The sequence below is a fragment of the Entelurus aequoreus genome, linkage group LG05 (assembly GCF_033978785.1).
Source record: "Entelurus aequoreus isolate RoL-2023_Sb linkage group LG05, RoL_Eaeq_v1.1, whole genome shotgun sequence".
Classification (NCBI taxonomy): Eukaryota; Metazoa; Chordata; class Actinopteri; order Syngnathiformes; family Syngnathidae; genus Entelurus; species Entelurus aequoreus.
Window position 1 is genome coordinate 36,427,669 of NC_084735.1, and position 144,179 is coordinate 36,571,847.

General features: G+C 40.0%; 2 protein-coding genes and 1 long non-coding RNA gene across 5 annotated transcripts; 2 read left to right on the top strand and 1 right to left on the bottom strand.

Moving 5' to 3' along the window:
- Positions 1-4,864: 4,864 nt before the first annotated feature.
- LOC133650595 (androgen receptor-like) lies at positions 4,865-87,799 on the bottom strand. Of its 3 annotated transcripts, XM_062048010.1 has the most exons (9): positions 86,713-87,799; positions 37,461-37,612; positions 37,243-37,359; positions 30,061-30,339; positions 29,334-29,478; positions 16,462-16,592; positions 10,587-10,738; positions 9,295-9,421; positions 4,865-8,673 (listed from the first exon to the last, which is right to left on the bottom strand). In XM_062048010.1, the coding sequence occupies exons 1-9, from the start codon at positions 87,591-87,593 to the stop codon at positions 8,624-8,626; spliced, it is 2,034 nt and encodes a 677-aa protein (XP_061903994.1). In that variant the 5' UTR covers positions 87,594-87,799; the 3' UTR covers positions 4,865-8,623. The 3 variants fall into 3 exon arrangements, with proteins under 3 accessions (XP_061903994.1, XP_061903995.1, XP_061903996.1); XM_062048011.1 differs by lacking the exon at positions 4,865-8,673 and having other exon boundaries at positions 8,680-9,421; positions 86,713-87,798; XM_062048012.1 differs by lacking the exons at positions 4,865-8,673; positions 10,587-10,738 and having other exon boundaries at positions 9,253-9,421.
- On the top strand, positions 79,532-81,117 carry LOC133650596 (uncharacterized). Its single transcript, XM_062048013.1, has 2 exons — positions 79,532-79,782; positions 79,865-81,117. The coding sequence occupies exons 1-2, from the start codon at positions 79,761-79,763 to the stop codon at positions 80,524-80,526; spliced, it is 684 nt and encodes a 227-aa protein (XP_061903997.1). The 5' UTR covers positions 79,532-79,760; the 3' UTR covers positions 80,527-81,117.
- Positions 83,354-90,234, top strand: LOC133650597 (uncharacterized). Its single transcript, XR_009826254.1, has 3 exons — positions 83,354-83,407; positions 87,197-87,415; positions 89,843-90,234. It is a non-coding gene; the product is annotated as an uncharacterized LOC133650597 (long non-coding RNA).
- Positions 90,235-144,179: the final 53,945 nt, after the last annotated feature.

Consider the following 144,179-nt stretch of genomic DNA (forward strand, 5'->3'; position numbering starts at 1 on the left):
ATTGTTTGTTGCTTCTCTTGGACTGTTTTTGTATGTGTGCACGTGCTCTCTGCGCGTATGTGTTGATGAGACAGGGTGAGTGATCAATTTATCGAACCCGCCTTTCATCGGCAGCTTGTGCTGCCAGCACCTCTGTTGGCAGCACGCCAGGACATGAACCTGCTCGCGCTGGGCGCTTCACGCCCATGCAATGGCGAAGCTGCAGGCAATCTGCGCACCTGGGACTAATCAAGACAAGCAGCATAAAGACCAGCGGACCCATGGAGCCTACGCCAGAACGTAGTTAACTCTTCGCAGTTAACATCCCGTCTCTGGCTTCCCTCCCGCGTACTTGCTCTCTCCTTGTCTTCCTTGTTTCCCGCATCTAATGTCCTTTGTGCTTCCCGCAGTGTCCTTCCTGTTCCCCGTGATCGAGTTGTGTATCTCAACTTCCCTCTGAATTTTGGACTGCCTCCCTCGATCCTCGACCCCTGCTTGGACACGGACCTTGTTGCTTCTCTCCAGCCCCCGACCGCTTGCCTGCCCACGGGCTACCTCTTTGCCTCGCCCATCTGGACTGACGAAGGATTCATCCAACACGCACTTACAACAAACCCTGGTAACATTTACATTATTAATTCTACACATCGTCTTGCACCAAACACTTAGAGTAGCATACACCTCCCACACACTCATCAAAGATTGCAATAAACCTGTTAACCTGATCCTCCTCGTGGTGTTGTCTCCTTCCCCTGCTGTACGAAACACAATCTTAGTAATTGTGAAAAATATAGACGGTTTAAAACTGTACAATATGTTCCACTCCCAGTCTGTGGAACACTCTCCCTGACCACCTGAGGTCACCACAGACTGTGGATGCTTTTAAAAAAGGTTTTAAAACCCTTCTTTTTAAAAAAAAAAAGCCTTTTGATAGATTTATGTGTGCTAGTTCTTTTAGGCTGTTCTAGTTTTTATTTAATTTTACTATTTATTTTACTTGTTGGGGGCAGCTATTTGTTGTTCTGGTTTTGTTTTTGTTTTTTTAAATGCACTGTAACACTTTGAGATTGTTTGTTCAATGTAAAGTGCTTTTACAAATAAAATGTATTATTATTAATATTATTATTAAACCACTTACGGTAGCATAAGCTAGCCAATGGTGGTGGTGTTATATTGTTTGCTTTGAAAAATGTAACTGTGAGCAAGTTGAAAACGGCCCCTTCAACATGCAAAACTATTTGTTTTTCTTACTGTGTGCTTTGAGTAAACAGGGTTTTTAACAGTCATGTGACAGCCAGCATTGTTGGCGACAGGAACCAGCATGATTTCTTCACAAGTCTCATCCACACAAAGAAACTTGTTGACAGGTAGGAGTTAAAATTGATGCAAGATAAGATGTTTATTTTGCAGTTGTACTCAAAAAACAACAACACAGACTGAGTCGCCAACGTGTACAACGTGTACAAACAAACGGCCTCTATATCAGCCTGCATGCAAAACCAAATCATACGAAAAGTGGAGCGTAGGAAAACAGGAGCGTACAAAACGTCTTCTATTTAGAAACTGAGTTTGGTTTGGTGCAGCTTTGAAAGAATCTTCTACGACAAACTAATTAAATAAAAAGTCTTCATTCCTTTTTAGCCACATTTGAATACACATTTTGGAAATAAGCGTTGTGTGTGTGAGAACTTGTTTGTACTCAACATCATATTTTCCCATGTGCTCCTCCCACCACATTCCAGCCTCCAGTGCCAGACAAGAGTTCTCGCTCGCTGCTCGTCGTCGTCTAAAAGCTTGGACCTTTTTTCACTGACATGCTGCCCTGCAGTTTGCTGCATTCATACTCTACACATCCTATAGTGCGAGTGCTGGTATGAAAGAAAGTGTGTTTATAATGAAATGAACATTTATCTAAGGCTACATAACCACATTTTGCACAAAAACTACACGATAAAACTTCAGTTTTATTTGTCTTTAGTTACACTTTTTGAAAACAGTTAAAAAATACACTGTTCACAAATGCTACAATTCTAAACAAGATTCAACATACAAATTTCAGAGCAGCAATAGTAATTATTTTATACAATACAATAAGCCAGTTTCATGTGTAGTAGACTGGGCACATACCAGATATACAGACATAGCGGGTTACTACACTTACGGTGTGCGTCCTTTACATTTTCCCTTGTGACAGCAAAACAGTTGTTACAGACAAGGTAATTAAAATGCCAACCGCATAGCATAGTGTCATTAGGAAACGGTATGTACAAAGTATGTCAAATAGTCCCTTTTTGCGGTTTCACCTATTATATCAAAACATGTTAAAGACATTCACTAAAGCGGGCGACAGTTTAAACAATGCACTAGATATCACAAATTAGCAGCTAGAACTGTACACTTCAACAACTGAATTCACTATACTAGGAACTAATAAAGCCAAAGGCTGCTACTACACGACATGTGACACCAACAAGCTTTTAAAGGAGAAACTTTTTTATTTTTTTTAAGTAATTAGCGTGAATATACAAAGTCAGATAATTTATTTTGTAACTGTATAGTGTAAAAAAAAAATCGTCTTACTTTCGTAATTTTTTTATTTTATAACACATGAACAGAATGAAACCTCCAAAGTTGAACAGTCAATGACGCTGGTCTACTTTTTAAAATTGTTTTATTACAGTAAAGCTCAAATAATCCATGTAAGGGTCAAAACCGTCACCATCATAAACGCTATGTCAACTGTGCAGGCGCTTTTAAAGTAACATCCTAAACACGTGTAAAGTTAACCACTTTGTATAGTAGTACAACATCAAAACGGTTCAACATAGTGATAAGCATGCTTACATAATATTGTTGACAAACGGTTGAGTTAGCTATCTTTTACTGAGCAGCCAGAACATGGCTGACTACTGAGTGATTCATTTCCTTGATGGATGTGCAAGGTTTTGTTATGTACATTTCATTACAGGTGGTCCTCGTGTTGCAAGTATATTATTCTTACATTCATGTACTAGATCTCTGTCCCTCACTTGCTCCCGGAGCTAATTGTTCTGATTACAACTAGTCCAAACATTCTGATACCATTAATATTATTATTACACATCGTATACATGCTACACATCTTTGGAAAGCCAGCCAATTATATATATATATATATATATATATATATATATATATATATATATATATATATATATATATATATATATATATATATATATATATATATATGTATATGTATATATATATATATATATATATATATATATGTATATGTATATATATATATATATATATATATATATATATATATGTATTTTATAATATATATATATATATGTATGTATTTTATATAATATATACATATTATATATATATGATATATTTGATATATATACATATATTTTATATATTTTTGTATATATATTATATATATATATATGTATTTTATATAATATATATACAGTATATTATATATATTTTATATATATGATATATTTGATATATATACATATAATATTTTGTATATTTTTTTATATATTATATATATATATATATGTATTTTATATAATATATATACAGTATATTATATATATAATATATTTTATATATATATTTTATATATATATATATATATATATATATATATATATATATATATATATATATATATATATATATATATTCACATATATATATATTCACACATATATATATATATATATATATATATATATATATATATATATATACATACATATACATACATATACATATATACATATTTATATACACATATATATATACATATACATATATATATATATATATATATATATATATATATATATATATATATATATATATATATATATATATATATTAAGGCTGTTAAAGTTAACGCGATAAAGCGTTAACTATAAATTTCCATAATGGCACTCATTCTTTGGCGGTGATTACTGCTAACACTTTCTTTTTGACCCTCGGGCCGTGCCGTAGCGGGGGAACTTTGCTGCAGTTCACTTGCTACTGATGAACCACAAGTGAGCAGTAATGGACAAAAGAAAGTCTACCTTATGGTAATATCAGGTTCAAAGCCATGGCAAGTTGTTCTCCCAACAAGAAAGGACTTTTTCGCCGTGAGAAAAGGCGACATCCCTGCAGCAAACGCCTGCTGCATGTGTCGTTCAGAGGTGGGTGGTGCTTCACTTCCATGTTCAGATTACGATTAAGGTGCAGTGATAACATAAACATTGTAACTGTGATTATAAATGCTCAACAGAAATGAAAGACCGTTGGGAGAATGTGGAAGGGAGACTTTTTTTATTGTAACATACGATCCAACATTAAACCATGTCAAGACACTTTCTCAAAACAATCACCCACTTTTCCGGCTTCAAAATAAAAGCGCTATGCTACGGATCCTGTTTAACTACATTTAGAGTTTTCCCTTAATGTACGGCTTCATATCAGCCGCCACACCTTACAAAATAAAGTCATGTAAGGTATTGTAGCGTCCAGAAGAAAACAAAGTCTGACGCTCTTTTTAGCTTTTATTGCCAATTTTATGCTAACAACGGGCCAAATTCCAACAAGTATTTCCTCCGTGTACATATATATATATATACATATATATATACTGTATATACATATATATACACATTATATATATATATATATATATATATATATATACACACTGTATATATATATATATATATATATATATATATATATATATATATATATATATATATATATATATATATATATATACATACACATATATACATATATATATATATATATATATTATATATATACACATATATACATATATATATATATATTATATATGATATATTTAGGATTTTTTTCAGTCAATTAAGAATTGTCGTGATCATGATTAATTTGAAAATTGATTACTTTTGGCCCCCTAAACTACGTGGCTGAGTTTAGGCTTATTGCCTTCTTCCTTTTCAGCAACTTTTGCACGCTCATGCCCTGCTCGTACGGTAGACTCGTACAGGTTATATAAGGTGGTGATTGGTCCTGTTTGGTCACATGACCACACAACAGAAAGACATAATGCCGCACAGTGAACTAATAGAAGGGAAAAGGTAGGTGGCTGTAATATTTATTTTAATTTTTTTTTAAACAGTTATTACAGTACCAGAGATGTCGACCACGTGTCTAAGTCAATTTAATACATTGGCAGTGTTTCTCAAATATTTTCTGTTGCGCCCCTCCAAAGGAAAAAGAAAATATTTCGCATCCCCCCCACTCTTCACAGTGAATATAAATATTGTATAAATTGTCTATAAAATTGTTATAACTATACCTCTGAATAATATTGAAGGAAACAACACATCGGTCTTTCATCGTCTCCCACCGTGGTTACAGTGAAGCCAAGTGCTACATACGCTTCATTATATTCTGGTACGGCAAAAAAAGCATCTTTCTCGATATCACATGGCGCCCCCCTATTATCGCAACGCGCTCACCACTGGGGAGAAGAACTGGTCTACTCTATCATGTATCATGCACTTAGATTAGCAGAACCAACACTGTGAGCTTTTAATTTTAGATCTGACCTCCCTGATCTTGGTTCCGAAGTGGTCTGCAAAGTCCTCGCAAAGAGCGTCAGATGGTGTTTTAAAAGTTTTGTTATAATGTGTACCCATTAGTGGAGAAGAGCAACTGGGGGTGGTTTTTAAGGTCTCTGGTGAGTTGTGAGTAATGGTAAATACCAGCCTGTTTGACTGTGTTATTGTCCGTTAACGAAAAATCTGATAATAAATGGTATATTTTGATTTCCTTTATCTTTTGGCAGTTCTGCAATTTATTTACAGTTTATGTAATTCCTTACACTTTTGATGGTTTTTTTGTTCAAAGTGGAGCTGCTGAAATTCTTGTTTCCATTCGTTTTGGAACTTGCAAGCGTATTTCTTCATCTTGCTCGTAGACGGCGTCGCCATGTCTGTAACTTCCTCGTTCTTCTGCTTCATCTCCTTGTTGTGTGCGCAGTTGTGCACTCTACTCTCTAAAAGCCGTAGATGTTATGACGTCATTGGGCAGGCAAGCTGTTTATATTGTGGGAAAGCGGACGTGAGAACAGGCTGTCCCCACTCAGGTCCGCATTGAGCTGCAGGGGGCGTGGCCTCCAGCTCCGGCTGAATACCGGGAGTTTGTCGGGAGAAAATTTCTGCTGGGAGGTTATCGGGAGAGGCGCTGAATACCGGGAGTCTCCCGCTAAAAACGGGAGGGTTGGCAAGTATGCCCCCTCTCTTCGGGCCGGCAAAAAGTCTTGGCACTCGACATAAAAGTGTCTTCAGACTGTTTAGCAAGATGGCTAGCCGTTAGTCCTGCTAGTGAGACAAGGAGACAAACCGAGCATTGGTTGCGCATGCGTCCCCACGTGTCGCTGTCTATTAACAGAGGTTTGGTCTTTGATGCATGGCAAGCTAGACTCCACAGAATTAGTGATCTTTTTAACTTAAACCTTCATCATGACTCCCAAATAGGAGGCAGACTCTTCTGGTGGCAGCGCGTGATAGGAAGTGATAAGTGAAATAAAATCAGACATCGTAAAATGCTAACATTGGTTGCATGCAGGATGCAAACCCAACAAATGCCGAAACAATCATCAAGGATGAAGATGGTATCTTTGAACATGTGAAAGGTCTTCTACTCTGAACTAGGCAGAACAGTGGTCTCTTTATCTTGACACTTCTTGTCTCTGCCTCCCTTGCAACACCCTTTTCAATGTGAAAGACAACCACAGGAAGTGTATATATTTACCTTACAGTATATGTAAAAGAAATTAAATTCTATTACCGTTTCATGTAATTCTTGTTTTTCATCTGTTTATTACGGTATTTTATAAGTCCTTCTAAATATACGTTCTTACTTTCACTAAAACTTGACTAAGAACGGAACTTGTTCGTAACCCGAGGACCACCTGTATTTTATCAGTCATATTGTAGTGTCCAGAATGACAGGCGTGTGTACAACTTTTCCTTTTCCTGTTCTATGATTACATCACATTTTCCTCTTTGCCATCACTTGTATTCTGCTGTGGTGACATTACAAAAAACATATTAAATGCGAACTACACTAGTGTGGGGGTAAATCTTTTGAGTCTTCAATGAAGATGTCATGCAATTATATTGTGTCCGTTGTTCATTGTGTTTGTTTTTACTTTAATGTTTCCTTTTTCAAAGCATTTTAGTTTTAATTCAAACTGTACAACTTAAAAGGGTTTTCAAATTCGGAGGTTCCACTGTTGGCTAAATTCCACCTTTCTAATTTGTTATCTTGAAGGCACAGCACAGTTTTCCTTGGCACCACCAACCAACTCAGGCCTCTTCTCATTCATCATCCTGCCATCGAACATGCTTCCAGTTCTGATTTGGCTGTCGTATCTATTTGTTGTCCTGTTGGAACGTTTCTACCCTCGTCTAATAAGATATATGGCACTGAGAATCACATTCTCTCAAATAAGTTTGGTGCCTTCCAGAAAGTAGTGGGTACAACTTATTCTTCTGTCTTTTTATGTCAACTCAAATTGGAATGGAGCTTGATACTTAATGCAGAATGACATTCAATGTAAGAGTTGCCTTTACAAATGCTACTGTGTATCAAAAACAGTCATTTGGAATTCAAATGTAACAGCATTTTCATTATCACAGATGTACAAAAGCAAGAGTCAATAATCCACTGTTCGACGACTTAGAAAGGGGAAAGAGTGTCTGGTCCACACTAACATTGGGAACAGAGGTCTTCTAACCTCAACCGGGGATGTAACTGAGCAGAGCAAGGAATCCTTCAGAAGCTGAGGACACAAACGTGGACATACCCATCGCCGGGCCTGAGGTATTTGAGGTAGTAAGAAAAAACCTCAGTAACAAAACCCCCACGGTTGGATGAGAGTCACCCTGAATTCCTAATGCTTTAGATGTTGTGGAACTGGCTTTGTTGACACATCCCTTCAACATTACACGGAAGCTGGGAACAGTAGTACTGGATTGGCACACCGGGGGCACAACGGAAATACAGGATTTGTGTACGTAGTATTTGGTCTCCGTACAGCCGGTTGAGAGTGTCTGAATTAAGGGCCTTAGGGTCTGGTCGCGGCTATTTGTGGATGATGTGGTCTCGATGGCCCCATTAGTCTATGACCTTTAGCATTTACTGAAGGGGTTCAGAGCTCAGTATTAAGCATATGGGAAAAGACTTCTACAAATGAGAGGACAAGGTTCTTGTAGGAAAAAGGATGGATTGAGTGTCAGGTCTTTCCTCAAATGGAGAAGTTCAAGTATATTTGGGATCTTGTCATGAGTGAGTGGAAGCTGAGCTTGAGATCAACTGGTAGATTGGCAAGCGTCTGCAGTATAACACGGTCGCTCTACTAAACCATTGTGGTTGAGAGCTGAGCCACAAGGTACATTTTTCAATTAAAGTGATGTTCCTACCCTCACCTTTGGTCACAAGTGTTGGCTGGTGACTGCAAGAGCAAGATGATGGATACAAGAGGCCAAAATTAGTTCCCTCCGCAGGGTGGTTGGACTCACCCATAAAGGGTGATAAATACAGGGAGGCGCTCGGTCTTCCGAGAGGAGCTCAGAGTGGAGTTGCTGCTCCTTTACATTGATAGGAGCCAGCTGGTGGCATCTGACTTGCATTTTTGGCCGTCTTAAAAAAAAAAGAATGAAGATTTAACACTTAACACTAGGTTTATTTTTACCAGACACTACATTACAGTACAGTAGGTACACCTTCACAATCTAATGAGAATTATAAGGACTCCATTAATATTCTCATAATGCTCAGTTTATATCAGCGTTTTTGTCCTTGTAGTTTGCAGTGGTGTTGATTTGCACTGTAATATACTGAGAGGAATACAAGTACTAACAAAAATAGATATTGTTTCCATTAGTGTAAATAAAATAAAAAAAGAGTATCCTATTGTTTCTCTTTAGATTGGGCAGAAGTACTTGAAGTGTCTGTTTAATGATGTCAAAACGTGTTGTTCACCCTGCAGGTGTAATAATGATTTACAGAGTGTTTGTGTGTGTCTTTTTTCACACAAGCATTTCTGCTCGAGCTGAACACAAAACAGAAAACATGAGCCGTTGTAACAAAACAATGTCACTATGGCTTAAAAGTAGAGGGAGGAGATAAATGGCTTGAGAACAAGGCTATGAAATAAATTATGTAATAAACAGTACAAAGCCTCATTGGTAGAATTAAGAAAAACTAAGACAAAAGGAAACGAGTCGTTTTACTCATGAAACAAGATGGGTTTGGTCAAACCTGCCAGCATCTTTGGTACATGCACTGAGATAATCTCTCCCATCATCTCTGGGAAGGTGACCTTGCAGTGGCATGACTGAGCGTGGAGAAACAGGTCAAATGTAAACTGGTGCAGCTTCTTTACAGTCTGAAACACAATAGAAAAATGACATGCTGTCATTTCATTGTCATACCATAGCAGCATTACTTCATTTCAGTATGACTTTGTTTCATATTAACAGGGTGATTTGGTAAGTATCTCCATCCATCCATCCATCCATCCATTTTCTACCGCTTGTCCCTTTCGGGGTCACGGGGGGTGCTGGAGCCTATCTCAGCTGCATTTGGGCGGAAGGCCACCCTGGACAAGTCACCACCTCATTGCAGAGGGTAAGTATCTCCTTATTCTAAAATATATCAAATTGATTAACTGCAGTGGTACCTCAAAGTTTCGTATATTTGGTTTCACAAACATTTTGCTAGCACTGATAACTGGCCATTAAAGATTACTATAAAAGAACAAATATTGAAAATATTTTTTCAATTTAGAAAGAAATTTCAATAGGTGAATAATCACTCTGTATCTATCATCATATCATACTACAAATTATATTTAACTGATTGTAACTTGAATTTTATAAAAGAAAAATGTTAAAACTTAAAACAAAGCTGTTGTATAAGTGAAGCTAAACAACATAATTAATGCCCCAAACCTAATAAACACACCCTGCGGTTGAGTAACTGTATGATACTAATATAAGGGAATAAACTAACGAGACACAGTGTAATCACACTTTCTCGTCATTCAAGTTGTTTAATTTTATTTAATAAATACACCACTGTGACTTAGTCTTTATAGATAATACTGGTATGAATATTAATGCTACGTGATAGTAAATATTATTTTTCTCTTTTTGTTTGATTATATCCTAACCATGAGACTGAGAAGTAGGTACATAATTTATACAACAAAATTGTCCAGGGTGTACCCCGCCTTCCGCCCAGTTGCAGCTGGAATAGGCTCCAGCACCTCCCGCAACCTTGAGAGGGACAAGTGGTAAAAAATGGATGGATGGATGGAAAATTAAAGATGGTCCCTTGCCCTATAAGACACATAGTCATTTAAAGCTTTAAGTATCTAAGTACATATGATTACTGCCATATGATGGAGTTACTTTCTGTTTAATGTGTTTTGTTTTACAAATTGGTACCTTCCTTCTTTTCATGCATGATACATGGCATATGGACACAACTGGGCTGAGAGCTTAAACAAGCGTTCACAAAGCTGAATGCTAGCAAGCAGCTCATCTCACCATCTGAAGGGAGTCCAGCAGTCGGGTGATTTGGTAGAACCTCTGAGAACAATTGGATGTAATGCGATAATTCACTAGGCGGTTGAGTTCGCTGATGTAGGTGTGGCGCAGGTCATCAAAGTTCTTCTGGCTTTTCAGACCCTCCACTGGTACTGCAGAAAATATGTTGTTGTTTGGGATGAATGTTTATGATATTTACTTCCCTGATTGTGAATGGGTAATAGGGTGGGAGATTTGTGTAAATTTTCCATAGGAAGTTAAGCAGGTAAATATGGGAAGAAAACCCATCTTCCATGACAAAATATAAGCTGCCTCCTTTACAAAACTCAATTACAGTGCATGTATAAGGTATTCACAGCACTTTACTTTTCTACATTTTTTATGTTACAGCCTTATTCCAAAATAGAATTAAAGAAATGTTGTCCTCAAAATTTTAAACACACTACCCCATAATGACAAGGTGAACAAGTTTTATAGAGCTTTCTGCAAATGTATTAAAATAAGTAAAAAAAAATAATATTTACATAAGTATTCACAGCCTTACTTTGATGATGCACCTTTGGCAGCAATTACGGACTCAAGTTTTTTTTAATAGGATGCTACAAGCCTGGCACACTTGTTTTGGCCAGTTTCGCCCATTACTCTTTGCAGCACTTCTTAAGCTCCATTAGGTTGGATGGGAAGTGTTGGTGTACAGCCTTTTTTAGATCTCTCCAGATGTTAAATCCGATGGGCCAATCAAGGACATTTACAGAGTTGTCCTAAAGCTATTCCTTTGATATCTTGGTTGTTGCCCGGCTGAAAGATGCACTTTCGCCTCAGTCGGAGTTCAAGAGTGCTCTGGAGCAGGTTCTCATCCAGGATGTCTCTGTACATTGCTGCATTCATATTTCCCTCCATCCGGACTAGTATCCAGTTCCTGGTGCTGAAAAACATTCCCACAGCATGATGCTGCCACCACCATGCTTAACTGTAGGGTGATGAGCGGTGCCTAGTTTCCTTCAAACATGATGCCTGGCCTTCATGCCAAATACCGGTAGTTAAATATTTGTCTCATCAGACCAGAGAATTTTGTTTCTCATGGTGTGAGAGTATTTCAGGTGCATTTAGGCAAACTCCAGGCAGGCTGCCATCTGCTTTTGACTAAGGAATTGCTTCTGTCTGGCTACTCTACCATACATGCTTGTTTGATTGATTCCTGCAGAGATGGTTGTCCTTCTGGAAGGTTCTATCTCCACAGAGGAAGGCTGTAGGTCTGACAGAATAAACATGGGGTTCTTGGTCACCACTCTGACTAGGGCCCTTCTCCCCCGATCGCTCAGTTTAGATCCCCGGCCAGCTCTAAGAAAAGTCCTGGTGGTTCCAAACTTCTCTCATTAATGGATGATAGAGATCAATGTGCTCATTGGGACCTTCAAGGCAGCAGATATTTTCTGTACCCTTACCCAGACTTTTGCCTCGAGACAATCTTGTCTCAGAGGTCTACAGACAATTCCTTTGGCTTCATACTTGGTTTGTGCCTGCCATGCACTGTCAAGTGTGGGACCTTTATATATAGCGTGTGCCTTTCCAAATGATGTCCAATCAACTAAATTTACCACAGGTAGACTCCAATTAAGCTTTAGGAACATCAAAAGCATGATCAGTTGAAACAGAATGCAACTGAACTCACCTTTGAGTTTCATGGCAAAGGCTGTGAATACTATTATGTACATGTGATTTCTTTGTTTTTTTGTTTTTTTTTCTAATATTTTTGCAAAAATCTCTAATAAAAAAAACAAAATTCACATTGTCATTATAGGTTTTTGTTTGTAGAATTTTAAGGACAAAAAGTAATGTATTCCATTTTGGAATAACGCTGTAATATAACAAAATGTGAAAAAAGTGAAGCGGATGAAATACTTTCCGGATGCGCAGTTTATACATAGTGTTGCCAACCACCTGAAAAATACATGAGACCCCTTGTTGTCTTTTTTTATTTGTGTAAAATAATGTTTATACATATTTTTTGTACAAAATTACAAAATAAAATAATTATCTTTCTGAAATAGATATCTCCTGCTTAACTTAACCAAAATAAAAATAAATATATTCTACAGACCTCAATCCTCTTTAAATAACAGTATATTATCAGTGTATTTATGATAGTGTTATTATCATAAGGCTGCACACACTATGGATCTGATTTACTAAAGGTTTGCGTGTACTAAAACATGTGCACACACATGATAGCACACGCAAAGCAGATCCACTACACGTATGCAAAGTGGATTGCGTCTGTTAAGTGAACAGAATAAGGCATTAAATCCCTTTTGTGTCTGTGTCTTGATTAATTTGCAAAATTTATGCTGATCATCAAAACACCCACAATACTGGGAGGAGAAGGTGCAAATACTATTTAGCACTTGCAACGTGATTTATCAACACTCATCATTGTTTTGGGAGCACTATTTTGCATTTTATTTAGCATGTGTCAAAAGCTTGTGCAAGCTAACAGTTCCACACACGGCTGCAAGATCAGTGCTATCGCTGCACAGACAGACGATGGACAGACGTCTTCGTCCTACGTGTGTGTCAATAATTTTGGACAGTCAGAAATAAAAAATATTTGACATATCGTCTATTCAGCAACATCATTTATCATAGCTGCTAGAGGACTTAAAGAGCCAATTAAAAAAAATCAATTGATGTGTGTCCTTAAGTATTTTTTTTAATTGCGTTTGTGTTTTTCACATAGAACATACTGTATATCACTAAAATATTTTTTATATGTGAAACCCTTTTTTAAGTATGCATTTTTTGCGTCTTTAGCGGAATAAGTACTGCCTCTCTCCAATGAGCGCTCTTTTGGCAGTAAAAAAAAGTGGTTTAATTGTAAATGCACTACTTTTAAAATGCCCATAAAAAGTGGTACATGTCTCCTGCATGTTTGAAAATATAGCAAAACACAGCTGGTAAAAGCATGATAACATGAATGTGCAGTGAATGAGAGTACCTCTGTGGTGATGCCCCATATAGTAAATGCAAAATCGTCATTTAAATAAGACTTTTCAATTGCACATGCAGTGTTAGTAAATCGCACGCAACACACCCACTTATAGTGTACGCTGTTCTATAGATTGCACATGCTGTTTAGCACAAGGTATTTTGATCATAGTAAATCAGGCCCTATGTGTTTATGACACTTAGACACACAACTAGTGTTTTAAGGACAAGACTTAACTATTACAATGACAACCAGAGCAGAGTTGTTCATGACACCCACTAAAAAAGTAAGATAGCATTAATACTAATGCTAACTTATCACGTACCCGTGGATGTGATAGCCACTAAACACCACATGTATTAAGAAACAAAATAATGCTGTGATAAAAAGTCACATTGGGAATTTTTAGAACAAAAGCTAAGTGTATAACGCCAGTTAGCTGCTGCCCAGCTAAGGCAGCGTGACAGCTGATGCAAAGTAGGGAAAAGCAAGTTACCAGAAAATTCAGTGGAGCGATCAGAAATGAGTATCGATCGGCTCAGCCTGTGGCAAGCTGTTTCAATGTGAAGCTGTTCAGTGGAATCTATAGACTATTACTTGGATGTGACTGACGTCGCGCCCTGCCCAATGAATACTAGTGGTAGTAGAGCTAGCTCTGTTTTCAATGGCACCATTTAGCCTTTCTCGAAGACAAAATGCCCTATGCTTCTGTTGTTTTCGGCTGTACAAGCCGTTTAAATTGCGGGAAAAAAACGTTTCTTCAGAGTTCCTCAAGAGGTTATCAAAAAGGGCAGAAAGTGCAAGATCTGCTCCCTTGTCCTGGAGTGTGATTTTATTATCGTCGTTTCCACGATAATAAAATCACACTCCAGGACAACGGAGCAGAGTCAAAGAATGCATGAGTTTGAAAAAGGTTTAAAGGTTTGTTTGATATACTTTTAACAGGTCAATATGTCCCATTTAATTATTATCTCGATATTATTTGTATTTCTTAAACATGTGTGCTACAAGTGTTTCGAAAAGCACCAACTTGGTGTGTTTAAATAAAAGAAAGCTAATGTGAGCAAAACTTAAGCTTTTACTAAAGGCAGCAATCATAAATGAAGCTTTTTGCACATACACAATGTTGACATCTGTAGTTATGTTTTGATAAAGATGGGGAAAAAGACGCTAATCATAAACCGCGCGTGCAACAGCAACAAACATGGCAACATAGACACGCAGTTAAATCATGAAATGCAACCTTACCCAAGCAAAAACAATGCATATTTAGCCATGAGAGTCTGGGTACCAATTTCTTGACCCAGTCACACACAAGGAAGTTGTAGACCTCCATGCTTTTCCAAGTTTTGTCGTGTAGAATGGCGTCTGGAGCACAATCGTTGATACTGTATGTCTGGGAACGCGACCGACGTAATCCTTGAAATCACTTGACAAATATTTTTTTAATAAAGTACCAGTATATGGATCTATTCCATTGCATAGTTAGATTTTTCGCTTGTATCTGCTTTTTGCAGGAAGATTTAAGTCTCTTTTGTACGCGGATAGTTCGTGCGATGCTTGCCGTGCAACAGTCATCTTAGCTTAGTCGACCACCACTGGTTTTCACTTCCGGGAAGAAGTCACGTGTCGGAATACCAGCTATCGACTATTTTTGATTCCAAGAGGACAAAGTGGCTACCTTTTTAGATCAATACTTATGTTTCTTAATATGGGACTACTTCATTTTTCAAGGGACAGTTGACAACCCTAACTATACAAGTACAATACACATACATACAGACATTTGGACCACGGTGAAAAGCAACAAAGTAGGATAATGAGAAGAGTTTTTTTTACGTTAAAAAAATGGAAAGAAACAAATGTTTACTTCACACTATAAATGTAAATTAATTGGGATACCACAGTGTAGAAAGAAGTGGAGTGCCTTTCCCCACCCACATCAAGATGTAGTTTTTGCTTCACAGTATTACATCAAAGTAAACTGCTTGTTCCACATCTATTTTCCATCCATCCATCCATTTTCTACCGCTTGTCCCTTTTGGGGTCACGGGGGGTGATGGAGCCTATCTCAGCTGCATTCTGGCTCTTAACTAATATGATGACAATTTTTATTTGTCATAAAATATCTGAATTCATGAACTACACGGTTGTCAATTATCAAATGTTAAGTAAAACAAAAATTTTTACTCTTGGAATGATATTCCTAAAAGAAGAAAAACAAATCTCCCATTAAAATGTTTTACTTTTGAATTATATTTACATTTTTGAGTGGTTAATTATACTTTTCTGCCAATGAAAAATACAACATGTTTTAATTGTTATAATAGAACAATTATTCTACAAAAGCAGGTTCATATACAGTAGAACAGCTTCAATACTTCTTTTGAAGTGCATCTAGAAAGTATTTACAGTGCTTCATTTTTGTCCACATTTTATTATGTTACAGCCTTGTTCCAAAATTGAATAAATTAATTTTGTCCTCAAAATTCTACATACTACACCCCATAATGACAATGTGAACATATCTTTAAAAATGTTAACAATTTAAAAACATTTTTTGTAACTAAAAATAAATCACATGTACAAACGTATTTACAGCCTTTGCTCAATACTAATTGATGCACCTTTGGCAGCAATTACAGCCTCAATTTTTTTTAAATACGATGCTACAAGTTGGCACACCTATCTTTGGGCAGTTTTGCCCATTCCTCTAAAATGTGGAAAAAAGGGAAGCAGAAACACTGTGAATAATTTCCGGATGCACTGTAACGCTAGATGACTTTATCAAGATTAAGATAGTGTACTCTAAAATACTCAAGCACAAATGTATTCCTATATAATTTGTGTTTTTACAAGCCCACTTTGTTGATTAATGTCAAAACTTACGAATGCTGAAGAGGAGCAGGGCCTTCATGCAGAGAAACTCCTCCTGCGTTATCTGCAACATTGCAAACTCCTGTGACAGACGCTTCATGCGGATACAGTGCTCGTACATGGTGGAGATCTGCATCCGATGCCTGCGCAAGTTCAGAAAGGGCACAGGGTGAGTGGTGAGGTCAATAAATTGCTTAACACGCTGGACATTTTGTTCCGTGATGAGCTGCAGAGAAGATAAGGTCAGAGGTTAAAGTCAAATGTATTAGAGTTGTAATAGGTACCACATAATACTAAGTCAGGAAAATCTGAAATTGGGTCTTTCCTGCTCTGATTTCTCCAAACGAGGACGGGAAGGCAGAAGTTGAACTCATTTTACTTCTGTACAGTTTTTATTAACAATGTGGAAAGAAGCAGGTTTCCACTATGTCTTGTAAAGCCAAAGCCAAAAGGGAAAAATCATATTTCATCAGTTGTGAGTGGAAAAGGAGGATGGCAATGGAGCGGAACATTTTCCATCACTTAAAAAAAATAGGCAGTAAAAAATCAACTGGACAGATTCATGACTAAACTTTTGACCAACTTTAGTGGTGTTTTCACTCAACTTCAGCGAATACCACACATTTATAGGTGTGTCACCTTTATTTTTGCAAATGCAATTTTAATATTACATGTTTATATGCATTTTACAGAAAATTACACTTGAAATAATAGATCCAATAAATCCACTTTAGAAATCATTGTCCAACTTCACTAACTTTCGGTCTTCCACCTTTTGGGACGTGGGTCACTTTATCAGAATTAAAGTTTAGCAGAGTTCACTCTAAATTGCTCCGTGCCGCAATAAAGAAGTACTTTTCCTGTTCTTTCGTGGTGTGTGTTGTGCTAACAATGTCCACAATGACACATCACCCGTGTGGGTGATGTACACATGATTATGGCATCCGTTAGGAGGTGATACCACTATTTAAGGAAATACGGTATTTAGTGACATTGAAGTAACAAATGGATGAACGTTTTTACGAAGAGGCTGCCACTCTAATTAATTCATTTCTCAGATCTAGTCTTCCTCTAATAGCTCTTCTTTCATGTGTAATCCGACCTCTCTGCAACAATTAGAGCGCAGCCGAAAAACATACCCCTAAATCTCCGGTGTGACTATGATGAGGTTTTATGGCGGTGAGGTAAAGCAGGAGTATGTTCCTTTCAACGAAAAAGCTCAACAATTATTTAATCACTGCTAAATTTGGCGTCTCATTGCAATGACTGTGCCAGGGTTTTTGTCCCTTTCTTAAAGGACAGCCTTGGCTTGGCAGGAGACAGTGAGCAGCCAAGTGACGGTGAGCACTTAAGTCCATTAAGACTTCCCGCACACATTTCTTTCAAATAGCTCAAATTACCCAGACTCCACCAGCAAAATTGGAGCTGCTAATCCACCACACCTTAAAGAACAACTCAGTAATCGGTCTTCTATCCAGATGTAGAACTTGGTGGCAGCACTTTATCTCATGTCTGCATATAAAAGACACTCAGATGACTCTAAAATGCAGTTTTAACAACTTGTAACTGTTTAAGTGGGGCATAAAGTAATAACAGAAAATGGGTGAAAATGGATTCAAACAGTTTTCATTTTAATAAGAGGTGCCCAATACTTTTTTAAAACATTGAAATGTACTATTAAATGTATTTTAATAAAGTGGCTTGGGATGCAGCATCATCGAAAAGGATAATTGTAGAAATATTGTGGTGTTGAAGTTTTTAACAGATTAAAATATACAATTGTGTCTATTAGATATAGTGTGAGAATGGGCGTGACTCTAAATACAAAAGGCTGCATTTCTTGTAGTTACTTCATTGACACAATGTACAGCTTGTCTCTATATCCAACCATAACCAAACCAAGCAGAATAACAACACATAGTGCCACAATCATCGACAACATTTTTACTAACATTATGGGAAATCAAGTCACCAGTGGCCTATTTAAATGTGATATCACTCACCATTTACCTGTTTTTACTTTATATGACTGTCATCTCAAGAAAACCAAAGACACTGTGGCAAAAATCTCTAAACGAATAACAACTGTGGAAACAATCTGTGCCCTAAACAATAGTTTAGCAGTTCAGGATTGGACTTCAGTTTACAGAGAACCAAATGTGGACAGTGCTTATTGTAATTTTTTAGACATCTTTACTTACCTGCATATAAAACATTGCCCTGTGAAATAATATTTTATAAAAGGAAAACATAAAAATAGCCCTTGGATCACAAAAGGGATAATTAATGCCTGTAAAAAGAAAAACAATCTCTACAAACTGTTCATCAAAATAAAAAAAGAAGTCGAACAACAATACAAGAAGTACAAAAATAAATTAACTGATATTATAACAACAAGCAAACGGTTATATTATATAAAAAAAAACTATATGAAAACAAAAACAATATAAAAGGAACTTGGGATGTTTTGAATAGTCTAATCAAACAAGGATATTCAAAGTTGACATATCCTGATTACTTTATTGATGAAAACGGTGAAGATTATAATATGAGTAATGTAGTGAATAAGTTCAATAGTTTTTTTGTAAATGTTGGTCATAAGTTGGCAGTTGATATCCCAGACAATGGAGTTACAAAATCAACTATTGAACAGAATTCTTCATCAGTTTTCCTCTCAGCTACAAATGAGCAGGAAGTGATAAACATTGTGCGGAAGAGTAAAAGTTAGTGCTCCACTGACTGCCATGATATCAACATGATATTGGTTCAAAAGGTTATACTGAATATTGTAAAACCCTTCACTTATATATGTAACCTATCATTCCAGACTGGCCCCTTTACAAGTCAAATGAAAATCGCTAAGGTAACTCCGCTCTTCAAAAGTGACAGCAAACACGCTTCCACCAATTACAGACCAATCTCTCTTTTGCCTCAGTGCTCAAAAATCTTAGAGAAACTATTTAACTCTCGACTTCAGTCTTTTCTTGAGAAGCATCATATAATCAATGACGGTCAGTATGGCTTTAGGTCCAAACGAACAACGTCAATGGCGATAACCGAAGCTATTGAAGAAATTACTAATGCACTGGAGCATAAAAGATATGCAGTTGGTATTTTTATTGATCTAAAGAAAGCATTTGATACCATTAATCATTCAATTCTACTAGATAAAATGGAAATGTATGGAATTAGGGGGCTGGCTGGTGACTGGTTAAAAAGTTATTTAACAGGGAGGGTACAGTTTGTAAAAATGGGTAAATTTTTATCTGATACTCTTGGCATTGCTTGTGGTGTCCCCCAAGGGTCCGTGTTGGGGCCAAAACTGTTTAATGTGTATATTAATGATATGTTTAATACATCCAAAGTGCTGACATTTTTACTATTTGCAGACTACACAAATATATTCTACAGTTGTGATGACTATAATGAGCTCATAGATACAGTAAACACAGAACTAAACATAGTAAAAAAATGGATGGACACAAATAAATTATCTTTGAATATAAATAAAACTAAGATAGTGATGTTTGGAAATCGCAACATAATGTCTGAAAAGAAAATAAGTATTGATGGTACCCAAATTGAAATCGTAAATAAAAAAACACTTTTGGGAGTAATAATTGATAGTAAACTATCATGGAAACCTCATGTCAGACACATTAAAACAAAAATCTCCAAAAGCCTCTCAATTATAAACAAAGCAAAACTATACCTCAATGAAAATGCACTCCGTACTCTATACTGCACCTTGGTACTCCCATACCTTACATATTGTGTTGAAGTATGGGGGAATACTTACCACAACACAATTCATCCTCTGATCATATTACAGAAAAGAGCAGTGCGGATCATTCACAACGTTAGTTATTTAGAACATACTCATAATCTGTTTATGCTATCAAAGTTGCTCAAATTTGATTACCTTGTTAAATATAATACATTAATAATCTTATATAAAGCATTTAACAAATTATTGCCGCCTAATATACAACGTTTTTTTATAAGACGAGTGCAGGCTCATAACTTGAGAGGCTTTGGATATTTCTCATTGCCGAGAGCTCAAACCACTCGTAAACGTTTTTGTGTGTCTGTATGCGGAGTAAAACTATGGAACAAACTGGACTTACAACACAAGCAATGCCAAACTATTAATCGATTTAAACTATTATACAAACATAGGGTCTGGTTCAAATATAGAGATGAGGGTCTTTAATTTGACCTGCTTTTGTACTCTGTCTCAAAGTGTTAACATGTGCTCAATGTTTCCTTACCATAATTGCTATGTTGTCTATTACCATTATTGCTATGTTGTCTATTACCATTGTTGGCATTTTGTCTATTACCAATGTTGGTATATTCATTATTCCTACATTGTTGATACAAATTATTGTTACAGTGTAATAATTATTGTTACCTGTGGTAATGCCACTATGATACAACATCTGTATTATAATCCTTGAACAAAGTAAGAGTGAAACTCATGTGAATAATCACTGAATGGAGAACTGGGGGTGGGATTAAATACATTATCTTCTTCCCACTCCCTTTCAGGCAAAACTGGACAATCATGCATTACATACTATACATTACCTTTTGCACTATATTAATTTATATTATTATGTGTTGTCAAATTTGTACTTTTTTATGTCATTGCCTTAAATAAATAAATAATGAAAAAAATAAAAAAATTAAAAGCTGCATTTATTGTAGTTACACTATACCTCACACCTAATTTATGTCCTACCAACAAAATTAACCTCACTTTAATCAGCGGAGAAAATTACAGGGAACACATTAGTGTAAAAGTATAAGCTAAAACCATTTTAATTTCACAACTCACAGAGTCATGTCAGCAGGACCTTTGCACGTGTTGCCGTTTATAATGTTGTTGCATACCTGTCAGCTCCAAAGCGCATCGATACACTCTATTTGTATTTGTCAAACCCTTTGCGGCTGCTTTGCATAATGGTAGCGTGGTGTCACGTTCAAGAACAGTACAAACAGGAAAAAGAGAAAGGAAAAAAGCAGACTAATGGACCGCTCATAATTATCATGTGAAAGTTGAGCTTGAGTGGACCACACAGAAGCGATAAAATTATGCAACAGCTACATTTTACATAGTTGTTTTTCTACTTTTGTATTGACATATAGAAGAGAAGTGCCATCCCGGTTGAATACTATTTGATAAATAAATAAATACATAAATGTATTATTTGTCCTTAATAAGCTATGTTTCTTCCTCACCTTTGCATTATGCATGCAGCACACCTGGGAGCCACCCAATGTTTCCACCAAAATAAAATAAAATAAACTTTGTTCAACCCTATATCCGATAATGCACATAATGAACTACAGTCCAAGACTAAAGTCTTGTCGCATAAGAACATAGTTACTTAAAATGGCATATAACTTTATTTCTGATCAATCAATTGCTTTGAATTGCAAACATTTCCTATTAATATCGAGGGCTTTCGCAATATTAACTCGGTGCAAAATGAAACCGTCAAAAAGTGTCCTGATTAGGGCTGGCCGATATATCGCTATACTCGATATATCGCGGGTTTGTCTCTGTGCGATATAGAAAGTGACTATATCGTGATATTCGAGTCTACGTTCTCACGCAGTTGCTTTTAGCTGCTGGCATTACACGACAGGCTCTTCCCACTCTTTCTTGTCTCTCCTTCTCACAGACAGCAAGCGCACCTTCTTACATACGTCACATACGTATACGCCCTCGCGGAGCAGAGAGGTAGCGGCATGGGTAACGTTAGCTGTGGTGCGAGTGGTAATACGAGAGGAAGAAGGTGCGACTCTGGTAACAAATGAAGGAATAATTAATTCCCAAGAAAAACAGCAGGGGGTCCATCGTCTGGCGGTGGTTTGGCTTCAAGTGGGAATATGACGAACAGACAACCGTAATTTGTCAAGTGTGGGGCAAAAGGGTTGCTACAAAAAGTAGCATTACTGCTAATATGTAGCATCATTTGAAAAGTCACCTGCTAGAGAATGAAGAGTGCTTACTCCGCATGTCAACATCTCCATTCGGTGCCACAGCAACAAAATGCTGAGGCAACCATTTCCACATCAACACCATATGAAAAAAATAGTGAACAACAGAATGAGATAACGTCCGCAGTAACCTACCACATAGCGATTTGATTTCCTATTATGCAGCTCATTTTTACTTGACAGTTATTGAAATATCTTGTGTGATATCATGCACAAAAGTGCACTTTATTTGTTTTAAACTATTGTGGTGGCGTTCTGTACAAAAAGTGCACTTTAATTTAGTGTTGTTTTGATATGTCATCTTACAAAAGTGCACTCATAGCTTGTTTTAAAATGTCTCTGACAATCTTGCACTTTTTGTTTTGAAATTACATGAATGTTTGTGCCACTGCTTAATAAATGATAAATGGGTTATACTTGTATAGCACTTTTCTACCTTCAAGGTACTCAAAGCGCTTTGACAGTATTTCCACATTCACCCATTCACACACACATTCACACACTGATGGAGGGAGCTGCCATGCAAGGCGCTACCAGCACCCATCAAGAGCAAGGGTGAAGTGTCTTGCCCAAGGACACAACAGACGTGACTAGGATGGTAGAAGGTTGGGATTGAACCCCAGTAACCAGCAACCCTCCGATTGCTGGCACTGCCACTCTACCAACTTCGCCACGCCGTCCCTATAACTGTTTAATAAATACAGTTTTGGTCAATTGACTTAGTTGTGACTTCCCTCTCTGCATGAAAGTTTAAAATGAGCATATATTAATGCAGTATAAAGAAGAATGTTATAATGTAGACACATAGACTCATCATACTGCTGTGATTATATGCATCAAGTGTTCATTCAAGGCTAAGGCAAAATATTGAGATGTATATATCGTGTATCGTGATATGGCCTAAAAATATTGAGATATTAAAAAAAGGCGATATCGCCCAGCCCTAGTCCTGATGTTCACGGCTTATTAAAGGGGCAACTGCACTTTTTTTATATGTTGCCTATGATTTACAATACCTTTGAGAGACAAGCACACATACCTTTTTAATGCATTTTGACTCATGAACAAACATAAATAAAAGTCCACTTACAATGGAGCCTATGGGAGCTATGAAGTCAGGACGCCATTGTGTCTACAAAACCCAAAACCAGTGAAGTTGGCAAGTTGTGTAAATCGTAAATAAAAACAGAACACAATTATTTGCAAATCTTTTTCAACCTATATTCAATTGAATGGACTGCAAAGACAAGATACTTAACGTTAGAACTGGAAAACGTAGTTATTTTTTGCAAATATTTGCTCATTTGAAATGTAATACCTGCAACACGTTTCAAAAAAGCTGGCACAAGTGGCAAACAAGTGGGAACAGGTGGGTGCCATGATTGGGTATAAAAGCAGCTTACATGAAATGCTCAGTCATTCACAAACAAGGATGGGGCGAGTGTCACCACTTTGTGAACAAATGCGTGAGCAAATTGTCCAACAATTTAAGAACAACATTTCTGAACGAGCTATTGCACAGAATTTAGGGATTTCACCATCTAAGGTCTGTAATATCATCAAAAGGTTCAGATAATCTGGAGAAATCACTGCACGTAACATTGAATGCCCGCGACCTTGGATCCCTCAGGCGGTACTGCATCAAAAAAGTGTGTAAAGGCTATCACCACATGGGCTCAGGAACACTTCAGAAAACCACTGTCAGTAACTACAGTTCGTCGCTACATCTATAAGTGCAAGTTAAAACTCTACTATGCAAAGCGAAAGCCATTTATCAACAACGCCAAGAAACACCGCCGACTTCGCTGGACCCGAGCTCATTTGAGGTGGACTGATGCAAAATGTAACAGTGTTCTGTGGTCTGACGAGTCCACATTTCAAATTGTTTTTGGAAACTGTGGACGTCGTGTCCTCCGGATTGTTCTAGGCCCAAACTTTGAAAGACAGCATCTGTGATGGTATGGGGGTGTATCAGTGCCCAAGGCATGGGTAACTTACGTATCTGTGAAGGCACCATTAATGCTGAACGGTACATACAGGTTTTGGAGCAACATATCTTGGACGCCCCTGCTTATTTCAGCAAGACAATGCCAAGCCACGTGTTACAACAGCGTGGCTTCATAGTAAAAGAGTGCAGGTACTAGACTGGCCTGCCTATAGTCCAGACCTGTCTCCAATTGAAAATGTGTGGCGCATTATGAAGCGTCAAATACCACAAGGGAGACCCCAGATAGTTGAACAACTTAAGCTGTACATCAAGCAAGAATGAGAAAGAATTCCACTTGAAAAGCTTCAAAAATTGGTCTCAGTTCCCAAACGTTTACCGAGTGTTGTTAAAAGGAAAGGCCATGTAACACAGTGGTAAAAATGCCCTTTGACAACTTTTTTGCACTGTGTTGCTGCCATTAAATTGTAAGTTGCGCCTGAGGAAACCCGTGGCGCAACGCACAGGGCCAGTACCTTGTACGGCCCTGATGAGACGGAGGAGGACCCAGGCCCGGACACTCCCCACAGTGCCTGGAACCTCCAAGCACCACCGGCGCAACCCCGGGGCAGACCGTCGGAGGGGGGACACGTGGCGTGGAGCGCTACCTGGACACAAGTCGAGGGACTGATCACCCTCGGCTGGGTCGCCCGGGAGAGGGTGTTTGATTAAGACCCGAAACACCCTATGACCCCGGGAGAATCACTGATGATGTGTCCAGGTTGCACCGTAAGGTGTATTTATGAAACCGATCCAGTGATTATACTATAAAGTTATTTTCCATTTAACTTCACCAGTTTTAGATTATTTTTATTCAAAATCGCTGAATTTTCACATTTGCCGTTCAAATACTGAGAAGAGACTTGCGGTGAGTCACCAGCCAGTTGAGCCTCACCATGGATTGCGCAATGACTCGGCTAACTGCTGGCCTGCTGTGCAGTGAGACCGTATTGTTTTATGAATTATATTATACATTTCCATAGTTTAGTTAGCTGAGGTATATAATGTACAGTGTATTTTGTCAACAACTGTATGTGTGTAACGTATTTCTTGTGCTGAGCAATCATAAAACGGCTGCAAAGACGCACTGGGTGAGGCTCGCAGTAATCCCGCCTCCTGGTGGTAGAGGGCGCTAGTGATCCCAGGAATCATTCTTGCGACTACTCGGCTGCAGAATAAGTGACAACAAGCAGCAACAGTTAGCAAGTCAAGTGCAGCGGCAGCGATCGTTTATTTTTTCCTCTCGCCTGTACTTTTACCATGGAGGATTACACATCTAAAATAAAACAGTTTTCTAAACTGGACTTTCAATCGAAGCAGGACGTAATAATTAAAGGAAGATCTCCATTGAGACAGAGAGACTTTTAAAACTGAAGAAAGATAAGAAAGACTTCTATAAACAAGTTATCGATGCTTTTGTTCAAAAGGAACGGCGCATGGACTTCATTTATAAGTAAAGGTAAGACCATAATAAAGTTTTTTTTTATTAAATGTGCTTTTTTGTGTGCTACAGTTTGTATGTGTAAAGTTAAAGTTAAGTTAAAGTACCAATGATTGTCACACACACACTAGGTGTGGTGAAATGTGTCCTCTGCATTTGACCCATCCCCTTGTTCACCCCCTGGGAGGTGAGGGGAGCAGTGGGCAGCAGCGGCGCCGCGCCCGGGAATCATTTTTGGTGATTTAACCCCCAATTCCAACCCTTGATACTGAGTGCCAAGCAGGGAAGAATGCTGGTATGAGCTTTTAAACATAACCCAATCAAATGGTGAATAAGATACTCTTTAGGGTTCATATGTTTGTAAATCTGACTGTGATGAAGTCAGTGCCTCACCAGCCATTTACCTCACCGTACGTTACTGGGTTCCACCCACCTTTTTTCTTCGCAAGGATTATGATCATTCTTCATCTAAGCGGGAACATATCAACATCCTATTAGTCGTCATCCTAGTGAGAGCAGAAATTGTACAGTTAGTGATGCTTTATCAGTTTGTTGGCTCTCATGTAGTTATTGTTGAAGAGAAAACATTTTGATTAATAAATCAATGCGCTGCCGTATGCTTAAAATGAGCAAATTACATAAATATTGCAATGTTATTATGAATGTGCTTACAGCGTGTGTATAAAATATTGATGGAAATGTTTGGATGTTTTTTAAGCGCTTTATAGGCAGAAAGAGCGACTCCCATAGGTTCCATTGTAAGCAGACATTTGCTAACATTTGTTTACATGTTAGAATGCATAAACAAAGAAAAACATATGTGTGCTTGTTTTATAAAGGTATTGTGAATGATAGGTTAAATTGTAGAACAGTGCAGTTCTACTATAAAGGCCACATCTGTTTTTGCAAGTACGAGTGTTGTCATGTCTTTAAATGGTTTTAACCAATCACAGATAAAAACTTCACCTGTGACGAATTCGGCTTGAATACAATCCCAACTGTGTGTAAAAAGAACCTAAGCACATCAGACTATCATGTGAAGTACAAACTGACCTCCAACAACACGCAAAATTTTCAGTCACAGACCAAAGTGCTAATCATCAAGAGCCTGAAGACCAAGTCTGCTGCTGAGTTGGCAGACATCTTCAATGTATCCAAACGTCAAGTGGAGAGGATAAGAACACGTTTTGAAGAAACTGGTGCAGTTTTTGACAAGGCCAGGTGAGGCAGAACCCACAAACCACCATTTATTACTTTGCCTATCTATGGAAAAGTGGCAAACGCTTTAATCTATTTATCTGCATCTAATCTATCCATCCATTTTCTACCACTTGTCCCTCTCGGGATCACGGGGTTGATTTAACTGCATCCCTATGACCGCAAATGTTTTAGAAGACCTGTTGGAACATGCATGGACCCAATATCCACCCAGAATACAGTCAAGTTTGTGAAGGAAAATCACGGTTTTGTGTTACATCCAGTATTTGAGTGAGGGATCTGCAGTGGATGGCTACATCAACAGCTTTAGGTATCCGTAAATTATTGCTGCCAATTACATTCCAGATCCCAAGAAAACGCAATTTCTAAAGCTGAATGGCGCTCCTTGTAATACTTTAGCTTCCGTATCAAAGTTCCTTAAAGCAAAGATGGTTAAGGTGCATAAGAATTGTCCGGCTTTGTTACCAAACATAAACATTAATGAACACATTTGGTGTAAGATGGAGGAGACTTGGTAGATAAAACTAAAAAACTTGGTGAACTTTAAGAGCTTTGTAATTCCAGATGATTTTATCAATAAATTATTTGAGTGATTGCCAAAACACAAGGATGCAGTCCTGAAAGCTAATAGGAGTCATACAAAATACAAATTTATTTTATGGTCCGATGTTATTGTAGCATGTTTGGTTTTACAAAATAAAGTATACATTTTACAGTACATTATTTTTGTGCGCAATAAGACTTTTGTCCAAGTACAAGCTGACCTTTCTGTCCTAAATAAATGATAAAACTCAATGAATGATACAAAACTTAATTTTTGTATGTTAAGCATAATATACAGTAGAGGCTTTTGCCTTTCATACAAGCTATTTCTGATTTCAAATGATCAACTGAAGGTCAAGCTATTATTTGTTTTGAGAACAAAAATGAATGTCTTCCATTTTGGAATAAGTAACATAATAAAATGTGGAAAAAATGAAACGCTGTGAATACTCTCTCAATGCACTGTAGTAGGAATGCAGCAACATAATTTTTGTCAGGGACAGTACTCAAAATGCATACTGGGCCATATTAGGCTATTTAATTTTGTTTTCGTACAAGGTTCCAGAGCCGATTTATTTGAGTAACAGAACTGAAAATAACGTAGCTGAGTTATTAGCGTAGATTAGCAAATACATGAATATTATGTTTACACTAATCACAATAGGGTGACCAACCAACAATTTGTTTAAAAAATAACAAAAAAACTAAGAAAAAGGTAACAGGACCTGCTAAGATTTTATTTACTCCCCAGTCACAGCTGAGATATTGTTGAGAGTAACAGAACTGAAAATAACGTAAGTGAGTTATTAGTGTAGATTAGCAAATACATGAATATTATGTTGACACTAATCACAATATGGTGACCAACCAACAATTCGTTTAAAAAACAAAGAAAAAGGTAACAGGACTTGCTAGGATGTTATTTACTCCCCAGTCACAGCTTAGGTGTTGTTGAATATACAGAAAAATAATTGAGTGAACTTACTTTTGGCCTTCCCATTGTCTGCCAAGCACCTGAATGATTCCAGTAGACAGTAGTAGACCATGCAACTTATTGAATATTCCATATTTTTTAGAGGGGGTAATGTGTCAGGGTAGGAGGACAACTAAAGTGTAATTTCCTTTTTTTTAATTTTAATAAAATAAACCTCAAACAAAGTAAATAAAAAGATACAAGTATAATTTTATCATGCATTCCATACATGTTATTTCCTGGGACACATATTACCCATATATATTTATGTAGAACAACATTTGTCATTAGTATTGAAGATTCTGTTATTTTAAAGACATATTTTGATTTGTCAATTGGATTACATTACTACCCTCACTATAATGTGGGAAAAGCTTTTTCAATATATGAATACAATTGTAGTTATTGGATGCATTCATATTCCTTACACTGGCCTACCTACTGCCACCATGTGTAATAAACAATATACTGATCTGAATCATTTTCACTACACAGAGCTATCACATTTTGAATGATGAGAAATAATATTCCTCACTTTAATCTTATGGTAACAAAACGACAAGCAAGGCTGAAACTGGTGCTGAAAAGCTTGCGACCATTCCTACTTTGGAAACATGTATTACATGTATTTTGTATGATTCTCCATCACAGGAGAACTCCTGTGTAGTATAGCAGATTAGTCAATACAATTTAAAACATTCACAGAAATTACATACTCATTGAAGACGAGATCGGGTGCAAAGTACAGCATCCTGCTGTTGACGGTCTTATGTGATCGCCAACCCATGGCGAACACCATTACGCCCATCCACGAATGTTGGATGACAGTCATTTGGTCGTCCACATGGAGACTCCTAAAACCTACACACAGAACATGTACAGTACGTTATAGTGTTATTACATTTATGGAACAAGTGAGTTCACTTGTTTGACTCACTGGAATAATAACAATTCTGTCACAATTCTCCACAATAAAATAGCCTCTAGGATTCCCCAAGAATCAATGTTAGGGCTACTACTTATCTCATTCTAAAATGCCTTTTGGATAATTCGTTCTTTCATATGAAATGAATATTTTTCTAACTTAAAACAGGAGAGCGAGTAAAGTATTACTCGATCCAAACAACTCATGAAGACTAAAGCATCATTTTTTTCTCCAGGCAAGAATTGTGATTACTGCATATGTGATGTATATCCCCCAAAAATAATGAGAATCATAAATAGGTTATGGTTTGTTCAAACAGCATATGTAAAAATCATTTGTATCAGTTTCCATTAAAAAAATATCCAACTTGTTTTTAAAGCACTTCATGTTCTTGCATCAACTGGATTGTTGCCTCAAATGTTTAGAACATTGATGATGCTCCCTCTGCCATGAGTCACTTGGATTGTCTAATTAGTTCATGAACAACGTTTAAAAAACCTTAACTATACTAGTCTTACCTGGTAGTCCTTTAGCCCACTTGACCATGTTGACCAGTTGTCTCTCTCCAAGCTCGTTGAGGCTGGTGAGCAGATTGTCCGCTGAGTCTGGCTGGGCGTAATCGTGGCCTGCGTTCACCACCTCAGGCTCAATGGACTGCAGAATATCAAGGAAGACCGTCTGGGAGTTGATGTTCACACTCGATTTAGGGGAGACATGATGGATAACCTCCGTGGAATCATGTACAGGATTATCCTCTTTGGGGTTTTTTGGTTGTCCAATCTTCTTTAGTTTACGTGCTATAAATGCAAAAACAAATGCTGTGTCAATAATAATTTGTCTTTTCAGGACAGCATAGTGTAGTGGTACACTGACTTTGGTGCACCCTGTGTTGGATCGACTCCTGCTCATTGACATTAGTGTAAATGGTCTACAGCAGGGGTGCCTAAACCCTTTGCCTCTAGGAACTAATGTGAATATGTGCCAATGGGCTGCGGACAAACCAAAGTGATTTTTGGCATAGCGCATCACTGTAAGTGAGGAGTTTAGTCCCATACCGTCATATATAAGAAAGTGAAAATCATCAGTTTGATAGATGGCAACTAGTTAGTTTTTGAGAGTGGAATAGAGGTCAATATGAATATATTTTAAATTTGGGAAGCCACTCTTTAGCACCCTTGGTCTACATAATATATACCCTGTGATTGGCTGATAACCTGTCCAACCTGTCCAAATTGTAGTCCGCCTGCTGAACAAGAAAGGCAGCCAAAAATTGATACACAGAAAAGATTCAGAAAATTCAAGTCATTTCACTTTTTCAATCAATTTGAAAATTGCCCACGCAACTCTGAATAAAAAACTAACAATTTTAGCCAACAATATCAAGACTAATCTTGTAATAGCTCTAAAGCTATTGAGTCATTTTGAACAGATGAGTCTCATCTGGTGGAAACGTCAGCGGTCATAATGTACGAAGCCTTGCTGGTGATGGATAAGTGCTTTTTTTTCTTCTTCTCGTCCTCTTTTTTCCAGTCTGCCCTACCTGCAAAATTGTGCAGCATTGCAAAGACATCTTTGATGCACACAACTGAGTATATCACGGCCATTTGCATGACATAGTGGTTTCTTTCGTCACTAAAAAGCTGAGTGGAACTCGGGGCTAGCGAGGAGCAGAAAATCACTCCCATCTTTAGCAGAGACACAGGTCTTTGCTGACCTGAGGAAGCTGCTGCATCTGACAACCTGCACTTAAATAACAAATTGGCACAGGCTTTGGTGTAGCTGTCTGATGCAAGAAGTAAGTGGTGGTAGACAATGCTCATAACACTTAGGCTTTATCGCTCAACTTTTGACTGATGCCTCAGCCATACTAAGTTAATGCATTGAAGAGGAGACACTTGTTTATTTATTTACTTACTGTATGTGTATTTACTCAATCTTGCATTTTATTTGATGGAAGACGATGGCAGGCGTTAAATAGGGCAAATGTTTGTTTAAGGACACGCCTTTCTGTAATTAGTGGGTTTGCTCTTGCTGTACAGCTGCAACACAATGCTCAAAACTACAGTAGTACTTTGTTTTTTTTTTGGTCCTCCGTTTCAAAAGGTGGACTCCTGCTGTAGACGGCTCATGTGATAGTGATTCCTCACTTGGCTCCTCTGTACTCAGCAATGCATTAATTTGTGTAAATGTAACCCCACCTGGTTCAGTCCATGCTTTTCTGTTTTGCGCAAGACTTAAAAATGGGTCGTCTGGCATGAGGCTAGCTACCGAGCTAAAAGCCCGAGCTTTCAAACCAGTAACCAGCCCTGCTCTTGAGGTTGTCAGGGAATGAGGTTTACCAATGTACACATGGCCCAGCCCCACTGGCTGGTCTTCGTTACACTAACCCCCCTAAACCTCACTCTCATCCGGGTCATGGCACCACTGAAACCCGCGTGGTTCAGTGTCTGCTTTTTCTGTTCCGCCTGGGACTCAAACCTTGGTCGTCCGGCATAGGAGACAAGCGTGTTATCTGCTATCAACGCAGTAACCAGAAACACTGGCTGCCCTCCATTACACTACTGTATATGACTGATGATGGGGGGAGGTGGATGATTAGGGCATTGTCTATAAGTCTGTAAGTGTATACAGCACTTTGTGCTGCATTTGTTTCATGTATGAAAAGCGCTGTATACATTTGATTTGATTTAGAGAAAATCAGAAGCAATTTTTTGCTATGATAATTAATGTAATGCAATTCCAGTTACACACGCAACTTTTATAGGGAATCATTGTAGTTTTACATGCAGGTGACCATGTAAAATATATAAATAACGAGTGGAATGGATACATTAACTTTTAACATCACTTTTACGTTTATTTAGGATTCTTGCAAAGACAGTGATGAAGGGAGAGGGTGGAAGTGAGAAAAAAAACTACATTCATACTTTGCTAGGAGTTATTTCTTGAATTAAAGTGTTTCTCATCTTCTTTATTAAAGTACTAGCAATTACAACTTTCTTCAGCCCCACGTGGATTATATTGCAGTTGTATTCAATAAAAAAAACCAGCGTGAGAATGTCATCGATGTGTGGGCTTCCTCATTTATGCACTCAATTCAACGGAATGGCACACGGGAAAATTGACTACTTTGTTATGCACTATGTTCATATGAAAAAAAACTTTTGTAGACCATTTTTGTTAATCAGGTTTTAATACTGTGTGGTACTATAGATTTGGTGAAAAACTTAAGAATCCAGGAGGCATGGCTTCTAAGTGGAGGCCACTATTTAAGTAATAATGCTGGTTAGATAGAAACTACCAATTAATCAATCAAAGTTTACTTATATAGCCCTTAATCACAAATGTCTCAAAGGTCTGCACAAGCCACAACGACATCCTCGGCTCAGATCCGGTGCAATGAATGCCGAGGGTATATGGTTAATAATGTGAGAGTCCAGTCCATATTGGACTGAACCAAAAGCATCTGTTTTAGCTGTTAACTGTCGAACACAAAGAAGTCAAAACACAAGGAAACATTTCTTAGCTTCATTTTCCTTCATGTTGACTGACAGTAATTGGTAGTTATCGAATGATTGCCTCTTGGAGCTTCCGTGGAGAGACTCTTATTAAAAATGCCACCTGACTTACCGGCTCAGTTCGATCAATATTAAATTTCCAGTTTTAGGTACAATTAAAGCCTGTCTCAAACAAGTCTTGGGTGAAAGCAAATTGCAGATTATATAAGAAGTTACACTTGCAAGGAAAATATATTTAAATTTTAATCCCATGACAAACACATTAAAATAAAAATGCTAAATTAAAATCTCCTTCACAAGATTGTCAGTCATGACCTTGATCCTTCCAGCATACACTGCAAATAGATTGGGTTGAGCTAACCTTAAGAGCTCCAATTTTGAGTTTGAAGTCAACATAAACCTGAGACTTCGAAGCGATGGAGTCCAACGTGAGGATTTGCTGCCATCACGGATAAAATACTTTAATCAAGATGTCAAAATCAGACAGCAACGTACTGTGCATTAGGCTAGGGGCTAATGTAAAAATGTACTTTGAAAAGTTCAACTCTGGCTGGTAGTGAAATGGTAGCCAGCGATTTGCGATGCACGTATCCCTGCATTACAATTTTGTTGAATAAATACAAATTGTTTGGAAGAACAGAGCTGTTTATTACACTGTTGCAAGCTGCTTAATCCGTCATTTTTCTATTTATACCGCAGATGAAGAGCTCTGGGAACATGATCAGTGAATGAAGACAGGTTGGAAGGAGCATCGTGAAAAAGCTGCTACCTTTCGATTATAGAAATAATTAATATTCCAGGAATTATATAGAATTGATTGGATAAAAAAAATTTACCTTTTGAATGATACTTCAGCAGATCCCAACATTTACAAAACATGAACCATCATTTGCCTCCAAAAATATATTCCAAAACTCAACGAAATAAACAATGTTAATGATAAAATGATGCAAACTACAGTACATGTACCCTTCCATGATAAACTAGAACATAACTCAGTTGAGTAATGGCCTCCACCAATATCGAACAATTCTTATTTTGAAACTTCTGGAGCTGGATCCAGATCTTGATCATCATCAAAAATGAATAAATGTCTCCTGACCATTTTATCCCAAATTTCCTTCTAAATGTTTTACAGTGTTTTGAGTTGGACCAATAAAAAAAAATGTATACATCGAGTCATCAAGTAAATATTTTCAATTGTGATTTTCTTTCCCCAGGAAGAAAAACCAAAATGACTTTTCTTGTTTTTTTGTTTTGTTTGTTTTTTTAAGTAAAAACTCAAGTGAAATAGAAATAAAACTTTTGTTTCTTTGCATTTGAAAAGTAGCAAAACCTTTTCATAGTTTTTTTTGATAAGAAGAAAAAAAGTCTTTATTTTAAAAAATTAAAAAATAGACAAACATTTTAAACATTATTTGTGAGTATTTAGAATCTGCAAAAATATTACATCCATCCATCCATTTTCTATTCTTCAAATCTATTTTCTACATTTGAAAAACAAAAGAAAAGAAAACTGTGTACTATGTACAAATATTTCCCAATTGTTTGCCAACATTTGTGATATTGTACTGTACCCTTGCCAGATCGCAATTCAAATAATACAGCTTCACCACATCGCAATTTTTTAAATATATTTTTTTATTTTTCAAGCGTATTCTACAATTTTTTTGGTCTTCACTGAAGCATTTTTAATCAGACAAATAAATGGCTAAACAAACTACAAATAACAATAGACCAAACCTATCAGAGGACACTGTTCAGTATCGAGGCCACTGATTGTTTCAGCCTCAGACAGCATTACTATATTGGATAAAACAACTGTAAAGGTGACTAAAATCTATTATTTTATGTCTAGAGGGCTCTCAATGTTTAAAAACATATTTAGAAAGTCTTAAATAGGTTTTTAAAGGCCTACTGAAATGATTTTTTTTTATTTAAACGGGGATAGCAGATCCATTGAATGTGTCATACTTTCGCGATATTGCCATATTTTTGCTGAAAGGATTTAGTAGAGTTTTGGTATGTGATAAAAAAAAGCCTTGCCCCTACCGGAAGTAGTGTGACGTAGTCAATTGAACAGCTCCTCACATTTTCCTATTGTTTAAAATGCAGTTAGAGCGATTCGGACCGAGAAAGCGACGATTACCCCAATAATTTCAGCGAGGATGAAAGATTCGTGGATGAGGAACGTTAAGAGTGAATGACTAGAATGCAGTGCAAGACATATCTTTTTTCCCTCTGACCGTAACTTAGGTACAAGCTGGCTCATTGGATTCCACACTCTCTCCTTTTTCTATTGTGGATCACGGATTTGTATTTCAAACCACCTCAGATACTATATCCTCTTGAAAATGAGAGTCGAGAACGCAAAATGGACATTCACAGTGACTTTTATCTCCACGACAATACATCGACGAAACACTTTAGCTACGGAGCTAACGTGATAGCATCGTGCTTAACTACATATAGAAACAAAATAAATAAATCCCTGACTGGAAGGATAGACAGAAGATCAACAATACTATTAAACCAGGGACATGTAAATACACGGTTAATGCATTCCAGCCTGGCAAAGGTTAGCAATGTTGTTGCTAACGACGCCATTGAAGCTAACTTAGCAACCGTACCTCACAGAGCGATGCTAAACACATTAGCTATCCACCTACGCCAGCCAGCCCTCATCTGCTCATCAACACCCGTGCTCACCTGCGTTCCAGCGATCGACGGTGCGACGAAGGACTTCACCCGATCACAGATGCGGTCGGCGAGACGGAGGAAGTTAAGGTGAGTTCGGCGGCTAACGCGTCTGCCATCCATCTCTGTCTTCCTGGTTGTGTTGCTGTAGTCCGCCGCTAATACACCGATCCCACCTACAACTTTCTTCTTTGCAGTCTCCATTGTGCATTAAACAAATTGCAAAAGATTCACCAACACAGATGTCCAGAATACTGTGGAATTATGAGATGAAAACAGAGCTATTTTGTATTGAATTCAACGGGGTACCGATACTTCTGTTTCATTGGCTACGTCACGCGCATACGTCATCATCCAAAGGCGTTTTCAACCGGAAGTTTAGCGGGAAATTTAAAATTGCACTTTATAAGTTAACCCGGCCGTATTGGCATGTTTTGCAATAATAAGATTTCATCATTGATATATAAACTATCAGACTGCGTGGTCGGTAGTAGTGGGTTTCAGTAGGCCTTTAATGTTGTAGCTATGAAAATATTTTATTTATAGTAGATGATGCCTACTTCGCAGAAATTCATTAATCGAGGTCATGTCCGTAATCAATTAACAATGATAAACGAAAGACAACTTTTTTTTTTTTTTTTACTGGACACAGGTCATTCACCTCCACAGAGTAAACTTCTTACCCTTCTTCGTGCTATGATGTATTATTTACTGATATTTTGTAGATCAATATCTGGATTAATGGTGCCAAATGTAGAATATTTGGGCCTCAGAAGCTCTAAAAAAATTAGAATAAGTGGTGCTGTGACCTGCCGCAAGTCAATTACACATCTATGCTGAGATCATATGAAAAAGGAGGCTCTTTTTAGCCACAAGTAGAAAAGGTGTGCCTTTTTACCACCAATCACTGCATTAGAAGGCATTTTCGCCCCATGGGTTTTTCAGAGACTAGTGGCCAAATTACCAGCATGTCTGACACTTTAACTCGCATGTCTCATGTCAGCTTTGTGCCTCGTGTACAATTTTCACTGTTAACAGATTGTGAAAATGGGGGAGAGTGGAAATTGAACACAAGACTAAAATTAGTCCGCTACATGTCAATCTTTACAGCCTAATATGACAAGCAGGTCTGGTTGACAGGAAAGGGAAGCGGAGGGAATAGGTCTAAATTGCATGGCAGCTTGGTCAGGGGCTTGATTATAACTACAATCCCCTATTGTGATGATGCTGCAGTTGAAAAGTTGCTGAAGATGTGCAGTGGAGAAAGACTAAAAAGTACTTTCTTCGGGAAACCATTTCTTTTACAAATTCGCATCCTCTGTGTTGTTTTTTTTGTTCCTATTGCACACTGTTCGCAAACCATTCTACTATACATCAAATCAGCAACAAATACAAATAAGTTAAACACATCTGGACATGTTTTACATTAACTTGTCATTTGGTACTTCCCTAAAGATTTTTTAAGTTGACATTAGTCCATCCTACCTCCTAGAGTCATCCCAGCTTCAAAACACTTCTTCAGCCGACAAGATGGACAGTTTTTTCTTCTTAGTTTGTCAATGGTACAGTCGTTCTTGCTGGCACACAAGTATTTTTGCTTGCCTTGGAGAAGAGCAGAGTAGTGTTTAGCAACTAGAGGTCAAAATGTACAATGTGTTATTTTGGTGAAAGCAACATTGATGTTCATTTTACACCTAATATACCTTCTGCTGCCCTCTTGAAGAAAACCTTGCAGCTGCCGCAGGTGAGCGCACCGTAATGGCAGCCGGATGCCTCGTCCGAACAGATGAGGCATGTCCTCTGTGGTGGGAAGAAGAACTCCATGGGGAACATGTGCTCTCTGCCAGTCTCAAACCTGTGCTCCAACAAAGGAAATATGCTGTCTGTACAGTAGACTTCATAATACCTTCATATTATACACCCATCTACCTTTCACAATATTCTAAAGAGATCAACACAAGAACTGTATCAAAAATGGGCAATTTACAAATATAAGTTTTGCGCAACTAGTTCAACAGATCTGACCAATCTAAGTCTATGAGCATGAACTGATAAGCCTATTTGGATAAGAGGCGAAGAAACATCTTCCAAGACAAACCAAACAGTTCAGTTGCAATCGATTGCATGCCCTGAGAGTATAATGGCCTGGATGAACGAGAACATCCTAGACGTTAGTTCAACAATATGCATTGTATTGTGTGTATTTATATAACAACTATTGCATCATGCCATGAAGTGTTTCTGGCAGTTTGCTTAACCGTCTAAACATGCCAGACCCCAGTCCCAGAGGCATCATGGGTTCTCTTTGTGTTGCTATGGTCCATGTGACCAGAAGAACATCAGCTAAAACCTCTATCAAATTATAGAAAAACGAAAGACCAGAACCATTTAAATAAGACATTTGTCAATGACCAAGCAGGCAAGCAGTCTGAGACCATCATCATTAAAAATGTCAAAACAAAACAGTTAGCCGACAAAGCCCTTGCAACGGTTATCATGCCTTTACCGCCAAACTATGACAATAACTCAACAACTTACAACAATCATAAAAAGTATCCAATTTATTTTGCTAACATCCTCTATATAGTGATGTGCAGTTACCACTGATGGCTTTGGATTTTTTTTATACTTTAAATTCATAACCCAGTGGTTGCCAAACTTAATTTGATGTGCCCCCTTTGCCACATAAGAATGGTTGTGGTCAAATGTGTATTTTCAGAGTCAATACAGAAGCAGAATGGCAAATCTATGTTGAAGGAGATTACATTTAGGGCTGCACGATTTATCGACATCAAGGTTTTAATTAGTGCGATTCCGTAACCAGCATTTGAGTGGCAGACATGTTCACCAATCAGAATTGTTGAGTCTCGCATCTGTTTGTCTCACTCTGTGCATCGCTCTCAGCACCTGAGCACAATAGAATTAACTGAACGCACTCTTTTTCAAATGTTTGACGTCTTACCAATATATTGTACGATGCGCGTGCTCTTAACACTGAAGAGGCAGGGATGTCTATGGATGCTGAAAAAGCAATTGACAGAGTGGAATTATCTATGTTATGTCTTGGAGAGATTTGGCTTTGGTAACAGTTTTATTTCATGGATTAAGCTTCTATCCTCATCTCCTGAGGCCTCGGTCAGGACAAATGGTATTTGATTTGAATATTTTCGCCTTAACCATTACACATGGCAGGGCTGCCTGCCAAGCCTATTGCCTTTTGCTCTTGCCATTGAGCCTCCGTCAATGGTGCTTCGTACCAACTCGCTTATTACGGGCATATGTGTATACACAATGTGCAGGTGACAGTCTCTCGCTATGCAGATGACCTACATATATATGTCTCGGACATCTCTGTCTCGGTCCTGGCTGCCTTAAGTAGTCTCGAATCCTTTGGACATGTGTCTAGATACAAATTGAACTTGGATTAAAGTGAAATATTTCCTATAAATTCTGCTGCTAAGAAATCTCTTCTGCACAATTTTTATTTTAAAATTGCCGCACAAAGTTTCACATACTTGGGTGTTCAGGTCACACATATGTTTGCAGAACTTTATAAAGCCAACTTTGTTTCACTGTTGTCCAGAATCCAGGGAGATTTTGATAGCTGGTCGTTAATTTATCTGTAGAGGCCCGTCTCAACTCTGTTAAAATTAACGCCCTTCTGCGATTTTCCGATTTGTTTCAGTGTATACCATTTTTTCTCCCTCAGTCCTTCTTTCGTAAATTAGATAGTCAGATTTTAGACTTCATTGGGAGTAGAAAGACTCACAGATTATGTAAACAATATTTACTGAGACATAAATCATCAGGGGGATCAGCACCACCAAACATTAGGTTTTACTATTGGGCCACCAACATTAGAATTCTTAAATTTTGTGTGCAATATTAAGCATTGGACTATGTTATGGCTGGTTATGAAGGCTAACTCAACTAAACCAGTATCTCTTAGGTCTCTGGTTCACTCACCCATCCATTCTTCTACTTCTGCTTTTACGAAAAATCCAATTGTAAAAACCTCACTCAGAATTTGGGTTTAGTTCAAGCACTATTTTGGTTCAGAGACTATTAATAATGCCTTTTTCAAAGATAGTCAAGTCTGGGGATCAACAACATTAAAGAGTTATACATTGACAACACTTCTGCCTCTTTCCAGCCACTTTGTGATAAATGTTCACTCCCTAACCAACACTTTTTTTAGATCAGTGGTTCTTAACCTTGTTGGAGGTACCGAACCCCACCAGTTTCATATGCGCATTCACCGAACCCTTCTTTAGTGAAAAATAAAATGTTGTCTTTTTTCAAATTCAAGACAAAGTTATATGTTTTTGGTAACACTTTAGTATGGGGAACATATTCTAAGTAACAAAGACTTAATTTAGAGTTATTTGGTTAGGGTTAGGGTTAGAGGGTTAGGGCCAGGGTTAGAGGGTTAGGGTTATAATAAGGCCATGCCGAATAAGGCATTAATAAGTACTTAATAATGACTAGTTAAGAGCCAATATGTTACTAATTTGCATGTTAATAAGCAACTGATTAATGGTGAATGTGTTCCCCATGCTGGTGTCAACATGTTTTTTTACTGGTGCACAACATGAACCGTGCATGAACATCACCTTGTTCAAAGAACAAAACCAACACAGTGCATAAACTCACAACAAATTACACACCTGCAAATCAGTGTGACTTCTGCTGTTGCCATATCCGTAATACGCCGATAGGGAGAAGTTTCTATTTACACGATGAGTCGGGTGTGTCTTGACCTCCGCCGAACCCCTGAGCCCGACTAACCGAACCCCTAGGGTTCGATCGAACCCAGGTTAAGAACCACTGTTTTAGATGTATAAAAATCCGCAGTTTTGTTCGTAATCCTTTTTTTCAAACTTACCAACAGATACAGATTTAGATAAATGGTAAATCGGTTATACTTGTATAGCGCTTATTTACCTTCAAGTTACTCAAAGCGCTTTGACACTATTTCCACATTCACACACTGATGGCGGGAGCTGCCATGCAAGGCCCTAACCATGACCCATCAGGATCAAGGGTGAAGTGTCTTGCTCAAGGACACAACGGACATGACGAGGTTCGTAGTAGATGGGGATCGAACCAGGAACCCTCAGATTGCTGGCAAGGCCACTCTCCCAACAGCGCCACGCCGTCCCCCATGGTTCTTTGACACCACTTCCGACTTTAAAAAGGATCAATTACACGTATTTACTTGCGATGAGGTGGCAACTTGTCCGGAGTGTACCCCGCCTACCGCCCTAATGCAGCTGAGATAGGCTCCAGCAACCCCGAAAGAGACAAGCGCTAGAAAATGGATGGATGGATACACGTATTTACAATCACAATTTTCATTTACGCCCTCAGTCTCTGAATTCAATTATGTCACTTTGGGAGGGTGACTTTGAGTCACCCTATCTGAGGAAAGCTGGGCAGAGATTTTAAGTAGAGTTCATAAGTCTTCAATTTGTGCTAGAAACAGCCTAAATGAATGCAAGCTAATACGTCATACTTACTATAACAAGGTCCGGCTAGATAAGATGTATGACGGAATATCTTTATTATTATGTGATTGGTGTCAACAGTCTCCAGCTAACTTATTACATGTTTTGTCTTTGCCCATCCCTGTGTAGTTATTGGACTGGAATTTTAAATACTTTGTCTTTGGTATAATTGGCTAAAAGATTGAACTGAATTCTGTAAGTGGATTATTTGGGGTTGTACCTCAGTCATCTACTCTTAGCAAATCCAAAAATAATCTTTTATCATTTACTACTTTGTTGGCTAGAAGACATATTGTGTGGTAGTCTTAGGAGTAGGGCTGCAACAACTAATCGATTCAATCGATTAAAATCGATTATAAAAATAGTTGCCGATTAATTTAGTCATCGATTCGTTGGATCTATGCTATGCGCATGCGCAGAGGCTTTTTTATTTGTATTACATTTTTAATTTTTTTAATAAACCTTTATTTATAAACTGCAACATTTACAAACAGCTGAGAAACAATAATCAAAATAAGTATGGTGCCTGTTGCGGCGATCTGCCTGGAGGTGCGGCTGAAGGTGTGTGTGTGACAGCGGCTGTGCTGCTGCATGCGCGTCACAGCAGAAGCGCTGCATGCGTGTCACAGCAGAAGCGCTGCATGCGCGTCACAGCAGAAGCGCTGCTCCGCGGCGCGCCTCACCAGGTGCGCTCTCCAGCAGGTGAGCGCAATCAGACTGATGAGCAGCGCAGACAGGACAAAGCAAACAAATGCACCCGTTTCATTCAGTGTGCAGGACGGAGCTGAGAGCAGCAGAGACAGAGACGATCACTAAAACCACGAAAGCACTTCACAAACGCATGGGAAAAAGGACTCAAACCAAACGGACTACCGGTGAGCTCACCTCTTTCCACTGGACTGTTTAATCATGATCCGACTGTTGAAGTTTATGCGCTGTGATTGATGGCAGAGCTCAACTTCAGAAGAATGTTTATTTAGATAATTGAACTGTTAAATAAGGTACAATTGGTGCTTATTTTGTTTCTTTTCTTTATCTTATTCACCACAAATATTTGTTTTACTTGTAGAGACAAGAAATGGGCAATTAGGGCGCTTAAAGCCTTGTAAATGTAATTTGAAGTATATTAATATAGAGAGTGGATTTTGCTTTATTAAAAGGCAAAGTAAAACATTTAATTCATGTATAAAAATAGTATTTCTGTTAAAAGTGTTTATGTTAAAAACTACAGTAATATTGGTTTAAAATGCTTGATTTCATATGAATTAATAGAGAAGTGTCAAGTTAAACTTGTTGTAGAAATTCATGTCTAAAGTCTGTATAAAATAATTTAGGCTAAAACTTAAGGTAAAACACGTTGCTTTAAAAGTAGATGGTTCTAACATGTGAACTATATTTCTGTTTATTTAATGCCTAATTTACCTTATTAATCTAAGTTAATTAAGTTAAGTGAAATGCTGGTTAATGTGTATTAATTAATGTTAAAAATGTACTTACCTTTATAAAATACCTGAGTTAATGTACTTACTTTGTTTGTTGCAAAATGCTGTATTTTATTTAAAAGCTTTTATTCTTGTGTGTTTAAAGGTTTTTCACCTTCCAAGATTCCAGTTAATAAACTGAAATACGAGTGAAATCCTGAGCCTCATCGAGTCCTTCCTTTTCAAGTGTGGGAAGCCATGTCGTTATAAATACACCTGACAGTGAAAAACCGTCTGTGACCAGCAAAAGACTCCACTTGCGGCCACCACCGAGAGGGAGGACACTCCACCTGGGGCCTGGAGGACAAAGACTGCTGTCTGTCAGCCAAAGAGAGCAAGATGGCTGATCCAAAGCCAACAGATGAACTGAAAGTGGAGAGGACCACAGCTAAGAGACAGTTCTCCCGCCTTGCCAACAACATTACGAGAACCTACATAGAGATGTCTAAGGAGGAGTTACAGGAGAACTTCAAGAAGCTGATGCTAGAGAGCTCTCGTGTCTTCGAGGCAAACGAAGAAGTGGAAGCCGCTTACATGGCAGACGCTGAGGAGCTGAGCGACCCCCAGAAAGCCGACATAGCAAAGACGGAGAAAGAATGTGAGCAGAAGACGAAAGAAGTCAAACTCCTAATCCGAGAGACGCTCTGGACCACATATGGAGAAAAGGAACTTTCCCTGGCTCTACAAGTTGCAGAGGCCGAATTCAGGAACGTCTCCTTCCAGCCAGACACAACTCTGGAGGCTTGTGAGTTCATGCTGACCCACCTACAGAAGTTGGTGGACAAGGCAAAGGAAGCGCACCAGAACTGGAACCACTGGGCTCCGCTTGCCGAGAAAAAGGACTTTGATTACCGTTTAAGAGAGCTCGAGGTGGTCCTTCCCAAGCTGGTGTCACAGAAGGCCCCCCTCATCCAAGCAGCAAGTATAAAGAAAGACGCTGGACCCCAGCCCATCTCAGCCCGCAGCTCAGCTCCAGTGGCAGCGATAAAGCTAAAGGCCACAGCCTTACCAAAGTTTGCCGGCAACCAGCGAAACTACTACAGATGGAGGAAGGAATGGGAGGCTCTGCAGAAGCAAGGTGAACCAACCGGATCTTCAGAGGTTAAGAAATTCCAACTACTGGATAGCCTTGATGAAAAGGTGGCCAGGGAACTACGTCTGTCAACGTACAGCTCAGCAGATGAGATCTTCAGAGTCCTGGAAAACCGGTTTGGGAACCAAGCCAGCATTGCTCTTGAGATCATAGAAGAGCTACAAGCAAGACCATCAGCCAGGAGCGGCCATCCAAGGAAAATCGTAGAGCTCATCCAAACTGTGGAAAAGGCCCTTTATGATCTAAACGAACTGGATAATGCAGACGCCTTAAAGAACCCACTGGTGATTAGATCCATCGAGAGCAAACTCCCAGAAACTCTGAAGAAAGACTGGCTCACCTATGCTGCTGACAGAGGAAACACTGTTAACCCCCAGAACCGCTTCGACAAGCTCATCACATTCCTAAAGTCCCAAGAATCTATATATGAGCAACTAGATCAACTGAGCAACGTCTTTGAACCCGCCAAGGAGCAGACTAAGCTCATCAAGTATGCCAGAACAAAGTCAGCCAAGTCCAGCAGTGAAACAGCAGGCTGCATCATTTGTGGTGACCCAAAGCACAGAAGAAGACTATTTCTGCAGAAGGTTTAGGATCAACCTAAAGCCATCGGAGAAGAGGGATGCAGCACAACAGCTCGGTGCCTGCAAGAGATGTCTCGAGGTCCACAGCAGCGACCCCTGCAGAAACACCACGTATCTGTGCGGGAACCCAGAGTGCAAAGACCAACACCATTACCTTCTCTGTCCAGTTGCCAGACCCCAGTCCCAAAGAACACCTAAATCCAGTCCAGTGAGAGCTGAGGGGAAAAGATACACCGAAGCTCAAAAAGACTTCCTATCCAGGCTTACCCCTGAGCTGGCGCAGCAGTGTCGAGACACCTTCTGCAACGTCACATCCAGAGCATACAACACCACAGCAGTTGAAAGAGGTCTTCTAGAGGAAAATGGCTTGCATGAGTATCCAGTGATCCTGATGCTCTTTGATGTCACTGCCAACGATGGACAGAGAATTGGGACCCTCATCGACCTGGCATCAGACACGAACTATATAACACATAGAGCTGCCAGCAAGTTGAACCTGAGAGGTGAAGATGTGACACTGGTGGTTTACGGCGTTGGAGGGATGAAGGTGTCTGTTGCAACTAAGCGCTACCTCCTCAAGATTCGGGTCAACACTCCGAGAGGGACCCTCAGGTCACATCAACTAATCTGCTATGGCCTTGATAAGATTGCAGAGTTTCACAGACATGTTCCAGCTATTAAGCTACAGAAAATCTTCCCAGATGTTCCCCTAAGAGACCTTGCTAGACCCAAAGAGGTGCAACTCCTGATCAGCCACAAGGAAGGCCAGCTAGTACCCCAGAAGGTTCGTTCTGTTGGCAACCTTGTGCTCTGGGACGGCCCCCTCGGCAAGACGATCGGAGGCACACACCCGGACCTCTTTGAAGAAGTCACCTTAATGGCCCACACATCAAAGACACACTTCGCAAGATCCATGAGAACTGCAGCAGTCAAATACAGTGAACTCATCTGTAGAGATCCAATCTCCTGCCAGTCTCCCGACAAGCCCCACACCCAGTCCAATACAGCCACTAGCAGCAGAGACTTTCTGAAGTGGTGGAAGTGGGAAAGTATTGGAGCTGCTTGTGAGCCAAGATGTGGAGGATGTCGCTGTGGGAATTGCCAACCCGGGGGAAAAGAAATGACACTGGCTGAAGAAAGAGAGATGGAGATAGTGAAGAACGGGTTGATGTATGTGAATGGAGACCATCACAGCCCTGATCCCCACTGGCATGCCAAGTATCCCTGGACAGAAGATCCAGCATCTCTACCCAACAACAGGAGAGCGGTTGAAGCCACATTCCTCAGGACAGAGAAGCAGCTGGCAAAGGAACCGGAGTTGAAGACAGCCTACATGTCACAAGTCCATGAAATGCTTCATCGCAAAGCTGCAGTGAAGCTATCCAAAGAGGTTCTGCAGAGTTGGACTGGGCCAGTGTGGTACATAAGTCACCTGATTGCACCAAATCCACATTCAGTCTCCACCCCAGTGAGGCTAGTATGGAACAGCAGCCAGAAGTACAGAGGCCTGAGTTTGAACGACATACTAATCAAAGGTCCTGACGTCCTGAACCCAATCAGAGCTGTCCTACTGAGGTTCCGAGCTGGTGTCTTTGCTGCCCTCGGTGACATCCGCAAGATGTACAACTCTGTCTGGTTGGAAGAGAGAGAGGTCCACCTGCACAGGTTCCTGTGGCGTGACACTGAAAAGGCTGAAATAGAAGACTTCGCCATAACAAGGGTCAACATGGGAGACAAACCTGCTGGTTGCATAGCCCAAGTCGCCATGAGAGAGACCGCCAACTTGCCTTCATTCAAACACTTCAAAGAAGAGAAACGTGTGATAGAGGAAGATGCATATGTGGATGATATCCTGACCTCTCACAACAACCTCCAGCACCTCAAACTCCTCACATCCAACATCGAACAGATCCTTAAAGCTGGAGGATTCATCATGAAGCCCTGGGTCTACTCCGATCAAAGTGGGAGGAAAGGGCCGAGAGGTGAGAAGATGGAGTCAAAGACCATGATCCTGCCAAACCAGCTCACTGAAGAGGATAACAAAGCCCTCGGCCTTGGTTACACCATTGAGGATGACACACTACATGTCATGGTTGCAGTGAACTTCTCCAAGAAGAAGAGGAAAATGCGCCTTGGTCAGGACTTACTGAGAGATGAAGTAAGAAGACAAACCCCAGATCCATTCACCAGAAGAGAACTGTTGAGCCAAGTGTCTGGTCTCTATGATCCACTCGGCCTCGTGGCTCCTGCAAAGCAGAAGGGAGCCATCCTCATCCGAAGAGCTTTTCAAGAAGCAAAAGTCATGTACTGCATAGAAGACACCTGGGATGCCGCCTTGTCCAAAGGACTCAGAGAAGATGCCATAAAGCTCCTAGAAGACTATGCAGAGCTGAGCCAACTCAGATTCACCAGACCCCTGACACCACCAAATCCACGTGCAAAACCAAGTGGCATCACCTTCTCTGATGGCAGTGAGCACGCATATGGCGCTGTGCTGTACCTACGCTGGAGCTGCAGCCATGGTGTTGTTGTGAGGCTAGTTGAATCTAAGGCCAAGCTGACCCCTCTCGACCACAAGGGTGACCCTGTGAAGGCGGAGATGTGTGGAGCAGTCTTTGCCGCCCGGTTGAAGAACTACTTCCAGAGACACTGCCGAATCGATGTTGAGAAGTGGTACCATCTCGTCGACAGTCAGACCGTCCTAGGCGCAATCCAGCGGGAGAGTTATGGTTACCAGACCTTCTTTGCCAACCGAGTCAGCGAGATCCAAAGCAGCAAAAATGTCCAAGACTGGTGGTGGATTCCAGGGCCCGAGAACATTGCAGATATCATAACCAGAGGGGCCAGTCCAAATGACTTAACTGAGGAATCCGAGTGGCAGTCAGGTCCAAAGTTCCTTCGACTTCCTGAAAGTGAGTGGCCGAAGAAATCAGCCAAAGACGTCGCCGCACAAGCAAGAGACAATATCACAAAAATACAGAAGAAAACATTTGTCGCCGTACTCACCCGAAGTCAACAGAAAGCACAGGACCCAAAAAGAGTCCAAGAAACAGAGTCCAGATTCAGAAGACCACCTGCAGCTGCAGCAGTCCAAAAGCTACTGGACGAAAGGCGCTTCAGCAATCTAAGACGGCTGGTCGGGACAATAGTATGGACTTGGAGAGCAGTAAAGAAATTCCTGTGCCCCGGCGATAAAGAAAAGTGGGAGGCAGTACCTTCATCTGGTGTCATCACTGTGAACGAAAGAGAAGATGTGTTCAGAGACCTATGCTTGGCAGCACAGGAGGGCGTACACTTTCCAAACACAACAACAGACAGACTGGTTGTTTACAAGGACCAAACAAGCGGACTCCTGATGTGTGGTGGCAGGATCCAGACCTTCAGAGAAGACCACAGAGCTGTTCCCCTGCTACCGTTCCAGGCCTGGATCTCCACCCTCCTAGCCCGGGAAGCACACAGTGAGGGACATGAAGGAGTGGCAGGAACTACACTGCGGATGCGAAAGAAAGCATGGGTCATCAAAGGAAGAATTATTGCCCAAAAAGTTGTTGACAAGTGTGTCGTGTGCAAGAAAGCAAAAGCAAAGACCTGCCAGCAAATAATGGGAAACTTGCCTGAGGAGAGATCGAATCCGGCTGCACCATTTCAATTCACATCTGTCGACCTGTTCGGACCGTACCAAGTGAAGGATGATGTCAAGAGGAGGGTGAGCATGAAAGTATGGGGCGTGCTCTTCTGCTGCATGTCCAGCCGAGCCATCCATGTCGAACTGGCAAACACGCTAACAACGGAGAGCTTTCTACTTGCTTACCAGAGGTTCACTTCTGTCCGAGGCCATCCTCAGAAGATCTGGTCCGATCCAGGTACGAACTTTATTGGAGCAAAACCTGTCCTTGAAGAGATGTACAGTTACCTGAGACGACAAAACAAAGGATCACTAGAAGAATATGCTGCCAGGAATGGGACCGACTGGATGTGGAGAATCCTTCCAGCCGATTCACCTCACCGAAACGGTGCCGCCGAAGCTGCTGTCAAGATCACCAAAAGAGCTCTACAAAGCCTTGGTAGAGGAGAAGGCCTTGCCTTCAGTGAATTCCTGACTGTACTCAAGCTGGCCGCCAACCTTGCCAACGAAAGGCCTATCGACGCTAGAGTCCAGTGCCGTGAGGACGGCATCCAATACATCACTCCAAACACCCTGTTGCTTGGTCGAGCCACACAAAGTGGAGATTTCAAAACATTCGACTACACAACTTACCCCTTCAAAAGGCTGCAAGAGATTCAAATGCAAGTCAGCTACTTTTGGAAGTCCTGGAGCCAACTCGCAGGTCCAAACCTGTTCATCCGCAGTAAATGGCATACTGCTGAAAGAAATGCTGCCATTGGAGACATAGTGTGGCTCTGCGACCAAAATGCACTGAGGGGTCAGTTCAAGCTAGCAAGAGTTGTCAGTGTGAACGCAGATCCCAAAGGCATTGTCCGAGATGTCCACGTGAAAGTCTCTCCAAGTGGGTGCGTTCAGGTGAAGACTCCAAACCCTGTCGTTAAAGAGTCCAGGTCTAAGGAGAAGGACTTCCAGGGCACCATACTGCATCGAGACGTCCGACGCCTTGTCGTCCTCATCCCGGCGGAGGATCAGGTCAGGGGAGACCAGCTCGCCTGAGAGGTGCGATCTTTCCAGGTTACACTGCAAAGATCGAGTGGGAGGTGTTGCGGCGATCTGCCTGGAGGTGCGGCTGAAGGTGTGTGTGTGACAGCGGCTGTGCTGCTGCATGCGCGTCACAGCAGAAGCGCTGCATGCGTGTCACAGCAGAAGCGCTGCATGCGCGTCACAGCAGAAGCGCTGCTCCGCGGCGCGCCTCACCAGGTGCGCTCTCCAGCAGGTGAGCGCAATCAGACTGATGAGCAGCGCAGACAGGACAAAGCAAACAAATGCACCCGTTTCATTCAGTGTGCAGGACGGAGCTGAGAGCAGCAGAGACAGAGACGATCACTAAAACCACGAAAGCACTTCACAAACGCATGGGAAAAAGGACTCAAACCAAACGGACTACCGGTGAGCTCACCTCTTTCCACTGGACTGTTTAATCATGATCCGACTGTTGAAGTTTATGCGCTGTGATTGATGGCAGAGCTCAACTTCAGAAGAATGTTTATTTAGATAATTGAACTGTTAAATAAGGTACAATTGGTGCTTATTTTGTTTCTTTTCTTTATCTTATTCACCACAAATATTTGTTTTACTTGTAGAGACAAGAAATGGGCAATTAGGGCGCTTAAAGCCTTGTAAATGTAATTTGAAGTATATTAATATAGAGAGTGGATTTTGCTTTATTAAAAGGCAAAGTAAAACATTTAATTCATGTATAAAAATAGTATTTCTGTTAAAAGTGTTTATGTTAAAAACTACAGTAATATTGGTTTAAAATGCTTGATTTCATATGAATTAATAGAGAAGTGTCAAGTTAAACTTGTTGTAGAAATTCATGTCTAAAGTCTGTATAAAATAATTTAGGCTAAAACTTAAGGTAAAACACGTTGCTTTAAAAGTAGATGGTTCTAACATGTGAACTATATTTCTGTTTATTTAATGCCTAATTTACCTTATTAATCTAAGTTAATTAAGTTAAGTGAAATGCTGGTTAATGTGTATTAATTAATGTTAAAAATGTACTTACCTTTATAAAATACCTGAGTTAATGTACTTACTTTGTTTGTTGCAAAATGCTGTATTTTATTTAAAAGCTTTTATTCTTGTGTGTTTAAAGGTTTTTCACCTTCCAAGATTCCAGTTAATAAACTGAAATACGAGTGAAATCCTGAGCCTCATCGAGTCCTTCCTTTTCAAGTGTGGGAAGCCATGTCGTTATAAATACACCTGACAGTGCCAGTATGCTGTTTTTTTTTCAATAAAATACTGGAAAGGATAGAAATGTAGTCTGTCTCTTTTATCCGATTATTAATCGATTATTCGAAGTAATAATCGACAGATTAATCGATTATCAAATTAGTTGTTAGTTGCAGCCCTACTTAGGAGTCTGTCGTATTTTTGTCTCTAGCCCCGCACCTGTTCTCAGTCTCTCTCTTCCCCACAGTGTGGCGTGCAGCTGGGTCGAATCAGCAGGACACACTTGATCGTAATTAGGGTCGCACTACTTAACCGTGCTGGTGCAGCATTTGGGTTTCAGAGCTTTGTACAGCAGCCACGTTTTCTTCGATCTCGCTGGAGAGAATTATTGTCTTTTTCATGCCCGATTTCCCAGGTTTGCCACAGTGTTACCTCGCGTCATTAGTTTTGGTACTTTGGTTTTCTTTTGTTGTATTTTCATGGTGTGTTAGTTTTTGACGCTATCGCCCTTTGTTTGCTACTTTTTGTGTGTTCCCGCACAATAAAGAGGAAGACTTCTTGCTATAACGCTACCATCTCTGCATTTTTGGGATCCACAACACCTGCCTTATAACACATTGTGTTAAATTGGAAGGCAACAGCGTCTCCTTGCCTCACCCGCTGGATTAAAGATGTTGTGTATTTTTTCAAACTGGAGAAAATTAGGCTGACATTGAACGGTTGTTCTGTGAAGTTTCAGGATGTATGGATGGATCTCAAATGTAACCTTAATTGAAAAGTAATTAAAAGGAAGATAATTGAGGAGCCTTTTATCTCCTTTTTTCTACTGCTGCACCGTGTTGGAGACATTTAGGAGTGCAGTTGTCTGTGGCTTTATGTCAATATTTGTCTGTACTTATTTGACTGATGCATGTTTTTTATTTCCTAGTTTGTTATTTTAATTGTATTTTATATATAATTTTTGTGGGTCACTTGTTTGGGGGACAAAAAAAACATTTGACATATGTTGAATTGAATCTCTGGACTGTATATTTCAAAAATCCAATAAACAAATGTTTAGAAAAAAAAGAAGGCAATAAGGGAGAAAGAGAGGAAAGAAATGTAAGAAAATGACAAAAGCTGCCAAGTCTGGGATCACTTTAAACAAAAAAAAGACAGACAACGTGGAGCAATGTTTGCATTGTCAGACGAAGCTAGTGTAACAAGAAAAAAAACCTGCATATTTGCACAGCCGCAAACCAGCTGAAACAAGATAAGCGCCTATTTTTGTAATTAACACCATCTTATATGTCTGACTTGCATTACCAATGTTTTATTTAAGTATTTGAGGATATGTTAGCATCTATAGTTTATTTCGATGGATACAACTTTTTTCATTTATTTAATTTGTTTATTTCGAGCCGATACAGTATATACAATATTTACAACACAAGTACAACATCCACATTTGCATCTTCATTTTATATTTAATACACAAAAATATACATTATTTTGCTACTGATGATCCCGAAAAGGAGGGGGAAGAAAAAAAACTTGTAAATTCCCACCCCATTGTCATTTCCCCTTAAATCGTTACAGTGGTACACAATACAGTGATGATCATTTGGATTTCAAAACAATATAATGACCGTAATGGTTTAAACATTTCCTAGAGTCCTAAACTCTTGTTATTCATTCCAAAAGTATTTTCCTTAAATGTTATTTTGAGTTTGTTGAAATGTGTACATTCTTTTAACTGCATTCAAAAATTATTCTAGAGTTTTACACCCTGCACAGACACACAAAAACTGTACCGGCTGCTCTTCACTATTATGATCTTAAAGTTTGACATACAAGTTATATTCTCCATCCCTTTTTGTAAATAGCTTTTGGATGTTTACAGGTAGCTGGTTATTTTTAGCTTTGTATACAATTTGTGGTGTAAAGAATATCACAATATCCTTTAACCTTAAAAATCGAGATCCTGCAAAAAGTAAGTTTGTGTGATCTCTGTAACCTGCTCCGTGCATTATCAGTATGGCTTTTTTTCTGACAAATGGTTGTAACATTGTATTTTAATCATCCCCCCACACTTCTGTACAATAAGTAAGGTAAAATTATTGAGCAATAGAGTGTATGTATTTACACTCTGCGGCACACAACAAGAAACGTCCAAGCATGAAGAGCAATCTCCTATTTTTATATATTATTTTCTATTTGACAAGTAACTCTTTACCCCGTCTAACACCCTTCCCCAATGTCCTATCTTTCAAGTTTAGTAACTAGGTTAATGGTATCAAACGCTCTCTGAAGATCAAGTGATACTCCAATGGTGTGGATTTTCTCATCCAATGAATTTGTGATTCCTTCTATTGAATCTAACATTGCTACTGCAGTTGACCTATTCGATCTGAATCTATAGTGATTTTCACTCTGTATTTTATTTTTGTCAAGAAATGTATCAAGCCAGACAATAAAAAGTGTTTCTAACATTTTGGAAAATTGAAGAAGCAACGAAATTAGTCTATAATTGTGAATTAGTGTTTGTCTCCAGATGTGTACAGTGGTATCAATTTTGCTATTTTCATTTGATGAGGAAATGCACCTAACTGAAATGAGGAACTACATACAGTATGTACGTGAATGGCTTTGCAACACTATCAATAACATTTTTTACAAGCTACATGTCTGTTCCATTGCAATAATCAGATTTTTTTTTTTTTATCTTGAAGAACTGTCCTTATTTCCTCAGTCTCATCGATATGAACAAGAAACATAGAACTCAAGTTTCTTTCCACACAAATAGTTGGCTTACCCCGCCACCCGACGGAGGAAACTCATTTCAGCCGCTTGTACCCGTGATCTTGTCCTTTCGGTCATAACCCAAAGCTCATGACCATAGCTGAGGATAGGGACATAGATTAAATTGAGAGCTTTGCCTTTCGGCTTAGCTTCTTCTTCACCATGACGAACCGATACAGCGTCCGCATCACTGCGACGCTGCAGCTATCTGCCGGTCGATCTCACGATCCACTCTTCTCTCACTCGTGAACAAGACCTCAAGGTACTTCAACTCCTCCACTTGGGGCAGGATCTCCTCCCCAACCCAGAGATGGCACTCAAACCTTTTCCGGGGGAGAAACATGGACTCGGACTTGAAAGTGCTGATTTTCGATCCCAGTCGCTTCACAATCAGCTGCGAACCGATCCAGTTAGAGCTGAAGGTCCTGGTCAGATGAAGCCAACAGGACCACATCATCCGCAAAAAGCAGAGACCTTATCCTGCAGCCACCAAACAGGAACACCTCCACGCCCTGACTGCGCCTAGAAATTCTGTCCATAAAATATGTCAACAGAATCGGTGACAAAGGGCAGCCCTGGCGGAGTCCAACCCTCACTTGAAACGGGTCCGACTTAGCTGCGGACCAAGCTCTGACACTGATCATACAGGGAGCGGACGCCACAGTCAGGCAGTCTGATACCCCATACTCTCTGAGCACTCTCCACAGGACTTCCTGAGGGACACAGTCGAATGCCTTCTCCAAGTCCACAAAACAAATGTAGACTGGTTGGGCAAACTTCCATTCACCCTCAAGGATCCTGCCGAGAATATAGAGTTGGTCCACAGTTCCAGGCCCAGGACGAAAACCACACTGTTCCTCCTGAATCCAAGGTTTAACTATCTGATGTAGCTTCCTCTCCAGTACACCTGAATAGACTTTACCGGGAAGGCTGAGGAGTGTGATCCCACGATAATTGGAACACACTCTACGGTTCCCCTTTTTAAATAGAGGAATCACCACCCCAGTATGCCTTTTTGTCTTCTGTCGGGTCCTTTTTTAGAACTTCATATGTGTCTTTATCCTCCAGCATAGCTATCATTTGGTTTTCATATTGTTTTGTGTCCATAATGACTGTTGTCTTTCCTTTGTCTGCAGGTAGTACTTTGATTGTTTTGTCTTTGGCTATTGATTGTATAGCTTTCCATTCTTCCCTACTGGTGTTTTTGTGTGTTATTTTGGCAGTCTTCAGTATCCCTGCTACCTCGTTGCACAAACCCGTTTTGTCGCCTTGATTTGTTAATTTATGACATGCTATCTCTGTTGCTACGATTAATTTTTTCGTATGGGATGTTTATTGGGGTTGTGGCAAAGTTAAGACCGCGAGACAGCACCTTGTTTTCCGTTACTGTTAATTTGCATTGTGAAAGGTTACATACCCATTTTTCTCTTTTTTCTGTGTGTTCCTCCTCCTTTTTCGCTGAGGTTAGCTTCTCCAGTTTTCTGATATGATGGTATTTTGTTGTCTTGAATTCCTTCTCGTGCTCACGTTGTAGGTGTTCATTCATTATCCGTTCGGTTTCCGTGTCCAGGGGGAAACGTTGTTTAAATCCACTCCTTTTCTTAGTTAACTGCTCTTCAATGTTGTTGATCTTGTTCACCGTGCATCGTATTCTTTCTCTCACCAAGGCATTTCATGCTTTTCTTACAATTCGTTCCGCGTTCATCGTCGGAATTGGGTTTTTGATTCCCCCCGGCACACACCAGGGGACATCGCCATCCCACCACTTCAGGTGGGATGGAACAATCCATATAACACGTCACAGATGACGTCACGCTAACATCACGTGACACCTCTGATGAAGGCTGCAGAAGCAAGATAGTCGAAACTTGTCAGGTACAAAACTTTACCTTACTAGCCTATATAAATCAACCATTTATCAATACACATTAGTAGGCTAAATGAACCTTTCAACATATGAAAAAGTAACAATGTTTTTTCATTCATTCAGCAAATCTGAGCCCTGTATTGACAACTTCCTTCAAACACCCAGAGTATGATCAAGACAACAATCAGCTGAACACACAGGAACCATCTTAAATTTTGCTGGTAGTGACATGTGTCCTTTTTTTCTGGTGTAAGACAAGGGCTTCAAGCAAATGATTTTCAACTTCAGCCCTAAATACTAACTACCGTCTCAAACCTACTTTACCAAAAGAAGTGAAACTCAAGAGCAATGCACCACCTATTATTGACACAAGGAAACCTCATTGCTCGACAAGGGTCTGAGATCAACATTTGAATCCAGCATAAGTGATGAGGGAGATGCAGAACAACAGGCAAATCAGGCAGTCCAAAATTAAGTACTCATGTATTTTAGTGAGCAACCTCTATCCAAAAAGGAGAATCCACTTTTATGGTGGAAGACAAATGAAGCACATTATCCAACTCTCGCAAAAATAATTTTTCTGCGTTCCAGCCACATCAACTTTAGAGTGTTGTTTTCTGCAGCTGGACATTTCTGTGCTGCAACAGTAACTGTTCTGTTAAAAAAAAAAGACTCACTCGATGACTGCGTTGTTGTTCTCATGTTTTTTAATATAGCTCAATGTGTTTTAGCAATGTTCATATGCAAATGCAGAATACACTATAAAAATGTTCTTTGAAGGCAGTTTTTGACATTAGCCTTATGCCATGTTGTTTTGTAACAGAGCCTGAGCTTTTTGTTTTAGCATTTGTAATCTAAAATTGCATAAAGTATTTGAATGTCATAGAATGTGCTCTATTTACATACAGTATTGAATCTCAGTGAATGTGCTCAAGTGCATACTTCATTAAAGAGCCTTTTTGTTTAGTTCTAAATATTACCTGTTTTAGGCTACACTCAGTTTTTTTTGGTTACTTATTGTTTTATTGTTTTATTTATAATCAATATACCGTATTTTCCGCACTATAAGGCGCACCGGATTATAAGGCGCACCTTCAATGAATGGCATATTTCAAAACTTTGTTCATATATAAGGCGCACCGGATTATAAGGCGCACATATGCATCCATTAGATGGAGCTGCGCTAAAGGGAATGTCAACAAAACAGTCAGATAGGTCAGTCAAACTTTATTAAGAGATTACAAACCAGCGTTCTGACAACTCTGTTCACTCCCAAGATGAATAAACAGCTGATTTACTCGTGTTACGGTAAATCAAACGTTAGTGCAATCACAATATAGTAACACTCGAAATAGTGCAGAGCAATAACAATATCAATAACTCAACGTTGCTCAAACGTTAATGTCACACAAAAAAAACATGTAAAGCTCACTTTATGAAGTTATTCCTCATCCCCGAATCGCTCGAATTCTTCTTCTTCAGTGTCCGAATTAAACAGTTGGGTGAATATGGCATCCAAAATGCCCGGCTCCGTCTTGTCAAAGTCGTCATTAATCGAGTCAGTGTCGCTGCTGTTGTCCAGCAGTTCAGTGACGATTCCTGCCTTCCTGAAAGTTCAAACCACAGTTGAGACTGATATATCAGCCCAGGCATTTACGATCCACTGGCAGATAGTGGCGTGTATGTCGTCCGGCGCTGTCTCCCTGTCTTGGTGAACGTGTGTTCGCCTTCTGTCATCCGTGTTCTACTGCGTGACTGATCGCTTTGAGTTTAAACTCTGCGTCGTACGTGTGTCTCTTAATAGGAGTCATTTTGGGGTCTTTACACACAAATGGAAATGAAACATCATATATCCCCAGCATGCACCGCGCGCTTCTTCTTCTACGGGGGCGGCTGCTTACCATAGAAGAAGAAGAACTTCTTCTGCGGGGGAAAATTAAGTTGGCGGCTGTTTACCGTAGTTGCGAGACCTAAACTTTATGAAAATGAAGTTTAGGTTTGTTGTGGCTCAATATTGGTCCATATATAAGGCGCACCGGATTATAAGGCGCACTGTCAGCTTTTGACAAAATTGGAGGGTTTTAGGTGCGCCTTATAGTGCGGAAAATACAGTAGTGTGATGCTCTATGGTGAAAGTGCAATTTCAACATGTTGTGCAATGATAAAAACAAAGAATAAAGGTATAAAAAAAAAATCCTCCCTAAAATACAGTGAGACTAATAATGTGGTTTTATCTGATTACTCAATTAATCAAACAAATTATTTGATAGATTACTCAATTACTAAAATAATGGATAGCTGCAGCCCTACAATAATATTTTCCCAATATTATCAATATTTTAATTACCCTACATACTGAAGATCGACTGATATAGGTGTTTTTTCAGCACCGATACCGATACAGTGCATTAGTAGTGAAGGAAGCAAATAACCGATTTTTTGAGTCGATATTCATTTACAGTAAGAGTGACATATTGGCACCAAATTTTTGAATAATACTATTACAAGCTCCAACACCTACACTAATTTGCCAAATGTATTTGGCCACCCATCCAAATGATCACAATCAGGTGTCCTAATCAATTGGCCCGGCCACAGGTGTAAAAAATCAAGCACTTAGGCATGGAGACTGTTTCTACAAACATTTGTGAAAGAATGGGCCGCTCTCAGGAGCTCAGTGATTTCCAGCCTGTGCAACAAATCCAGTCGTGAAGTTTCCTCACTCCTAAATAGTCCAAAGTCAACTGTCGACTTTATTAGAAGAAAATGGAAGAGTTTGGTAACAACAGCAACTCAGCCACAAAGTGATAGGCCACGTAAACTGACAGAGAGGGTTCAGCGAATGCTGAAGCGCATGGTGCAAAGAGGTCGCCGACTTTCTGCACAGTCAGTTGCTACAGAGCTCCAAACTTCATGTGATCTTCCAATTAGCCCATGTACAGTATGCAGAGAGCTTCATGGAATGGGTTTCCATGGCCGAGCAGCTGCATCTAAGCCATACATCACCAAGTCCAATGCAAAGCGTCGGATGCAGCGGTGTAAAGCATGTCACCACTGGACTCTAGAGCAGTGGAGACGTGTTCTCTGGAGTGATGAATCACGCTTTTCCATCTGGCAATCTGATGGACGAGTCTGGGTTTGGAGGTTGCCAGGATAACGCTACATTTCGGACTGCATTGTGCCGAGTGTGATATTTGGTGGAGGAGGAATTATGGTGTGGGGTTGTTTTTCAGGAGTTGGGCTTGGCCCCTTAGTTCCAGTGAAAGGAACTTTGAATGCTCCAGGATACCAAAACATGTTGGACAATTCCATGCTCCCAACCTTGTGGGAACAGTTTGGAGCGGGCCCCTTCCTCTTCCAACATGACTGTGCACCAGTGCACAAAGCAAGGTCCATAAAGACATGGATGACAGAGTCTGGTGTGGATAAACTTGACTGGCCTGCACAGAGTCCTGACCTGAACCCAATATAACAACCTTTGGGATGAATTAGAACGAAGACTGAGAGCCAGGCCTTCTCGACCGACATCAGTGTGTGACCTCCCCAATACCCTTTGGAAGACTGGTAGAAAATTCCTATAAACACACAGCAACCTTGTGGACAGCCTTACCAGAAGAGTTGAAGCTGTAATAGCTGTAATAGCATCATATTTAACCCTATGGGTTAGGATGGCACTTTAAGTTCATATCTGAGTCAAGGCAGGTGGCCAAATACTTTTGGCAATATAGTGTAACTTGGTTTAAATGCATGAAGCATGTATTTTTAAATCAATAAAAACAAACAAAAACAAAAAGTGCATGGAGTTCCTTAGCACAGTAGCATCGCTTATAAAAGTAAATACAAATTTGAATAAATAGCTCCCTGAAGTTTTGTATCCCTGAAATAAGTAGTATCTCTGGCACACAGAGGCTGAAATGATATGTATCCCTCAATAATGTCAACTGTGGTTGATGAAATTATTCCAAATTCTCAAGTGACAGACCGTTAGCAGGCTGATCATTTAGCAATATTACACTTGATTACAAAATGGAAAAAAATAATAAAGACATTCTCATGTCATGTCATAAAGTACAAAATGTAATGTACAGAAAATCAAGAGCATAATTTGTAGAAATATCATAGGCTTACAGCATTATTATCAAGGCATGATTGTAACAATTCACATTTTGTATTATTATGCATTATTATGCAACCTACACACTCTGACACACACACTAATTTGTTTTCATCTTTGTGTTTTCCCTGTAATAACACTGTAGACTGAGTTTAGTTTAAGTTTTTTAATCTCTCTCTCAGTCTCAATCACAAACATGCTACTTCTCTAACATATTGTTTTCATATCAATAACTTCAGCTGTTGTGTTTCAAGTGATTCACGGACACGATGTAATGTACTACGAGCCTCTTATGTTCATTAAGATTTTTACGGTATTATGCTCATAGTAACATAGGAGCAGTAACTAATAGTTGTGACATTTAGAGCAGTGGTTCTCAAACTTTTTTCACCAAGTACCACCTCAGAAAAAAAACTTGGCTCTCCAAGTAACACCATAATGACCCACAATAAAAATACAGTAGTGTAGAATGCCCAAGTATTCATTAAAACAAGGAATAGGTTTCATTTAACAAGTATATTTGATATTTTGGACACTGTAATGTTACACACAAATTAGACTTCGACTTCCTTTTATTGTCATTCAAATTTGATCTTTACAGTACAGATAAGAACAACATTTCGTTGCATTAGCTCATTGTAGTGCAGGATAAAAGAGCAATAAGGTGCAGATATAAATAAATAGATTACTGTACAGATAAATATATTGTACTTAATGCATATGTATCCACGTTTATGGATGTATGTTATATTGTCTTTATATTCCAGCGAGTTAATTAATTTTGGAGGGAATTGAGGGGATTATTATGATGCGTTCAAGAGTCTTATGGCTTGAGGGAAGAAGCAGTTACAGAACCTGGAGTTTCTGCTACGGAGGCTGCGGAACCTCTGCGGAGTCCAGCAGTGAAAACAGTCCTTGGTGGGGGTGGGAGGAGTCACTACAGATTTTCTGAGCCCTGGTCAGGCAGCAGCTTTTTGCGATTTCCTGGATAGGAGGAAGAGGAGTCCTGATGATCTTTTCCACCATCCTCACCACTCTTTGCAGAGACTTCCAGTTTGAGGGTCCAGTCCAGACGGAGATGCAGTTGGTCAGTAGGCTCTCTATAGTGCCTCTGTTGAATGTGGTGAGAATGGGGGGAGGGGAGCTGTGCTCTTTTCCTCAGACGCAAAAAGTGCATGACTCTGCTGAGCTCGTTTTACAAGAGCTCCGGTGTGTAGGGACCAGGTCATATTGTCAGTTATCTGCACCCCCAGGAACTTGGTGCTGCTTACGATCTCCACTGCTGTGCCGTTGATGAAGAGTGGAGTGTGGCCTCCTGAAGTCGACGGTGATCTCCTTGGTCTTGTTGACGTTCAGGACCAGGTTTTTGGTTCTGCACCAGTCAACCAGATGTTTCACCTCCTCCCTGTAGTCCATGTCGTTGTTGTCACGGAAGAGGCCCACTACTGTTGTGTCGTCCGAATACTTCACAATGTGGTTAGTAGTGGACGTGGTGCAGCAGTCATGGGTCATCAATGTGAACAGCAGTGGACTCAGGACGCAGCCCTGGGGGGAGCCGGTGCTAAGGGAGATGGCACTGGAGGTGTTGTCGCCCACTCTCACAGACTGGGGTCTGTCTGTGAGGAAGTCAAGCAGCCAGTTGCATAGGGGGGTACTGAATCCCAGGACGGCCAGTTTGCTCACCAAGTGCTGCGGGATGATAGTGTTGAACGCCGAGCTGAAGTCCAGAAACAACATCCGCACGTGTGTGTCCTTTCCTTCCATATGTTCTAAGCTCAGGTGGAGTGCAGAGGAGATGGCGTCCTCTGTGGAGCGGTTAGGGCGATAAGCAAACTGATATGGGTCGAATGTGAGGGAAAGTCTGGAGACAACGTGTTCCTTTACCAGCCTCTCGAAGTACAGGGCGATAATCATTGAGGGAGAAGATTGTGGGTTTTTTAGGCACTGAAATGATTGTGGCCGTCTTAAAACATGATGGTACCACAGCCTGGGTAAGCGAGGTGTTGAAGATGTCTGTGAGAACCCCAGCCAGCTGGTCTGCACATCCCTTAACACCCTGCCCGGAATGTCATCAGGTCCCGCTGCTTTCCGGGGGTTCACTCTCCTCAAGGTTCTCCGGACATCTGCTGTGTCCAGGTTGAGCGGCTGCTCATCAGGGCGAGGGATGGATTTCCTCACCCGAGTGGTGTTAAGTGCCTCAAACCTCGCAAAGTGGTTGTTGAGGTCGTTAAGAAAGCTGATGCTGTTGTCACAGGACGGGGTAGCTTTATAGTCCGTGATGACTTGTAGGCCCTGCCACATTCGTCTAGTGTTCGTGGGGTTTACGAAGAAGTCCTGCACTTTCTGACTGTGAGCACACTTTGCAACCCGAATGGCACGGTTCAGGTTGGCTCTGGCTGTTTTAGGTGATACCATGTCGCCAGATTTAAAAGCGTTGTTCCGAGCCTTCAGCATTTCACGTACCTCACTGTTCACCCAGGGTGTCTCGTTGGCCTGTGTGGGGATGTCCTTGATCACACTAAAATCCTCCATGCACTTCTGAATGTATGCAGACACAGACTCTGCATACTCATCCACACATGTGTGATAATTTTCTGTGGCGGCTGCCTTGAACACGTCCCAGTCTGTGCTTTCGAATTAATCTTGTAATGCTTCCATTGCTCCCTCTGGCCAGATTCTCACCTGCTTCACTGTAGCTTTCTTCCTGATCAGAAGGGGCTTGTATGCAGGAATTAGCATCACAGAGAGACGGTCTGAGGAGCCGAAATGGGGGCGGGGTGCAGCTTTGAATGCCTGTTTGATGTTGCTGTAGATCAGGGGTCTCAAACACGCGGGTCAATTGCGGCCCGCAAGACGTTATTTTGCGGCCCCCACCTTAATATGAAAGTTTAATGTTAGTGCGGCCCGCAAGTTTTATATGAATGGCGCTTGACAGCGTTGTGTGCAGAGCTGAAGGAATCTACCAATCACGGTGTGGTATATGGCTCTCGAGGGCCGAACATAGACGTCACTTGCGTGATGCAAGCAGTTAATGATCATTCGGAAGTCCGTGAATAAAACTGTTTTTCCGCCCTTTTAATTTTTCACCCTATGAACTGCATACAGGTCAGCCCTTCCCAGGACCAGCAGCTCCTTTGGAAGGAGGAATCAGCGTAAAGCCAAAATGGTATTTTTACAAAATGCAGAATTTGTGTGCCAGTTCCTCTGTACAGTTTTGAGGATGACAGCCCGCCACTCCAGATTCCCTTCCGCCCGCTGAGAGGGTCAGGGTCAAGGTCATCAAGCGCAAGGGGACGGAGCCCAGGTGGACTGGTCCCTTCAAGGTCGTGGAACGGACGTCCCGCGCCCTTCGACTAGCTGGTAAAGGGAACACCTGGTACCACCTCTCCCTCTGCACTCCTGCTGAGGAACCTGCCACAGAAGGGGCCCAGAAGACGACGCTGAAAGAGATCTCCCTCCGTTGAGATGCCGTCTCTCCCTCCGTTGAGCTGCTGTCTACCGTCGTGTAGATCTTCCAGACTTGTTCAACTACTATATTGTATATCATTGCTTGAGACCTAGGCTGCAGCTAACGATTATTTTTCTATTGATTAATCTATAGATTATTTTTTTCGATTAATCGGTTAATCTATAGATTATTTTTTTCGATTAATCTATAGATTATTTTTCCTTTTACCGATTATTTTTTTATTCAAAATGAAGATGAAAAAATAAATGTAGGCCAGTTTTTTCGAAAGGCATGGCTTTTATTTACAAAAAAAAAAGTATGGCCACTCAGTCAACATTGACAACAACATGACTAAATATTCTGTAACAATGTAAACATTTAAAACTTTTAACCTTTAACAAAATTAAAAGTAGCTTATTTGCTTTTTAATGTGCAAATATAAAAGTCAACATCCAGTGCAAATCTTAATATTCTGCAATAGTATAAGCATTTCAAAAGTAAAAGTATTGCTTATTTTGCTTTAAAATGTGCAAAAATAAAGATAAACATCCAATACAAAAAAGTGTAAAACGAAATATTCTGTAACAACAGTGTAAACATTTCAACAAAAGTGAAAGTATTGCTTATTTGCTAAAATGTGCAAAAATAAAGATAAACATCCAATACAAAAAAGTGCCAATCTAAATATTCTGGAGCACTGTAAACATTAAGTATTGCTTTTAAAAGGTGCAAAATAAACATCCAGTCCAACACAGTACACAATAACCAATTCTACTCATTCCAGTGAGTGACTAACAGTTGTAATGAAGAAAGGTTAGCATGTCTACATTCTCTGCTTCTTTTCTTGTTTACAATATTCCCAGCAGCTGAAAATAGGCGCTCAGAAGGGGTCGATGTGGCTGGAACTGAGAGGTAATTAGCCTTCACCTCAAGCCAGGACTGCGAGTGAGCTGAGCTGCAGTTTAAGTTTCTAGAAGGTCAACGGGCTCATAGTGATGTTACTAGTAGTTGACTGGGAGGTGTTTATTATCATTTGGGGAGAGTCCGCTGCCTGATGCTCACCTGCTAAACACCTAGCTACTCCACGCTGAAGCGCTGACTACATGCGCTCTGAATACGCACTGCTGATTGGCTGATAATGCTTCGTGTGTACCAATCAGATGGTTGTGTGGGTGGGACAATGCTGCGTGCTGAGACAGAGGCAGGAGCGAAGCAGCTTGTTAAGACTTTAGCAGCTAAAGTTAGCTTTAGCTTAGAAACTCGTTCGGTACACCCCCGTACCGAACCGAAAGCCCCGTACCGAAACGGTTCAATACAAAACACTTACCGTTACACCCCTAGCAGATACAAATGACACATTCATGTTTTTGTGTAATGATGACAACGTATGCTCGCGCGGACGATTGACTAGTTGATGGTTTTCTTTTCAAATGTTCGTTCATAGCCGTTGTGCTGCTATGATAGGCCATTTATGTTCGACACAGTGTGCATTCAACAACATTATTACGCTGTGTATTGAAATACTTCCACACTTTTGACGACTTTTGGCGTGATTTTTCCCCCTCGCTCGCATCGTCTGCTTTGATCGTCTGCTTTGCGCTTCGCCATGACGGTAGTGTGACGTAAATATGCGACCCGTCGACGCACAAAAACGGCGTCGACGTATTTACGTAACCGATGACGTCGACTACGTCGACGCGTCGTTTCAGCCCTAGTCCATATGCTAATTGTTTCTTAGTTTCTCTTGGTTGTTTTCCGCATAGCTTTTTGCATCTTTGAAACAAGTGAAAAATTTGATGTTGATCCCCGTTTCGTTACCTAACTTACCCTGATTTTGATACAAGAAAGGCAGGATGTTACACCCAGTAGTATTCCCTGAGGGACTGGTGCTTTGGCTTGTTCTACTGTCCTTGTGCCTCAGTCTCTCCTTCCCGACGACAGTGACTGACAAGTTTCTTAGAACATATGGCGGACTTGAAATAGACTAGGTCAAGGGAGACAGCAAGACTTACTTTTTTGACCTGTGCAGTGTGATTAACGTAATAGCAATTACCGTGGTCGTAACCTCTATCGTTGTTAAACTAACGACATCACCACTGAAGACCTGGTAACTTTGACCATAGGAGCGGGCACAGGCAACCTGTGTCTCAGGTGGATGACTAGCCTGGACAAGAGCTAAGATCTAGGTGACTGTATTGCTTGTTCCGCTGGACCTCCCTTTCCCCATACTTATCCCGCCCCTTTTAAACTGGATGAAATCCGCCTTCAGATGGCGACGAGAAGGAATATACGTGACTGCTGCTGTCTGATTTTTACGGAAACTTGGCTGGACAGAACCATCCCAGATGCGGCTACTGAACTAGCCGGCTTCACCCCCCACCGAGCCGACAGAACCGCAAACTCCGGTAAGAAGATCTGCGGAGGATTGTGTATCTATATAAACATCAACTGGTGCACACAGACTGTGAGGGTGGACGAACTGTGCAACACAGATGTAGAGTTTATGTTGCTAAAATGCAGACCATTCTATCTCCCTAGGGAGTTTGCCGCTGTTTACATCTGTGCGCTGTATATTCCCCCAGATGCTAATGCGAAGCTTGCGCTAGCACACATACATGACAGCATTAACAATTGCCTTGTCACACACCCCGACAGCGCTCTCATTGCAGCAGGAGATTTCAATCATGCAGACTTAAAAAGTGTCTTTCATAAATACCTTTGGAATGTTATATGTGCAACCAGGGGAGAGAAAACGCTGGATCAAGTGTATACAAACATCGCAAATGCATTCAGAGCCCATTCATATCCTCATCTAGACATGTCAGACCACCTTTCTCTTCTGTTGCACCCACGTTACACACCCAAAATCAGAACTGCTGGAATTACCAACAAAACTAAGAACATGGCCAGAAGATGCTATCCATCAGCTCCAAGATTGTTTTCATCACACTCTCTGGGACATATTTAGAGACGAGCGTGCGATTTCCCGTGAGTCTCTGGACGAATACACCTCAACTGTGCTGAACTATATTACTTTCTGCGTAGATTGTGTTACATCATTTAAAACAATCCGTGTGTTACCAAATAAAAAAAACTGGATGACACAAAAAGTGACAGTTACTCAAAGAGAGGGACATGGCATTTAGATCAGGTGATCCAAATGCCTACCGTTCAGCCAGGACTGCTTTAAAGAAAGGGATCAATGCTGCCAAATCGAACCATTATAATAAACTCCAGGATTGCTTAAATAACTCAGACCCTAGGCAGGTTCTGAAAGGTGTCAAAGCAATTACAAACTTTAAAAAAACAACTTCTTCCTCAGTGAAAGGCAGCGCCATCTTAGCTGAGGAATTGAATAATTTTTATGTCCGCTTTGACAATCAAAACACAGACTCAGCACTGCCCCCCCTCTCCTCCGATGACACGGCCACAGTCCTCAGCCCGCATGAAGTAAGACTCACCTTGTGTAACATCAACCCAAGGAAAGCAGCTGGACCTGATGGCGTTCTGGGCCGTGTGCTTAAGCACTGCGCGGACGAACTGACGGATGTATTTGTTTCAATTTTTAATCTGTCACTGTCTACATCCTGGGTCCCTGCCTGTTTTAATCCAATCCAATCCAATCCACTTTATTTATATAGCACATTTAAACAACAAAATTTTTTCCAAAGTGCTGCACAACCACATTAAAAACAGTATTAAAAACAATATTAAAAACAATAATCAAATATTATCCTTAGCGCCACCAATGACTGAATAAAAACAAAAAATAAATAAATATAGAACCAATATAAAAACAATATAAAAATAAATATGAATAAAAACAATTTTAAAGGGAAAAACCAATTAAAACAATAAAATAGAAATCAAAATGTATTAAAAAAAAACACAGAGGACAACAGAGGACAGAGGACCACACAACTCACGTAGTGTTACAAGCCAAAGAATAAAAGTGGGTCTTAAGACAAGACTTAAAACACTCCACTGTGGGGGCAGTTTGAACATGGAGGGGCAGAGTGTTCCAGAGCTTAGGGCCGACCACAGAGAAGGCCCTGTCTCCCCTGGATTTAAGTCTGGTCTCGGGCACCACGAGCTGGAGCTGGCTCTCGGACCTCAGAGCGCGCGCAGGAGTGTAAATTTGGATGAGGTCCGAGATATACTGAGGTGCCAGTCCATGTAAAGTTTTAAAAACAAACAGCAAGGATTTAAAATCAATTCTAAAATGAACAGGGAGCCAGTGCAAACTCTGAAGAATTGGGGTTATATGCTGGCGTTTCCTGGCCCCTGTTAAAAGTCATGCTGCCGCGTTCTGGACTAACTGCAACCGGGAGAGAGCTTTTTATGCCAGCATAAAGTGCATTGCAGTAGTCCAGGCGACTAGAAATAAAAGTATGCACGACTTGTTCAAAAAGATTAAAAGATAAAAATGGTTTTACCTTTACTAAAAGACGAAGATGATAAAAACACGATTTTAAAACGCCATTGACTTGTTTGTCAAGTTTAAAATCGCTGTCTATAGTGATTAAAACCGCTATAATAATTCCCATCCCTAAACAGGCCATCATCTCATGCCTAAATGACTACAGACCTGTAGCACTCACCTCAATACCTGTCAAATGCATGGAGAAACTGATATTGAAACAGATTAAAAAGGCAATACCACCATCCCTTAACCCATATCAGTTCGCGTACCGAGGGAACCAATCAACCAAAGACACCATCGCTATTGTAATCCACAGACTCTAGGAACATCTTGAGCTTAAGGACACTTATGCAAGACTGCTCTTTGTCAATTTCAGCTCAGCATTTAACACAATAAGGCTAAACAGACTCAGATCTAAACTTCACAACCTTGGTCTGAACACCTTCCTCTGCAACAGGATTTTTGACTTTTTAACGAATCGCACACAGTATGTGAAAATAGGCGAGCACATTTCTGCCACGCTCACCATCAACACCTGTGCCCCACAGGGTTGTGTGCTAAGCCCTGTGCTCTTCACCCTCTTCACACATGACTGCATAGCCTCTTCAACATCCAATCTCACTGTCAAATATGCCGACGACACCACGGTACTTGGGCTCATCGGTAACAATGATGAGACAGCATACAGTGCAGAGGTCTAACAGCTGGCTTCATGGTGTGCTAACAACAACTTGGTTCTTAACACTAACAAAACCAAAGAACTAATTGTAGATTTCCGCAGGAAAGGGCAGAACAAACACCCTCCACTTTGAATTAATAAAAATCTCGTAGAAAGGGTCAAGCATTTCAAATTTTTAGGAGTGAACATAACAGAAGATCTATGCTGGGACATTAACACTGCTTCTACAGTCGGAAAGGCCCAACAACGTCTTTTTTTAAGGAAACTAAAATGCGCAAACATTCCGCAGAAATCAATGGTAAACTTTTACAACTGTGCCATCAGCAGTGTCCTAATTTACGGCTTTTTAGTGTGGTTTGCTAGCTGCACTAAAGCGAACCAACAGGCCCTCCAGCGAGTGGTTAAAGCGGCGGGGAAAATTACAAGGACGATACTCCCAGGGATGAGTGCCATGTACACAACTCGCTGCCTAAAGCGAGTACATAACATCCTGAAGGACAGATACCACCCAGCACATGGCCTCTTCAACCTGCTACCCTCTGGAAGGAGGTATAGATCGATTTGCGCCAGGACCACCAAAATGTCTCACAGTCTGTATCCCCAGACTGTGAGACTGCTAAATGAACAGCCTGCCCCTTTGCTGCCCCGGACCATCTTTTTACCTCACTCTTCACCACCTCAATTATTGTGCTCTGGACATTGCATTGCTGCAACATCAACGTAACACCCATCAGACATCTGACTGTTCCCACCCCCACACCCCTCTATTCGCAATCTCTTGACAATGCTAAACTGTAAACTATGGTCAACCTGCACTTCAATGCAGTTTCTATGCCGCTAGACAAAGCTCAAACAAAATCTTGTTGACATGTATGACTTAAGTGCTATTACGACAATGACAATAAAGGAATTGATTAAGTTGGCTGATATAAACTGTCTTATTTCCTTGTTTTCTGAACCCACGCCGCAAGGTTGTGATTTATTGGCTAGTGTGTACCCTCCTGTTGACAATTCCACCCAACTTCTTCCCTTTGTAGCCCAAAAGCTGAATTACACGTGTTTTCAATTCACAGGACCATATTCGTCCCCCAACAAATTGGGTGACATTGACAAATAGGCTCTTGGGCATGGGCTGACTTATTTTGGTATTGTGGGGAGCACAAATTGCGGTGTGAATCCTGTGCAGGTGCCGAGAACCTTCCTATCATTAGTGCTATTTTTCCTGTGACTGCTACTAAAAATGTAGAACAAATTAACTATGTTTTTTATAATCTGTTGAGACTGACCAAGCTGACTCGTGACGCTGTTGAGGGATTTGCTGAACAACTTGCCCCGACCTCCCTCGTGGCTGTCCAGAACCGCATATCCCTTGACCGCATTCTAGCCAAGGAAGAAGGTGTGTGTGCAATGTTTGGCGACCAATGCTGCACCCTCATTCCTAACAACACCGCCCCCGATGGCTCGGTCCAGAGGGCCTTAGAAGGCCTCCGAGCCCTGTCTAAAGAACTTACTGAAGTTTCCGGTGTCTCTGACCCCTTTAAAGATTGGCTCCATAACACCTTTGGCAAGTGGTCTGACCTGGTCTCCATTGGAGTTTTCTTGGCCGTCATAGCCTCATGCGGATGCTTTATCGCCCCTTGTGCTAGGTCTCTATGCACCCGCATCATTGTTAGAGCCATCAAAGGTCAACCCCATCCTGTTTCTGGGATTGCTATGTCACTGAAGGGGGTCGAGCACAGTAGTGACTTTCGAGGACTGTTAGTTTCCGTCCCTGACAATTGATGCTGACTCCCTCCATCCCTCTCCCATGTAACTATGGTTTGATTGTTTCTCGATAGCTTGCTCAAAAACCAAAACAGCACCTACTTTAATGTAGGGCGTGCTTTAGAAGTGTTGCTCTCGTAGGAGAGATCTTTTGGAGAAGATCTGAAGGGGAATTGTGGAAAGGATGCAGATAGGTTTAAGAGTAATTTCTTTTTACATAGCCATGTTTAGAGTAGCTAATACATTTCCTTAGTTTATTCTACCAGTCTCTTTGTCTTCAGATTGTCTGTTTTGTGTCTCTCTCCCTTGGAATGTGAAGACCTCCCACATTGGTTTTTTATCAGTAGTGCGAGGGGGAGACGGGAGTTGTCTTTGTGGGAGAAGAAGTTGGTTTTCCCTTTGGAATGCCAGATCAACTAGAGCAGCCGATATGAATGTATTGGTTATGTTGAACTCCTAAAACTTTAGTAAAAACTTGAAAATATTACAATTCTGTCTTGAGGGTCCATCTTACTCAGCATATATGTCATCGAAAGAACTTGAGATTGACCAGTAATTTAGATTCCCTTGGAGGAAGAACTGGTCCAACGCAACAATACCAAGTAGGAACAGCAACGTCACATCCGTTTTTCTTCTTTGTGGCTTACTTAACACAATGATCAAGCAGCTACAGCGTAACATTAAAAAACAAGTGAGAGTAAGTGTAAAGTTTGATCAGAAAATGCCACATTTCTGTTCTGTTCTTGGGTGTTACAGTAGTTCAAATTGAGCGTCAAATTGAGCGACAGGAAATAGCTTTTACATAGTGCCGAGAGAAGTGGTTCATAAAGGTAGTAAAGTCAGGACAAAACAATTGCATCGAAGGAAATGGCTCTCATGCTCGTGTCTGCAGCGATCACTTTGTAAAATGTTTGTTTGAACATTTGATTTGTTTGAGAAATTTTCCGTGATGCAATCGAGTTATATTAGTAATGTCTGAGAGCAGAACTAAATGTAGATAAAATGACAATGGATCACATTAGTTTTTGTTCTTTTGTGGTTGCTTGGCCTAAATATAACTATGTTTCTACTAAGACCTGGCTGTGCAAATAAACTGAGGTCATGTTAATTCCTACCAACAAATATTGTGATTGTTGGTCCAATACACCGCATTTTTATTGTCGATTTTCATAACAGAAACTAAAAATGTAGTTGTTGTGCAGGAAAGCCAAGTGCTTTATTCGACACATATGACCACATTATAGCGTCTTTGGTGATATTTGTTAGCATCAAGAAAATATCCTTAATAGTATTAATGAACGAGATCAGGGGTCCCCAAACTTTTTGACTTGGGGGCAGCATTGGGTTAAAACAATTTGGCCGGGGGCCGGGCTGTATATTTATATATACATATGTTCCTCACGCACTCATTGACTGAAAGAGCGCGCACTTGCCGCGATGATGTCAAGTTATCGATGGGAAAATGCATTTTTAGACAATATGATTTGCCTGAGCAGCTAGGAGACACAGAGCGTAACAAGTGGTAGATAATGGATTAGAAAGGACAGATCTTAAAAAATAATTACAAATCTGGGCCCGCAGGCTGTAGTTTGGAGATCCCTGAACTAGATGAATAAAAAGCTCAACAGCATATACTGAATCTTGATATTATTAGCAAACATTGCTGAACAACAGGGACATATACAGCTAAATAATGAGACAAAATATGAACTTTACGGTATAAAAAGAACTGCAGACATGAATTGTAGATGAGACTAATATTTGTAGCCGGAAATCAACCTACCGTATTTTCCGCACCATAAGCCGCACCTAAAAACCACAATTTTTCTCAAAAGCAGACAGTGCGGCTAATAACCCGGTGCGCCTTATATATGGATTAATATTCATATTTATTTTCATAAAGTTTAGGTCTCGCAACTACGGTAAACAGCCGCCATCTTTTTTCCCCGTAAAAGAGGAAGCGCTTCTTCTTCTACGGTAAGCAACCGCCCCCATAGAAGAGGAAGCGCTTCTTCTTCTACTGTAAGCAACTGCCAAGGTGAGCACCCGCCCCCGTAGAAGAAGAAGCGCGCGGATATTACGTTTCATTTCATTTGTGTGTATCTGTAAAGACAACAAAATGTCTCCTACTAAGAGACACGCGTACAAGGTTCCACTGACTTTTGATATTCATGTGAACCGCACTGTGGATACAACGGGAGCACGTACGGTGAATATTCGCACCACAGGGAATGAGAAGTCGTCCTACTGTGATTCTAGCTCGCCATGCTAACGGCCAGAAACTTCCACCCACGGTGATATTCAAAAGGAAGACCTTGCCAAAAGAGAACTTTCCAGCCGGCGTCATCATAAAAGCTATCTCGAAGGGATGGATGGATGAAGAAAAGATGAGCGAGTGGTTGATAGACGTTTACGCGAAGACACCGGGTGACTTTTTTCACGCAGCTCCGTTCCTGTTGATCTACGACTGCATGCGCGTCCTCATCATCGATGGTGTCAAAAAACAAGTGAAGCACACCGAAGAAGAATAATTCGAGGGATTTGTGGATGAGTAATAACTTCAGAAAGTGAGCTTTAAATGTTTATTTTGTGTGTTGTGTGACACTAACGTATGAGCAACGTTGAGTTGATGTTGCTATTGCTCTGCACTATTTTGAGTGTTACTATTTTTGTGATTGCACATTTGTACATTACATTTTGGGAGTGAACAGAGTTGTTAGAACGCTGGTTTGTAATATATTATTAAAGTTTGACTGACCTATCCGACTGTTTTGTTGACATTCCCTTTAGCGTAGCGTAGGTGCGGCTAATAGCACGGGGCAGCTAATAGGTAAACAAAGTTTTGAAATATTCCGTTCATTAAACGTGCGGCTAATAACACGGGGCGCCTTATGGTGCGGAAAATACGGTAATACAAACTTCTCATTTTTCTCATTACCGTCACGATCACAGCAGCACCGCACTCGTTATGTCAATCAAATACAGTACTTAACGATGCACAAATAAATCCAACTTGGTCTTTTACGGATTAATGCTTAATTTGTGGACCCCTCAGATGTAAAGACATGATGTGACTCCAATCTTTTGTTCTCTAAATACCGCGAGTGTCAAATGAAGTGAGTTAGCAGTAACCTCTTAGTGATGATAAATGGTTTAAATCTTTTTATAAAATATTTTTCTTTAAAGTGTAAAAATCCACTCCAACCCATCTGAAGTATGTTTTCATGATCACTTTTATATTTGACTCTAAACCTTTCAAAATAAGCCTAAATCTGCATGGATTCAGGTAAATAAACAGTAGCCTAATGGGGCTTAGACCATAGCCTGAAACCCAGAAGTGTCTGGATGTGCCTTTAGGTCACGTGATTGCAACCCACCTATTACTTTAAAAGCTTAAATGTGATGACCTGCTTGGACAGGTCAGACGTATAGTGTTTTCCTGTGTTTATGAGTTTAGTTTGTCTCAGTGCTCCTTCCTCCCTGTTTCTCCTCTTCCTGTGCGTTTCCCCTGCATTGTCACAGTCAGGATAGAGCCCTGATGGACACACCTGTCTCTGTTTGGTGATTGGGAAACTCACCTGCTGCCAATCTTCATTTGAGTGCTTTAAATGCCAGCAGTGCTGGTTCATTGTACTTGCTATGCTTTACTTGACACATGTGATTACTGTGTTTACTTCGTACCTGCATAGTATAGTGTGCCTTATGCATTTCCAGCAGTTCCCTGCTGCACTATATTTAGGTATTTTTGAGCGTTAAATACTTTTCCTATCTGCTCATTGTCTCCTGTCTCTGCATCTTGGGTTACAATGCAGAGAATAATTTTGCCACACCCAGTGTGTGTGTGACAATCATTGGTACTTTAACTTTAACAACTACCGCAGCAATGTGTAATCGTGACAATAACTCTCGGACACACTTGTAGCTCAGACCCTATAGCGCCAAGTTTTCTGGGCAACGTAGTATACAAACACCCACAAACCCATGGCCTCACTTCCTTGGAACATAAGCGAAAGTACACCGAGAAAATCTGCAAATAGTGGAACAGTGAGCAGACTTGGTTGTGTTTATTTTATAATAGCCAATAGTAATAGTCAGATAATGTGTTTTTACTGCTATTACTTGTATATTGAGTAAAGAATCAATATTTGTTTTGCAAACTATGCACATACAATATGTAAATAGAGCATATTTTCTTGGATTTGTTGCTGTACTTTCGAAGGTTAATGTTACAAAGAAGAACACTTGAAACAAATACATCCATATAATCACAAACTGATGGAGTGTTATTGAAAAAAAGCCTCAAACTCAATATTTTCTGGTAATTTCTGAAAAAGCTGCCACAACAATCACACAAAAAAACAAGATATTCTGATTAATTACTGTAACATTATCAAGCATCCAAACAGGAGTTCAGAACAATCAAAGAGATTTGGTCATACCTGTAAATATTTTTTTAATTTCGTCCCCATAGTCAACTAGGGAAATTTAGCCCGATTGATTAGTTGCTTTAACTTTATTTTATTTTTTCAAAACAGTACAATTAAATTCAGATGACAGGGTTGCTTTTGTGTATATTTAATTTTTAAAAAAAAAATTCTGGAAAAATATGCAAACTCTTCACTACATTACAGTACTGATTTTTAACACTGCAGCAGCTTTTCTGCTTTTTAATAAAAATAATAACTTGGGTTTTAAATAGCGCCTTTTCAGTTCAGAGCCAAATCTTTGTCCCACTCCAAGCCTGTACGGTGCATTAGTTTTATTTCTGTGTAGCACAAGGGAATCACATAATTGTGCACCACATTTGGAGTATGGTGCATGTAATTACAAACAGAGCTATTCTGTTCCTCTTAAAAGAAAAAAAAATTGGATGAAAATGTATTTGCATTCAAGTCACTTTTTAGTATGGCAGAATAATACGAGTGACTCAAGTAAACATTGTATGCTTGGACTCTTTCCCGGACTGCTGGCATGAGGTCTCATCGATCAGAGGATCATGCAGGCATGAGGTATTTCAAGCAAAGTAGTAAATCATTAAGTCACCTTGCCATTGTTCTCTTTAATTACATGCATTATGTCATCCCACTTACTGGATCACAACCTATTCTACAAAACAACTCCCTAAAGTTGCTTAACCAATTAAATGATGGCTACTGAATGAAACTTCAAAGAAAACCAAATGCATTTTTGATTGACATTTTCAATTAAGTGTTATTTTGATTATATAAAAATTTGCTCATGGTTGCCTTATTTAGCGTCAAAATATTAGAAACCTCAATATATAGTAAAAAAAAAAAAAATACCACACCTGTTGCCTACAGCAAAAAACAGGATGAAAAAATGAGGGATGCAAACAGCACATAAGTATAAAATTAATGAAAAATTAATTTGATTAATAATAATTTGATAAAATTGTGATTTTGAATGATACAACTCTAGGGAGTTGTATCATTTAAAATCACACCTGGATTCAAACACCTGCAAAGTGACATTCTCAGGATTACGTACCATTGTGAGACATCCAGCAGTTTTGACACACAAGTTGCTCTGCTCAGCCACAACAGCTTTCTTCTTGTGAGGCTTAATTTCTAGATCGGCCATTGGCTTGATCAAAATGGACGTAGTTTAGTAGTTCACTGTGCATGAAGCCTGTAGCAGGGTCTCAACTGTACTGTGTTCTATTAGAGTACCAGGCAGTGCTCGCAAGCATGACGTTAGTGACACATCATCTCTAGAACTTTGTGACAGTGTCTCTACAGTACATCCACTTAGTGTTCAATATTATTACATGCAGGACTTACATCATCATCATCAAAACTAGAGAACACTCGCCCGTAATTCACCAATAAAATAATTTGCAATGCATACCTAAGATGTGTTGCATTCAGGTTTATTAGCACACCTCTTTTCCAGTTGACTTCAAATTGTGTTACACAGGCGTTATGTATTTTGTTTGTCAAGAAACTTTCAGTATGTTGTTCATATTGTAAAAAAATATATTTTTAAACCTAATTTTATACAATGTCTACATAAACAACATTGCTTTCAAAGAAGAAGGAAGATTTTAAAGGGAAGGGTTGGTGTCTAAGTGGGTAAATGTGTAAGAGTAAATGAAGTATAAAAAGCCTAGTTGTACAAGATAACTGTCACACCGCGATCACGGGCCCTTCCTCTTGTGTCACCAGTCTGACGTCATCCCTGACCCTTGATTGTTTCCACCTGTTTCCCATTACCCTCATGTTCCATATAAGCCCATCCCTCTCCTTGTTCTGTGCCAGATTGTCTCGATCCTTCGTGCCTGTCTTGCATCCTAGTTCATGTTCTTGTCTTGCCTCGTCCCACGACCACGTATGTTTATCCAGCGTTTTTCAAGCTGTAATTTTGAGTTAACCTTTTCCTCCCTTAGAGCGACCTTTGTTATTTAACCTTTTTCAACCGCAGTGGTGAGTTATGATTTTTCTTTAAATATTTCCTTCCTCAAAGTTTGAGTGATTTTTGTTTATATAAATGTTAGAATAATTGTGAGAGTAGTAAGTTTTGATAGTCCTTTATTTCTTCCTCCGTTTGGAGCGTTTTTTGTTAACGTTTTTTATAGAAGATTCATTGCTAGTTATAATTGTCTTTTTTTTGTCTATTCCTCCGTTGGAGTGATTTTTGGTTTTTTCCCTTTTTGGAAACGTTTTTTGATATAGTAGAACCTCATAGTGATTGTCTATTTTCTGCTCTGGAGGTTAAGAGTTATTGTCAAAATAAACGCCTTGTTTAGAACCTCCCCTCTCTGCATCTGAGTCCCTTCATTCGCCCAAGCCTGACATTACAATCTGGCCAGTATGGACTCAGCAGAGAAAGGACAAATTTCCGCCGCCCTCCAGGATCAGGCAACCCGTCTCTCACGCCAAGAGGATTTCCAGACGGCGATGGCCGAACACATGGCCCGACTAACCACCCAGCTGCAGGAGATGGCCCGGCAACTTCCTCCAACCGCCGCATCGGCACCCGTACCTGCCCACCTACCGCCTACGTCATTCGCCGGAGCCGGAAGTAACCTGGCACCTCCAGCATTCTATTTAGTTGAAACCGGACAAAGCAAAACATTCATGATAGATTGTTCTATCCATTTTGAATTTAATCCTCACGCCTTCCCCACTGAACGAGCGAAGATCGCTTTTATGATCTCCCACTTGAAGGGTAGAGCCAAGGCATGGGCTTCCGTCGAATGGGACCGAAGTTCAGCCATCTGCAACTCCCTCACAGATTTCCAGGCGGCACTTTGAATGACATTTGATCCTGTCACAGATAACCGAGAGAAGGCACAGGAGTTGAGCAGACTGAGGCAAGGTCGAGACTCGGTTTGTGACTATGCCATTCGATTCCGCACGCTAGCGGCTGAGAGCGGGTGGACCTCCGCTGCTCTTTATGATACTTTTTTGAAAGGCTTGGCCATACATATTCAAGATCTACTTGTACCACTAGACTTACCAGCTGGGTTGGACGAGCTCATTGCGCTCGCCATTCGTACCGACAACCGACTGACGCAGCTCAGACGACATCGGGGCGCACGAACCACCACTACGGGAGGAGCGGCACAATATCAGACGCATCACGGTCCGGATCTTTACACCGCTTCATCGGAGTCAAGTCACCTAAACTCCCAGGCGGAAGGTGAGGATCCAATGCAGCTGGGGAGAGCGCGGCTGACACCGGAGGAACGTCAGAGACGACAGCTGGAAGGAAGGTGCTTCTACTGCGGAGAGCCGGGCCACCTCGTCGCCGCCCGCCCTAAGAAACGACCCATCTGAGTGAGTCAGCATATTTCTACCACTCCCATTAAGCGTACCCTCACCAGGATCCAGGTAAAACATCACACAGTCACAAACATTGGGGCGCTTATTGACTCAGGGGCAGACGAGAGTTTGATGGACTGGTCTTTAGCTGCAAAATTAGGGATCAGATCCGAACCGTTAGCTCGACCCATTAGAGCAAAAGCTCTTGATGGGAAGGAATTGTTTATGATTTCCCACGCCACAGAACCAATCCGCATATCCATAGAAAACCATGAGGAAAAGATTTGCTTGTATCTATTCAAAGCCGCCTCACACACATTGATTTTGGGACTACCATGGCTGATTCAACATAACCCCCAGATAGACTGGAGAACAGGAGAAATTAAAGCATGGGGGAAGGACTGTAATAATGACTGTTTTATCGGCGATACCCAAAAGAAAAGTGTAGCGCAACTTAATCTGTTCTCTGCAAACCCCACCACAGAATCAGAGTACCCGGACCTGAACTCGGTACCCCCATGCTACCACCAGCTACGAGAGGTTTTCAGTAAAACCAAAGCCATGTCTCTTCCTCCGCACCGTCCATACGACTGCACCCTTGACTTGATCTCAGGGTCCACCATACCCAAAGGTCGCTTGTATTCTGTTTCCGGTCCAGAGAAAGCGGCCATGAAGGAATACCTCACAGCCTCATTAAAAGCGGGGTTGATCCGCCCCTCCTCATCACCAGCGGGTGCTGGATTCTTCTTTGTGGGCAAAAAGGATGGATCCTTGAGACCATGCATCGATTACAGTTCACTCAACGACATCACTATAAAGAACCGGTACCCCCTTCCTCTCATGTCTTCAGTATTCGACCAACTTCAACAATCTAAGGTATTTATAAAACTCGACCTTCGTAATGCCTATCACCTGATCCGTATAAGGGAAGGGGATGAGTGGAAGACTGGTTTTAATACTCCCAGTGGACACTATGAATACCTTGTTATGCCATTTGGACTCACCAACGCACCAGCTATTTTTCAAACTATGATTAATGATGTGCTCAGAGACTTCCTTGATCAATTTGTGTATGTATACCTGGATGATATTTTAATTTATTCACCAGACATTGATACTCACCAAGTGCACGTGACTAGGGTCCTTAAAAGACTATTGGAAAACCAGTTATATGTCAAAGCAGAGAAAAGTGAATTTCATGTTAACACTATTTCCTTCTTGGGTTTTATAGTAGCTCCAGGAAAAGTCCAGATGGATCCGGCTAAGATAAGTGCTGTCACCGACTGGCCTACTCCCGATAGTAGCAAAAGGGTTCAGCAATTCTTAGGATTTGCTCATTTCTATAGGCGTTTTATAAGGGGTTTTAGTGCTATAGCGGCCCCTCTCCATGCCCTCACTTCCACTCAGGTACAATTTCGATGGACTCCAGAAGCTGAAAGTGCATTCCAGAACCTCAAGCAGCGTTTTACGTCGGCCCCGATTTTCACCATGCCAGACCCACAACGCCAGTTTGTGGTAGAAGTGGATGCTTCCAACGAAGGAGTCGGAGCCGTCCTATCCCAACGAGCTGAGAAGGATGGCAAGATGCATCCCTGTGCCTTCTTATCCAAACGTTTATCCAAAGCTGAGAGGAACTATGACGTCGGCAACCGTGAGTTGTTGGCCGTCAAACTTGCCCTTGAAGAGTGGAGACACTGGCTTGAGGGGGCCGATCTTCCGTTCATTGTCTGGACAGACCATAAAAATCTAGAATACATAAAGAAAGCAAAAAGACTTAACTCTCGCCAGGCCAGGTGGGCACTCTTTTTTAACCGCTTCTCTTTCTCTCTAACTTACAGGCCGGGGTCCCAAAACGTCAAGCCAGACATCCTGTCTAGACGCTTCGACCCCGAGCTTGTTGCCAAGGAACCAGAATCTATCCTTCCACTGTCCCGTGTGGTTGGAGTGGTTACCTGGCAAATAGAAGATGAGGTGAAGCAGGCAAATGGTGGAACCCCGCCACCTAGTGGGTGCCCAGGTAATCGCTTGTTTGTTCCGACTGGGTTGCGCTCACAGGTGATCCATTGGGCTCACACCTCCCTGCTTTCATGCCACCCGGGAGTTCGGAGAACGATGTTCGCCATCTCCCGGCGAATTTGGTGGCCATCCATGGAGCCGGAGGTTCGGGAGTACGTGGAGGCATGTTCGGTCTGTGCCCGGAACAAAACATCATCCGGGTCTCGTATGGGTCTACTGCAGCCCCTACCTATTCCCTCCAGACCGTGGTCCAACATATCCATGGACTTCGTCACGGGGCTCCCGGTCTCTCAAGGTAACACCACCATCCTAACAGTGGTGGACCGTTTCACCAAAATGGTGAGATTCATTGCCTTGCCTAAGCTGCCTTCCACCAAGGAGACGGCAGAAATCATGATGGACAATGTGTTCAAGATTCATGGCTTCCCGAAAGACATTGTCTCTGACCGGGGGCCCCAGTTTGTATCACGGTTTTGGAGGGATTTCTGCAGACTCATAGGAGCTAAGGCCAGCCTGACCTCAGGCTATCACCCGGAGGCCAACGGCCAGACCGAACGCCTCAACCAGATACTGGAAACCAACCTCCGGTGCCTGGTGTCCCAGAATCCCTCTACATGGAGCAAACACCTGGTCTGGGTTGAGTATGCGCACAATTCATTACCTACATCGGCCACAGGGTTCTCTCCGTTCAAAAGTGCTTATGGTTTCCAACCTCCAGTCTTTCCAGACAATGAGCCGGAAGTATCGGTCCCCTCGGCACATGCCCTGGTCCGACGTTGCCGACGCATCTGGGCAGCAGCTCGTCTGGTGCTGATCCGACAGAGAGACCGGATGAAGAAGACTGCAGATCGAAAGAGGAGACCCGCTCCGGCATATCAGCCAGGGCATAGAGTTTGGCTCTCGACCAAGGACATGCGACTCAAGGTACCCTCCAAGAAGTTAGCACCCCGATTCATAGGTCCATACCCTATCACCAGAGTCATCGGACCCTCTGCTGTACGACTCCGTCTGCCCCGGTCTCTACGAGTATACCCAACCTTCCACGTCAGCCGAGTGAAACCGGTTAAAGTAAGCCCGTTGGTTCCAGCCACCACGTCCCCTCCGCCACCCGAGATGATTGAGGGCGGTCCTGTTTACAAAGTAAAGAAGTTGTTAGCAGTTCGCAGCAGGGGCCGGGGCAGACAGTATCTGGTGGACTGGGAAGGGTATGGACCGGAAGAGAGACAGTGGGTGCCTTCTCTGCACATTGTGGACTCCACCCTCATTGAGGACTTCCATAAAGACCATCCCGGACAGCCTGGGCCGTCAGGTGTCGGCCCTAAAGGGAGGGGTACTGTCACACCGCGATCACGGGCCCTTCCTCTTGTGTCACCAGTCTGACGTCATCCCTGACCCTTGATTGTTTCCACCTGTTTCCCATTACCCTCATGTTCCATATAAGCCCATCCCTCTCCTTGTTCTGTGCCAGATTGTCTCGATCCTTCGTGCCTGTCTTGCATCCTAGTTCATGTTCTTGTCTTGCCTCGTCCCACGACCACGTATGTTTATCCAGCGTTTTTCAAGCTGTAATTTTGAGTTAACCTTTTCCTCCCTTAGAGCGACCTTTGTTATTTAACCTTTTTCAACCGCAGTGGTGAGTTATGATTTTTCTTTAAATATTTCCTTCCTCAAAGTTTGAGTGATTTTTGTTTATATAAATGTTAGAATAATTGTGAGAGTAGTAAGTTTTGATAGTCCTTTATTTCTTCCTCCGTTTGGAGCGTTTTTTGTTAACGTTTTTTATAGCAGATTCGTTGCTAGTTATAATTGTCTTATTTTTGTCTATTCCTCCGTTGGAGTGATTTTTGTTTTTTTCCCTTTTTGGAAACGTTTTTTGATATAGTAGAACCTCATAGTGATTGTCTATTTTCTGCTCTGGAGGTTAAGAGTTATTTTCAAAATAAAAGCCTTGTTTAGAACCTCCCCTCTCTGCATCTGAGTCCCTTCATTCGCCCAAGCCTGACAATAACATGCTTGCTGTGTTTAATTTTGTTTGGGTCCCGACTCCGAGAAATACAGTATCTAAGTCAGGTCATCATAGTGCATGAAACCATATTTGTATCACAGTATTATGAATAGCTGCACTATCAGCCAGCGGGCCAATGTGATTTTTCTCAGGTCACATAACAAATCAAATGTGTGGAGTTTGCATGTTCTAATCTCCTTCAGGGTGTGTCGGTTTCTTCCTGGGTACTCTGCCTTTCTCCCACATCCCAAAAACATGCATGTTAGGTGAATTGGACACTCTAAATCGTCCAGAGGTGAAAATGTGATTGGCTGGTGACCAGTCCCTGGTGGATTTTGCTTGTTGCCCACCTCTAACTCCAGGCGCTAAATAGGTAATAAATAAATAAATAAATAGGTATAACAAAACATTTGAAAAATACATACAGTACAAAACTTCCCTGGGGAAAATGAGTCTTTACTAGTGCTATTGCTGGTATTCCGACACCTGACTTCTTCCCGGAAGTGAAAACCAGTGGTGGTCGACCAAGCTAAGATGGTTGTTGTACAGCAAGCAGCGTGCGAACTATCTGAGTACAAAAGAGGCTTAAATCTTCCTGCAATTAGCAGATACGAGCAAAAAAACCAACTATGCAATGGAATAGATCCCTATACTTTATTAAAAAATGATTTGTTGAGTGTTATCAAGGCTTATACGTCGGTTGCGTTCCCAGACATATCCAAAGATTGTGCTCCAGGCGCCATTTTACACGACAAATGAGATGGAAACTTTGAAAAGCATGGGGGTCTACAACTTCTTTGTGTGTGGCTGGGTCAAGGAAATTGGTATCAAGACTTTCCCGGATAAATATGCATCGTTTTTGCTCGAGTAAGGTTGCATTTCATGATTTAACTTCACGCCTAAGCTGCCATGTTTGCTGCTGTTACACACGCTGTTTACGAGTATCGTGTTTTTACCGTCTTTATCAAAATATAACTATAGATGTCACCACTGTGTATGTAATGAAAGCTTCATATATGATTGCTGCCTTTGGTAAAAGCTTAACTCTTTTAGGTTTTGCTTACATTTGCTTTCTTTTATTTTGACATGCCGAGTTGGTGCTTTTCGAAACACTCGTAGCAAACGTGTTTAAGAAATAAAAATAATATCAAGATAATACTTAAATGGGACAAATGAACAGTTAAAAGTATATCATAAAAAACCTTTAACGATGTGATCACTGAAAACTCATGCATTCTTTGAGTGACTGTGCTCCCATGGACAAGAGTGTGAGCTGCATGCTTTTCTCGTCGTCGTTTCCACAAATCTTGCACTTTTCCGCCCTTTTTGATAACCTCTCAAGGAACTCTGAAGAAATATTTATCCTATCCCTGGTTTAAACGGTTCGTACAGTCGAAAACAACACAAGCATAGGACATTTTTCTTCGTGAAAGGCTAAATGGCGCCTAGTACCATTGAAAACAGAGCTAGCTTGACCACCACCAGTATTCATCGGGCGAGACGTGAGCCGGACGTGACGTTTGTAACATTCCAGCAGTGCTATCAAATGATTATATTTCAAATCAGGTATCTTAAGAGCTATCTGATTGTATGTAGCTCTAAAAAGGATCAAAGAATGTTTGTTTAACCACTTTTAATATTTTCGTAACTGTTCAATTCTGCTTTGTAAATAAAGTACAATTTAAATGTTGCCATGCAAACATAAATAAAACACCAAACAGCTCACTTCTCCTTTTTTTAAGTCAAAGTAGTTGTCAGTGATTAAGTTGGAGAACTCTGTAATATACACCATACAGTGCGGGTAAAATATGACTACTTATTTTGAAATACAGTAATTCTATATTATAAAAATACCGATACGTGGTCTATAGGAAGAAGTCTATTATACCAAAGACTTTGGAAGAACTAAAAATAGGGGTCTACATAGGGCTGGGCGATAAAACAATAACAATATATATCGCGATAGACATGTGATCAATATCAATAGAAAATGGGGTCGATAGAACGTTCGATAATTTCACTTGAGTTCTGTTAGAAAAAAATAGGAAGAAAGGCAGAGCCGGAACCGCACGGCATTCTGGGGGGTGTAGGCAGAGGAAGGACTTTGGCCTCTCGACCTATCACGGCCAAGCCTGAACCGCAAGGCATTCTGGGAAATGATAACTGGGAAAAAAGAAAAAAAAAGCAACAACGGCTAGCTGACGACGAGGAGTGAAACGAAACGGGAATATGAGCGCGGCAGCACGAGAGGAAATTGTAAATAAAAAAGGAAACGTCACGTCACGAGTTCGGTAGTATTTTGGATTTGTTTTTAAAATCTGATACGAATCAGAGTAATACTTTCTGTAAACTTTGCAAGGTCGTCGTCCCGACCAAGTCTGGGAACACGACAAACTTATTTTAGCACCTGAGCCGCTCTCACCCGCTGGAGTACAGCAGTATCAAACAGCCACAACCATCTACATCAGCCGGTGCAAGTGGAACAGCACCGAAGCGGCAACAACAGACCACCATCGTCTCGATGGTGGTCTGTTGTTGCCGCAGACAGTATTACTCGGCAGCAGTGCCATACGACAAAAATTCAAAACGTTATAAAGAAATAACGGATGCAGTGGTGTATCAATTAGCGAAGGACATGCTACCGCTCAGCATAGTTGAGAAGTCTGGGTACAAGAATCTCATACACGTGCTCGACCCCCGTTATGTTCTACCTGGCCGAAAGCACTTTTCCAAGACAGCTATTCCTAAGCTTTACACAATGTGCAGGGAAATCGTGGAAAAGGAGATACTGAAGTTGGTTTGATTTTTCCATAAATGATTGAAGAGGGTAACAGGTTTGTTTTGTCACAGATGTTCCGACGCAAGTTTATTCCGATGTTTACAATATTCTGTAAGACATGTTTGTTTCCGCTTGCTTAATGTGACTGTTATTTATTTGCATATATTGTTACCAATATGGCTTTAAAGCCTGAGTTGTACACTACTCATTTCTTAATTACAATACTTTGCACATTTTGTTGGATTAAGCATTTATTTAATGTCAATATTTGCACATCGACCAGTATTTTCATTTATTTGACTGTGTTTCATAATGCTGACCTCGTTCTAAAGGTTAAAGGTTATATTTAAAATAAAAGTATTTAAATTCAGCCTTTTTTCTCCTGGTCTTTATTTAGAATAGTTTTTTTTATTTTTTTTATCAATAATTATCAATATCGACTGATATGAAACACTTATATCGTGATACATTTTTTAGTCATATCGCCCGGCCCTAGGTCTACAACCTTTTTTCTTCTGAGAGCGACTTTTCCAAAATGAAAATCACAGCAAGCTACTCATTTTTGTTTATTTTATTTTCATAGAATATTTTAACCCAAGCAAAGTTTTGCCAGAACATTAACAAAATGTTGGTAATCAACAACAAAAAATGTTGTTCATCTGCATCTTGTACTTCAGTATGTATTTATGTCAAGTGCAGGTTTTTTAGTCACCAATAGAGCTACTTGACAAAAACAAAACGATTGTATGCTTTGCCTATGTGATTGCCAACATTTAAATTGTACCTATAGTAAATTAAGAAACAGATCTCCACTCAAACAGTGGGGTCATTGTCTTTGTGCTTTTTTATGGTAATTTGGTATCACATAGAAGCATCATGTCTGAATTGAACATTTATGGATATACTTATAGTTTAGGCATATATTATTTGATCCTTTGTGAGCTACTCAAAATCAGCAGGGGATCACAAGCTACTGGTTGGAGCTCCAGACACAGAAGGTATAATATGTAAAGTTATGTCCTCCATCCTACAAGAGTGTGCTGAAATCAGTAGACTATAGTGGAGGGAGCTAGAGTCCATATGAAATTTTCAATCCAACATTTCACTACTGTGAAAGATGTAGTATTCAAGTAACAATATAAAATAAAGAGTTACTAGTTTGTAGCTGAGATAGGCTCCAGCGACCCCCCGTGACCCCAAAATGGACAAGGGTAGAAAATGGATGGATGGATAGTTTGCATTGTTTATATTGTTACATCAGTGCCATTCAACTTGTGGCCTGCGGGCCAAATCCCGCCTGGGAATGACACCAGACCGCCCCATAAGTTCAGTTCAAAAAACTTGTGAGAGGCTAACATTTTTGAAGCAGAGTCCTAAAATTACTAGGGTGCTATCATAAAGGTGATTTTGACTACGTTTGCTGTAGGTCCTTAAAAAACGCAAAAAATGTCAGCTCAGTCACCAAAATTGTACTGTAAAAGGGGCCGTAGACTTAATGATAAAAAAAAACTGTCAGCCCGGTCACCAGAATTTTACTGTAACAATAACAGTGATACTGTTTTTTGTTTATTCGGTGTAAAACTATTGTAAAAAGTAAGGTTTGCAATTGTTCGATGGAGGAAGTAACATTCCATATTTCTACTTCTATGTCGATGTAGGGTCTCCAACCAGTAGTTTGTAAGCTACCGGTAGCTCGCCAGTTGATTTTGAGTAGCTCACCAAAGGTCCAAGAAAATATATCAAAACTCAAAATATTTGTATAAGTGTTCAAATCAGATATGATGCTTCTATTTTATACCAAATTACCACAAATACAATGACTTAGTGGATATCTGTTTCTTAATTTACTGGAAGGACAATATAAATGTTGCCAGTCATATTAATAAAGTACACAATCCTTTATTTTTGTCAAATAAGTTTAATAGTGATTAAAAAGCCTGCACTAAAAATTAATACATACTGAAGTACAAGATGCAGACGGACAATATTTTGCTTGGGTTGAAATAACCTATGGAAATAAAAATAAACAAAAAGGAGTAGCTCGCTGCAATTTTCTCTTTGTAAATGTAGCTGTCAGAGGAAAACAGTCTGGAGACACCTGTTCTAAATTCTTCCAAAGTGTTGGCATTACAGACTTCTTTTGCACCATCTATTGTCATAGTGGTAATTTAGAAGTGTTGTATTTCAAAATAATGAGTCATATTTCACCCACCATGTATAGTATATATTACAGAGTTGTCCAACTTCATCCCTCAGAACGACTGACTAAAAAAAGAGAGGTTGAGCGAGTTTGTGTTTTATTTATGACTACATGGCGACATTTAAATTGTACTGTACTTACAAAGCAGAATAGAACAGTTATAAAAAAACAAAAGTTAATAAATTATTTGACCCTTTTGTGAGCTATGCAAAATTAGGTGGTAGGCAAAATCAGGTGGCTCTCCATCGATAACCATCTGATTTTGAGTAGCTTACCAAAAGGGTTTTAGTATTTTTTCATAAACTTGTTTTTACCATAAAATCTGCAGATTTGTATTACACCGTATACACAGTGTGTTTTAAAACTGACAAAATAAAAGGAGCAACAATTAAATGTCCACTGGAGAAGACACTGGTTCTTAGAATATACAAAATAACACTGATGGTGCAGGGAGAAGTCTGAATTCATGGAAATGTGGCCCCCAAAACAATTTAATTGAATAGCCATGGTTTACATAAAAAGTGTATTAATCTCATTATAACTTTTCAAATCATGTGTGACATTACAGTATGTTGTGTTTACCTGGAGGAGTCTTTGTAGGCGACATCCAGCCACTCTCCCACCTCCTTCTTGATGAAGTCGGGGTTGGAGTGAGGCGGCACCAGCACCCCTCCACCGGTGTACCACTGCCCGCTGCTCCTCTGGTAGGGATCATTAATCAAGGCCGTGTTCGCTCCACTCGTCTGCGGCGTAGCAACGCACTGCCTCGACCCCCAGTTGAACCTCTCGTTAGGGGTGCAGCCGATAGTGACCCACTTTCCCTCTTCGGCGTCGCCATTCATCTCGGACTTGATGCTGACATATGGCTCTACTTGGTACGCGTCCTCCCCGAAGTCCGTCGAGACTTCCCGGGGTTTGTAGGTCCGACCTGGCCTCTCCACGACGCGGTGGAGGTGCTCCATAAGAAGCGGTGTGGACGACGCGTAGGGACTCGGGGTTATGTCAGACGCCTCACTTAATAAGTCCGAAGAGGTCCGACGTAATGGCTTCATCTCTTCCCCACCAGAGGGGCACCTGTTGTACCTGGCTGTGCCCGGCGTGGCTAAACACTCGACGGACATTGGGTCGTGCGGGACGTCCCTGGTGAGCGCGGGCTCAGCGTCGCCATTGGAGTCGGCGTGCAGCCCCAGAGACACGGACACCGCCTTGCAGAGTTCCCGGGCTGCCTCGGACACTGGGACGCAGCGAGGGACTCGATGACAGCAAAACTTCTCCGTGTCACACGGTGCGTAAACATCCACATTGTTCGCTTTAAATTCGCCTCCTCTTGTCGTTTTACCCAAAAAGCAACTTTCCTCCGTTTTTGTCGATATGCTGTTTTGGCGCACATTGTCGCGTGTTGTTAATTTGTCCCCCGCTGGCCAGAATGTGCCTCCAGATGACTGTCTGCTACTCTGGCTCATTTCCCCAAACTGTTTTATATTTTTTATATATATTTATATATATATATATATATAAATATAACTACTAAACAAACTAAGGAACTTCCCCCCACAAAAAAGTCGATGCTTAAGCGCGCAGGTGGAGACGTCCAAAAAGTGTTACGAGTTTAGCACTACGTCAAAAGTGAGAGAGAAGCTCATGGTTCACTCCCAGAAAAGAAAGTATCAAAGTGTATGCTGCTTCCCACTGGATGAGTCCACGCACTTCCACACTACATCAAAACCGGGTGGCCCGAGTGTGTAATACGTGACGACATATGTAATGTTATATAATTAAGGGTCTTTGTTTATTAACACACGCACAGAAAAGCCACAAAGCAGTCCTTTGATGGAGTAGAAACAAAATGTGCAATTGGTTAACACGTTTTGACCATTAAAAAGTCAAAAGTATCTATAATTCTTTTTTTTACATGCAATCTGCAAGTTTGGATTTAATATGCTTTTAATACCAATGGTTTCTACTGCAAATTTAGTGTTGGTAAGAAGGTTTTTTTGCAGCTATTTTACTACATTGTTCAAGGTTGTCCAAAGTGCGGCCCGGGTGCCATTTGTGGCCTGCCGCTCATTTTCTATTGGCCCTGCAACACATTATACAGACAAATGCATCCTGGGTTACATTACACATACAAAGAAAAAAATGCAACTGACCCAAATCCATGCACTTCCCACTACATCAAAACGGGTGAGTGTGGAACATGTGACAAGATTGTTTTGTGACTTAGGGTCTTTGTTTTTTAACACACTCACAGGAAAGCCACAATTATTTTGATGGCGTAAAACAAAATGTGCAATTAGTTAACACACGTTGTGACTAACGTTTTTAAATGTCGAAAGTATCTATAATGAATGTTTTTTGGGTTTTCCTTCCACATGCTTTTAAAGTACCTCTAATACCAATGGTTTACATTGCAAATTACAGTGTCTGTGTTTTTTTTTTATTTGCCGCTTTTGACTACATTGTTCGAGTGCAAGGTTGTCCAAAGCGCGGCACGGGTGCCAAGTATGGCCCACCTCTCATTTGTTTTTTAACACACGCACAGAAAAGCCACAAAGCAGTCCCTTTGATGGAGTAAAACCACATGTGCAATTAGTTAACACACATTTTGGCTAGAATTTTTAAATTGTAAAAAGTATATATTTAATGTTTTTTGGGTCTTTCTTCCACATGCAACCTGCAATTTTGGATTTAAAATTATTTTAAAGTACCTCTAATACCAATGGTTTCCATTGCAAATGATAGTGTCTGTAGGGTTGTTGTTTTTTTGCAGCTATTTACTACATTGTTCTAGTGCCGCCCAGATGCCATTTGTGGCCCGCTGCTTATTTTTATTGGCCCTGCTTCACATTCTACTGACAAAATAAACACATCCCAGGTTAGAACATTACACATACAAAGAGAAAATGCAACTGATCCAAATCCTCCCAAAAGTGGGGCTTAAAACCAAAATGGCCCCTGCGCATCCTACTGTATGGACGATTTCCGTGTATCATGTTTACACATCTCGTGTAAGATTTGGAGTGTGCTAAAGACCGCAAAAAGGTTTCAGTTGGCAGAATAATATGGGGGGTTAGATTAAATATTTTGCTTTATTATATGAAACACAAAGTTAATATTTGAATGTTTTGTTCGGATAGTTTAGAATATATTGATTGACCTATATTGTACAGTATTGGCTTCAGTATCTTCATTGTACAAAATGTATCAAAGTGGCCTCCCCATCCTTAAATTTTTTTGTATGAAGCACCCGCTGGAAAAAGTTTGAGCACAACTCTCCCTCCTTTCCTTTTCCTATATTTGCTGTCGTTGTTGTCCATCTGTTAGTGTACGTTTTGGTTTTTAATTTTTTTCTTTTATGAATGGAAATTGGAAAAACAACATTTTATATATTTTTTATATGATTATACTATATTATATAGCAAATGGATGGATGGATGGATGGATGTATATTTGAATGTCATTTTAAAATAGTTGTTCTTTTTTGGTGTTGAAGAGCAATAACTACATTCTAACTACTACTTTCATTTTATATTTCACATAACAAAAATTCTAATCCCTACTAAACAGAAACGGGAAAACCGAACAAAATGAATGTTTTTTTACAGCTGTGCATCCGGAAAGTATTCATAGCGCATAATTTTTTTAAAATTTTGTTATGTTACAGCTCCAGTCCTATTCCAAAATGTCATATATTTATTTGTGTCCTCAACAGACAGCACGGTGGAACAGGGGTTACTGCTGGTGCCTCACAATAAGAAGGTCCTGGGTCTTTCTGTGTGGAGTTTGCATGTTCTCCCCGTGACTGCGTGAGTTCCCTCCGGGTAATCCGGCTTCCTCCCATCTCCAAAGACATGCACCTGGGAATAGGCTGATTGGCAACACTAAATTGGCCCTAATGTGTGAACCTGAGTTTGAATGTTGGTCTGTCTATCTGTGTTGACTCTGCAATGAAGTGGCGACTTGTCCAGGGTGTACCCCGCATGCAGATGGCATATGATCCAGCCACCCCCCGTGACCTCGAAAGGGACAAGCGGTAGAAAATGGATGGATAGAAGGGTGTCCTCAACATTGTGCAATACAATACACACATAATGAAAATATGATTTTTTTATTTTTTATTTTGAAACATTTTGAAAATGTATTAAAAATAAAAAATCACATGTACATAAGTATTCACAGCCTTTACTTAATACTTTGTTGATGTCCCTTTGGCAGAAAATAGAGCCTTAAGTCTTTTTGAATACAATGCCACAAGCTTGGCACACCTACAACGACATGCACCTGGAAGTAGGCCTGGGCTAATAACAAATTTTGCTTGACGACTTATTGACCTAAAAATTATTGCCGATAAATGATAGCATTGCCATTATTTTTCAGAGACCAAATGACCATTGATGTAATGATAATACGTAATGATAATGCATGTACGTATATACTTTCAATTGCAATACACTTGTATTTCTCTTATATTTGAACATTGCAAATGGAATGTAAACTTAAATCTTCAAGTTTAAAAAAGCAATAACATCTACTTTGTCTATGAGCAAGAATTTGCAGTTGAATAAAGATTACAGCCAAAAGCAATACATTATCTTAAGGAGGGAATTAGGGAGCTTCAAATATACACAACCATAAAGTGTTGACAAAGTTGCACTTCAATTTTGAACATGTCGGCAGATATAGAGTTGTACATCACTTAACTGACAATCAAGTTAGGAACTTTTGAAACAAAAGTGCAAAGTAACAATATAAACACTACAGTTTAAAAAGATGTATTAACAGGTCATATGCAAAACAAAATTAAGTTTGGCAGATTCCGAGTGAGGAACACAGACATGACTTGACAACATGACATAACAGTATTAAATGTCAACATGTCTTTGGCGATGTATTTACTACACTTTCTGTGAGCGCACACCATTTTGCACTGTTTAGTTTACACTGACCTGGCTTGTTCACCAAACGTGAAGTGAGTGTGTCGGGTGGTTGTGTTTCAAGTGGACGTGCAGGTTTGTTGTATTTGTTGTATTATACATTCAAACTAATTCATTGGTGTTGATAGGCCCATTTTGTTCCAAAGGTTTAAACTGAAATATTCCCACACTGGTGCGGTAGCATTTGGTTTTGTGATCATTTTGTCTGTTAGTTGCTACATGCTAACTTGTTGCAGTGTGTGATGCTAGTATGTGTCGCCTCACAAAGACTCAAAGACACTTAATGAGGACAAGATAATTGACCCCCTTCTTTTCATTCCGCTATGGCACAAACACGCCTAGCCGCCAAAAGCGACAAAAAAAGTGAATGCTCTGAAGCATCCACATTGCAAATTATCGACGCTGGAAAACTTACCGACTTAATTTTCATTTATCGTCGATTAATTGAATAATTAAATGTCGGCCCAGGCCTACCTGGAAGACTCTCAAACCATGAGAAAGAAAATTCTCTGGTCTGAAGAGACAAATATTGAACTCTTTGGTGTGAATGCCAGGCATCATGTTTGAAGGAAACCAGCCACCGCTCATAACCAGGCCAATTCCATCTCTACAGTGAAGCTGTGGGGATGTTTTTCAGTGGCAAGAACTGGGAGACTACTCAGGATAGAGAGAAATATGAATGCAGCAATGTACAGAGACAGACATCTTAGATGAACACCAACGCTTCTCATCCAACCTGATGGAGCTTGACAGGTTCTGCAAAGAGGAATGGGCGAAACTGCCCAAGATAGGTGTGCTAAGCTTGTGGCATTGTATTAAAAAATGCTGCAATTGCTGCCAAAGGTGCATCAACTAAGTATTGAGCAAAGGCTGTAAATACTTATGTATATGTGTTTTTTTTTTTTTTTATGAATCAAATCAATTATTTTTAATAAAGTTAAAAATAAAAAACTTTTTACGTTGTCATTATGGTGTATTGTTTGTTAATTTTTTAAGGACAAAAATAAATGTATTCTATTTTGGAATATGGCTGTATCATAACAAAATGTGGAAAAAGTGAAGCGCTGTGGGTACTTTCAGGATGCACTGTAAACTGTAAATTTCAAGTTTCAGTTTTTACTTTCAAAGTAAACGTGAGGCTTATTACTACGGTACCAACATTTGTGCCTGTGATTCTGGCTAGAATACTTTTGGAGACCGACACAGAAGTTATCGCTGTTTAAATCTCTACTTCCGGTCCCCGTGTCGGAATGTTAAAAAAACATTTATTTCTATCTGTTTTTTAATTTCTGTTGACTAGGGATTAAGTTTTTTGTTATATGACAGTGATTCTCAAACTGTCATGCGGGGATTCATCTAGTGATATGCCAAATAATCACTTGATTAAAGTACAGTATTTTCTTTTCTTGTATCCAAACACAGTGTTACTGTTCAAATTGTAATGAATAGGTGAGGTGGATCCCAAGGATGCAGAGACGTATTGTGTGTGGACAATATTTTGGAGGAAGCACGAAGTAGCAAAACAAAGGCGATGGTGGTAAACACAAAAACACACCATGTAAAAAAAAAACTACTAAGAGAAATATCCTACACAAAACCAAAAGCGCTAGACAAGGCTAGAAAAAATACTTCATGAAAGAAGTAACACAGAAAAAACAAAGTACAAAATAAATACGCTAGACAAGGCTAGGAAAAACACAGGCAAACCTGAGAAGACGGGCACTGGACGAACTCGGGAGTCCTCTGGCAAGACCAACAACATTTGCGTCTATATGCAAGCAGTAGATAAAGTTCCGACGCTCACGTGTTGTCAGCAGCCAGGTTGAATGGGCTGCCACTAATCTACCTCAGGTGTGTGCTGCTGCCTCGCCCCAGCTGCACTCCATAGTGTGGATGAGAGAGAGAGTCAACAGGTGTGCAGACAAAACAGAATTGAGCAAGGAATTTTAGATTACCACACAAATTTCAAAGAGTTAAAATTATACACAAAGCAAACTATAACCTGCTACCCAAGAATATACAACAATTATTCTCAAAAAAAGAGGAGAAATATACTAATACTAATATTTATTTATTTATTAAACAGACGTTTTTTGTTAATGGTGTTTAATAAAAAATACAAGCATGTTTAACACGTTTCATGTTGTAATTGTATGCATGTTCGAAATAAACTCAAACCATAACCATAACTTATAGATTCCTTTCTTTCATGTAGACAAGAATATAAGTAGGTGTATTACCTGATTTGGATGACTTGCATTGATTGGAATCGGACAAGATTCACAGTAGAGCTGATAACTTCCACATTTTTTATTTACATTGTGGAGGAGAAAACATTTTTTGGGCATCTTATTTGTCCAGCTTTCATATTCGTTTTCATAAATTTTTTATACATTGACTGCAAACTTTGTAGTTTGCTAGCTTGAGTGCGCTCTGGCTTCCTGAGACTCTTATTTTGTTAGAGCATGCAAGATACAGCAGCACTTTTATTGTGAAGACAGGAACTGTGCGGGCGGTCTTTAGGGTTTTGACAGCAGGTACGCCGCGAGAGTCTGTTAAATAAAAAGTGTTTATCACCTTCCTGTCAGTCTTTTTTTTTCTCAATACTGAGCTCACTGCAACTAACGTCATCTCAGAAGATCTTTGGGTGTCAATCAAGTGACGAAAGTCACATCATGGTGAAGATTGATGATCGCTAATTTTTAGGACTTTTTTTAATGCCTGGCTGGCGATCAGCTGACACCCGTCGCGATCGACCGGTAGCTCGCGATCGACGTAATGGGCACCCCTGTTATAGATGCTGATGTCTCATATGTGTTGCTGCTACTTGATCTCAGCGCTGCTTTCGATACCGTTGATTATAATATTCTATTAGAAAGCATCAATTCACCTTTCGGTATGTCAGACTTAGCATTTTCTTGGTTTACCTCCTATTACACTGAAAGGATGCGCTGTATATCCCATAACAATGTGACCTTGGAGTATGCTATGGTAACATGCAGAGTCCCACAGGATTCAGTTCTTGGCCCTGCACTTTTCAGCATCTATATGCTGCTGCTAGGGGACATCATACATAAATAGGGTGTCAGCTTTCATGCCCATAAAGCTGACCAACATTCCAGATTGTAGTCATCTGTCTTAATGATATAAAACAATAGATGTCCAGCAACTTTTTGCATCTTAACGCTAAGAAAATGGAAATGTTGATTATCGGTCCTGCTATACTCAGGCACTTGTTTAAGGGTACCACATTAACATTTTACAATAAAACAATTATACAAAGCGACTCGGTGAAAAATCTGGACATTATTTTCGACCCAACTCTGTCTTTTGAGCTACACACATTAAGAGTGTTACAAAAACAGCCTTTTTTCATCTGTGTAAAATCGCAAAATCGTTCCCATTTTGTTAATCAGTGATGCAGAGATTATTGTCCATGCGTTTCTTACGTCTCGTCTTGATTATTATAATCTCCTGCTGGCCCCACTATGGACTGGACTCTCACACTATTATGTTAGATCCACTATGGACTAGACTCTCACAATATTATGCTAGATCCACTCGACGTCCATTGCACCGGTCGCCCGGGGGGGGTCCCCTCCAAGGTTTTTCATTGTCATCCCATTGGGTTGGGTCCTGCGATGAGGTAGCGACTTGTCCAGGGTGTACCCCGCCTTCCGCCCGATAGTAGCTGAGAGAGGCTCCAGCACCCCCCGCGACTCCGAACGGGACAAGCGGTAGAAAATGGATGGATGGATGGATCCCATTGGGTTGAGTTTTTTTCTTGCCCTGATGTGGGATCTGAGCCAAGGATGTCGTTGTGGCTTGTGCAGCCCTTTGAGACACTCGTGATATAGGGCTATATAAGTAAACTTTTATTGATTGATTGATTGATTGATTGATAATGTATTACTTCCGGGTCTCAGTCTCCTCATGTCCAGGATCAAAAGATTACAGCTAGTATAAAATGTGGCTGCTAGACTTCTGACTATGGCAAGAACGTTTAATAATTGTACACCTGCATTAGCCCACCTGCACTGCAATTTTAAGGTTTTATTACTTACATATAAAATACTAAACGGTATAGCACCATCTTATCTTGATGATTGTATTATACATTACGTTCCTCCCAGAAATGTACGTTCCATGAAAGCCAGCTTTTTAGTAATTCTCAGAGCCTAAAAAACATCTGCAAGCTCTAGAGCGTTTTCTGTTCGGGCTTCAGTACTCTGGAATGCCCTACCAGCAACAGTTAGAGATACCAACCCGGTAGTAGCATTTAAGTCCCATCTTAAAACTAATTTATATACTCTAGCTTTTAAATAGACTCTGTTCTCTTTCTTGCCCCACTCTCCTGCATGGAGAGGTTACCAGGTGACAATGGATCCATAGAGAGGTACCGATCTCAAGTAGGTGCCATGTGTTCCAAGTAGTGACCCGGGCTGGACCACTCTTCTATGCAACGGTCGGTGACGTCTCTGCGTTGCCGACTTGCGTACATGCAAAAATATTCCCCCGTGACCCTTTTCTGGTCTTCCAATGGACTGTACTCTCACATGTTAAAGGCCTACTGAAATGATTTTTTTTATTTAAATGGGAATAGCAGATCCATTCTATGTGTCATACTTGATCATTTCGCGATATTGCCATATTTTTGCTGAAAGGATTTAGTAGAGAAAATCGACGATAAAGTTCGCAACTTTTGCTCGCTGATAAAAAAAAGCCTTGCCTGTACCGGAAGTAGCGTGACGTCACAGGAGCTAGTATTCCTCACAATTCCCCGTTGTTTACAATGGAGCGAGAGATTCGGAGCGACAAAGCGACGATTACCCCATTAATTTGAGCGAGGATGAAAGATTCGTAGATGAGGAACGTTACAGTAAATGACTAGAGAGGCAGTGATGGACGTATCTTTTTTCGCTCTGACCGTAACTTAGGTACAAGCTGGCTCATTGGATTCCACACTCTCTCCTTTTTCTATTGTGGATCACAGATTTGTATTTTAAACCACCTCGGATACTATATCCTCTTGAAAATGAGAGTCGAGCACGCAAAATGGACATTTAAAGTGACTTTTATCTCCACGACAATACATCGGTGACACACTTAGCTACTGAGCTAACGTGATAGCATCGTTCTCAAATGAAGATAGAAACAAAAGAAATAAACCCCTGACTGGAAGGATAGACAGAATATCAACAATACTATTAAACCATGTACATGTAACTACACGGTTAAAAATTCTCAGCCTGGTAAGGCTTAACAATGCTGTTGCTAACGACGCTAAGGCTAATTTAGCAACTTAGCAACCGGACCTCACAGAACTATGATGAAAACATTAGCGCTCCACCTACGCCAGCCAGCCCTCATCTTCCCATCAACAGCCGTGCTCACCTGCGTTCCAGCGATCGACGGCGCGACGAAGGACTTCATCTGTGGGTTTGGCGGCAAGCATCGGCTAGGCGTAGTAAGTAGTCCTTGTTGTGTTGCTGTAAGTATTGTACTTAGCCGCTAATACACCGATCGATCCCACCTACAACGTTCTTCTTTGCAGCCTCCATTGTTCATTAAACAAATTGCAAAAGATTCACCAACACAGATGTCCAGAATACTGTGGAATTTTGTCGAAGAAAACAAGAGGTTTTTATATCGGGTCGATGGGGTACAACCACTTCCGTGGATTTTGTGACGTCACGCGCATAAATCATATCCAAAGGAGTTTTTCAACCGGAAGTGTGGCGGGAATTTCAAAATTGCACTTTATAAGTTAACCCGGCCGTATTGGCATGTGTTTCAATGTTAAGATTTCATCATTGATATATAAACTATCAGACTGTGTGGTCGGTAGTAGTGGGTTTCAGTAGGCCTTTAATAAATAAGTCCGCTCTTTGATTGCATCGGTCGGTGACGTCTCTGCGTTGCCAACTTGCGTACATGCAAAAAGATTCCCATACGACCTTCTGCTAACCTTCCAATTGACTGGACTCTCTCATTATCATGAATAATTCAATAACTGTACCCACCAGGCATCCATTGCAGTAGGTTTTCCTAAGGTTTCTGCTTTTTCCCATTTCGGGTTTTGAATTTTCCTTGTGATTTCAGATTAGGAGATGCCATTGTGGTTTGTGCAGCCCTTTGAGGCACTTGTATTTATTGATGATTGATTGTTAAAATCAAATGTTTATGTTTGATTTAACTTGATTCTTTGTTGTATGTGCACTTCATGTGTATATTAAAGTACTTTCTTTTGTGTGCTTAGTTTAATTAATTGTAGAGAATATCAATAAACTCTTATTTTCATCTATTTTTAAAGACTGTTTACTTAGCTGATAAACTAAAGTCCAACTTTCAGGGAGTATATGTAAGTAAGCTAGGGATGTACAAAGTGCAGCCTGTATTACATTGTAGTAATAAAATAAGCAGCAACAATTAAAAGATAGAGCAAAACAATATATATGTATAAAAAAAAAAGATTTGTCTTTAAATTAGTGCTGTGAAATTATTACTTTTTAAATCAGATTATTCACACTATTAAATTTGGAATAATCATAATCAACCACAAATTATTACCCGCTTGCATAATTTAAATTACCTAAAAAAAGAGCCCAGTGTTTTGACACTAATGTATTTTTTTCCTCAAAATATCATACAAGTTAAATGTTTTACTTGATGCACATCATTTATTTGTTCAAAACTTACTTACAGTTTCATCTAAAGCACCATGCGGGTGTATTTTAAAGTGACATTTGCCAGGGAGCACAACAGTCAGTCTCCTCACTCATCTTTGGACTAACATATGTTTTGCACTGACTTTATAACAACACACACTTCTCAGGTAACCATCCACGGTTAAGGTAAGGTGAGGTCAAAATAAAGTGTGTGTTTAATCTGCATTTATACTTGAATAATGCAATATATTTTTGTGATTAATCACATGAGTTACCTGGTCATTTTTAACAGCTTTTTTTTTTTTTAAACCACATGTATCATAGCAAATATGAAAATTATACCAATATTATATTGACTTGGCCACATCCCCACAACACCTCTGGTAACGCCCCCCACCACTACAATTAGATTGCCAATCTGTGAGAAACACTGTAGAGCTTGTTCAAGCTAGAAAAAAAACATTATTATTACATTTTGGCAAGGAACTGTCTAAAGGTCAGAATATATACATTTTTTGCGCTCTTTTGTACAAGTTTACTACCCAAAATACCCACAGTTTTGCCTGGTCGCTAGCAGAATCCTTTTTAATACACACACGACTTGAAATAAACCACAAAGTCAAAGCACACAAGTGCGCAATGTAGTCAATCTGTTTATAATGATAACTGATACTAATGCCCAGGGCCGTCCTATATAGGGGGAAAGGTGATGACAATTCTAAGGGCCCACAGCCCGCTCGGGCCCACATGTCGCCCCCAGTAGCCTCAATGACAAAATGATTTTGCATACACTGCACTAATACATATTCATACAAATGAATCTGAATCAAAACAAAACCACACGTTTTATTTTCAATAATTTCAATGACCTCCTTAGCCCCTTCTTGAAAAATGTTCCCTTTAAAGTGCGCGCCTGCTAGAGATGCGCGGATAGGCAATTATTTAATCCGCAACCGCATCACAAAAGTCGTCATCCACCCGAACTAACATTTTATCAAAACCACAACTGCCCGCCACCCGCCACCCACCCGTTGTTATATATCTAATATAGACGATGCAAGGCATTCCTGTTAAAGAAAGAAGACTGATCCAATGCAGCAGAGACATTCAATGCGTGCTACGCATTAATATCTCTTGGCCACGCATTAGAGGCTTAGAGATATTAATGCGTGATAATATTATTTATCATTATTATAATATTATTGTCATTTCCATTAAGAAAGTGTTGACTATTATTGTTATTTTTTTTCCCTGGTCTTTAGTATTCCCTTTTTTAGTTTGTCGCGTACCACGTTTGCAGCCGGCGTTGCCATCTTTTTATTTTTTTCTTCTTCTTGTGTTGTGTTGTGGTGTGCTGTGTCACGCCAAATTTCTTCCCCCTACAAAAACCTCCCCCCACCCCATTTACTTCCGTGGTCATGTTACCTCTTACGTCATTGACAGTGATCGATAGCACTTCGGCTTTGACTGCCCGTCGCTGGAAGGATACTTTGTCTTTGACAGCTGCTGGAATCTGAAGAAATCGATTATTGTTTTTTTTTGTACAGGCGCGAAACAGGACAGTCGCGTGTGGGTTAAGGACCCCCGGCAACTTTGTGACTTTATTGGACGCAGCCCCGGAAGTAAATGGGGGGAAGGCTTTTGTAGGGGGGGAAGAAATTTGGCGTGACAGCTGCAGCAGTGCCTGATGAATAATTGCCTGTTTCAAAGAGTGCTGCTCGTTTTTCGTATGTTGGTAACAACATTTAACTATGTATTTTTTTTTTCTGAATTGGTTCAACCGCCACCCGCCCGAATCTATTTAAAATCTATTTTTTTCGTCTTGCATCCGCCCGACTCGCAGATTATCCGCGGACTCCGCGGTTGTGTCCGCAAACCGCGCATCTCTAACGCCTGCGCTATTGCGCACTGCTCCTGTGTCCTCCGCGTATTGAAAATCTATCCAAATCCGAAAGCCAACCTAAACTCCGAACAAAATACGCACACAATGGCTCAGCCAGTGTTGCTTTCACAGCCACAAAAACAGTCGGACAACTCCAACCCTACACATAAACTCTATCTGTTAGATCGTTACTATGTAATATGGTTCACACACAGCCAATCAATTTAATTACCAGCGTGTTATGTGTGCGTGATGCTGTTTTGCAGGTTAGCCTACAGCAGCGGAGTTAAAAGTTAAATGCTGCATGCTAGTGATATTTTGTTGACTAAAAATTTTCATCTTTGTTACCGTCAACGACCTATTTTCCCCTGACTAAAATAGAACGATAACGACTCAAAACAAATGCACTTTGACGAAAACAATGATGAAATTAGTTGACAATTTGAATTTAGTTGACGAATAAAAACGAGACATAATTGACAGAGATGAAATCCAATCATATTTATTTTCGTCTTTAGGAGGGTGGGACAAGTTGGGAATCTATCCAATCACAGTAACATGCAGGATAGGGACGGAGGTAAATCACGGCGGTGATGCAATCAGAACTACATGTAACGGGGACGAGGAGGCATGGTGATGCGCGGATTGTTCTTCCGAGATAATGCAGCAGGAACTCCAGAGACAGTGTGCAGGTAGGAAACGATTTATTCCAATAAATCATTCACGAACAAACAAACAAACACAAGAAGAGCGTGTGCCGAGCACAAGGAAAGCTAACGGATTAGCAAGGGTGAAAACACATAAAACAAAGTTTAGCTCAAGGACCACAAGGGAGTAACGTAACAGTTGCATAAAGCAAACAAATGCACCAGACTGAGTAAAGGGAAAACCAGGACTAAATAGCTCTCTGATTAGTGTCCGGCAGCAGGTGAGCGTTCCGACACTAATCAGAGGCAGGTGAAAACAATCAGCACCCATGACAACCAAGAAACACAAAACAGGGGTGCTGAAACAGAACTTAAACCACAAGTAAATCAAAACTCAAAATAAACTATGATCCGGGCAACGTATCATAACACTACAATTGCTAAAACACGGTGTTTGGATTTTTCACCAGGAAACCACTACTGTATATTGTAGGGTTTTTGTACGATAAATGGTAATAATGATGACGGCGACAACACTCATGATGGTTAGTATTACCCTTATAAATTAAAATTATCTAAAAACCGATAAGTGCACTTTTATAAACACATGGGCTACATCAGACTTACTGGTGCCTTCACACTATCTTAAATGCTAACATGAAAACAAGAGACATACTGTACGTCTTTCCCCTTGAAAAACAATATACGCCAATCTAAACTTCTATAAACACATTAGTGTCTAAGCAACTAAGATATTCAATTGTGCACATCGAACCTACAAGCTGTGCTGTCTTAGCACAGAATTATGATGATCGATCTTTCCTCAAACGAAAAGAGACGCAGTGTTTTTATGGTGCATTCAAGTATCGCTAAACAGACACAACGCCTACCAGAAGTGATAAATAATTAGAAAAGATTTAATTTGTTACTTACTTTTCATTTAAATAAATCTTAAAATGCTACTGTACAAAAAAATATTTACATTACAACAATAAAATATTAGCTATTAAAACAGATAAAACACCAAGACTAAAACACTTCAGTGAAGCATAAAAAACACAAGAAATGCAAAATAGTGTTTTTTCTAACAGTGTTTCTATATATTTGAGTTATGTTTAAAAAGCTTTTTGAGCACATTCCACAATAATAATGATAACCGTGATCTTTTTGGTCACAATAACCGTGATATGAAATTCTCAAATCGTTACAACCCATTTCTGTATTGTTACACACATCATTACAGTATGTCTTCTACCCCTGGAAGATAGAGAAGACATGTGGACACATTTTACTTTTGCAAGGTAGACAACAAGACATGTTGTAAAGCCTGTGGCTTAATTTTCTCTGGTAAAAATACAACCACATTGAAGTGTCTTCTGCAGGCTAATCATCAGGACATCTAGGCAACACTAAGTAGGCCTTAACTAATATTTACAAATGACTCATGCTGTACTGAAATACTGTTAATATTAAAGACAATAGAGAAGGAGCAAGACTGCTTACTCTACCACTACTTTTGTTGTACGCATAGGTGAGCTTGCCCGCCAATGTAGAATAAAACTAGTCATTTTAGAAAATTTTAGTCATGTATTATTTGACATTTGAAAAAAATGCTAAATTTGAACTAAAACAACACAATAAGGTTTAGTGTGAAATGTACTTATTGAAATATTCATGGAGTGCAGTTCTTGTTGTGAATTTTGTTTTTGAGATGCTCTGCAATAATAATAAGTGCTTTCAAGACAACGTCAAAGATACATTGCCCGCCATACTTTATATTTTAGTCGACAAATTTATTGTAATTTTAGTCAACTAAAATGTTGAGGAATTTCGTCGACTAAAACTAAAATACTTTAGATGAATAAAATATGACTTAATCTAAAATACATTTTCATCAAAGTATTAAAATTAAATTTTTGAATATTAATCACGCAATGCTGTTCCTAGATTATACCTGTATATTACAGACATACATTTGTATACTTTATCCCTTGCTTGTGCTACAGCACACATCTCATTGTGCAAAAGGTGAATGTTTTAAGGTGAACCAAATGTGATCTCTGAAAGAGGTACATGTTTTAACATTTTCTACAGCAGGACCCCCACCCAGACATTCAACATACAGCTCATGAAAAACAAATAATAGACAAGACTGCTATTTTTTTAAATGTTATGATAATACATTGAACTTGTTATGATGTCAGGTTTGGGACAGGTGTGATGCCGGTATGGCGACAGTGTGCACATCTGATGTTGCTCACATGTGGTCCAAAGAATGCTCACGGAGTTTATGCTTCAATTCCCCCGTGATCCCGATGGTTGGATGGATGGATGATCATGAAAAATTAGGAGGAACATTGGTCCACACCGTGCGCGGCTTGTTCTTCGCATGGTTCTTTCTCATCGGAATTAAAACGAGCGCGAGCAAACTCCAGCAGGATGAGGAGGCCCCCCAAAAAGTCTGCACACCAGAAAGGAGTTGAGAAGAAGTCCAGGAGCAAGAGCAGCAGAGCAGGGACCCAGGACGTTCAGATGTTTTTTCTAACAATAGTGAGAGTAAAACTACTGAGGGTGGCGGAAAAAAATCTGCCTACTTGTTCATTCATTTAATGTTCTTAGGTTGGACTCTGGAGCCTACGTTAGCTGTCATCTGGCTGCGCTACACTCTGGACAAGTCACCAGTTCATTAAAAAATAAAAAAGTTGCCAGTTCATTGTAGCGCAATGGTGTGACTGTGTGTTTCACACATATTACTGTCAGACAGTGCTCCGGTATGTGCCCATCAGAGGCTGCATTTATTTGTATTATGACCCATTTAAGTTTTACCCAGTAATAAATAATACTGAGTAATTATTAAACATTATTATTAACAATAATATTTACTGAGTAATTGAATAATGACCTTTGTCAGATGCTCATAAATAATAATTATGCGCATCTGACATACTGCAGGTCAGTTACGTTATCATGTTCAATGTGGTCTAGTGTTGTAACGATACCAATATGTTGGTACCGGTACGGTACTAAAATTATTTCGATACTTTTTGGTCCTTTTCGGTACTTTTCTAAATAAAGGGGACCACAAAAAAATTGCATTATTGGCTTTATTTTAACAAAAAATCTTAGGGTACATTGAACATATGTTTCTTATTGCAGTTAAGTCCTTATATAAAATAGTGAACATACTAGACACAGTGTTTCCCATAAACTGCCAAGATACCTGTGGCGGTGGGGGTGTGTCTATGGGCGTGGCTATGGGCGTGCTCACTATGACATCATCGAGTAATTTGCATAATTTACTACAATGATATGATTTTCTCTAAAAAGGCTAAAAAAATGTATACTTACTAATTAATAATAACAGTTTTGTTTTAAACGTCCATCCATCCATTTTACAATATAATTACAACACTTTATGTACATATTTATATACAGATTTGAACAATAAGTTATTCACTGAAATATATTTATTAATTGTGGTTCTTACAAAAAATATATCTTATAAAATATAAAAGCTAAAATGTCTCTTAAAGCTCTGCCCCTTTAATTAGTGCATACTAAATCATTTAAATGTAGCCTACTACTACAACCATATTATTTACCAGCAACATAAAGTGAAACAGAGGCAGAGGTGTCCTGCCACAGTCAGTAACAAATAAACAGAAAACAGTAGTGGTCAAATACAAATAAGGCAACAAGAGAAGTATTCTACACTTCTCTTTTGTAAAGTAAATCTGAACAGCCTATATGGGCATCTACATCAACTATATGATTTGCCTGAGAAGCTGGACAGGACAAAAATAAATAAATACATTTAAAAAAAAAAAAAAAAAAAAAAAAATATATATATATATATATATATATATATATATATATATATATATATATATATATATATATATATATATATGTATATATATATATATATATATATATATATATATATATATATATATATATAATATATATACATATATATATATATATATATATATATATATATATATATTATATATATATATATATATATATATATATATATATATACATATATAATTTTTTTTATTTTATTTTATTTTTTATTTGTGGCGGACGTAATTATTTCGTGGCGGGCCGCCACAAATAAATGAATGTGTGGGAAACACTGAGACAACTTGTTTTTTAGTAGTAAGTAAACAAACAAAGGCTCCTAATTAGTCTGCTGACGTATGCAGTAACATATTGTGTCATTTATCATTCTATTATTTTGTCAACATTATTAAGGACTAGTGGTAGAAAATTAATTATTAATCTACTTGTTCATTTACTGTTAATATCTGCTTACTTTCTCTTTTAACATGTTATATCTTAGTCTGACCATATTCTGAAATCCCAAAAAGAGGACACATATTTGCGTGCCAAGGCGGGCAGCACGCCAAGGCCGGGACTAGGTGAAAATTTGCCAATGATACTCGAACTTGCTTTATAAATAATATATTTTTTTAAATAAAGCATTTTTTCTCCTCTGTTGACAGCAGTGTTGAAAACAAATGACAAATGTATGCATTATCCTGTTATATCTCACATTCTATATTATGTTTTGGAAAAAAGTTGTCATAAACGTTACTTAATTCATTTTAAAAAATAATACAAAAGAAAACAAATGCGTATACATATGTAAATGTATTCAGTTATAAACATTCATTCACTTTCTTCTTTCCTTCATGGATCTAAACTTTACCGCTGCTGGTAGTTTTTTCTATGTTTTTATTCAATAAGTTGTAGGTGTATTTATTTCAGTATAAAAGTGTAAAAAGTGTTTTGCTTGGGTCATGAAATGATGATAATGGTGTGCCAGGGCATACATACATTTTATATTTAACGCTTAAATCTCTGGACTACTTCGGATCTATTCCTCATTTCAAAATGTTTTAGTTTTTTTTATGTTGTTTTTTTTGTTTGTTTGTTTTCCGCCCCTTTTTGTCAAACAAAAGTATGTTTTTTATGGCAAAACACACAAAATATGCAAAATCTTCCACCAAAAATATTTTTCAAAGTGGAATATTTGATGTGAAGTAATCGGAACCTTTGATAGGTCAATAATTCATAATAACATTGATTTTGACTCAATATTATGTTTTGAGCAATGACCGTTTGAAAGAAAAAAAAACAACTTTGTTTTATTAGTCAACATTGCAACTTTTTCTAAATTACATTTCACCTTTAAGCTTTTTTATTTCACTTTTGTTATGTTTTTGTTTATTTTAATAGTATTTTTAGAATGTGCCGTGGGCCTTTAAAACATTAGCTGTGGGCCACAAATGGTAAAAAAAAATGTTTTAAATTAATAATCTGCGTCCTTTCTGATTTCAATGCGTTAAAAAGACAAAAAGTGCGTTAACGCCAACACTGCTTGACAGTATAACAAAATAAGTCACACTTATATTCTGTAACGTTCACAGTTTTGGAAAAAAAAGTGCAGAGGTAGAAATATTCAAAATAACCTCTTGTATATAATGTAAACATAAATAATGCCTCAAAACAAGTTAATTAAATTTAAACAAAAAACAGCAGACGAGCTCTCGCCCTGCACAGCTGTTTTGTGCTTTGTAGTGTCGATATGGGCTTGTAGATCGTTGGCCCCTTTATTTGCCACAGATATATACATTGCTGCTTTGCACACAGTGCATTCTGCTTCCCATGTGTCACGGCCAGGACGGCATTTCTTGTTCTCATGTCTCTCTCTCTCCACTCACTAGCTCTCTCGCTCTGTGTCTCTGCCCCTCCCTCACGAATGTTGCTACGTGCGCGCACCTTCAGTTTTTTTTTTTAACCCCTTCTTAACTTAACCCTGGACGTACGTTGAAAATACACGCAACCCTAATTCATAATGCCGGACATTTGAGGCATTTAAGAAACCCCGCCCGAACACCCCGGACACCCCCGCAAAAGAGGACATGTCCGGGGAAAAGAGGACGTACGGTCAGCCTATTATATCTACACTTCTGTTAAAATGTAATTATCACTTATTCTTCTGTTGTTTGATACTTTAAATTAGTTTTGGATGACACCACAGATTTGGGTATCAATCTGATACCAAGTAGTTACAGGATCATACATTGGTCATATTCAAAGTCCTCATGTGTCCAGGGACATATTTCCTGAGTTTATAAACATAATATACATTTTTTTAAAACGAAAGATGTTGTGATGCCAAAACATATTGACGTAATTATAGTAGTATCGACTAAATACGTGCCTGTACTGGATATCATTACAGTGGATGTCAGGTGTAGATCCACCCATGGCGTTTGTTTACATTTTGATGCCGGTTAGCTACGGTGTGTAGTGAAGCATGTTTAGCTATTCCTCGTCCTGCAGGGATGATACTTGTAAGAAACGTACATACTTACCATGGAGGCGAAGATTAGTGATTTAGAAGTCGCTAAAACACTGCCGACGGCGGATGGACGTTAGCTGCTAGCTAGCTAGCCATGTCTTAAAGCACCTCTTCCTGAGGACGTTTCAGTGTTATACACTTTTATCGTTAGTTTTTAAGCCAAAATGCGTCCGTTCTCCCTTTTCTGTCTACACACTGTGTCTGTTTGTAAGTACTCCGTGATTGTGTGCTACCGAACATGCTCTTCTGCTCGTAAAACCAGCAATGTCACGACGTGACTTCGACGCGGGCGCGGGACCGGTACTTTTCAGAGATGATATCGTACCAAAAATGATTCATTAGTATCGTGGTACTATACTAATACCGGTATACCGTACAACCCTAATGTGGTCTTGTAAAATGAGTTATTGGTAACAAATTTGAATAGCCTAAACACAAAAAAGTTAAAAGACAACTAATAATACATGATTTACGTAATAATACTCTGACTGGTTAAGTGGTTAATCGTAAAAACTAATACATATTGGGTGCCAAGAACTCTAAAAAACAAGAACATTGAAGGTGAATGGGGTGAGGGGCCCACACCACTACTCTTTTTAGGGGGCACAGAATTCCAAGCAACGGCCGTGCTAATGCGACACACAACACCACAAAATAATACAAACTCTTCAAGATGAAAGTGATAAAGCGATGGCACAAGTAGGCATGAAAACACTTTCATTGTAAGACCATACTTTACAGTTCATGCATTGGATGACTTTAGATTACACGGGCGTAGGTACTGTTGTGGCCTGCAAGTGGATGCTCGATAACAGAAAACAGGGCAATGACTGTTAGTACCTGGGAGTCCACTTGAACAGCAGACTGGACTGGAAGGACAACTGCAAAGCTGTTTACAAGAAGGGCATGAGCAGACTCGTTTTCCTGAGGAAGCTTAGGTCCTTTAATGTGTGCAGCAAGCTGTTGGAGATATTGTATCAGTCTGTTGTGGCCAGTGCCCTGTACTTTGCAGTGGTTGGTTGGGGGAGCAGCACCAGCAAAAGGGACTCAAACCGGATTGATAAACTGATCCGGAAAGCCGGCCAAACTATTGGCACGCAGTTGGAGGCGTTTGTGTCAGTGAGGGACAGGAGGACACTGGACAAACTGCTGGCCATCATGGACATTCCTGCCCACCCACTCCACCTGACAATTAAGGGACAGCAGAGCTCATACTCCAAAAGGCTCCTTCAACTTCCTTCCCGCACTGTGCGATTCAAGAACTCCTTCAATTCACACTCCATCCAGCTGTATAATCACTCGCCATACAGCAATAGATGACATCTGCCTATTACCTGACACCTGACATGTTAGCTACTTCTCTTTGTTTATAATGTTTATAATGTCTATTTTCTATTTCTTGCTGGATCTACTCTCTATTTTATGCTGCTGCTGTCACATATACTGTAATATTGTACATGGTCATTGGTATATATTGTATATGTGTTATAGACATAATATAATATATCTGTATATATAATATACTGTACACATATTATGTATATATTCGTATATATGTTAGATTTTTTTATCGCTATATTAGTCTATTTATACCTGCATTGTCCTTTCCATCCTTACACTTTCCATCATTGTAACTGAGCTACTGTGTTGAATAATTTCCCTTGTGGATCATTAAAGTTTGTCTAAGTATAAGTCTAAGTCTAGTTAGCAGCAGGCATCTTCAGTCCTCTGTGGTAAGTTCCACACAGTGTGCGTGCTTGATCCTTCTTGTGCCGCCCAGTAGTAGCTGGCTGCTTGTTGTTCCTGGCAGCCGCACAAGTCAGTCCAATCAAGCCATGAAACAAGTGAGCGGTTGTGCTAAAACCACATATGGACGCGCTGCTGGATGGCTAATAAACGCTAGTAACACTCACTCATGTTGCACATCAAGGTTGACTGGATTGTCAGACAATGCTGACAATTGCACGGAAATGTATTGTTAGACATAGTGAAACACAGCAACTATTTATGCATGTATGCTTCAAAAGAGAATTATAATGTAATTGTACCTTGAAATAATAATTACATTAGTGACACTGTTCAGAGTGCAGTGCTTGAGTAAACTAAAGTGAAAAAGCAACAATATCTATACCAATACTTGATAATATAATGCTTTAAATGTTGGTTAGTATTTAGTATTTTATCTTGTCTTTGCTTGTTATCAAATGCATATTGTTTACCTTTTTTTTACTACTGTGGCGTGATAGTAAATAACGCTTCTTTATGGGAGCATCCCTAGGGCAGGATGCACTGCAATAATGCTTTTTCTTTTTTCAAAGCTATTATTTAGTGTTTTTGGTCAGTTTGTATTAATCAAGCACAAGCTATTGACTTACAGATTTATTCGCCCCACCAAGCATTACAGCGTGAGAGTGACAACTCAAGATTTTTCACCATGGTTTGTCGATTAAAAAGCAGAAATATGTCAAAACAAGCAATTTCAATGGGGCTTTGTGGAAGTGGTGGCACATGATTAAAGCCGCAAATCTGGACAAAAATGCAGATAGAGGAATTTATTTTCACTTATTGCCGTTCTATTGTTGTTTAGAAATGTGAAGTTGACAATCCAATCTTTGATCAACATTTTGGTAGTGAGGCCATTTCTATAAAAAAAAATGTTGAGAAGGGCAGATCTTTACCAAGTGCAGTTCTCTGTGGTAATAGTCTATGTAGGTTTTTGTGAAAACACCAAAGTCTTTCAGTAACAAACAGAAGCCAAGCCAACAAACTTTTTTGATTTTTTTCCTAAACAAAAGTACTACGATACATTTATCGCTCTAAAGCTTTTAGCGGTTGTTCTGCATTTTACAACGTGATCAAACAAGATGATTTGTGAAAAGAATACAAATACATTGTACTAGAGGAAACTTCTATCTGCTAAGTTTAAATGTACATGTAATTGTAAATGTTAGTGCTCTTCTGAAATTACATATTATGCAAGCAATCCCCTTCTAGGGCCTAAATATTACAATGACAAAGATTTGTAGATCCATACAAACACACAATGGACACATGCAAATGCAGGAATATGCTATACTATCATCATCACTGTCTGTTAAGTTTACACAAAGTGCTAATTTAGCTCTTTCAATTAATAAAGCATTAAATGCCGCGGGACAAAATGTTACAATTTTCTTCGACCGAAGCTTCAACTTAATCTGAGAATTATAACAATCAATTTTATATTCTTTATGTATAATTCTCAGGGCATTGAATTGATCACAACTGGACTGTTCAGATTGAAGACCAGCAGGCTTCTTCATTTCATGCCGTAGTCTGACCAAAGTTGTCTTTTTCAGTCATCTGACTAGGGCTGTCCTATCTTGTTATGACTCATGAGAAATAACTGATCAATTCTTCTTAGATGCGATGCGAAACGTCTTCTACGATAACCTCAACAGTTCAGTTGTGATCGATTCAAAGCCCTGAGAATACAATGACCTAGTTTATTATAGTATACTATTAAACTATTATTATAGTACCGCATTATCTGGACTATAAACCGCATCCGTATATAAGCCGCACATACAAAATTAAAATAAAATAAAACATTTTTTTCATATATTAATCGCACCGGACTATAAGCTGCAGATTTATAACAGTACGTTGTATAATGAGAAATTGATATAGAAAGATATTGGAAAATGTTTATTTACATACCTTAATTGTTTCCAAGTAGTGCCTGTAACAAGGCAGTAAAAAGGAAGATGAAACAAAACAAACAAGTCATTAATGTCTCTATTCATCCTTCATGAGAATAATAGAATATTCTCCTTTTTTAATAAGGTTCAAGATGTTTATCAGGATACTTCTTCCTTGTACTTTATAAACACTTTGAGTTTGGACAGTTTCCTAAAGTGGATAATTTTAGTACATTGTTTGATTTCTTTGCTTAATCCGTTTCCATAATTTAGCCCAGGGCCATACTTGCCAACCTTGAGACCTCCGAATTCGGGAGATGGGGGGGGGGGGGGGGGGGGGGCGTAGTTGGGGCGTGGTTAAGAGGGGAGGAGTATGTTTACAGCTAGCATTCAAAAGTCCTAAGTAAGTATTTTCGAACGTCTCCTTTTCAAAACTAACAGACAGCGGAAATACAAGGTGACGTAAATAATAGTTTTCACAACAATAATAATGCAAACTATATTTGTATGTGTATCTCATTGTTCTTAGTTTAATGATTTGTATTACAATTGTACACCATGAAAATTTGTGCATAAGTACACATGTTGGATAAGCAGGGTACTCCTACTGCACTTGTACGTGTATTCATTAAAGTTATGTTAAACCAGACCCAAAACCAAATTACTTTTTTTTCAATTGCTTTTTCTGTTTCTTTTTCATTCAATACTCAATTTGTCGGTATTTTAGCAAGTTTGTTTTTCAAAACCTATTCTAAAAGTTCAAAATGTTAGGATTTTATTATTTTTAGGAAGCAATATGTTACATGTTTAAGAGCAGAATGTTTCCCACAACGCCACTGCACTTGTATATTTATTCATCAAGGCTATGTTAAGGTAAATAATTGTGTTACTCTTTTACTGACTGTTAGTGTGCACATACCTTACTGATTAATATTGGCTGAATATCACATACATATTTCTACACTTTCAACTGATTTCCAATTTTATTTCTAAAAAAAGGCTAATGTAAAACGGCTAGATGTTATTTGGATAAAACAATGTTTAAAACGAATAAAGCTAAAGTTTTCAAATGCATTTACTTTTGTGTATTTACTTTTGTTTAGCTGCATCATTTTTAAATGATTTCTACTACTGCTTGTAGGAACATTGATAATTCAACAACCTTTCCATATACCATGTAATCATTCTAATAATAAATAGATTGCAATGTAATTGTACTACTTTTATGTTCTCCTTACGGTATAAAACAGACACCACAAGACATAATTAAATTCTTATAGCAACATATTCATGTGCCCATGGGAGTCTATGTTTTAAGGTAATCAACACTGTAAGTGTTTTCACATTGTTATGATCATGATGCCCAAACAATAGATTGATGTTAGTATAATTCTAATGGTTTATCAAACTAGCCGTGTATTTAGCTATGTTTAAATATTTTTTATAAGTTTGTAAAGTTTATTTTTATGTCACATGTTCATAGTTTAATGAATTTTATTACACTGACCTGTGCACTTTGCACATGTATGCATTTGTACACATCACGGATAGGTTATATAATTTTACTCATACTTTTAACTACTGCAAACAATCTATGTGCATGTAAATTCTGTATGTGCTTTATGTACTTTGTCATTCATTCACTCACTATTTTCCGTATCTTCATGGTTTTAATGTTTTCCTAAAACAACAATATTACAAACTTTATTTGCACGTACATACACTTGGACAGTTTAAGACGTTAAAAGTGTAATAAAGGATATAGGTTACTGTGAAGATAATCTTTGCTTTGCTTCTAAACATTGTCCTGTTTTAAAACACGACACACATACATTTTTACCAACGATAGAAATGTAATATTTTTTCAACACTAGTTTTAACAATACTGCAAATACTACTACTTATAACACACATGTGCAAATATAGAAATCTCAAGGGTATGATTTATTTTCTAATTAGTTTTTTCGCTACGTTATAATTAAAAGATGTCATACATTTGAACAACAAGATGTTATTTGGATATTCATTTACACAATTATTGTACATTGTTACTAAGATATGTCCTTTTTTTAGACTAAAATATCATTTTAATGGTTTATCAAACTAGCAGCGTATTTAGCTATCTTTAAACACTTTGTATACGTTGTCCTACCATTACCTACGTTAACTTAAACAGAACTCCCTTTAAAAGCACAACTGACGAGTTAGGGATATCCTAATTTTTACACTTTGAAGTTTTAAACAACTACACAACCAATGTTCTTCTTTAAAGCCACATACATACAATTTTACTAGCATAAAAATATGATAGTTTAAGACTGGATCAAGGCAAATTTTATGGACACTGGTCAAAAAAAAATAATTCTATGTGGTGATTTCAACATTGACTTATTGGAATGCAGCTGAGATTGGCTCCAGCACCCTCTGCCACCCCGTAAGGGACAAGCTGTACAACATGGATGGAGGGATGCAACTCTAATAAGAAAAAGTCCATTGATGACTTGATTGATACAATGTATAGCATCAGTTTATATTCTAAAATCACAAAGCCAAGCAGAATCACAGGACACTGTGCCATGCTTATTCATAATATATTTACCAATGGTTTTGATAATGATACTACAAGTGGTCTACTTATAACCGATATTAGTGATCATCTGCCAGTTTTCAGAATATATGATGGAAACTACAAGAAGAGTGTAAGCATAATGTGGGTAAACTGTCACTAATTGGAGGAGAATACCCGTATAAGTTGCTATCCTCTCTAGTTATTAGCAATATCGGGACTGTTACAGTCAGTAAGCACCTTTTTAATTTGTCTGTCATGTAATGACAAACAGTAGTGCACTCACAGCAATATAACCAGAAAAATGTCCATTTATTTATTCCAATATTTTTACCCTAACGTTGTGAACTGCATTACTTGGTCTTTTATCTCCAAGCCCAACAACAGAAACTGAGCCTTAAAGCTATAAAAGGTTGTCTGTATCCAATCTGTTTGTGGGGTTGGTGGGGACCCGGAAAACAAGGAAAATACTGTACTGTAATGTAATGACTAGTTCTTTTTTATTATTAATATATTTGCAAACAATTCACTAAAAGCAGGTGAAAATATAGTCCGTGTGAAAAACATACCAAATAAGAAATTATCTCAGCAAATTTGAATTTTATTAACATGTTTCCCTCACAAATTCTGGATGAGGCTTGCAATCCACAATTGCCTTCTTTAATCTTTGTTTTACAACTTTGGACCGTACAATGCAACTGTGGTTGTTTTTCTCTGTTTGCTCGATTGTGACAGCCAAAAATACACAGCAAGAGTTTGCCATGTTGTTGCTTTTAAAGACCCGGTGGAGTCCTTTTTACGTTTATACAAAAATGGCGGCTATTTTGTTGTGCTATCTTCCAACATGGCGGGCTTCCGAATTGGTGAAGTCACGTGAAAATATGACAGAGTCAGATGGACAAACACAAAATACATTGCTTTAAGATAACAAATAACGCTGAATAATACATTTAAGTATTTAAATGTTCAATGTACAGTGGTACATCAGTTTTTGTTAGTAACTCGTTCCAAACGGTCAGACGAAGACTGGATCGTTTGTAAACCGGAGTCATTTTTCCCCTAAGAAATAATGTAAATCTAATTGATCCATTCTAACTATTGAAATATTAACCAAAATACATTTGGTTTTGACATTCAAGAAAGAATATAAAATACATATAAATGATGAATGACATGGATTAGGGAAAATTTTACATCACTTTTACCTTCATTGAACACACTTGTTGGCAGCAAAGATTGCGATGAGCAGAGAGGGAGCAGGGCAGAGGAGAGCTACGCTGATGCAACATTTTTTCTTGAATTCCACTTTATCAAAGTGCTGTCACTTGCAAATTTCTTTGCCCTCCTGGTGGCTTATTTAGCAGTTGGTGCAGGTACGGCGAAAAATGTAATTTATTTGGGGTCCCGAAAATGAAATTTCAAAATTGGCTCTATAGCGCCCTCTTTAAAATTGGAAAAAATGTGATCTTCTCACCAGTTTTACGACATGCACATAAAAGTCTCAAGAACCCATACCTGAAAACGAACAGAAGGTTGGTCATCTTGGTTTTCGTCTTGCATTTTTCGTCGTACTTTAACAAACTCCTCCTGGGTACTTTGGCCAAATGAGTCTCGGTTGAAATTACAGGTAGTACATGTTACTCAGTCGGAGGTCTTAATCAAGGCTCAAGTCGTTCGTTTTGCTCACAAACATTTATATTAGCCACGTCTTCTTCACGTTACCAACCATGCCAAATTTGCCATGCTGTCAGAACTAATAAAATAAGCAAACAGAACTTACAATTAGTCTGACATCCAAAAAATAAAACACATTGATTTTACATACATAACAGAAATAGTCATACCTTATTGGCATCATAAACTCCAAGGAAATACAATTTATTTTCAATCCAAGACTCCATTAACGTCTTCCACATCACACACTTGTCGTCTCATGCTGCTTCCTTAAAGGCCTACTGACACCCACTACTACCGACCACGCAGTCTTATAGTTTATACATCAATGATGAAATCTTAACATTGCAACACATGCCAATACGGCCGGGTTAACTTATAAAGTGCAATTTTATATTTCCCGCGACACTTCCGGTTGAAAACGTCTAGATATGATGACGTATGCGCGTGACGTCACAGAGAGAACGGAAGTATTCGGACCCCATTGGATCCAATACAAAAAAGCTCTGTTTTCATCCCAAAATTACACAGTATTTTGGACATCTGTGTTGGTGAATCTTTTGCAATTTGTTTAATGAACAAAGGAGACTGCAAAGAAGAAAGCTGTAGGTGTGATCGGTGTATTAGCGGCTGACTACAGCAACACAACCAGGAGGACTTTGAGATGGATAGCAGACGGGCTAGCCGCCGACCTCACCTTGACTTCCTCCGTCTCCGGGCCGCCGACCGCATCGGTGATCGGGTGAAGTCCTTTGTTGCTCCGTCGATCGCTGGAACGCAGGTGAGCACGGGTGTTGATGAGCAGATGAGGGCTGGCTGGCGTAGGTGTAGAGCTAATGTTTTTAGCATAGCTCTGTGAGGTCCCGTTGCTAAGTTAGCTTCAATGGCGTCGTTAGCAACAGCATTGTTAAGCTTCGACAGGCTGGAAAGCATTAACCGTGTATTTACAGGTCCATGATTTAATAGTATTGTTGATTTTCTGTCTATCCTTCCAGTCAGGGGTTTATTTATTTTGTTTCTATCTGCATTTGAGCCCGATGCTATCACTTTAGTTCCGTAGCTAAAGTGTTTCGCCTATGTATTGTCGTGGAGATAAAAGTCACTGTGAATGTCCATTTCGCGTTCTTGACTCTCATTTTCAAGAGGATATAGTATCCGAAGTGGTTTAAAATACAAATCCGTGATCCACAATAGAAAAAGGAGAAAGTGTGGAATCCAATGAGCCCTTGTACCTAAGTTACGGTCAGAGCGAAAAAAGATACATCCTGCAGTGCACGCTAGTCCTTCACTCTCACGTTCCTCATCCACGAATCTTTCATCCTTGCTCAAATTAATGGGGTAATCGTCGCTTTCTCGGTCCGAATCGCTCTCGCTGCATTGTAAGCAATAGGAAAATGTGAGCAGCCCTTCCTCCTGTGACGTCACGCTACTTCCGGTATAGGCAAGGCTTTTTTTTATCAGCGACCAAAAGTTGCGAACTTTATCATCGTTTTTCTCTACTAAATCCTTTCAGCAAAAATATGGCAATATCGCGAAATGATCAAGTATGACACATAGAATGGATCTGCTATCCCCGTTTAAATTTTAAAAAATTAATTTCAGTAGGCCTTTAATGCACCACATAATATTGTTCCCCCAACAACATGAACAAAAAATATGTTCCCCTCTCAATTTACATGGGCTTGTACAAAAAATTAAAGTTAACATAAACATGCATGAATTAACCCAAGGAAATTGTATTTATTTATTCTCACTAACTATGAAATTATATGTCAAATTTACATGTTGCTTCCGTCAGCAGCTACACTACATATATAGGCACTACCGTCGCCCCCTTGTGGGGAAAAATTATTACTATCATAACTTCTTTCCATTTTTTGACGGTGGATCACGGCAATTGGGTATGCAACTGTATCACTGCATAGGTGCCATTATCGCCCCTTTGTGATGGAAAATTATAATAGTCATGACTTTCTTTTACAATCTTTGATCTTCATAAAATTTTTAATAGTGGGTCGGAAATTTGTGTGGGATGCAACCGCATGACTACTGCACCGCTACGATCGCCTCCTAGTGGTGGAAAATTATAAACGTCCATAATCTCCTTCCACATGCCACAATCTTCCTGAAATGTTTTATTGTGGATTGGGTGTTGGGTGGGACACAACTGCAAAACTTCGGCGGCGCCCTTATCGCCCCCTTGCGGTGGAAATATTCGCCAGTCATAACTTCCTTCCACTTGCTTCAATCTTTCTGAAATGTTTAATGGTGTGTTGGGAAGTTGAACGGGTAGCAACCGCATGAAAACTGTGGCGCCATTGTTGCCACCTTGTGTTGGAAATGTATAACAGTATAATTTCCATGCACATGCTCCAATCTTTCTGAAATGTTTGATGGCAGGTTAGAGTATTGGGTGGGATGCAACTGCATCACTGTAGTGGTCTCAATACTGCCCCCTTGTGGTGGAAAATTATAACAGTCATAATTTGCTTCCACCTGCGCCTATCTTTCTGAAATGTTTGATGGTGGGTCAGGGTGTTGGGTGGGATGCAACTGCATGACTATTCTGGGGGCCATTATCGCCCCTTTGTGGTGGAAAATAATAACAGTCATAACGTCCTTACACAGGCTCTAATCTTGCTGAATTTTTTTTATTTGGGTCAGGGCATCGGGAAGGACATGACCGCCAGCGTCATGCATGCCATGACTTGCGTAAACCCCGCGGTGCATCACGGGCGAGGGCCCGTTCAATGCTGCTCGCAGTTTTCATTTAAATTGTATTTTAAAAGAAAAAAAGTCTAACTAAAAAACAAAGAAATAACTAAATCTTTATATTCATTTTATATTTCATATAACAAAAATTAAAATCATTACAGCAGAAAGGAAAAAACAGACCAAAAACAGATGTCTTCTCATATCCTGACGCCGGAACCGGTCGATGCTATTGAAAGACAAACATATGTATATGCATAATATATACATGTAAAAATATCATTATTATCAATATTATTTTTATCATATGAAATATTAAGTACAAATCTAACTGTTTTCAGAATGATTTCTTGCTGTTCGACACTGAAAAAGAAGAAGCTTTGTTTTTCAATTTTACTTTTTGTGTTTCAAAATATAACTCACATAAATCAATTGTGTTTTTTCTTTCATTTCTCATTCAGGAAAAGAAAATTCAATGACCAAAACATACACTGACCCAAAGTACTTTATGTTATTCCAGATATAAATGTATAAAAGTATTCTTTTATCACAGCTCTCAGCGTAAGAACCTGACATATTAATGCTGTATGACGAGCATGAACCAAAATCAGGGAGTGGAAATGTCATTCCTCCCTCACGGCTTCTTGTTTCAGTTGGAACCATTTAAAATTAGTAGCCAAGTAAACTCCAGACCAGACCGGCTGTCATGTTTGCACGTCAGCGATAGAAGGGCAGGCGTACTTGGCAATCTAACAATTTGGTCTTTTGTGCCTCAATTTCAACGCCAGTAAAAGATTGAGCGCAGTAATCACAAATTCTCTTCCCAAAACTATCCTCATAACAAATTCGAGAGAGAACAAATATATTACTTTGAATAAACATACAAATTCACATTATTGCTGCCTCTTTCTTTGCTTTCTCTAGCTGTGTTTGCACGGTCACTATCCAACAAAGCCAATACACATCTCCATTTGTGCACTGATTTCATGAAATTTGCTGCAAATGAGGCTTCATGAAAAACAATTTGTGTCTTCTCTCAAACAGAACAGACCCCGAGATGACTCGAATGTCTTGGCAGCGATGATAGCGTTCTTAAGGCTTTTCATGGTTGGCTGAATAATACTTAGTCTAAGAATAATAAGTTTGATTTATTCATGAGCGAAGTAACAGCATAGACTGAAGTGGCATTGCATTAACTCCCTACACGTACCACACGTGATAGAACAAACCTTGGACGGCTATCACACAGTTTGCCCAAGGATCAGTCTTTTTGATCCACTTTCACCTTGATTGTGTCCAAGACATTAAGCCTAACAGATATGTGACGTCAGGGCTGGAAAATCAGAGTTAATTTAGCTGCTGGAGGAGTACAACTGATGAAAAGCAAGGTGGTATATTCTTTACAAATTCCCTAGTTTAAAAAAATAAATAAAATTAATCAGGACTTAAAGGGGAACTGCATTTTTTTGGAATTTTTTTCTATCATTCACAATCTTTATGTAAGACAGGCACATGTTTTTTTATTTTTTTATGCATTGTAACTAGTAAATAAATACGAGCTGAGGTCCACTTACATATGGAGCTCTATTCTGCCAATAAAGCGTTTAAAGGCCTACTGAAATTACATTTTTTTATTTAAACGGGGATAGCAGATCCATTCTATGTGTCATACTTGATCATTTCGCGATATTGCCATATTTTTGCTGAAAGGATTTAGTAGAGAACATCGACGATAAAGTTCGCAACTTTTGATCGCTGATAAAAAAAAGCCTTGCCTGTACCGGAAGTAGCGTGACATCACAGGCTGAAGGGCTCCTCACATTTCCCCATTGTTTACAATGCAGCGAGAGCGATTCGGACTGAGAAAGCGACGATTACCCCATTAATTTGAGCGAGGATGAAAGATTCGTGGATGAGGAACGTGAGAGTGAAAGACTAGAGTGCAGTGCAGGACGTATATTTTTTCGCTCTGACCGTAACTTAGGTACAAGGGTTCATTGGATTCCACACTTTCTCCTTTTTCTATTGTGGATCACGGATTTGTGTTTTAAACCACCTCGGATACTATATCCTCTTGAAAATGTGAGTCGAGAACGCGAAATGGACATTCACAGTGACTTTTATCTCCACGACAATATATCGGCGAAGCTCTTTAGCTACGGAGCTAACGTGATAGCATCGTGCTTAAAGGCCTACTGAAATGAATTTTTTTTGTTTAAACGGGAATAGCAGATCCATTCTATGTGTCATCATTTCGCAATATTGCCATATTTTTGCTGAAAGGATTTAGTAGAGAAAATCGACGATAAAGTTCGCAACTTTTGCTCGCTGATAAAAAAAAACCTTGCCCCTACCGGAAGTAGCGTGACGTCACAAGCGGTAGTGCTGCTCACAATTCCCCGTTGTTTACATGGAGCGAGAGATATTCGGAGTGAGAAAGCGACGATTACCCCATTAATTTGAGCGAGGATGAAAGATTCGTGGATGAGGAACGTTAGAGTGACGGACTAGAATGCAGTTCAAGAGATATCTTAATTCGCTCTGACCGTAACTTAGGTGCAAGCTGGCTCATTGGAATCCACACTCTCTCCTTTTTCTATTGTGGATCACGGATTTGTATTTTAAACCACCTCGGATACTATATCCTCTTGAAAATGAGAGTCGAGAAGGCGAAATGGACATTCACAGTGACTTTTATCTCCACGACAATACATCGACAAAGCTCTTTAGCATGAGCTAACGTGATAGCATCTGTCTCAAATGCAGATAGAAACAAAATAAATAAATCCCTGACTGGAAGGATAGACAGAAAATCAACAATACTACTATCAGGAGACACCGAACCAAACACTGGACATGTAAATACACGGTTAATGCTGTGCCGCCTGTCGAAGCCTGGCAATGCTGTTGCTAACGACGCTAACTTAGCAACGGGACCTCGTCAGAGCTATGATAAAAACATTAGCGCTCCACCTACGCCAGCCAGCCCTCATCTGCTCATCAACACCCGTGCTCACCCGCGTTCCAGCGATCGACGATGCGGTCGGCGGCCCGGAGACGTAGGAAGTCAAGGTGAGGTCGCCGGCGCTAGTGTCTGCTATCCAACAAAGTCCTCCTTGTTGTGTTGCTACAGCCAGCCGCTAATACACCGATCCCACCTACAACGTTCTTCTTTGCAGCCTCCATTGTTCATTAAACAAATTGCAAAAGATTCACTAACACAGATGTCCAGAATACTGTGGAATTTTGTCGAAGAAAAAAGAGTGTCCAATAGGGTCCAAACACTTCCGTGGACCTCGCGATGTCACGCGCATACGTCATCCTCCAAAGGCGTTTTGAACCGGAAGTTCCCCGGGAAATTTAAAATTGCCCAGGCCGTATTGGCATGTGTTGCAATGTTAAGATTTCATCATTGATATATAAACTATCAGACTGCGTGGTCGGTAGTAGTGGGTTTCAGTAGGCCTTTAAATGCAGATAGAAACAAAAGAAATAAACCCCTGACTGGAAGGATAGACAGAAAATCAACAATACTATTAAACCATGGACCTGTAAATACACGGTTAATGCTTTCCAGCTTGGCGAAGCTTAACAATGCTGTTGCTAATGACGCCATTGAAGCTAACTTAGCAACGGGACCTCACAGAGCTATGATAAAAACATTAGCGCTCCACCTACGCCAGCCAGCCCTCATCTGCTCATCAACACCCGTGCTCACCTGCGTTCCAGCGATCGACGGAAGGACGAAGGACTTCACCCGATCATCCGTGTGGTCGGCGGCTAGCGTCGGATAGCGCGTCTGCTATCCAAGTCAAAGTCCTCCTGGTTGTGTTGCTACAGCCAGCCGCTAATACACCGATCCAACCTACAGCTTTCTTCTTTGCAGTCTTCATTGTTCATTAAACAAATTGCAAAAGATTCACCAACACAGATGTCCAGAATACTGTGGAATTTTGAGATGAAAACAGAGCTTTTTTGTATTGGATTCAATGGTGTCCGAATACTTCCGTTTAACTATTGACGTCACGCGCATACGTCATCATACATAGACGTTTTTAACCGGAAGTTTAGCGGGAAATTTAAAATTGCACTTTATAAGTTAACCCGGCCGTATTGGCATGTGTTGCAATGTTAAGATTTCATCATTGATATATAAACTATCAGACTGCGTGGTCGGTAGTAGTGGGTTTCAGTAGGCCTTTAAAAGAACATCCAAACACTTCCATTAACTTTTTATATACATGCTGTAAGTATATATGTAATGTAGTAACAGGCACAACATATAATATTTACGTGTTTTGCTCATTTTAGGCATACGGCGGCGTATTAATTTCAAAAACGGATCAGGACTTTCGCTTTTTCCTTCGATTACATCACTGATTACTACACATGCAGGCTTCATGAGAGCCAGCAAACATGATAAAACATCACTTACTGTACAATGTTTGCTCTCACTGGGATGCCGACTGTTAGGATGTTGATATATTCCCGTTTAGATGAAGAGCGACTCATAATCCTCACGAGGAAAAAATGAGGATGGAACCAAGCATCTTATTGTGTCTTTCTTGCCATCTCCCGGTCTAATTTTGATATCAAAGTTGACCAACTTGTCAGATATTGTCCTGATCCTTCTACTATCAAGGTGAGAGACATTTCTTATGATCTAGAATAAACTTTCACGAGCTCCGAGGCGAAGAAACAGCTCACCAGCTGATGATATCCATAGAGGGGCATAAAGTAGTTTCCTCTCTGACAATGTGCCACTAAAAATAGGTCCTTAGCGTTAGCGCTTGTAAAAACTATATCACTAATACTTGGTTAATATTTAGGTCACAAAATGTAAATTTGAGTATTGTTGCCGCTTTTTGGATGTTTTTTTTATTGGGTTTAATAGTTGGAATAGACGCAATGACGTCATAACTTCATGGCTTCATTAGGCTCCACTGTAAGTGGACGTTTATTTATGTTTATTTACAAGTTAGAATGCATTGAAAAAAAAACATGTGTTCTTGTCTCTCAAAAAGATTGTGAATTATAGGCAAAAAAAAAAGTGCAGTTCCCCTTTACAGCATCCAAGACAAAATTAGTATATACTGTATAGGGCTACCTCAGTTTTCATGCACCCCACTTTTGAACTTATGTAGGATTCTGTTTTTGAGAACATTTTCGCCAAAGGTTTGGGTATAGTATGACCAAACAATACACGTAACAAACTAGTCAGTTCTGCCCACATACCACTCAGTGGAATCAAGTGTCCAAACAAAGAATTCCACACATTAGTGACCCTTTGTGAATTTTTTTTGTACGACTGCAAAATAGGCCAACATGGGGTGTATTCATTTTGGTTCAAATAACTAGATATTGGTTGATTTTAAAAAAATAAAAAAACGCTATATAGAAATCAGGCCTTTACTCAATTATAATATGTTGTTTTTGCATTGTCTTGTTAATAACCATTCATGTCAGGGTTGCGCGATGTAGTCGATAGAGCTGCACAATTATTCTCATTTTAATCATGATCACGATTTTGGCAGCCACAATTAAATGAGGGTGATCGTCTGCGATATTAACATTTAAAAAGCAGGCTCCGCTGCACATCAAATGAAGCACTTTCACAACTGCGGCGGCAGAAAACAGCCTCAAGAAGCGTTCGCCCATCCACACCAGAGGCCTTTGTGTATTAGCACAAAACACTATCACCATGCCAAACAGAAACATTTATATTACTATTATTATTATAAAATTAACACACTTTTCCCGGGGTAGCTGCAGTCGTCAGTGATGGGCAGTAGCAAGCTACATGTAGCTAAGCTACGTGGCTTAACTACATTTTCCAGTAGCTTGGCGGTGTTAGTGCGTGTGCCTCACAATATGAAAGTCCTGGGTTCGATTCCCGAGCTCGGAGTCTTTTTGTGTGGAGTTTGCACGTTCTTCCCTTGCCTGTGTGGGTTCCCTCCGGGTACACCGGCTTCCTCCCATCTAAAAACACAATTGTGATTATTATATTTTGGCCATAATCTTACAGGCCTAATAGTTGATATACCATATAAACAGTGACGTGCGGTGAAGTTCATGGCTGGTGAGGCACTGACTTCATCACAGTCAGATTTACAAAAATATGAACCCTAAAGAGTATCTTATTCACCATTTCATTGGCAGCAGTTAAAGGCCTACTGAAATGTTTTTGTTTTTTTTCAAACGGGGATAGCAGATCCATTCTATGTGTCATACTTGATCATTTCGCGATATTGCCATATTTTTGCTGAAAGGATTTAGTAGAGAACATCGACGATAAAGTTCACAACTTTTGGTCGCTGATAAAAAAAAGCCTTGCCTGTACCGGAAGTAGCGTGACGTCAAAAGTTGAAAGGCTCCTCACATTTCCCCATTGTTTTCAATGTAGATAGAGCGATTCGGACTGAGAAAGCGACGATTACCCCATTAATTTGAGCGAGGATGAAAGATTCGTGGATGAGGAACGTGAGAGTGAAGGACTAGAATGCAGTGCAAGAGATATCTTTTTTCGCTCTGACCGTAACTTAGGTACAAGCTGGCTCATTGGATTCCACACTCTCTCCTTTTTCTAATGAGGATCACGGATTTGTATTTTAAACCACCTCGGATACTATATCCTCTTGAAAATGAGAGTCGAGAACGCGAAATGGACATTCACAGTGACTTTTGTCTCCACGACAATACATCGGCGAAACACTTTAGCTACGGAGCTAACGTGATAGCATCGTGCTTAACTGCATATAGAAACAAAATAAATAAACCCCTGATAGATAGAAAATCAACAATACTATTAAATCATGGACCTGTAAATACACGGTTAATGCTTTCCAGCTTGGCGAAGCTTAACAATGCTGTTGCTAACGACGCCATTGAAGCTAACTTAGCAACCGTACCTCACAGAGCTATGCTAAAAACCTTAGCTCTCCACCTATGCCAGCCAGCCCTCATCTGCTCATCAACACCCGTGCTCACCTGCGTTCCAGCGATCGACGGTGCGACAAAGGACTTCACCCGATCACCGATGCGGTCGGCGATCCGGAGACGGAGGAAGTTAAGGTGAGTTTGGCGGCTAGCGCGTCTGCTATCCATCTCAAAGTCCTCCTGGTTGTGTTGCTGTAGTCAGCCGCTAATACACCGATCCCACCTACAACTTTCTTCTTTGCAGTTGTTGCAGGTCCCAGGTAGCCAGGACAAGCAGTCAGATAATAATGTCCTGTTATACAGGAGGAAAAATCACACAGAACGTTTCAGATGTTTACAGACTGGTCGCTCTCATCAGAATGACGAGAAGCTTCCGGTCTGCAGGTGATCGCATTCAATTGGGAAGAAACGCCCTACTGCCCCCTACTGACCAATGCGAATAGTAATAAATGTGGAATGACAGCTCCAAAAACGAATTCAAACGATAAAATAAAATAAATAAATCAACACAAAAATGTGACACATTATGGGTGGGTCACACGCTCCCCGACAAAGAAAATGACTCCCGGCATTCAAAACAAAATACTCTTTTGAATATACTTTTTTTCAAATCAAAACTTGTATGTTAGTATGCAAAGGAAGGGACAATGTATGGCATCATGACAGTGTATGGCAGTGTTGGGTATAGTGTGGGATAGGGTGTGTAATGTGGTGTTGGGCCTGACTGTATTCCCCATGCTGGCAATGTCTGTGGCCCACAAAGTCCAATATTGTTGACTGACCCAATTGACTGGTAAGATGGCTGACCAAGAGACTCGTAAGTCAGTGTCCTGGGTGGTCTCCTGTCTCGCACTGGTCTCCTGACTGAACCACACTGAGGGGAAGAAGGACTGTCCTGGTTGGTGTCATACCTGGCTTGGCAATGTTCATTTTCAGCATGCTGTTCATATTCGTGTTCACTGGATTGTTCTCGCTCCATCAGTTCAGGTTCCTCTGCTGTGAAGCTAGGAGGCTGTCCGTGCTCTCCTGCTTGCGTGGTCAGCCTTGCTTGTTCATGTAAGGATGGAGAAGTAACATGGTTTCTTTGAGGCACATGGGTGATTGTTATATTTGACCTTTGTGACTCGGCTGGCCTTGATACTCTGAGCCAGTACTGTGGTCTTGGGCCATCTTCATCAGAGTCAGATGAAGCACTGCTTTGGAATGTCTCTCTCTCTGCATTCCTTTCAACCTGACTCCTATTCCTTTGTCTCTCTTTAGTCGGTGCTTGGTTCTTTGACTGTTCAGCCACACTCACAGGTAAGCCATTTACAAGGTGGAGGAGATTCCTATGTAGAGTACGGACTTTGCCACCACCTGTCTCTGGAGACACTTTGTAAACAGGGCTGTCATTTATTTGTTCCTTAACAATGTTTACCGTTTGTTCCCAGTAGGACCTGAGCTTTCCTGGGCCTCCTCTCTCACTCATGTTGCGAACTAAAACCCTGTCACAAGGCTGTAGAACAATCCCCTTCACATGAAGGTCATATCGTCTCTTGCCTCGTGCACTGGACTGCTGACTGTTCTCAGATGCAATGCGGTAGGCCTCTTTCATTCTCACAGCCCATTTGTCGGCGTACCCTTGGGGTGTTTCACTCTCCTCTTCAGAGGACAGACCAAAGAGCAGATCAACAGGGAGGCGGGGGTGGCGCCCAAACATGAGGTAGTGGGGTGAGAAACCTGTGGCCTCGTGTCTAGTGCAGTTGTATGCGTGCACCACCTGTGGTAAATGATCCTTCCAGTTGCTCTTCTTCTCCTCTTGCAGTGTTCTCAACATCTGAAGCAACGTCCGATTGAATCTCTCGGCAGGGTTTCCCTGTGGATGGTATGGGGTTGTCCTGGAGTGTCCCACCCCAGACAGTTGCTGAAGGGTCTTAAACAGGGAGTTCTCGAACTCTCTGCCTTGATCATGGTGCAATTTGGATAAAAAACCAAACCGAGGGATGAAGTCATTAAATATTTTCTCTGCAGCTGTTCTGCCTGACTTGTTTCGTGTTGGATCTGCTTGGGCAAATCTGGTGAAATGGTCTATGACTACTAAGATGTATTCGTATCCACCCTTGCTTTGCTCCAAGTGCATGTAATCGATAGACACAAGCTCAAGAGGTGCACTGGTCGTGATACTGCCCATTGGTGCTCTATCATGGACCACAGGTTTCTTTTTCTTGATACAGGGGCACTGTTTTGTGACATAAACCTCAATGTCCTTTTTCATGAAGGGCCAATAGAAACGATCTCTTGCCAGCCCAATGACTCTCTCTGATCCTAGATGAGCCATGTCATCATGGAGATGCTTCAATACAAGGGGCCGATATTCAGAAGGTAGGACAAGCTGCTGTCGTCCCCCTGCACTCCTGTACAGAAGGCCACATTCCATATACAGTTTACCCCACTCATGCATGAGTCTTTTCACAGGGCCATCTGCTTTCTTCCTGTCCTCATTTGTCAGTGCTGTCTTTGTCTGTTTCCGCTTGATTATCTCACTGATGGCTGCATCCTGCCTCTGAGATCTAATTAGTTCACTTTGGCTGATGGTTGGTACTGGGGACTTAACTTGAGACTCTGAACTTTGGGCCAGGTTAAGAGAAGCAACATAGGCGATGTCATACCTTTTTGCAGCCTCACTTCCTTCCCAAGTAGCACGTATTGCATCTCTGTCGAGCTCTTCAGTACACTCCTCAACATAACTCTTTATGTCCAGTGGGAGACGAGACAGTGTGTCAGCATCCACATTGACTTTTCCTGGCCTATACTTTCGGTTGAATCTGAAGTCAGCAAGCTCTCTAACCCATCTGTAGCCTGTGGCGTTCAGCTTTGCAGTACTCATCACATATGTTAGTGGATTATTGTCTGTATACACTGTGAAGGATGGGGCGTAAAACAGATAATCCCTGAATTTTTGACATACCGCCCACTTTAAGGCTAAGAACTCCAGCTTTCCAGAGTGAAAGTTATAGTTCTTTTCAGCGGGGGTCAATGTCCTTGAAGCATATGCGATGACTTTCAGCTTTCCACTCTGTCGCTGGTACAAGACTGCACCGAGTCCCTGCTGACAGGCGTCTGTGTGTAGCGTAAAGGGCAGTTCAAAGTCAGGGTACGCTAGTGTAGGTGGGTGTGACAGGACGTTAATGAGCTGCTCGAGGATGGTCTGGTGACAATCAGTCCACTGTATGGGGGTCTTTGAAGGCAACTGTGCTCCTTTACCTTTCTTTATCTTCCCCTGTGTTGCATCAGGATTTCCTTTCACTTGTAGCAGCCCATATATTGGCTTAGCGATGCGGGAGAAATCTTGAATGTACATCCTATAGTAACTCAGAAAACCTAACAGTTTACGGACATCCCCCACTGTAGTGGCTCTTTTCTCCCTCAGTGACATTACAGCCTCTATGTCTTTTGGGTCTATTCTCACCCCATTAGCTGACACTAACCTCCCCACATACCTGACCTCTGGCTTGAACAACTCACATTTTGTGGGTCGCAGCTTGACTCCATGACGTTGCAGGGCTCTCAGGACACGACGCACTGCATCAACATGATCAGCAAAGGACTTGGAGTAGCAGAGGATGTCGTCAAGATAAGGAATACAGCAGTCGTCACGCAAGGTGACAAGCATCTTCTCCATGCTGCGTTGGAAAGCAGCAGGGGCATTGCTGAGACCAAACGGTATTCTCACCCACTCATATAGACCCCGAGGCGATATGAAGGCTGTCATGTGGCGGGATCCTTCAGCTATGTAGCCCTGGTGATAGGCTTTGCCTTGGTCAAGAATGGTGAACCAGCTGTGGCCGCCCAGGGTGTCCAAGAGATCCTGGATGCGAGGCAGTGGGTGGCGATCTGGCACTGTTTTCTGGTTCAACTGCATGTAATCAATACACAGTCTTAGAGATCCATCACGTTTTCTGACACAGACAACAGGTGCTGCAAAGGGTGATTTTGACTTGACAATCCAGCCTTTTGCAAGCAGCTCTTGGATGTACTGTTTGACCTCTTGATAGAGTGGTTTGGGAATGGATGAATATGTTTTTTGGACTGGAATGTCATCTTTCAGACTGATGGTCATATGGAGGCTTGGGATGTCCCCAATGTCACCATCATTGCGAGCAAAAGCTCCGGATTCCTCCATCAACATTTGTTTAACCTCCTCTTGTTGATCATCTGTCAGATGACTGACATCCACTGGTGGGTGCCACAGGTCTGCAGTGGGTAGGACCTGATTAGAATTGGGGGGAGGTGAGGAGTCAACAGTGTTAACATGAATACTCTTATGGTCACTGTGGGGACTGTCTGTCTCTATGACTTTGTCAATAGGCTCAATGCTGCCTAGGACTGTGAAGCTTGGCAAGGTCACATCCATTTGGGAGTGGTTTGACACTGGCACTTTAATGAAACACCTGTCTGTCTGGTGAATCTCCATTAAGCCTGCTCCAATGCTCAATGACTCCAGCTGTACACTGTCAAGGTTGGGTTCAAACAACACAAATGACTCTGAGGGGTTAATATTGGCTGGAACCCTGCACTTAATGTGAACTACCTGACCTAAACAAATTGTGACCTCTTTGAAACCCACTTTTACAGCAGCATGTTCCTCTTTTGGGGAGTTCTGAGTCCGAATAAAACTCACTATGGCTCCAGCACTAACATCATCAATCTCCATGGCACCCGCAAGGAGGTTAGACAGAATGGACATGAGTTTAGGCCGGCCTTCATTACTCTTAATGAGTTCTTGGATTACATTAAAACCAACTAATGGTCTGTCTAGTTTCAGGCAACTCACTAGGAAGGGTACACGGATGGATAAGCCTGGATCATCATTGCCTTGCAGGTTTACCACCACTTCAACCCATCCGTCGTAAGGCACTTCATCACCCGTGACTGCCGAAACATTCAGCTCATTGTCCAGTAGCTCACAGAGAGGTCGAATATTTTGGCTATGCAGATACTTGTTCTTCCACGTGCGGTCAATTAGGCTCACATTGGCTCCTGTGTCCAGCAGGACAGTGACAGCGTAGCCACCCATACTACATTTCAGCAGGGATTTGCGGCCAATGAGTGGGGCTACTAGCTTGCATGGCTGTGATGTATTGTGAGATTGTATTGTGTTGGCATCACTGATCTTAGCTGGCTTTTGTTTTGGGCCTGTTTGGGGTTGGGACAGGGGTGCAGGAGCGGTCAAAGGTTGTCCCTCTGTCTTGACCGCACCCCGTTTCCCGACGGTTTCTGTTTCTTCAAGCACCCAACTGCACGATGGCCTTCTTCTCCGCATGCGAAGCAGTGGTTGCAATTTGTATTGGACTGGGTGACACATTGTGTGCAGCCATAGGGTCTCTGTGTCTTTCTCTCAGTTCTGGGCTTTTCGGGGTCACAGTAAGAGGTTGGTGCACAGCGCTGATCTGGTGCATGAGCCTGTGTGACCAGCTGTTTCAGAGTCTCCATTGCCTGGGTCAATGCTTCAACCTGGGAGCTAAGTTTCTGTATTGTGTCATCTTTATTGACAGTGTTGACTTTTACCTCACTCTTAACTTTCTCCTCAGGTTCAGCCTGGGTGCTATGGGCCTGACTTACTTTACGGGCAGAGCTGCGACCAAATCTGCGCTTTTCTCTCACTGTCACTCGCTTTCTTTATCACCTGTCGCAGCAAAGCTTCATCAGATACTGTTGGGTCAGCAAGGAGAGGCTTGAGCTCACGCCTGACATCATCATACTTCTCTCCTATTCCCTGACATATTGTGTTCAAGAATATGCACTGTATTGTGGAGGTATCATACTTAACTACTGAGCTTGTTTGTTTAGTAGTGAACATAATCTTTTGTTTGAGGCCAATCATTCTATACAAGAATTGCTGTGGTGTCTCATTTTCATGTTGTTTGGCACACATCAAGTCCTGAAAGAGCTCTGTGCATCCCTTTTCACCTAGGTGTGACTGGAGGAAGCTTTTGAGTTCTGTGACAGTCAGGTCGTCTTTGTTTGTCAACATATCTCTGAAGTTGCCAGGTTTGATTGCACGGAGCACCCCTCTAATGACCTCACCCTCAGTGTGTTTCTCTCTGAGACCTTCATCTATTTGTTTGCATAAGCTGTTGTAGCTTAGATCAGATGTAGTGTCACTTATTTGGCCCCCATGTATCCTGAACTCTTTTCGCTGGAGATAAGCAAGATCTTGTAGGGAGACCAACCTCTCTGGGGTTTGGCGTGGTGTGGGTTCGATATCACTATGGTGACGTGGCTGGCTGCCACCTTGTGCTGGGGTTCTTTGAGTCGTTAGGGGGTCGTTTGCATCATGGTTGTTCAGGTGTGGGTCAGTTGTGGTTGTCAGGCCAGAAGATGTGGTGGGAGTCACACATTCCTGTAACTTCCTGCCTAGTTCTTCATACATGGCTTGTAGTTGCTTCATATCTGGTGTGGTTGTGTGGGTGTGTGTACTGGGGTTAGTGTGTGGATATGTAGTATCGCCTGAGTGTATGTGTGGTGCATTTGAACAAGATGGCTCATCATTTGAAACAAAAACAGGTAATTCAAAACAATCACGTTTTTTGATAACCTTCAATATTACATCATTTAATATCATCAAACGACCAATACCCTCATCATTAGAATTAAACAGATCATCAGATTGCATAAAGGAAAGGATATGGTCGATGCAGCTTTCTTCATCGGTTGAGCTCAGCTCGTCTGTGCCTGGATGATCAATTCCGATGGACATCGCAACCTCATAGGCTTCGGTGCCTGAGAGACTGTATAGTTGCTTTTTGATGCTCCATAAGAGTTATTTGCGTCCTTCAGACATGGCCTTAGCTGCAGTGATGACACCTTGCTCCTGTCGTCACTCTGCAGCCACTTCACCTCGCCTCTGTAGTCGCACTGAGTCACTGTAGTTGCACTGCAGTCTCTCTAGTCGCACTGCAGTCTCTCTAGTCGCACTGCAGTTGCTGTAGTTTCTTTGGCTCCATGGTCGCACGTCACCTCTGTACTGAAGTCGCACTGCAGTCACGCCACCTCTGCACTGTAGTTGTCCTGCAGTCGCGCCACCTCTTCTCTGTAGCCGCACTGTAGACACACCACCTCTGCTCTGTAGCCGCACCGCAGACACGTCACCTCACTTCAGTAACGTGCAGTCACTCTGGTCTTCTGGTTCATATATATCACTGGATCAGCAATCGTCAAACCATCAATGGCGTTGCCGATCCCGGACGAGCCCCCAAATATCTGTTGCAGGTCCCAGGTAGCCAGGACAAGCAGTCAGATAATAATTTCCTGTTATACAGGAGGAAAAATCACACAGAACGTTTCAGATGTTTACAGACTGGTCGCTCTCATCAGAATTTATTAACAGAAATTACAAATCCACAATTCACTTCATTTCCCATATATTTTGTCAATTTGTATTATCATGTCAATGTATTTTACTTTATCTTCACCTCTATGTTCATCAAAACAATCAATAAACTATCATTAAACAGTTACTGTATCACTGGAGTAATAATTACCATAACAATACTGTATGCCTTTACCATATATTTTTTACATATCCACATCACTCCAAAACATACAATATAGTGCCCAATTAGACATTATTTCACTGTCTTATCTTTCTCGGGAATATTCACCTTTAACTTAATGCACAATTTAGCAACATTCATTTAAATACTTTACTTTTCTTCATATTCTTCTTCTAATAATAGCAGCTTTAAGTTACTGTACTTGAAATGTTCATTGACCATTCCTGAGAGCTTAACTTATATAACCATGTCTAAACACCACAAAATAGCATGTAAAACCTCTTTCAGAACACACACATTACACAACTATACATTATATAATCAATAAGAAAATGGGAGCTCTAATTTGGGAGTCTGAATTAGGATCAGAAGTTCCTATACAAACATTGCGCACTCACGTCGCCATTTTGTATTGATTACTGCAGCTGTGCACTGGATTCATTCACAAATACAAACTACAACTCACAAACACTTCAGAGTTAGGCTCCACCATCAGAATGTGTACTTAAACTTATAAAGATCACATGGATATTATTCAGTGAGTTGATTCACCAAAACTAACCTGTTATACAGGAGGAAAAATCACACTGAACGTTTCAGATGTTTACAGACTGGTCGCTCTCATCAGAATGACGAGAAGCTTCCGGTCTGCAGGTGATCGCATTCAATTGGGAAGAAACGCCCTACTGCCCCCTACTGACCAATGCGAATAGTAATAAATGTGGAATGACAGCTCCAAAAACGAATTCAAACCATAAAATAAAATAAATAAATCAACACAAAAATGTGACACATTATGGGTGGGTCACACAGTCTTCATTGTTCATTAAACAAATTGCAAAAGATTCACCAACACAGATGTCCAGAATACTGTAGAATTTTGAGATGAAAACAGAGTTTTTTGTATAGGATTCAATGTGTCCGCATACTTCCGTTTCAACGATTGACGTCATGCGCATACGTCATCATACATAGACATTTTCAACCAGAAGTTTAGCGGGAAATTTAAAATTGCACTTTATAAATTAACCCGGCCGTATTGGCATGTGTTGCAATGTTAAGATTTCATCATTGATATTGATTTAAATATTAATTGATATGGTTATACTGGCATTCTGTGTTTTTTGTCGGATTACAGTTGTGATCAAAAATGTAATCTTTTGAAATACTAAGTATTGGTATCGCCAATACTGCCAAATACTGGATCGATACCCACATTTGTAGCATCACCCAAAGCAAATGTAAATTAGCCAAACAACAGAAGAATAAGTGCCTATTACAGACATTTTTACAGAAGTGTAGTTACAACCATGTTGCAACGGAAAGTAACCAGATTTAAACAGTAAATTAGCAAGTAAATTAATAACGATTTTAAGAAAATAATACAACTGGAAATGACACAATATGTTACTTCATACGTCAGCAGCTAAATTAGGAGCCTTTGTAACCCGTAACCTGCTGTTGGCTCTGTGAAAGTAATTTAAATGAAGTTGTAGTGTAACGCACTACAACGAGGAGGGTGTTCTATAATCAGCTTGGTAATGTCAGTGATGCGTTTTTCCTTCCTACATGCCAACATCATTACAAATATTTAAAAACCATTAGTTCAAGATAAACCGACAATATTTTGTTGTTCTACTGTAACTTTTTCCTCGTTAGTCGCTTTCCCAAACTTTCAGTGTGTTTGTAGCCTTGAAGCTACATGTTCACAGATTTCCCACTTTTTTTCAGGGGAAGGTCTGATGTCTCAGCCTTGGCATTTTGCCGTTCCAAAACCTTGCTTCTTCGCCTCGGTTCTCCCACACATTCCCTCCCGTTATCTCTACCCCTCTTTCAGCTCCACAGTGAAGTGTAATATTGGGCTTCATGTGGTATTCGCTGGAAAGAAAAAGTCACAGCGAGGAGTTGTTATTGTGAATGTACCAGGTAGTAATGCAGAAAACTAATTTGCACATCTTTTCTCTGTGAGCAACTATTCAGAGTACCCTTCAGCAAGGCTACTTAGGGGAACTGCAACTTTTTGGAATTATGCCTATCGTTCACAATCCCTATGTAAGACAAAAACACATATGTATTTCTTTTTTTAATGCATTCTAATTGTACAATATATGGCAAGTATGAGGTGGCAAACACTGAAGCTAATGGGAGTCATCTATTAAAGCAGTGTTTTTCAACATTTTCTGAGCCAAGGCACATTTTTTTCATTGAAAAAATCCAGAGGCACACAACCAGCAGATATCATTAAAATGAAACTCAGCAACCGATATTGACAATTAAAAATTCCTTCTCGCAATTGTTGGATATGAATTCAAACCATAACCAAGAATACAACACTATAGCTCTTGTCTCAAAGTAGGTGTACTGTCACGACCTGTCATATCATGCCGTGACTTATTTTGAGTTTTTTGCTGTTTTCCTGTGTGTAGTGTTTTAGTTATTGTCTTGCGCTCCTATTTTGGTGGCTTTTCCTCTTTTGTTGGTATTTTCCTATAGCAGCTGTATGTCTTCCTTGAACGCTATTCCCCGCACCTGCTTTGTTTTTGCAATCAAGACTATTTAAGTTGTGCGGACGCTATCCTTCTTTGTGGGCACATTGTTGATTGTCATGTCATGTACCGATGTACTTTGTGGACGCCGTCTGCTCCACACGCTGTAAGTCTTCGCTGTCGTCCAGCATTCTGTTTTTGTTTACTTTGCAGCCAGTTCAGTCTTAGTTTCGTTTTGCATAGCCATCCCTAAGCTTCAATGCCTTTTCTTAGCGGCACTCGCCTTTTGTTAATTTTTGATTTAAGTGTTAGATACCTTTTTACCTACACGCTGCCTCCCGCATATTGTGATCACGACAAACCATGTTCCCGACATCTACAAAGCAATTAGCTACCTGCTGCCACCTACTGATATGGAAGAGTATTACATGGTTACTCTGACGAGCTCTAGACAGTACAGACACTCAACAACGGCACATTTGCGGATTATAATTACTGGTCATGCATCGGCTCTGAGTTGGTAAAATTTAATTCCAGATTATAAATAAACCCGGAGATTGCAAGAAAGACACGAAAAGTTTGTTTTGTTTTGTTTACACCTACCTGCATGAGAATTATGAATATATTTTCATCTAAACGCAAATATACAAACATCTAATCAGAGCAGACATTGTACAGTAAGTGATTGTTTAATTGTGTTCGTAGTTTGTGGTTCTTGTTTAGCACAAACAATAGTGCTACTGGCTGGATATGTTCATCACTTAACTTCTTAAACTTGTAGCGTGTCCTCTGTTTATTCAGGCTAAAAAATATAAGGTTCAGGTTCACCATTTGTCCCAAGGTAGTTGTCGTTGACTCTCAAGAAATCTGCCATGATTAGAAGAAGTATTTGTTGAAGGAAATAACGAACGTTGTGTTGCATCTGTGAAATGAATGCGCATTCGTATGCTTAAAATGATTAAAATACGTACATATTACATGTTATTATTAATGTGCCTGTAGCTACAATACATACAGTATATACTTACAGTGTGTATATAAAACCTTGTTTTTTGGATGCTTTTTAGAGCATTTAATAGGCAGAATAGAGCGACTCCCATTACCTCCATTGTTAGCTGACTCTTGTTAGTGTTTATTTTTCAAATTAAAAAGCATTTAAAAAAAAAGGAAAACATATGTGTCTTTGTCTCACATTAGGATTGTGAATAATAGACACAATTCCAAAAAAAGTGAAGTTCCCCTTTAAGGGAATACTAAATAAGACCATAATGCAGGTGTTAAATGTTGCAGCTATTTTCTTATCTGGGACATTTTTGTCTGGCAGTCATTCACGGCCTTCATAGTCCTCCCCCCTGCTGCACAATAATAAAGTCCTTCACGAAGATGGACACAAAAGGGCGAATGACCTAAAAAGTAACAGGGAACCTCATGATGCATAAATTACAAAAGTTTTTGGTGATCATGTTCGTCCCACATTTTACTTTTGTTCCATGTGTTGTATGTTAATTGTTTCTCATGTGAAAGAAAGATCTTGGATTCTTTTGAGCTTTCAGAGTTTCATCTTCTCTGTTGGACTGGATGAAAACATTGGCGGGTCTGGCGAGTAATTGTTTTGTGGTTGTGTTCCAAAATACTGTAGTTCTGGTTTAAGTTTTTCCATCATTGTAAGCGTCCAACATTTTCCCTTTTCAAGCCAACACTGTCATTATTTCCTAGACTGGCTAATGTTTCTTGCCTTATAAAGTTACTACCATTTGTCATGCATGGCTGGATTTTTGAACATTTGCCATGACGCCACTCTGGTTTTGCCATTTTTGGTAGAACTGTGTAGCTCCTTCATATGGTGTTATAAGAGTGACATAACGTAACAGTTTGTGTAACATGACATGGGCCAATCGTGTTGTCATTCATTGTACTTCTTCTTACAGCCTCAGTCTAAGGCACCTGTGAGTTAGTCAAAACACAGGAAACGACTGTAGCAAGTTTATTTCAGACTATGACCAAATCCAAATCTATATTGCTATTACCTCAGGGTTTCTCTCGTCAGACTTGTTTTTCTCTAATGCGGATGTTGCTGTCGAAATAGATGAAACTACGAAAGAAGCAGACAATACAAAGTGCTTATCTTCAATCAACATAATGCACATTCAGCTACAAGGCTGTGCAGGTGATGATGGCCAATCATTTACAGTACTGTTATGTGTCCACCGGAGTTGCTGAAAGGGAAACGAAATATGATCGTACCAGGAGCTTTAAAATGTTCACATTTTAAGGAAAAATATCATACATTCCCGATTTGACATTGCCCAGGACCATTTTCTTAAAGCTGCTCCGTACGGGCACGAGCATTGCTTTTTTTTTTAAATAACTTCTTAAAATTTGGTACCCACGGGTGCATATTTTCAGACTTTGGGCCTGATTTACTAAAGTTTTGCGTGTACTAAACACGTGCAAACTTGATAGCACACGCAAAGCTGATCTACAAAACATGTGCAAAATGGATTGCATCTGTTAAGAGAGCAGAATAAGGCGTGCGTGTCTGTCTTCATTATTTTTGCAGAATATATGCTGATCATCAATACGGCCACAATACTTGGAGGAGAAGATGCAATTATATTAAACAGCATGCGTAGTATGATCTATCAACCAACACTCATCACCGTTTTGGGAGCACTATTAAGCGTTTTATTTAGCATGTGTGAAAATGACGTGCTATCTGACACTGATACACACGGCTGTAAGTAAAGAGGTGCTCGCGCTGCAAAGACGGTGGACAGAGAATCCTCCATACTATGTGTATGTTTCAACATATTTGGACTGATATAAATAAAAAATATTAGACATACCGTCTATTCAGCAATTTCCTTTTATAATTTCATAGCTGCTGGGTGACTTAAGGGGCTGATTAAAATTAATTCAATTGATGCGTTTTGGTGTCTGCTGGTGTTTTTTGTTTTTTTTCAATGTTATTTGTTTTTTTTTCATTGTGGAAATGTATTACTGTAATATATATTCTACATGAATAGATTTCTTTAATTATGCTTTTTCTTACGTTTGAGTCATTCCAAACGCACGAATGCGCTGGTGATGCAATCCACAACCTCGCACACACAAATAAGTGTCAGTGTGTCTGTTGTCTAGATTGCAATTCAGAAAAACTGTTACTGATTATAGATGTATGCTGCTGGTTCAACACATCGCACACAAGTAGGAGCATGATAACACCAATGTGCAGAAAATGATTGCAATAAATCCCCCGTATGCATGCAAAATCCTCCTTTAAATACAAACCCAGTTTCCATATGAGTTGGGAAATTGTGTTAGATGTAAATATAAACGGAATACAATGATTTGCAAATCATTTTCAACCCATATTCAGTTGAATATGCTACAAAGACAACATATTTGATGTTCAAACTGATAAATAATCATTAACTTTAGAATTTGGTGCCAGCAACACGTGACAAAGAAGTTGGGAAAGGTGGCAATAAATACTGATGAAGTTGAGGAATGCTCATCAAACACTTATTTGGAACATCCCACAGGTGAACAGGCAAATTGTGAACAGGTGGGTGCCATGATTGGGTATAAAAGTAGATTCCATGAAATGCTCAGTCATTCACAAACAAGGATGGGGCGAGGGTCACCACTTTGTCAACAAATGCCTGAGCAAATTGTTGAACAGTTTAAGAAAAACCTTTCTCAACCAGCTATTGCAAGGAATTTAGGGATTTCACCATCTACGGTCCGTAATATCATCAAAGGGTTCAGAGAATCTGGAGAAATCACTGCACATAAGCAGCTAAGCCCGTGACCTTCGATCCCTCAGGCTGTACTGCATCAACAAGCGACATCAGTGTGTAAAGGATATCACCACATGGGCTCAGGAACACTTCAGAAACCCACAGTCAGTAACTACAGTTGGTCGCAACATCTGTAAATGCAAGTTAAAACTCTCCTATGCAAGGCGAAAACCGTTTATCAACAACACCCAGAAACGCCGTCGGCTTCGCTGGGCCTGAGCTCATCTAAGATGGACTGATACAAAGTGGAAAAGTGTTCTGTGGTCTGACGAGTCCACATTTCAAATTGTTTTTGGAAACTGTGGACGTTGTGTCCTCTGGACCAAAGAGGAAAAGAACCATCCGGATTGTTATAGGCGCAAAGTTGAAAAGCCAGCATCTGTGATGGTATGGGGGTGTATTAGTGACCAAGACATGGGTAACTTACACATCTGTGAAGGCGCCATTAATGCTGAAAGGTACATACAGGTTTTGGAGCAACATATGTTGCCATCCAAGCAACGTTACCATGGACGCCCCTGCTTATTTCAGCAAGACAATGCCAAGCCACGTGTTACATCAACATGGCTTCATAGTAAAAGAGTGCGGGTACTAGACTGGCCTGCCTGTAGTCCAGACCTGTCTCCCATTGAAAATGTGTGGCGCATTATGAAGCCTAAAATACCACAACGGAGACCCCCGGACTGTTGAACAACTTAAGCTGTACATCAAGCAAGAATGGGAAAGAATTCCACCTGAGAAGCTTAAAAAATGTGTCTCCTCAGTTCCCAAACGTTTACTGAGTGTTGTTAAAAGGAAAGGCCATGTAACACAGTGGTGAACATGCCCTTTCCCAACTACTTTGGCACGTGTTGCAGCCATGAAATTCTAAGTTAATTATTATTTGCAAAAAAAAAATAAAGTTTATGAGTTTGAACATCAAATATTTTGTCTTTGTAGTGCATTCAATTGAATATGGGTTGAAAAGGATTTTCAAATCATTGTATTCCGTTTATAATTACATCTAACACAATTTCCCAACTCATATGGAAACGGGGTTTGTAAGACCGTCTGCACCACTTTACAATTGCACACGCATTCTTAGTAGATCACATGCAACACGCCCACTTATAGTACACGCTATTTTTTTGTTTGCACATGCTGTCTAGCACCTGCTATTTGGATCTTAGTAATCCAGGCTCGTTTTGTTTTCCATAGAGATCACACTCAGTATTGTGAATATGCCCACACAGCAAAAACACTCCGCGGCGGATCCCCCGCGGATGTATCGCGCTTTCCGAAACGGAACCGCGAAACGGACCCGCATCGGCGTCCACTTGCTCTCAGGAACGTATCCGCCACGGCAGCGGGTAGCGGATCCGCCGTGGCGGCGCGCTGCATCCGCTCCGCACCCATGATCAAAGCCTAACCTCCCGCCGCGGACCAGCTACGGACTCATAAAAACCCTGGCTCATCTGGCCGTTTTGGACCCCTTATTTTCAAAATCCCTTCTGTTCTTGCTGTAGGATAAAATAGGAAACTAAAAAATTCACTAAGCCCTACTACAGCAACATATGCTTACATATGCATTGCCTTGTATTTTTAAACTAACAATATTGTCAATAGGCAGAAACAGAAAATGGTCAATTCGCTCTATAAAGTAAATATATAATATATAAATATATATATAAAAAGTAGATATACATATTTAATCTATTAGGCTGCAATTTCAACGAAATGCTGCTCCATGCACAGCTAACATATCAGAAAATGAATAACTGGTGAATGACAAGAAGTACAATAAAAGGTTGTTTATTTATACATATACATCTCTATTCCTCCTGAGGAGGTGGAAGCGGGACTCGTCTCCTCGTTGCCCGATCCCCCGCCAAGTTGAACCACCTGATGGCGTGTTTGGTGACCTCAGCGTCCGTGGCTGACCTTGTCAACACATTTTTACTCACAGCACCTGTAATCAAACAAGATTACAAGACAGATACGTTTATGTTTATGGTAGGAAGCATCCAAAGCCAAGTATGCTTACACAATACAAAATATGTGATAGGTATTAAGGAGATTACATTTGAAAAAAAAACATGACTTAAAGTTACTGGAGGTGGTTAAAATAAGGTGCGTAAACTATGAATTTGTGATCAGGGTATAAGTGTGCAAGACATCCAAAATGTTTAAACAATATCGTTATTTGGTTCCTTGATCAGAGTACTTGTTTGGCTCTGTTGGATGACGGCGGCGGGGGGTTGGGGGCGGGGGTCATAAATAAATATCCATAACCCAACTTTGGGAGGTTGACATTGTTTTCTTATTATATTTGTACTATCATTCCATGTTTGTATTCGTGTAGGCCAGGGGTGTCCAAAGTGCGGCCCGGGGGCCATTTGCGGCCTGCAGGTCATTTTTTAACGTCCCCAGGGCACATTTTTAAAAAATACGATCGAAATAAATAAAAAACATTAAAAGTGGTATTTAAAGAGCAAACAGGTGAAATGTAACAAGAAAATGTAGCAACGTTTACTCTAATCACACAAAGCTGCCATGTAGGCTGTTTCTTTAAAAAATAATAATGAATCAAAATCAATGTCATTATGAATTATTGACCTATTCAAGGCTTAAGAAGTTTACCTTCGCAATCAGCTGGTCTTGGTTGTGCTTAATAGTTTCCAGCAGGCTAAGGACAAAACAGCAGTATAAAATTAACATGTTTCAGTGTTTATCCTCATTACTCATAATCCTGACATTAGCTATTGACCTTAGTTAATGACAAAAGTTATTGACAAAGTTTAAAGAAAATATGTGATTGCTTGTGAATTTGAATTTTTTCCAAAATTTGTGGCACAGAATGACCATCCGGTATTTGTCAGTTATTGCTCACCAGAGCAGGAAATGTTGTCGGCCATTCTTCCCCCTCGCCATGTTGGCCTGTAGGCCAGGCTGGATCCAGGCTCCTCTGTCTGCCACATGTTGAGGGCTGCTGGTGAGGGGGGTGGAGGGAGTCAAGGAGGGACTGCCGTTCCTAGTGAGGTGGGCATTGTGAGAGAGCCATCAGTTAACCATGACTGGTAATACCCAAGGGGCCTATCTATACACTAATATTTCAGAGATCAGTCCCTACCCTGTGTAACTCTCTGCATGTTTAATGCAGGTGCTGGTGAAGGCATATGAATGCGTCCTTCCCCATGGTGAGGTGTTAAGGGAGATACATTGGTATTAAATGATTGTGATCTGTTAACCATGGTTACTGGATGCTGAGATATTATTTCAGAGATCAGTCTTTACCTAGAAAGTTATCTCCAGTTGAGGAGTCGAGTTGACAAGTACTCATGACTCTTGCTGGCACTCGGCGAGACGGTGGAGCTGGGAGAAGGGATACAAGGAGAGGGGAATATCTTTAGCACTAAGAATGTTAACCATATCTTTAATATTAATGTGGTGGTTTCGTTTTTTTCGATGTTAAGAGATTATTCCTTACTCTGCCAGTGCAATTGGCTTGCCAACCCCAGAGATGCGAGGTCACTATTTCCCGGGTCTTCTTCGCTATCATCTGAGTCCCAGAGACGATGGCTGTTGGGTAACCATATCATTAGGATTATTGCAATACCAAAATTGCCAAATATACATATAGTACAAGCATCTCTGGTCTATTTTTGAATGCTACCGGAAATAAATAAATGATAAATGTGTTATACTTGTATAGCGCTTTTCTACCTTCAAGGTACTCAAAGCGCTTTGACAGTATTTCCACATTCACCCATTCACACACACATTCACACACTGATGGCGGGACCTGCCATGCAAGGCGCTAACCAGCAGCCATCAGGAGCAAGGGTGAAGTGTCTTGCCCAACGACACAATGGACGTGACTAGGATGGTAGAAGGTGGGGATTGAACCCCACTAACCAGCAACCCTCCGATTGCTGGCCCGGCCACTCTACCAACTTCGCCACGCCGCCCCTAAATAACCTTTCTATTACTGTAGAAACATGACAAAAACAAGACGGAACACACTTACACTGGCTTCCTGTTCCTTCCTGTCAATGAGAAAGAACGCAAAAGAGAAAGGCTCCGCTCTTGCTACCGGAGTTTTTTGTTAAATCTCAAGATTTTGACCACTGATTTGCGATCACAGCCACAGGAGAGTACCCTGGCATCTTCAATCTGATTTTGGTCAGTTGAGAGGCACTGATACGCTGAAAGAAGGCGAGTTGGGAGAGCCGTTAGCCTCAAGCCATAGGCGCCTTGCCGCAGTTCAAAGCGGTTGCCTAGCAACCAAAAGCTACGGCGAGTTTACAGCTGTTTTAAAGTGATCCCGACCTCGCAGAGTGATATAAATTGACAGGCTGACACCTCAAATTGATCTCTGAACGGCGCAAGATACGAAATTGTTGGAAAAACCAAGTTAAAGTGCCGCAAGTCGCTAAAGAAGCAACTGCCGTTAAGACGCAAGCAAGAGGCAGTGACGTCAGTGACTGCCGCGATGCGAAAAGGTAAAGGAAAGATTGAAATCCCGAAACCTTCGGGGTCAGCTGATAAAGAACACAACTGGGAACAAGATTTGAGGTTGGACACAGGACATGATGGGAATCAAGAAGTGATCCTACAAAAACGTGAAGAAATGAAAGAAGAAATGAAAGAAGAAATGAAAGAAATGAAAAAAGAAATGAAAGAAATGAAAAAAGAAATGAAAGAAATGAAAGAATATCTGAGAAAAGTAACAACAGAACACAAACAAGATGTGAAAAGTCTGCAGGAAAATATAGAAAATCTGCAATCTCAGAACAACAGAAGAAATAATGAAGCCACTGAAATGGGCAAACGAATGAAGACTCTTCAAGAAGACAACAACATGTTGAGGAATATCATAGACGAAATGGATCAGGACAAACGAATGAATGATATCATCGTGACTGGGCACCGAATTAAACCAAGATCCTATGCGAAAGCTGTGAATAATGAAGGTGAACCAGATGAAATGGATATGATCTCAGCAGAACAGCAAGTGGTCAACTTTCTGCAATCAAAGGAAATTGAAATTGACATTAATACCATCGAAACATGCATCCCACTGAACGGAAGAAACAACAACGCCACTCCAGTCGTGCTCGTGAAACTCGTAAACAGAAAATCTAAAATGACATTGCTGAGACAGGGAAAGAAGCTGAAGGGAACAAATGTGTACATGAATGAGCATCTCACAAAACGCAATGCTGGAATCGCCAAGAAAGCACGCGACTTGAGAAAGCAGGGAAAAATCCAGGGAACTTGGAGCACCAACTGTAAAATCTACATCAAGCTGAATGGAGGTCCAGAAGCAAGAGTTATTGTTGTCCATGACATCAAGGACCTGGACAATTTTTAAAGTTTACACAGCTACCACAACAACGATGATAATGGACTCTGACAGAAAACAAACACCCAAATTCAGCATCGACACGACTATGTTCCAAGGGACGACTAAACAAGAGGACCTACATTCAGGATTATATCCACCTACACTTATTGAGATTATTGAAACAACATCAAAGATTGTTGAACAAGAAAATATGGAACTAAAACATTTCTGCAACAAAGATTACAAAAACCAGGATTTGGAAAATGATATAGATCCAGATACAATTTTTTTCTCCCACATCAGTAATAATTGTTTTTATTATACAGATGATCAATATAATAGCAACATTACATGCAATAACAAATTGTCAATTATTCATTTTAATAGCAGAAGCTTGTATGCAAACTACAACAACATTAAGAACTTTTTGGAACACATCAACGAACCCTTCTGTCATGTCTGTTTATCATGTTTTTGTTTTGGCCATGTGCTGTTTGTTTTTTTTGGACACTTTCTTAGTTCCTGGTTTCACTTCCTTGTTTGGTTTGGTTTCCATGGTCACCCATTAGTTTTCACCTGTCATGTCACGCACCTGTTTTACGTTTTGAGTCACGCACCTGTTTGTTCCAATCATGTCACTGTTATTTAAGTCTACCTTTGTTCATCACTCGTTCTGCCTGCATTGTGTTTGTCACGCGTTTATGTCAAGTAAGTGTTTGATTATGCCATGTCATCTGTGCCAAGTAATTAAGCTTCATGTGTTTTAGGCACGCTTGCCTTTTTGCTTTATTGTTTGCGTGTGTGATAGTTTTAGTGATTTA

Bases quoted from the DNA above. Each gene is read 5' to 3' on its own strand.
- LOC133650595 (XM_062048010.1), bottom strand. From the start codon at position 87,593: ATGAGCCAGAGTAGCAGACAGTCATCTGGAGGCACATTCTGGCCAGCG. The intron at 30,340-37,242 runs GTAGGATGGACT...TTGCATTTATAG, and splicing joins AGCTGGGATGACTCTAGGAG to CACGTAAACTAAAGAAGATT. The intron at 8,674-9,294 runs GTTTGACCAAAC...TTTTTTTTTAAG, and splicing joins TGTACCAAAGATGCTGGCAG to ACGGCCAAAAATGCAAGTCA.
- LOC133650596 (XM_062048013.1), top strand. From the start codon at position 79,761: ATGGAGCAAACACCTGGTCTGG. The intron at 79,783-79,864 runs GTTGAGTATGCG...TCCAACCTCCAG, and splicing joins GGAGCAAACACCTGGTCTGG to TCTTTCCAGACAATGAGCCG.